The following is a 134,210-nucleotide window of genomic DNA, read 5'->3' on the forward strand; positions in this document are numbered from 1 at the left end:
CGCATGCACCCCCATGTTTATAGCAGCACTAGCAACAATAGCCAAAGTATGGAAAGAGCCCAAATGTCCATCGATGGATGAATGGATAAAGAAAATGTGGTATATATATACAATGGAGTATTACTCGGCAATCAAAAAGAATGAAATCTTGTCATTTGCAACACATGGATGGAACTGGAGGGTATTATGCTAAGTGAAATTAGTAAGAAAGACAAAAATCATATGACTTCACTCATATGAGGACTTTAAGAGACAAAACAGATGAACATAAGGGAAGGGAAACAAAAATAATATAAAAACAGGGAGGGGGACAAAACAGAAGAGACTCTTAAATATGGAGAACAAACAGAGGGTTACTGGAGGGGTTGTGGGAGGGGGGATGGGCTAAATGGGTAAGAGGCATTAAGGAATCTACTCCTGAAATCATTGTTGCACTATATGCTAACTAATTTGGATGCAAATTTTAAAAAATAAAAAATAAAATTAAAAAAAAAAGTAGAGCAAATTTGATTTTCAATTTTATCCTCCAGTCTTTCTACTGAATTTTTATTTTTGCTACCCTGGTTTTGATTTCCAAGAGCTCTTTTTGATTATCTTATTAGTAGTTACTTTCTAAATAGCTTCCTGTTGTTATTTTATGGATGCAATATAGTATCTCTCTGAGAATATTAAGGATGGAATTTTGATTTAAAATTTTTTTCTCCCTTGCAATTTGTTTCTTCTAAATTGCTTTCCTTTCTTCTTATTTTGGTTTCTTTCCTGCATGTTACAGGATTTCCTTAAAGGTCTAATGGTGTTTGGCTGCCTGCTTATAGTTTACAGTGAAGATATTAAAAAGCTGATTGGAAAGACTGTGGGAAAGTTAGGATGTGTAGGCCAAAGGCTTAACTGTAGGATTCTTTCATCTATTTCGTTAAGAGAACCTTCATGAGAGTATCTTTGGGATTTCTTTTTTGGACTGGTCAGACTCCCCACAGGAGTTTTATTTAACTTTGTTTAGAAATCAATTTCTCAGGTTGCTAAGCCAGTTACCATTCCTCCAATTATTTTCTACCTTCTGAAATGTTGCTGCCGTTGTCTCCTTTCCCTTTCTCTTACCCAAGTCTTTTTTTTTTAAAGCTTATTTATTTATTTTTGAGAAAGAGAGAGAAAGCAGCAGGGAGAGAGAGAAAGAATGAGAGAGGGAATACCAAGCAGGCTCAGCACTGTCAGCACAAAGCCAGATTTGGGGCTGGAACTCACCAACCATGAGATTATGACCTGAGTCGGATGCTTAAGGACTGAGCCCCCCAGGCGCCCCTCAATCCCCATTCTTTAACCAGAGGCCTTCACAATTTTTTAGGCTAATTTTATTGGAGGACAACTGTAGGATCATGTAGAAAGGTTTTGACACAGATTACAAGATTGCCCTGAAGTTTTATGTATACATGAAAAGAGGAATGTTTTTATATAATAATTGTGTTTTTTAAATTTATTTATTGTTTAATTTACATCCAAGTTAGTTAGCATATAGTGCAACAATGATTTCAGGAATAGATTCCTTAATGCCCCTTGCCCATTTAGCCCATCCCCCCACATACAATCCCTCCAGCAACCTTCTGTTTGTTCTCTATATTTAAGAGTCTCTTCTGTTTTGTCCCCCTCCTTGTTTTTATATTCTTTTTCCTTCCCTTCCCTTATGTTCATCTGTTTTGTACCTTAAATTCCTCACATGAGTGAAGTCATATGATATTTGTTTTTCTCTGACTAATTTTGCTTAGCATGATATCCTCTAGTTCCATCTACATAGTTGCAAATGGTAAGATTTCATTCTTTTTGATTGCCAAGTAATACTCCATTATATATCTAATATATATAAATATATACGTACCAGATCTTCTTTAGCCATTCATCCATTGATGGACATTTGGGCTCTTTCCATACTTTGGCTATTGTCGATAGCGCTGCTATAAATATTGGGGTGCATGTGCCCATTTGAAATAGCACACCTGTATCCCTTGGATAAACACCTAGTAGTGCAATTGCTGGGTGTAGGGTAGTTCTATTTTTAATTTTTTGAGGAACCTCCATACTGTTTTCCAGAGTGGCTGCATGAGTTGGCATTCCCACCAGCAGTGCAAAAGAGATACTCTTTCTCCGCATCCTTGTCAATATCTGTTGTTGCCTGAGTTGTTAACGTTAGCCATTCTGCAGGTGTGAGGTACTATCTCAATATGGCTTTTCCCTAATGATGAGTGATGTTGAGCATTTTTTCATGTGTCTGTTCACCATCTGGATGTCTTCTTTGGAGAAGTGTCTATTCATGTCTTTTGCCCCTTTCCTCACTTAGTTTTTGGGGTGTTGCGTTTGATAAATTCTTTATAGATTTTGGATAGTAACCTTTTATCTGATATGTCATGTGCAAACATCTTCTCCCATTTCATCGGTTGCTTTTTAGTTTTGCTGATTGTTTCTTTCGCTGTGCAGAAGCTTTTTGTTTTGATGAGGTCCCAATAGTTCATTTTTGCTTTTGTTTCCCTTGCCTCTGGAGACATGTTGAGTAAGAAGTTGCTGTGGCTGAGGCCAAATAGGTTTTTGCCTGCTTTCTCCTCTAAGATTTTGATAGCTTCCTGTCTTACATTTAGGTCTTTCATCCATTTTGAGTTGATTTTTGTGTATGGTGTAAGAAAGTGGTCCAAGTTCATTCTTCTGCACGTCGCTGTCCACTTTTCCCAGCACCATTTGCTGAAGAGATTGTCTATATTCCATTGGCTACTCTTTCTTGCATTATCAAAGATTAGTTGGCCATACGTTTGTTGGGTCCATTTCTGGGTTCTCTATTATGTTCCATTGATCTTAACGTCTGTTTTTGTGCCAAATAATAATTATTTTGCAACAAGTATTAAGTAACTTTGAGGCGTATTGCATGCACCACCCACCGGTCTCAATCCTCCACCTGGCGGGAGCAGTCTACAATGCAAGAAACCACTTAAAAAAGAAAAGAAAAAGAGATGCGCATGACACCTGGAAGAAGACAGAAAGATTGCTTCAAAGGGCCCGGGCGTTAGACCTCATCTCTCTGGAACTGGAGGTGGGGGTGGGGGGGGGGGGTGGGGGTGGGAGGAGGTCTGAGCTCCTCGATGATTGGTTGGCATTTCTGACCAATCAGGAGCAGTGAGTGGTTTTGCTTATCATCGTGATCCACCTCCCGGAGGGTTTTGGAGCCACGTTTACAAATGGGAATTGGGTAGGTAAGAGGGACAGAACATTCAACCAATGAGACCTTTCGGCGTTCGTGGGCGGGGTGAGGCCGCTGCCAGGTTTAGGGCGGAAGGAGCTGCCCCGAGTAAGAAGGTGAACGAAAGATGGCGGCGGAAACGCTGCTGTCCAGCCTGTTGGGGCTGCTACTTCTGGGGCTCCTGTTACCCGCAACTCTGGCCGGCGGTGTCGGAAGCCTGAATCTAGAGGAACTGAGTGAGATGCGTTATGGGATCGAGATCCTGCCGTTGCCTGTCATGGGAGGGCAGGTGTGGAGGCGTGGAAGGGCGAGGATCTGGGGCAAGGGGAAGGGGGGAAAGATAGAGGAAGAAGGGCCGCTGTGGAGTCTGCATAGGGCGCCCAAGAAGAATCGGGAGGAGTAGGTAGGGGTTTTACGATGACTCCTAAGGACCGTAGACGGAGACCCATTCCCCTGGGGCTAGGGACTGGAAGGGGTGGGGCTTCCCGCTGTCAGCTTCGGTTCCAGATAGAAGCACCCAGACTCCTCCCGGGAGAGAAGTGCGAGTGCTCGTTCCCCTCACCCGCCAAACACAGCTGGGAGACTTGTGGCTCATTCTGACTTGACTGGGCTCTTCCCCAGGATCCGAAGAGGGATCTTGTTGTTCTCTCTGATCCCAGCCTCTCTTTGCCTCCCTGCCCCCCGAACCTCCGTCTTTCCCAGAGCCAAGCTTCGGACGTGGTGATTGTCTCCTCTAAGTACAAACAGCGCTATGAATGTCGCCTGCCAGCTGGAGCTATTCACTTCCAGCGTGAAAGGGAGGAGGAGGCACCTGCTTACCGAGGGCCTGGGATCCCTGAGCTGTTGAGCCCAATGAAAGATGCTCCTTGCTTGCTGAAGGTGAAAGGGGCTGGGAAGAATGGAATGAGGGCTTGAGAACTAGCTATCTATCTGGGAACCGGAGTGCCCATGAATGGGGAGGGACGAGAGGACCTATGGGGGTTAAAAAGGCCATTGGACAAGTAGACATATTGTACAGAAGCAAAGAATCCTGCAACCACTGATGACACTTTGCTGAGTGTAGAGGAGGGTTAGGACAGAAGACCTCAGAGTGATGGTTAAACCAAGATTGAGGTGCCTAAAGAGGGTCACTGTAGGGTAGGAGGGACATTCTCCTAGAGAAGCCTTCCTGGTAAAGTCACCCCCTGCCCCCGTCACTTTCTGCCGGTGTCCTATTTTATTTTCATCATGGCATTTTTCATGATCTGAAATCATCTTATTAACTGAATCATCAGCTTATTTATTTATTTTTTTTAGTCTGAGTCCCAGCACTGGAATATGAGTCCATGAGGTCAGAGAATTTATCTTGTTCACAGTTGTATCCTCGGTGGCTAGAACAGCACAAGAAATGTTGTAGAAGTTCAATTAATATTTGAATATTCAAATTTTCCTAGTCCGAGTGCTTCAAGGATACCATGATTTCTTATCTTTATAAAAGGCGAAGAAGGATTTTTAAAAAAAAATCTTTAAAAAGGGAGGCGTGGAAAGAGCACAGGTGAAAAACATACTTTAGAGGCATTTCTCCCAGTCACAGAAGGAAAGCAGCCCTTCCTCGTCACTGAGAATCTGGAGAATTGAGTATGGAAGCAGAGGGGATGAGAAGTAGATGAGAGGTTATGTGTCTTGGAGCTAGGAGAGATTCAGGTTCCAAGCAGACACATCTGCACGCTATCCCCTTGATTGTTCTTTTTTTTTTTTAATTGTCAGACCAAGGACTGGTGGACATATGAATTCTGTTACGGACGCCACATCCAGCAGTACCACATGGAAGGTGACTCATGCCTACATTTTCCCTAAGCCCTCAGCAACACTTCATAGAAGGTGACCTGCCTCCCCAGTCCCCTTCCCTCTTAGTCCTCTTAGAAGGGAGTAACGGTGCTTCACTGTGGTTTCTCTTGTAGATTCAGAGATCAAAGGTGAAGTCCTCTATCTCGGCTACTACCAATCGGCCTTCGACTGGGATGATGAGACAGCCAAGGTGGCAGGAGTTTGGGGTTGGGAGAGAAAGGGGTCCTGGCTGTAGACTCAGAGCCCTAACGAGAAGGGGAGGGTCAGGATTAGCTGACATGTTGCTTGGGGCTCGGTGGCCATTAGGACAAAGTGCCATTTTTTCTCTTTGCTGTCTTTCTTCTGCCCCCGCCCTCCCTCTTGATGTCCTCCCCAGGCCTCCAAGCAGCATCGTCTGAAACGCTACCACAGCCAGACCTATGGCAACGGGTCCAAGTGCGACCTTAATGGGAGGCCACGGGAGGCTGAGGTTCGGGTGAGTCTTAAGAGAGGGAAGTTGACACTCCTTTAGTGACAATTCAGACTCTAAGGGAAGAGGGAAGGGTTGCATGTTATACTCAGGAAGGTCTCTTTCAGACCCAAGACTCTTAAGTTTAAGACTCATATTTCCAGCTGGTACCTGGATGCCACTGCCTGGATAGTCCCGGGCACTTGAAGTCAACATTTCCCAAACCCTTCCCTCTGAACCACTAGCCACACTTATTCTTTTTCCCATGTTTCTTCTTCTGAGCGTTATTACTGACTCTTCCTTCTCCTTTACTTCGTCTTCCGTTCTTCATTTAATGACTCATCAGTAAGGCTGTGCAGGTGTAAGCATTGGGCCCTGCTCTGGGGCTACAGTGCTGGGCAGACACATAGCCCCTGCCCTCAGGGGATGTACAGTCTAGACAGGAAGACATGTTAAAGAAGAATCACAGAAATGGGTCTGTGACTACAAACTGAGGAGTGGTGTGAAGGAAAGGAATTTAGTTCTCTCAGAGTAAATGACAAAGCCTATTCGTCCTATTTCTAGATTTCTCTGACCACTGGCTTCTTTCCTATGCTTGGTGCCTTCATCTCTCACCTGCATCATTGCCAACAGCCTCTTACCAGGTGCTCCCGATCTAGTGCTCCCTAACTGAGTTCAGGCAAGCAGGCAGATATATGGTGGGAAAGGTTCTTCGGGTGCTAACGTGTATTCACAAACGTAAACACCTATAGAGATAAGAATCACACACCTGATGACACAAGAAGGGTCTTTCTGTAATACAGACTTGCACATGCAGTTGTATGCTGGTAAATGTTGAGCATTCTGATGGCCAGGAGAGAGTGGGGGGCATGGAGTGGGGAGCCTTGATCTATAATGTTTACCAGTATCTGTGGTATAAGTAGTCTTACCGTGGCCAAATTCATGCTGTCACTGTGATGTCAACCATCTGGCAACATTCCTGAAAATTTTCCGGTTGGCTCTTGTGAACTGGTGTGAGCTGACTCCAACACACCCCTACGGCAAGTGTCACTTCTCTGTCCCGTCCTGGAAAACCTTCCGTGATTCTGCCTTGCACAAAGGCTAAGATCCAAATACTTCAGAACAGACTGAGGTGCCTGGGAGGTGATGGGAAGCCCTCGGGTTTGGGACATATTTTGAAGGTGGGCCCAAGAAGATTTATTGATGGATTGGGCATGGGGTGGAGTCAAGTATGACTCTGGGGTTTTTGGCTTGAGCAAATGCAACAATGCAACTGTCATTTACTAGAATGGGAAGGGTTGGGTTTGGAGGGGAACCCAGGTTGATGGAGGTCACAGTGACTCTAGACATCCAGTGGCGATGTCCAGTTGGTAGTTGGTTCTGTGATTCTGGAGTTCAGGGATGAGGTCTGGGCCGGAGATATAAATACTCGTTGTGTATCTGCCCCACTGGCCTTCTTTCTGTTCTTTGAATCAGTGGGTCTCATTGTTGCCTCTGCTGAAAGCTGTCTTCCTCCAGATCTTTGAGCGGTAGGCTCCACCCTGTCATTCAAGTTATATATCCCTGTGACACCTCCACAGGTTAGCCCTGATGTTGGCACACAGAACACATGCAGCCTTCTGCCACCATCCTGGTAAACACCTACAGAGTTTTATATTCTTCAAAGCATGTATCATTTCCTGAACTTATCTTATTTGTTGGAATTTAACGTCCCTGTCTGTCTACCCCAACTAGAATAAGCTCCAGGAAGGCAGGGACAATGTCTGTCTTCTTTTCTTTCTTCTTCTTTATATTTTCTTTCTTCTTCTTATTTTTGTTTGTTTGTCTTATTTCCTGCTGTATTCTTGGTGCCTGGAACAGTGCCTGGCACCAAGTAGGTGCCCAGAAGTTATTTGTTGAATGACTGGAATGAATAATAAGCCGGTTCAAATGTCATCGATTTTATGTGACCTTTCTTGGCTAAGCCAGAAGGTGAGTTAGGTTTCTTCAGCGTTTCACATCCACATATCCATGTCCACATATATCCATGGCTTAGTCTATTTGGGCCTGCTAGAACAAGATACCACAGGCTGAATGGCCTATAAACAGAAATTTTTTTTCTTAACAATTCTGGAGTGTGGAAGTTAGAGATCAGAGTGCTAGTGTGGCCCAGGTCATAGACTTCTTGTTTATTCTCACATGGCGGAAGGGGCTAGAGAGCTCTGGGGAGCCTCTTTTATAAGAACTTTAATCCCATTCATGAAGGTTCTACCCTTATGGCCTAAGCACCTCCTAAAGGTCCCACTTCCTAATATCATCACACTGGGCATAGGATTTCAACATAAGACCTTTTGAGGGGCACAAACATTCAGACCGTAGCAACCCACAAGCATCTACACACATACATAATTGATTATAAGCACTTACTTTATTATATTCTAATTATTTTTGTTATTTGCAGCTTCAGTAGGCCAAGAACTGAGGGCAAAGACTGTACTTTCCTCTTATTTATTGAACATATGCCCTGCACCAAGCCCTGTCATAGAAACTGGGGATGAAGTGGTGACTGAGAGACCTAGTCCTGCTCTCAGGAGACAGACATTAAATAAACAGCCACAGCAAGCAGGATAAAGTCTGACAGGTGAACTACATATCATGGGGGTGATAAGGGGGACGCACAATAAAGGAACTAGCCAAGTCTAGCAGAAGGGGAGGCTTCCTGGAGAATGTGACCTTTGAACTGACAGTTGAAGGATGAGGAGCTAGTCCAGCAGCTGTAGAGGAGGGGTAGAGGGAAGAGGGCATTCCAAGTGGAAGGTCTGCTAAGTGCCATAGGCCTGGAGACAAGGGGCAGTTGATAGCTTTTTGCGTGACTGGAGAGAATTGTGGGAAGGGAGTGTGGGAGGTGAGGCTGGGCAGCAATTAGGGGTCAGCATGCAGGTCATGAAGCTCTGTAGCTATGTTGAGTTTGGACAATCCGAGAAATAAGGGGGAAGCTAATGAGATATCTTAAGGAGGATGATGACATATTCAGTTTTGGTTTTGAAAGCTCACTCTGGCTGGAATGTAGCAAATGATTGGGAGGCCAGTTAGGAAGTGGTTGCAGTGATCCAGGTGAGAAAAGAAGGTGGCCCAGGGATGAAGAAATGTGAATTTGGAGGGAGATTTAGGGAACAGAATCAATAGAGTAAGACTCATAGGTTTCTGGGTTGAGCATGGATAGATGGTGGTTCCTAAGTTAGGTAGAGTAGAAAGAAGAATAGGTTTGGTGAAGGAAAATGATGATTCTGGTTTTGAGTATGATGATTTTGGTGGCTGCAGGCATCCAAGTAGAGATTTCTGAGGAGGCTGTTAGATCTGTGGGTTTGGAACTCAGGAGAGAGATTTGAATTGAACCCAGAAGGCTGGCAGTCATCAACATATTGGCTACAGTTGGAGTCTTGGTCTGGGTAAAATCCCCCCAAAGAAACAGTATATAGTGGAAAAGGTGGAACAGAACATTGAGGAAGCCATCATTGAAAGCATGGGCGGAAGGGGGCTTTGCCGAGAAGGGGCCAGAAAGGAGACTACAGTGACACATCTCAAAGAGGGGCTGGCCCAGGGCGTCAGTAGCATTTGAACCTTCAGGGAAGAGGAGGATTAAAAACTGCTTGTGGGCGGTCATGGGAATTATTATTTTAATAAAAGCAAAGCATTCACAAGGAAATAAGAACTCCGGCAGTAGTCATGGGAACCAGATGAAAATTTCTAAGTCCTCTACTCCCAGTCTCCCCTCACCAGTCCTTTGGTTGGACTTAATGACAGAGGTCACTGGTGAACTTTGCTACAGCAGTTTCTGTGGGGTGCTGAAGAGGAGATGAAGAAGTGGAAACCTTGGAAGAAGTCTTGATATGCAGGGGAGGGAAAAGGTGAGCACTAGTTGGAGGGGTTATAGGGTTGGAGAGGGTGTTCTTTCGCGTTTTAAATTGGGAGCATGTGTAAATGCTTTTGGGTGGACCTGATAGAAAGGAGAGATTGAGTTATAGCAGAAAGAAGGGGAAGAGAATGGGGCAGAGCTGGGATACAGAACACAGGAGAACAGTTACCCTGAGGAGAGGAGATCTAGGGTTGTAACTGGGAATGAAAGGGTGGTGTATTTGGTGGGGAGTCTGGAGGTGTTAGTGACAGAAAGTTGAGGGCATTCCTGTCTGGCTATTTCTCATTTTTTATTTTTATATATTTTTGAAGTTTATTTATTTTGAAAGAAAGAGAGAGCACACGTGTGTCGGGGAGGGGCAGAGAGAGGGAAAGAGAAAATCCCAAGCAGGTTCCTCACTGTCAGCTCAGAGTCTGACACGGGGCTCGAACTCACAAACCGTGAGATCATGACCTGAACCGAAATCAAGAGCCCAACGCTCAACTGACTGAGCCACTAAGGCGCTCCTCATTTTTTAGTCCCTACATCCTGATAGACCACCCAAGTTTGTTGCCTTCATGATTGAGTAAACCACGTTCCCCCTGCCTCCCCCCCCCCAACCTTCCTGCCTCCAGGGCAAGCATAGTGAAGTCCTACCTTCCCAATGCCTCCTGGGTAGGAGCCGTGTGCATGGTGTTTGGTAAAAGTGCAGTTTTTCCATGGGGTTTGGGAATGGTTAGCCATCTGGAATTAAGCAAATTTGGATCCCTATCTCAATTCTTATACTAAGTGAGATTTCACAGAGATCTCAGATTTTTTACTTTTTAATTTCTAATTGTGAAACATCTTGGACTTACAAAAATAATGTCATAGAGACCCATAAATCCACTGCCAAGTGAAACAGATGTTAACATTTTGCCATATTTGCATCAGAAAGGAATAAAATGCTAATGAAAGATGTAGTTAAAGCCTACCTTCTCATTTCTTCTCTCTCCCTCCTCTCCAGAAACAACCACAACCATCTTCATGCTTGCTTTGTACTTTTATTAGTCATACACGTATCGTAGACACCATATATGTTTTGTGTTTTAAAATTATACATTAGTGGTATCAACTTGCTTCTTCGCTAATCACTGTTTGCCATTCTGTGGCATGACATGGAGATCTAGGTCAATGATTTTAATGGCTGTGTGTTTCATTGTTTACTTACTATTCCTCTGTTGAGGAAAAGTTGGATTTCAACTCTAATGCTTTTATACACAGTGCTACAATGTAGGTCTCATTGTGAATGTGCAAGAGTTTCTTTGAGGGAAATACCCAGAAGCATATTTTATTGGTGAATTTGGTGCATTGCTCACTTTTTCTATTCTTTTCTAATGTTTGTTTATTTATTTTGAGAAAGACAGAGAGAGAGAGAGAGAGAGAGAGAGAGAGATTAAGTGGGGGAGGGGCAGAGGGGGAGAGAGAGAATGAATCCCAAGCAGGCTCTCCACTGTCAGTCACATGGAGCCTGATGCAGGGCTTGATCCCATGAACGATGAGATCATGACCTGAGCCAAAATCAAAAGTCGGACACTTAATCAACTGAGCCACCCAGGTGCCTCTCAATGTCTTTTTCTTTTTTAAGTTTATTTATTTTGAGAGAGAGAGGGAGGGGGGAGAGGCAGAGAGAGAGAGAGAGGGGACAAAGGAACTGAAGCAGGCTCTGTGCTAACAGCAGAGAGCCCAATGTGGTGCTCAATCTCACAACTGTTGAGTTCGTAACCTGAGCTGAGATCAAGAGTCACACACTTGGGGCACCTGGGTGGCTTAGTTGGTTAAGTGTCTGACTTTGGCTCAGGTCATGAGCTTACAGTTCGTGGGTTCAAGCCCCGCATTGGGCTCTGTGCTGAGAACCAAGGGCCTGGAGCCTGCTTCAGATTCTGTGTCTCCCTCTCTCTTTGCCCCTCTCCCTCTCCCTCTCTCTCTCTCAAATATAAATAAACATTAAAAATTTTTTTAAAAAGTCAGAGCTTAACCGACTGAGCCACCCAGTTGCCCCACCCTCTCCAGTACTTATTATTACTATTTTTTTTAATAACCATCCTAATGGATATGCAGTGGTATCTCATTGTGGTTTTGATTTTCATTTTCCTAATGACTAATGACGTTGAACATCTTTTCATGTGCGTATTGTTTATATGTATATGTTCTTTGGAGAAATGTCTATTTAAATCCTTTGCCCATTTTTTAATTGGGTTGTTTTTGTTGTTGAGTTGTGGTAGTTTTCTATATATCCTGGATATTAATCACTTATCAGATACATGATTTGCAAATATATATGTATATGGTGTGTGTGTATGTATATATATGATTTTCTCCCATTCTGTGGGTTGTTTTTTACTCTCTCTCTTTTTTTAAAGTAGACTCCATGCCTAACATGGCGCTTGAACTCATGACCCTGAGATCAAGAATCACATGCTCTACCTACTGAACCAGTCAGGTGCCCCCTGCTTTTTCACTCTCTTAGTAGTGTTTTTTGGTGCATAGAAGTTTTTAATTCTGATGAAGTCTAAGTTACCTATTTTTTCTTTTATTGCCTGTGCTTTTGGCCTCATATGTAAGAAATCATTGCCCATTCCAAAGTCATGATGATTTTACTTCTGTTTTCTTCTAAGAGTTTTATAGTTTTGTATACAAAGTAAGGTAAGGATCCACCTTCATTTGTTTCCATGTAAATATCCAGTTTTTCTAGCACCATTTGTTGACAATACTATCCTTGTCTCTTTGAATGGTCTTAATACCCTTGTTGAAAATCAAATGAGCAAATATGCTAGGGTGATTTCTCAGCTCTATTCTATGCCACTGGCCTGTATGTCTGTCCTTATGCCAGTACCACACTGTTTCAATTATTGTGGTTTTGTAGTAAGTTTTGAAATTAGGCAGTGTTGAGTCCTCCAACTTTGTTCTTTTTTTTTTTTTTTTTTTTTTTTTTGAGATTGTTCTGGCTATATGAGATCCCTTATGATTCCATATGAATTTTAAGATGGGTTTTTCTCTGACTATAAAAACAGCCATTGAGATTTTGATAGGGAATGCATTGAATATGAGATACTTTGTATAGTATTGCCATCTTACTATTAAGTTTTCTAGTCCATGAACATAGGCTATCTTTCTGTTTATTTGTGTCTTCTATAATTTCTGTAATATTTTGTAATTTTGTAGTTTTCCATGTGTAAGTCTTTCACCTCCTTTGAGAAATTTATCCTAAATAGTTTATTTTTTGATGCTATTGTAAGTGAAAAAAATTTTTAAATTGCCTTTTTAGAGGCACCTGGGTGGTTCAGTTGGTTAAGTGTCAGACTCTTGATTTTGGCTCAGGTCATGATCTCACAGTTGTGAGATTGAGTTCCACATCAGGCTCTATGCTCATGGAGCCTGCTTAGGATTCTGTATCTCCCTCTCTCTCTCCCCCTCCCCCATGCATATGTGCTCTCTCTCTGTCTTAAAACAAATAAATAAACACTTAAGAAATTGCCTTTTTGGCTTGTTTGTTGCAAATATACAGAAATACAACTGATATTTGCATGTTGATTTTATGTCCTGAAACCTTGCTGAATTTATTTATTATCTGTAATAGGGGTTGTGTGTGTGTGTATGGGGGGGGTTCTTTTGGATTTTCTGTGTGTAATATCATGTCACTTGTGAACGGAGATGATTTTACTTCTTTCTTTCCAATTTGGATGCCCTTTATTTCTTTTTTTTGCCTAATTTGCTCTGGTTATAACTTCCGGTACTATGTTAAATAGAAGTGACATAAAGTGGGCATCCTTATCTTGGTTCCTATTACTCATGGAAAATTTTTCAGTCTTTCACCATTAAGTAATGCTATTAGCTCTGGGGTTTTCATATGTGGCCTTTATCATGTTGACATTCTCTTCTATTCCTAGTTTTTCAAGTGATTTTATCAGGAAAGGGTGTTGACTTTCAAATTCTTTGTTCACTGTTGAGATGATCATGTGGCTTTTTTCTTCATTCTGTTAATGTGGTGTATTGTAGTGTGCAGAGATTTTTGTCCATTGAACCATCTTAGCATTCCTGGAATAAATCCCACAGGAATCATGACGCATAATGCTTTCAGTATGCTGCTGAATTTGGTTTGTTAGTATTTTGTTGAGAAAATTTGCATTTGTATTCACAAGGGATCTTGGTCTGCGGTTTTGTAATATCTTTGTCTAGGTTTGGTATCAGAGTAATGCTGGCCTCACAGAATGAGTTAGGAAGGCATTCTTCATATATTCCAGATTTAATTCCTTAATCTCCTATACTCTAGCTATAGCTTGTCTTCTTCTTTTGTTCATAGTATCTCAAATGTACTTTTAATTTAAAAAATTCAAAAATTCCAATATGATTAAAAATTTCAGTGTTTTTCTTTATAGTTTGTATATTTTATGTCTTTTATTAAATCCTTTTCATTTATATTTTTCAAATTATAGAAGTTTTTTTCTCATATGTTAGACTTTAATTCTAAGGTTTAGCTTAGAACCTAAATATAGCTATTTTTCATTTGGATAACTGGCTGTCCCAGCATCATTTATTGAGCAGGCCATATTTTCTCCCTGATTTATAGTGCCACATCAGGCATTTATCAAGTTGCCATACATATGTGCATTTTCTTCTTGGCTTCTTTTTTGTTTCAATAGTCTGTCTATTCCTGTGCCAACTCCACATTGTTTTACATACTATAGCTTTTTAGTAAGTCTTGGTATCTGATAATATGCATTTTTCTTTGTTCTTCAAAACTGTCTGAGCTATTATTGGACAAGTTCTGTGAAAAAAGTCTTTTGGGGATTTTAATGGGGAATTACATTGAATTTTATATTAATTTGGAGAGAATTGATATTTTATGATATTGACTTTTCATTCACAATGAACATAATATTTACTTCTATTTACTTACTGCCTTGTACCAAACTAAGATTTTAATTTTCTCTGTGAAAGCTCTTATAGATATCATTTGAGGTTAGTCCTAGATACCTTGTAGCTTTTTGTTTGTGACTTGTGCATGTGGGCAAATGTTTCAAGCCTACAGGTACCTTATAGTTTTTGATGCTATTGTAAATGGCATCCTTTAAAAGTTACATTATAATAGCTTGCAGGTTCTCATGGATTTTCTATGTGAATAATAATGTCATCTGCAAATAGACACACTCTGATTTCTTCCTTTCTAATCCTTATATATGCCATTTTTCTTATACCTGCAGTGCAATTCAAGGGTGAGGTAGGCATCTTTGGCTTGATTTTAAAGAGAATACTACTGAGGCTACACTATTAACATCATGTTTTCCTGCAGGGTTTTTGTAGACACTTTTTACCAGATGAATGAAGGTCTATTTTATTCCTAGTTTGTGTAATATTTTCATCATAGGTAGGTGTGAATTTTAACCCATGTTTTTTATATATCTATTGAGATGGTCATATGGTTTTTCATCTTTATTTGAATTCAACTAATTCATTTTCTAAGTTTTTTTACCCTTGCATTTCTGGAATAATCCATGGTCATAAAGTTTTCTTTTTGCCTTTTTTTTTTTTTTTTGAAGATTTTATTTTATTATTATTTTTTAAGTAGGCTTTGTGCCCAGTGCAAAGCACAGTGTGGGACTTGAATTCATGATCCTGGGATCAAGACCTGAGCTGAGATCAAGAATCAGATGCTCTACCTACTGAGCCAGCCAGCCACCCCTTGAAATATTCTTAATACAGTGATATATTTAGCTTCCTAATATTTTAATTGATTTTACAGCTATTTTCATAAGTGAGTTGGTCTATAATTTTCTTGTATTTTTTTTTTTAAGTTTTTAAATGCTAATTTATTTTTGAGAGAGAGAGACAGACAGAGAGCGAGCAGGGGAGGGCAGAGAGAGAAGACACAGAATCCAAAGCAAGTTCCAGGCTCTGAGCTGTCAGCACAGATCCCGACATGGGGCTCGAACTCACGAACCACAAGATCATGACCTGAGCTGAAGTCAGTCACTTAACTGACTGAGCCACCCAGGTGCCCCGAGATTTTTTTTTTTTAAGTTAACTCTACCTTCAAGGTGGGGCTCGAACTCACCACTCCAAAAGACACATGCTCTACTGACTAAGCCAGCCAGGCTCCCTGACTCAGAGATTTTTTTTTTTTTTTAATTTTTTTTTTTTCAACGTTTATTTATTTTTGGGACAGAGAGAGACAGAGCATGAACGGGGGAGGGGCAGAGAGAGAGGGAGACACAGAATCGGAAACAGGCTCCAGGCTCAGAGCCATCAGCCCAGAGCCGGACGCGGGGCTCGAACTCATGGACCGCGAGATCGTGACCTGGCTGAAGTCGGACGCTTAACCAACTGCGCCACCCAGGCGCCCCAGAGATTTTTTTTTTTTTAAATGCACATACAAACATTTATCTTTGAGCCCTTGCCAAATACATATATAAATAATTTCCTTTTCCTTCCTCCCTTCCTCCCTCCTTTCCTTCCTTTGGTTTTTTTTCTGTTTGTTTACCTATCTTTTTACTGAGGTATATTTGACATATAACATTATATTATATAGTTTCAGGTGCACAATATGTTTCAATATTTGTATATACTGTGAAATGATCACCACAATGAGTCTAGTTAACCTCTGTCAACATATAGTTAAAATTGTTTTCCCTTGTGATGAGAACTTGTAGAATCTACACTCTTGGCAACTTCCAAATGTGTAATATGTTATTAACTATAATCACCATGCTGTAGAGCCTCATTACTTACTTATTTTATAACTGCAAGTTTGTATTTTTTGGCCCCCTTCCCCCATTTTGCCTATCCCCCTCTTGTTCTTTTTTTTTTATAGTTGCTATCATTCTTTTAAATTAAAAAAAATTTTTTTTAATGTTTATCTATTTTTGAGACAGAGACAAAGTGTGAGCAGGGGAGGGGCAGAGAGAGAGAGGGAGACACAGAATCCAAAGCAGGCTCCAGGCTCTGAACTGTCAGCACAGAGCCCGATGCAGGGCTTGAACTCATGAACCATGAGATCATGACCTGAGCCAAAGTCAGATGCTTAACTGACTGAGCCACCCAGGCACCCTGCGATTATTCTTTTATACACTGTACTATCATTTGGCTAAATAGTACCTTGTTGATGGACATTTAGGTTGTTTTAACTCTTATTAACACAAAAGTACTGCAGTGAATAATGTAGGTTATTCACAGAGAATATGTAGGTTAAATTCCTAGAAGTAGATTGGTGGAATTCTTATATGTACTGCCAAGTTACCCTGCTTAGGTAAATTACTCTCCCTCCAGCAATGTATGAGAATGCCTGTTCCCCTGCAGCCATGCCAACCCAATGTATTTTTAAACTTTCAGATTTGGGCCAATCATCAGACAGGCCTCAGATAAACAGTGATTTCTTAGTATGGTTTTAACTTGCATTTATCTTGGGAAAAGGTATGTAATCTTAATCATATTTAAGAGGCATTTCTCTCTTTCAGCCTTTACTCTTTTCTTTCAACCATCCAAATTCTTTGCTTATTTCCCTAATCGATTGTTGATCTTTTTCTTCTAAACTGATAAGAACTCTTTGTATAAGAGAGAGATTATCCCTTTGTCCATAATAGGAACCGTGGGATGCTTCACAGACTCTCCTTTCCTACTCACACATGGGTAAAGCTGTCCATTTAACTCCATGTGGGTTGCATCCCTCAAGTTTTGATATGCAGCATTTCCATTGTCATTGTTATTTGTGCTCTGCTTGAAAACTTATTTTAGATTTACGCTTATTATATTTCTAAACAAATGTCTTTTATTTTTGTTTTTGTTTTTTTAAGTGTATTTATTTAGAGAGCGAGTGGGGGAGGGGCAGCGAGAGGGAGAGAAAATCCCAAGCAGGCTCCGCGCTGTCAGCTCAACGCAGAGCCCGAGATGTGTGGTTCAATCCCAAACCGTGAGATCATGACCTGAACCATAATCAAGAGTCAGTTGCTCCGGGGCGCCTGGGTGGCGCAGTCGGTTAAGCGTCCGACTTCAGCCAGGTCACGGTCTCGCGGTCCGTGAGTTCGAGCCCCGCGTCAGGCCCTGGGCTGATGGCTCAGGGCCTGGAGCCTGTTTCCGATTCTGTGTCTCCCTCTCTCTCTGCCCCTCCCCCGTTCATGCTCTGTCTCTCTCTGTCCCAAAAATAAATAAACGTTGAAAAAAAAGAGTCAGTTGCTCTGGGCGCCTGGGTGGCTCAGTCGATTGAGCGTGGGATTTCAGCTCAGGTCACGATCCTACCGGTTCGTGAGTTCGAGCCCCCGCATCTGGATCTGTGCTGACAGCTCAGAGCCTGGAGCCTGCTTCCGATTCTGTATCTCCCTCTCTGTCCCTCTCCCCCTCACACTCTGTCTCTTTCTCTCAAAAAATAAATAAACGTTGAGAGAAAAAAAAAAAAAAAAGTCAGTTGCTCAACATACCGAGCCACGCAGGTGCCCCTATTTTTGTTTTTATATATGGCTATTGATTTCTAATTTTAGGCCATCGTGTCAGTGATTTGTTGTATCAAGATTTTCTCTGTGGCGAACTTTAAAAAATGGTGTGGGTGCGCTTGATAGCATGTGTTTTCTCTATTTAGTTCAAGGCTCTAACTGTATTGGTCAAGTTACCTACTAATGTTTTTTGGCCAGGTGGCCAGTTATTATTGAAAGGGGTGCATTAAAATTTTCTCTGTAATGGTGGATTTGGCAATTTTATTAATTTTCCCTTCATCTATTTTGAGGCTGTGTCAGAGAAATGTAAATTTAGAGTTGTGATATCTTCATGGTAAATTATTCCTCTTATATTCTCTTGTACCTTAATGTTGTGGCCCTCTTTTTTCTAATCACATAAAAAAATATTGTGAAATATGCCACAATACATAAAATGGTATAAAACATGCGTGTATTGTGTAAGGAATAATATAATAAAGGAAATACCTATCTAATCGCCTTGGGTTATGGAAGGATGCAGATAGTACCTTAAAAACACCTCCGTGCCCCCACACGGTGCATCCCTCTGTCTCCCTTCACCACAGAGCTAACAGCCGTCCTAACCTGATAAGGAGAATTCCTTTGCTTTTCTCTAGGTTTTGCCATCTGTGCAGGCACCTCATTTAATTTAGGCTTTTTTTTCCTGAACTTTATACAAATGGTGTCATATTGTATGAAAGCATGCAGAGTGCATACAAGGAAATCTGGGATCTGTTTCTTTTGCCTAGTACTGCGTGTGTGAGATTCATCTCTGTCCATGGCGGTACCTCTAGGGCACTTCCATGCCTGTCTAGTATTCCTTCGTATATTTCATTATCCCCTGTTCATCCACCTTACTTTTCGTGGACATTTGGGTTGTTTCCAGTTTTCTGCTATTCCCAGAAACTGCTGCTATATGCAAAATTCTTTTAAGTACCTCCTGATACAATGTGCGAGAATTTCTTGATGGAGAAATTTGCCTGGGTGTTCAATTGCTGGGTCGTAGGATATGGTAGTAAGCTCCTGTTCTACCTTATTTGGCACTGCCGAATATTTTCCAAAGTTTTTGTTCCCATTCATATCCTTATTGCAAAAATATTCCCAACATTCCATATCCTGGCCAATATATGTTACCAGACTTTCAAATTTTTATTGACTTATTGGATGTATGACGGTATCTCATTATGAATTTAATTTGCATTTCACTGATTCCTAAGAACTGATCATTTTTTCCAAGTATTTATTTACTAATATGAAACTGATTTAAGCTAATATACTTAATTGATATCCTAATATTAAGCCAAACTTTCATTTGAAATTAAACCATTTATTGATTTTCTAATGTTAAACCAATTTTGCATTCCTGAAATGAATGACTTTGGTCATATGTATTATCCTTGACTATCCTTTTTAGGTCTTGCTGGATTCAGTTTGCTGGTTTTTAAAGGACTTATATATATCTCTCTTGAGAAATATTGACCTGTAGTTTTTCCTTCTAGTACTGTCATTATCATGTTTTGGTAACAAGGTTATGCTCCCCTCAAAAAATGAGTTCAAAATGTTCTCACTTTTTCTATACACTGAAGAATGTTTAAGATTACAATTTTTTACTCCTTGAGTGTTTGCAAGAATTCACCTGTAAAATCATGTTTGTCTATGTTTTTGTTGTGGGAAGAGTTTCAACTTGATTTTCTTTGGTAGTTTTTGGAATATTCAAGGTTTTCTGTTGCTAGTTGGGTCAGTTTTAGTAAGTTGTATTTTTTAGGAATTTTTCTATTTCATCTGATTTTTCAGATTTATTGTCATGAAGTTGTTCACGATACCCTTCTATTATTTTTTAATCTCTGTAGCATCTGTGAGTAGGTTTTTCTGTTCGTTCCTGAGGGGATTTTGGCCTCTTTTGTTATTGGTCAGTCTCACCAGAGTTTGGTCAGTTGTAATCCTCTTTTCAGAGAACCAACTATTTTGGCTCTTTTGAATTTCTGTATTGTATTTGTTTTCTATTTTATTAATTTCACTCTTTATTTTCCTTCCTTATGCTTTTTAAAAAATTTTTAATTTTTAAAATTTTTATTTATTTATGAGTGCGTGAGCATGAGCGGGGGAGGGGCAGTGAGAGAGGGAGACACAGAATCCCAAGCAGGCTCCACGCTGTCAGTGCAGAGCCCAACGTGGGGCTCAAACTGACAAACCGTGAGATCATGACCTGAGCTGAAATCAAGAGTTGGATGCTTAACTGACTGAGCCACCCAGGCACCCCTCTTTTGTTTCTTAATGTTTATTTTCAGGAGAGAGAGAGAGGGAGAGAATTAGTGGGGGAAGGGCAGAGTGGGAGAGGGGCAGAGAGAGAGAGGGGAACAGAGGATTCAAAGCAGGCAGAGAGCCTGGCGAGGGGCTCAAACTTATGAACTGTGAGATCATGACCTGTGCTGAAGTTGGAAGCTTAACTGACTGAGCCATCCAGGCGCCCCCTTCCTTCTGCTTTCTTGAGTTTATTTTACCGTTCTATTTTCAACTTCTTGAAATGAATGCTTAATTCCTTCATTTTCAGCTCTTCCTTTTTTTTTTTTTAAATAAATGTTTCTTATAAATTTCCCTCCAAGTACTGCTTTAGGTATTTCTCACAACAACTTTTTGTGGCCATTATAAATTTCTTCATCTAAATTTCAAATGGATCATGCTTTCTCATGATTCACAACCCAGAAGATATAGAAAGGTGCACAATGAAAATTCTCGCTCCCCAACTGCTCTCCCACCTGCTCAGTTCCCATTGTGGCTTCCCACCCGTACAGGTCACCTTGTTCTGAGTGCTTCATGTGTGTTTCCAGCCTTTCTCCGGGGTTCACAAGCGGTTAAGACTAGAGAAGCTTATTGCTTTTTCTCTCTTTTTTACACACAATATTTAGTATATTAAACACACGTCCTGCACCTTGTTTTTCTATATCTTGACAATAATTCTTAAAGATCTTTCAATGGCCATCCATCTAGAGCTTTATTCTTTGTTTTTACATCTGCGCAATATTCCATTGTATGAATGTTGCATCATTTTGTCATCATAAATGGACTGAGTAAATAGTTTCCCTCCATATTTTTTGTTACTACAAAAGCTTATTATGTTATACGTAGTTCGTGTGTAAATATATCTTAAAAGTATAATTGCTGGGTACAGGTTATATATATTTAAGATTCTCTTTGCAAAACTTTTATTGCGGAAGGCTAAAAACACAGAACATCAGAGATAATTGTACAATGACCCCCTGGGATCATCTAGTTTCAACAAATATGGCCAGTCTCACTTCATCTATTTTCCTGCCCACCTCCCTCTACTAGTACCTCTGTTCCCAAACTACTTGGAAATAAATTGTAGATATCATTTCACCAGTAAATATTTCTGTAGGTGTCCCTAAAAGGTTAAAACTCTTTGAAAAACATAACTCCATACCCTATCACACTAAAGAATTACCAGTAATTCCTTATTATTATGAAATATTCAGTATCTTCAAGTTTCTCTGGTTATCTTCTATATCTCATAATTACATAGATTATTTGATGGTTGTACTATGTGAGTCCTTTAAGTTTGTTGAGACTTGTTGAATGTTCCAGCGTATGTCTGTTTCTCTGAATGTTTCTTTGTGCCTGAAAACGTGTACTTATTATTAGCTACAGTGTTTTCTGTATGTCTGTCTTTCAGTTCATGATTGTTAACCTTGCTGTTCAAATCTTTTGTATCCTTACTGATTTGTCTTCTGATGTAATTATGGACTTGTAGATTGATCTGTTATTCCTTACTCTGCTTTCAGTGTATTCATTATTATTCTATCACTTGTTGCATTATGTACCTTGGGGGTATGTATTAATTTATTCAACAAATGTTTATTGAGGGCTTCTACATGCCAGGCACTGGAGTAGTTGTTACAGATATTTCAGTGAACAAAACAGATAAAAATTCCTGCTTTAGTTGGGAGAGACAGATAATAAGAAAGATTAAGAATTACATACAATTTTTTTTTTTTTTTAACCTTAGAGAGAGAGCATGAGTGGGAAAGAGGGTCAGAGGGAGAGAGAGAATCTTAAGCAGGCTCCACACTCAACACAGAGCCCAGGGTGAGGTTCGATCCTATGACCCCATGACCTGAGCGGAAATCAAAAGTCGGATGCTCAACCAACTGAGCCACCCAGGCACCCCAAGAATGGCATACAATTTAAATTATCTTCTTCATAAATTGAGCTTTTTTAAAATATGAAACATAATTTATTGTCAAATTGGTTTCCATACAACACCCAGTGTTCATCCCAACAGGTGCCCTCCTCAATGCCCATCACCCACTTTCCTCTCCCCCCACTCCCCATCAACCCTCAGTTTGTTCTCAGTATTTAAGAGTCTCTTATGGTTTGCCTCCCTCCCTTTCTGTATCTTTTTCTCCCCTTCCCCTCGCCCATGGTCTTCTGTTAAGTTTCTCAAGATCCACATATGAGTGAAAACATATGGTATCTGTCCTTCTCTGACTGACTTATTTCACTTAGCATAATACCCTCCAGTTCCATCCACATTGCTGCAAATGTCCAGATTTCATTCTTTCTCATTGCCATGTAGTATTCCATTGTGCGTATAAACCACAATTTCTTTATCCATTCATCAATTGATGGACATTTAGGCTCTTTCCACAATGTGGCTATTGTTGAGAGTGCTGCTCTAAACATTGGGATACAAGTGCCCCTATGCATCAGCACTCCTGTATCCCTTGGGCAAATTCCTAGCAGTGCTATTGCTGGGTCATAGGGTAGATCTATTTTTAATAAATTGAACTTTTAACATTATGAATTGACCTTTTTGGTCTTAAATTGTTTTACTTAACATCTTTTATGTGGTAATATAACTGTAACAACTTTCATTGAGTTGTTTACTATATATATTCTTAAGTAGCTCCACACCTTGTGCAATGTGGGGCTTGAACTCATGATGCTGAGATCAAGAGTTGGACGCTTAACTGACCTGAGCCAGCCAGACTCCCCTGTATTTTTTTCATCCTTTTACTTTTATCCTTTCTATATTCTTATGTTTTAAATTTGTTTTATAAACAACATATAATTAGTTGTGTTTTTAGGAATTTTAACCATTTATTTTATGTACGTATATATATATGGATTTATGTCTAACATTTAATTTTCTGCTTTATTTCGTTCCATCTGTTCTGCTTCGTTTTCTCTCCTTTCTTTTGCTTCATTTTGTCTTTTAAAAAATTTTTTTTAAACATTTGTTTATTTTTGATAGAGACAGACAGAGTGTGAGTGGGGGAGGGGCAGAGAGAGAGGGCGACACAGAATCCGAAGCAGGCTCCATGCTCCGAGCTGTCAGCACAGAGCCCAACCCCAGGCTCAAACTCGCAAACCATGAGATCGTAACCTGAGCCGAAGTCAGGCGCTTAACCAACTGAACCACCCTGGCGCCCCCGTTTCATTTGGTCTTAAACATGCCGCCTTTTCTTTCATCTGAAGTTATGTACTTACTTTCTTTTATTTTTTTCAGTAACGATTTATCAAGATCGAACTCACGTCCCATGCAGTGGAGTGTGCAGTTCGGGGGCTTGTGGTATACTCACGGAGGTGTGCCACCAGCACCACCGTTCCTTTTAGAACCTCTTCACCACCCTAAAATAAAGCCCCTATTCTTTGGCAGTTACTCTCCACTCCAGCGTTTCCTCAACCCCACCCTCCACTCTAGACAACGTCTCATCTTTCTGTCTCTACAGATTCGCCTGTTCTAGACATTTCCTGTGACTGGAATCCTCTAACGTGTGACCTTTGTGTCTGGCTTCTTTCACTCACCGTGTTTTCTAGGACCATCCATGTGTAGCATGTATCGGTACTTCCTACGTTTTATTCCCAAGTACTGTTGCACACGCTGTTCATCCATTCATCGCTTGATGGACGTTTGGGTTATTTTCACCTGTTAGCTATTACGGACAATGCTGCTTTTAACCTTTGGGATCAAGGTTTTGTGTGGACGTAGGTTTCGTTTCTCTTGGTATGTACCAAGGAAGGAGTAGAATTGCTGGGTCATATGGTAATTCTATGTTTACCTTTTGAAGGAACTGCCAGACTTTTCTCAAAGCAGTAGAACCATCTTATAGTCCCACTAGTAGTATTTGGGGGTTTCTCCACATCCTCATCGACATTTGTTTTTGTCTTTTAAACTATAGCCTTCCTAGTGAGTCTGAAGTGGCATTTCATTGTGGTTTTGATTTGCATTTCCCTGATGGCTAATGACGTGGCACATCTTTTCAAGTGCTTTATTGGCGATTTATGTATCTTCTTTGGAGAAATGTCTATTCAGATACTTTGCCTATTTCTTAATTGCATTATTTGTCTTTTAATTATTGAGTTACAAGATTTCTTTATATATCCAGGATACAAATCTATTGTCCAGGGGCTCCTGGGTGGCTCAGTCGGTTAAGCATCCAACTTTGGCTCAGGTCATGATCTCATGGTTCCTGAGCTCAAGTCCCTCTTTGGGCTCCGCGCTGACAGTGCGGAGCCTGCGTGGGATTCTCTCTCTCTCCCTCTCTCTCTGTCCCTCGTGGGTTTCTCTGTCTCTCTCTCTCTGCTCCTCACTTACTTGTGCCCTCTCTCTCTCTCAAAACAGACAAACAAAAACCACAAATCCTTTATCAGATACATGATTTGAAAATGTTTTCTCCCATTCTCAGGTTGTCATTTCACATTCTTGATGGTGTCCTTTGCAGCACAAAAGCTTTTAATTTTGATGAATTCCAGTTTATCTGTTTTTTGTTACTTGTGCCTTTGATGTCATATCAAATAAACCATTAGCTCATCTAAGGCCATGAAGACTTATAACTGTATTTTCTCCTAAAACTTTCATAGTTTTACATTTAGGTATTTGATCCATTTTGAGTTATCATTTTTTGTATATAGTATGAGATAGGGCTTCAACTTCATTTCCAGTTGACCCAGCACCATTCGTTGAAAAGATGATTCCCATCAATGAATTACCTTGGTAACCTTTCAAAAAAATCAATGATGATAAAAGTGAAGGTTAATTTCTGGACTCTAAATTTAAAAAAAAATTTTTTTTAATGTTTATTTATTTTTGAGAGAGAGAGAAAGAGGGAGAGAGAGACAGCGCTTCAGTGGGGAAAGGGCAGACAGAGAGGGAGACACAGAATCCGAAGCAGGCTCCAGGCTCTGAGCTGTCAGCACAAAGCCCGATGTGGGGCTCGAACTCACAAACTGGGAGATTATGACCTGAGCTGAAGTTGGGCGCTTAACTGACTCAGCCACCAGGCACCCCTAAATTCTATCTCACTGTGCTATGTATCTGTCTTTGTGTCAGTATCACACTGTCATCATTGTAGTTTTGTAGTACGTTTTAAAATCAGCGTGAGTTCTCCAACTTTGTTCTTTTTCAAGATTATTTTGGCTATTTGGAGTCCCTTGAATTTTCATAGGAATTTTAGGATCAGTTAATTTCTGGAAAGAAGCCAGCTGGAATTTTGATGGGGACTGCATTGAATGTGAAGATCAATTTGGGGAGGATTGCCATCTTAATGTTAACATTCAATATTAAGTTTTTTAATCTATGAGCTTGTATATCTTTCCATTTTATTTCAGTCTTTAACTTTTAACTTCTTTAAGAAATGTGTTATAGCTGGGGTGCTTGGGTGACTCAGTCAGTTAAGGTTCTGACTCTTGATTTTGGCTCAGGTCATGATCTCACGGAGCCACACCGGGCTCCACGCTGACAGTGCAGAGCCTGCTTGGGATTCTCTCTCTCTCTCTCTCTCTCTCTCTCTCCCAACTCTCTGCCCCTCCCCTGCTTCCCTGCTTGTGTTTGCATGCACTCACTCTCCCTCTCTCTCAAAATAGATAAACTTAACAAAATACTCACATTAAAAAAATGTTTTCGTTTTCAGAGTACAAATTTTGCACTGCTTTTGCTACATTTCTTTCTTTTCTTTATTTCTTTTTTAAATAATTTTTTAATGAAATTTTTAAATGTTTTTATTTATTTTTGAGAGAGAGAGAGACACAGAGTGCAAGCCGGGGAGGGGCAGAGAGAGAGAGGGAGACATGGAATCCGAAGCAGGCTGCAGGCTCCAAGCTGTCAGTGCAGAGCCCGACATGGGGCTCGAACTCACGAACCGTGAGATCATGACCTGAGCCAAAGTCAGACACTTAACCGACTGAGCCACCCAGGTGCCCCATTTATTTCTTTCTTTAAAAGCTTATTTATTTTTGAGAGAGAGAGAGAGAGTGGGGTAGGGGCAGAGAGAGAGAATCCCAAGCAGCCTGCACGCTCTCAGCTCAGTCTCACGAACCCCATGATATCATGACCTTAGCCAAAATCAAGAATTGGACGCTTGGGGCACCTGCGTGGCTCATTTGGTTAAGCATCCGACTCTTGATTTCAGTTCAGGTCATGGTCTCACGGTTGGTGGGATCAAGCCGCACGTGGGGCTCTGTGCTGACAGTGTGGAACCTGCCTGGGATTAAGAGTCGGATACTTAACTGATGGAGCCACCCAGGTGCCCTGCTGCTACATTTATTCCTAATTATTGTTTTGATGCTATTGCAAATGGGATTATTTTCTTTTTGTTACTTTATTCATTTTTTAATTGTTCATTGCAGTATATAGAAATACAGTTGATTCCTATATCCTGCAACCTTATGGAGCTTGTAAGTTAGTTCTAGTAGTTTAGTAGATTCTTTAGGATTTTCTGTCTCTAAGACCATCTGTAAATAGAGATAGTCTTACGTTTTTCTTTCCAACATAGATGCCTTTTATTTCATTTTCTTGCCTTATTTCCCTGCTCAAAACTTCCAACCCAGTGTTGAATGAAAGTGGCACAAGCAAACAACCTTGTCTTATTCCTGGTCTTAGGGAGAATCCGTTCAGCTTTTTACCATTAAGTGTAATGTTAGGTGTGGATTTTTAATAGATGCCTTTTATCAGGTTGATGATATTCTCTTCTATTTCAAGTTTGTTGAATGTTTTAATCATGAAGAGGAGTCACATTTTTGTCAAATGCTTTTTCTGTATCCATTGAGATGATCGTGTGGTTTTTGTCCCTTATTCTGTTAGTGGGATATATTAATTACATTAATTGATTTTTGTGTGTGTTAGCCCAACCTTGCACTCCTGAGATAAATCCACTTGGTCTGGTGTATAACCCTTTTTATATGTTGCTAAATTTGGCTAACTAGTATTTTGTTGAGGACTTGGGGTCTATATTCATAAGAGATATTGGCTTATAGTTTCCTTTCCTTATGATATATTTGTCTAGATTTGGTATCAGGGTAATAACACTGGCTTTGTAGTATGCATTGGGGAATATTCCCTCCTTTTCTTTTCTTTTCTTTTTTTTTTTCCTGGAAAATTTTGAACAAGATTGGTATTTATTGTTTTTTAAATATTTGGTAGAACTCACCAGTAGACCCATCTGGCCCAGGCTTTTCTATGTGAGTAGTCTCTAGATTACTAATTCAGTCTCTTTACTTGTTATAAGTCTATTCATAATGTCTATTCCTTCTTGAGCCAGTTTTGGTAGTGGTGACTTTCTAGAAATTTGTCCATTTCATCTAAGTTATCTGATTTGCTGCCATGTAGGTGTTCATAGTATTTCTTTATAATCCTTTTTTATTTCTGTAAGGTTAATAGTAACGTCCCCTCTTTCATTCCTGATTATACTAATTTGAGTCTTCTCTTCTTTTCTTGGTAAGTCTAGAGGAAGTTTTGTCCCTTATTGATCTTTTCAAAATAGCTTTTAGTTTCATTGATTTTTCTTTATTGTTTTTCTATTCTCTATTTCACTTACTTTTGTTCTAATCTGTATTAACTTGCCTCTGCTTGCTTTGGGTTTAGTTTGCTTTATTTTTGCGCCATTCACAGTGGAGAGAAATGTAAACAACCCTAAGGATGCAGTGGTAAATCACAAGGGCCTAAAATAAACTGTAGTAAACATTGTACTACTGTAGCAATTTTGTAGCCACCTCCTGTTGCTATTGTGATGAGCTCAAGTGTTGTATCTGCTTAAAAGTCCATGATGCGAATCTTCTCTAGTCTCTGCGGAATCTTCTCTAGTCTCTGCGGAATCTTCTCTCGTCTCTGCGTGAGCAATTTGTCTCCGGTAAATTGCATATCACAGTAAAAAGTGATCTCTTGTGGCTCTCACTATTAGTGGTTAAATTTTGGGGGAGTCAGAAGTCATATGCAGATTTTTGACTGCATGAGGGTCAGTGTCCCTAACCCCTGCATTGTTCAAGGGTCAAATGTGTGTGTATATATACACATATACACACACACATATACACATATATGCCCACACACATATATATATATACACACTGCATATATAAAATTGCATAGATAGATAGATAGGTAGATATAGATATATATACTGTATTTATATAAAGGAAGAACGTGAAACAAAAATTGTCTGGTTACCTACAGTGAAGCTGCCTGAATTCGGTTCCTATTTTTGACCACTTACTAGTGGTCAACCTGACCAAGTCCCTTATCTGCATCAAACCTAAGTTTCTTGAGCCACAAAGTTGAGATACTAATCCCTCCCTCACTAGGTTGGTGTGATAATTCAACGAACTAATGTATGTAAAATGTCATATCCCAATGTATGCACAGTACCAGACACACAGTAAATGCTTAACAAAAGGCAGCTGCTCTGAGAACTAAAGCTAATTATTAGTGGTAATTATTATTTGTTTACCCTCTCTGTCCTGGCAGTTCCTCTGTGACGAGGGTGCTGGTATTTCTGGGGACTACATTGATCGAGTGGATGAGCCCCTGTCCTGCTCTTATGTGCTGACCATTCGGACTCCTCGGCTCTGCCCCCACCCTCTCCTCCGGCCCCCACCCAGTGCTGCTCCCCAGGCCATCCTGTGTCACCCTGCTCTGCAGCCTGAGGAGTACATGGCCTACATTCAGAGGCAAGCTGGTGAGTAATTAGAAGAGCAGGGAGAGGAAGGAGAGACGTGGGGACGGATAAGCAGAAGATACGGTATTGAGAGCCCAGAGTCATGTGGCCTTGTCCTGCCTACACACTGTTTTTCAGTAGACTCAAAGCAGTATGGAGACAAAGTCATAGAGGAACTGCACGACCTAGAGCCACAAATGTGGAGCGAGGCCAAGCCGGGAGCAGTGCCCCCAAGGAGAGCAGGTAGGACCTTGGAGCCCCTGTTCCATGAAACTTCTCTCCATTTCTTCCCTTTCCCCAGTCTTACCATCCTACACTGACTGTTGGGGGTCAGGGGCGGGGGAAGTACTATGGGCCCTGATTCCTTAGTAATAGCAGAGGGGAGTGTACCCCATTCTACTTGCTCCCTTCCGTTTCTCCCCTCCTTTCAGATTCCTCCCTGTTCTCTGTATCCCAGGTGCACGTCCAACCAAGGATGACGGTAAGGAATCAGATTTCTGGAAGATGCTTCGTGAGCCAGAGGACCAGGCTGCTGGTGGGGAGGAGGCTCAGGCTGAGGTGAGAGCCAGCTTCCCAACCATTTCTCCAATAAGGCTGACCCTGGGTGAGCTGAGGTCATTATGAGATGACGTACCCCTTTCTAGGGAGGCCAGGCTAAACCCAGAACCACTGCCTTCAGCGTGTGGTAGGCATAAACAAGCGTGTGTACTTGACTCTACCCTTGTCTCCACATCAGGAGCAGGAACCAAATCTTGAGGCAGCAGACCCAGCTCCGGGCCCTCCTCATGGTGAGTGAGCCCTCCGTGTGTCCTTGACTGCTTGAATGTATTTGGGGGGGGGGGGGGTGGGCATGGGGTGGAACTAACCACTGGGGGATGGGGGGAGGCTGGGTTGCCAGGCCAGCAGTGAATTCATTTTTACAGGAGGTGATACTATTTCCTGGCAACAATTCTATTCTGGGGAGATAACAGAACACAGTGGTTCCACCACTTGCTGACTTTGTAATCCTGGGTGGTTTCACTTAACCTCAGTTTCCTCGTCTATTACCAGCGGGTAATAACCCCTACCTTATAGGGTTGAGGTGAGGTTAAATGAGAACGAGTCTGTAGCTCATGGCAGAATGCCTGGAACAGAGTGGACAATAAATGGTTTGTATTTGTGGAAAGGGGAGAACAGTATCTGGGGAAGTGGAGCCTGTGGCCCGAGAGTCTCTTCTGTGGTCCTAAAAACTGGAGTGTGATTGCCAGCAGGGCCTCGGCCGTGCATGTGTGACTTTGCTTGTTAGTATCCTTCTCTCCCCACTGTGGGTCCACCGTAAGCCAGTGCTCTCGGGGTGGGGGGGGTGGCTATGTCGTCCCCCATCTCACTACAGACAAGTAGTCCTGGAGGCAGGGACCATGTCCTTCCTTGGTCCCCTCCTCTCCTCGCCTTAGGAAATCAAAATAGAATTTAGGACACAACTGGTCCATTCCTGCCCTTTCATCTCAGATTTTCAGAACAACGTGCAGGTCAAAGTCATCCGGAGTCCTGCGGACTTGATTCGATTGATAGAGGAGCTGAAAGGTGGAACAAAAAAGGTATAGGCCCGGCTCAAGGGAGGGGGAGAGCCTGCCCCCCTGCTGGGAGCACTTAGGGAACCGCCTCTGACCTGGGCCTGAAGGCAGCCCAGCGGGTTGTGGACTCCCTTTGTTTTCTCCCCCTGAGTGCCCCTTACCACACTCCAGCCACCGTGGGTCTGCCGCCCTTGCGTCTCTGCGGAAACCCCAACCGTCCACCTCTTTCTCCTGATTCCCGTCCACCCAGGGGAAGCCAAATGGAGGCCAAGAGCAGCCTGCAGATGATGCCACAGACGTCCCTCAAAAGGAAGCAGAGGTGAAGGCGAAGAGTGACGCAGATCATCAGAACGAGGTAGAAGAAGAGGAGGAGGAGGAGGAGGACGAAGACGAAGATGAGGATGAACAGCAGTTGCTGGGAGAGTTTGAGAAGGAACTGGAAGGGATACTGCTCCCGTCAGACCGAGACAGGCTCCGCTCAGAGGTGAAGGCTGGCATGGAGCGGGAACTGGAGAACATCATCCGGGAGGTGAGCACAGTTCTCACCCTGACGCTTCCGCAGCTGGCCGCTCCCGTGGGGAGGGACAGGCCGAGGGGCTGCAGGGGAGCAAAGGTCAGCATCCACACAGCGCAGGGCCTGGGACGGGGCACCCTCAGCTGGCAGTTGTTTACTTTTAATAAAAGGAGGGGCACAATAGGAAAGGGGGAGCAGAGAGAGGCATGAGACTTAGCTATTACTGTCCAGTAGAGCAGGGACCACTGACCTTCACTCCCCAGACCCTTGACTCTCCGACTCCTGCTTGGGCATTCCAGACAGAGAAGGAGCTGGACCCAGACGGGTTGAAGAAGGAATCCGAGCGTGATCGGGCAATGCTGGCCCTGACATCCACTCTCAACAAACTCATCAAAAGGCTGGAGGAAAAACAGAGTCCAGAGCTGGTGAAGCAGCACAGGAAAAGGAGGGTTGTCCCCAAAAAGCCTCCCCCCTCCCCCCAACCAGCAGGTAAGAGCTGTCAGACAGGGAGGGGCAGTCAAGCCCATTGTCTTTGTCCCTCGGCCCAGGCCCACGCACCCTGGAGGGCATCCTGCTCTTTCCCTTCTGAGAGTACTTACTCTCTTCCCTCTTTCCGGAACGCTGTTCTCACTGCCTCCATCCCTTTGCCTGGCCACCTTCTATTCATCCTCTTGGGAAGCAGCTTTAAGAGCATGTCTGTCTTGTTTTCTGGTTTGCTCCTGTGCACCCACTGCCTGGCACTTTCCTGGCACATGGTGGGTGGTCTGTAGATATTCATGGAATGACTGTGAATGAGCCTGTGTGCTGAAGTCCACACACCTGTGAAGGACGCAGCCTGTCAACAGTTAGGACTTCGCACCGCGAGAGGCCCCAGCTGGTTGGGTGTGGATAGGGCAAGCCCAGCTATTCGTAAGCCAATTGCCTGGACAGACTTGAAGTTATTCCGTCTTCCTGTACCCCCTTATGTCCATTCCACAGGGTCCTGTGAGATCAGACATTCCAAACAGAAGGTTCTGTTTTCAACCTTCCATCCCACTATCTCTATAAACACTGGAATGTCTTTCGAGTACCAGCATGTGGAGTACCAAGCCACAGTTTCTGAACCTGCTTCTTAAAACAAAACTTCTTTGTTGGCCCAGGTGGCTTGATTTTTGCTTCAGGAAACACAGCCATTTTTCCTGTAGGGGATAGGCAGAATTATTGGTTCGGGAGGGAAGAGGGAGGCTGTAGCCGGGCGGAGGGAGCTTTATAGGCTCGAGGGGTTGGGGGGGCTCTAATTTATTCTGAGCCCTGGTTCATGTATGCGTTTGAGGTGGAAAACTGCCGAAACCCATTGGTGGCTTAGGGAGAGGTGACCACCACAGCCCCTAACCTGGAGTCACGGCTCTGCTTTGTGTCTCCCTGTGTGTCTCCCCCTCTAAGAGGAGGATCCTGAGCACAGAGTCCGGGTCCGGGTCACCAAGCTCCAACACGGAGGCCCCAATCAGGATCTGACTGTCCTCGAGATGAAACGGGAAAACCCACAGCTGAAACAAATCGAGGGGCTGGTGAAAGAGCTGCTGGAGAGGGAGGGGCTCACGGCGGAAGGTGGGCCCTGGGGCTGGCTGGCCCAAGAGCTGTTGGCAGGGCCTGCTGCCCGAGGTGGAGGGGCTGGGTCCCGGTGGAAACCTGGCTGGGCGCCTGGGGGGCAGAGGCCCTGCACCGAGGCTCCCACCCTTCCTCGCCTCTCACTGCCCACGTGGCTCCTTTCCAGGGAAAATTGAAATCAAAATCGTGCGACCCGGCGCGGAAGGGACAGAGGAAGACGCACGCTGGCTGACTGACGAGGACACAAGAAACCTCAAGGAGATTTTCTTCAATATCTTGGTGAGTGGCCGCCCGCCCCCAGTCCCGGATCTCCAAGCCTTGGCCCTGCTCTAGCGCGCCGTGGAGCTGAGAGCGCGGCTCCGGCCACGCTGGCTAGCCCCAGCCTCGCCGCCACCTTCTGTCCTTCTGTGATTCGAGGCTGGCGGTTCTGGCGGCCGGGAGGGTTTGTCCTCGGCCGGAGCCGCTCGCGAAGCGCGGGCGCCGGGTCCCTGCCTTCCCCCGAGCCGCCCGTGTCCTTGGATCGTCCGGAGCCCAGGGCGCCCTTGGCTCCCCAGCAGCGACCTCACTCAAGGCACACCCTCCCCGCAGGTGCAGGGAGCAGAGGAGGCGCAGAAAGAGCGGCAACGGCAGAAGGAGCTGGAGAGCAATTACCGCCGCGTGTGGGGCTCTCGCGGCGGGGAGGGCACGGGGGACCTGGACGAGTTTGATTTCTGAGACCACCGCTGCCGTCGGCTGGCCAGGGAATCCCGGGCCTGCCTAGACTGGCCCTGCCTTCTCCCCCACCAGCCACCCGGGCCCTGAAGGCTAAGCGGCAGAGCTGAGCCTCGGACCCTGGCATCCAGCCGATCCTGCCCACCCCCCCACCCCCCCGGGGGGGGCGTGGCAGGAGCACACGGCTGCTGCTCAGACCTGCCCAAGACCAACTGGGCCTGCCGGGTTTGCTCTCCCAGGCTCCTCCCCACAACCCCTCCCTTTCTCCAGCCCGCCCTGGTACCAACCCCTTAACTTGTTGGTTCCTTTCCCCTCCCTACCTGGAAAGTTGGTGAGATCTCTTGCGTGGAGGAGGGCAGGGAGAGCAAGAAGAGTGGGGCAGTTCAGCAGGCCCCCCACCCCCTGCCCGAACTGCTCCTCAGGGTCACCCCCTTCCCTTGGATTGGCTTGGGATTTCCCACTCCTCTCCCTTCCCACACTGTTCCCTACAATCCATACTTCTGAGTTGAGGTGCTTCCCCCTCTGTCTCTGAGGAAATGGGAGAGAGTTGCCCACCACCTCTGACACAATCCCACTGAAAAGGGTGGGGTACAGAACCACCCACCATGTTCTTGAACAATCAGGTTTCCAAATAAAGAACTGGACCATCCGTCAATCTTTTTTTTTCTTCTTCTTCTTCTCAGGGGGAGGTGGGGTGGGAGCTCTAGTAGGCATGAGGCTGACTGTTCTCAGGGTGGAGTGCACTCTCTCTGAAAGCATTCTTCTGTGCTCCGCACCCCCTAGGTGGCCTCAGTGGGCACTGGGGCACGCGGGAAGAGGCCAGGACAGAGAAACAAAGCCCACTGGCCTGCCAAGGACTGCAACACTTTTCCTCACCCATTTCTGTTCCTTCTCTTCTCCCCCTGTATCCCCCAAAGCCAAGCACACACCGCGGAGTTCCCCCACCAGGGGAATCCTCCTGCTGAACTCTCTCCCAGCAGCGGGCCGCAGCTTGTGTTTGCCACCCACACCCCGTGCCCACCTGGCCGTACCGCTTCATTTCTCCCAGTAAAGACTCTACCCTTCACCACGCCCAAAGAGGGCATTGCTGCCCACACATGCCAGCTTCCTACTATGCCAAGGGCAGGTGGGTCTGGGTAGGTCTCTCCATCTCTTCCTTGTTGCCAAGTATAGATGTTGGGCCCCTCACTGCCCCCCCCCCTTCTTTACATCTCTGAGATATATAGTCTTTCCGCCAAAGACTGCACTCACAAGGTAAGATAGAGGGCACTGAACTCCCAGGTCTCCAGAAGTGCAAACTAAGAGATTCGATTGTTGAAGGAAGTTGTCTGAGACCAACCCTCTTCTTTCTGAATGTGGACTGGTGCTTATTTTGCATGTTATGCTTAAATTGTTTTATATGGAAATGTAAGGGCACCTGGGTGGCTCAGTTGGTTAAGCATCCCACTTCAGCTCAGGTCACGATCTCTTGTGAGTTTAAGCCCTGCAGCAGGCTCTGTGTTGACAGCTCAGAGCCTGGAGCCTGCTATGGATTTTGTGTCTCCCTCTCTCTCTCTGCCCCTCCCCTGCTCACATGCTGTCTCTCCCTGTCTCTGAAAAATAAACATTAAAAAAAAAACAACTTTAAAAAAGAAATGTAAGCAAGTGGACTTGTGAAATCCTGCTTCCCCAGATCCATTTGTATCTGTTATGGGGAGGAATGCTTTACTGTGCAAGACCTGAGACCCTGCCTCAAGTGCATCTGTAATCAGAATTCTGGGTTCCAATCCTCACTCCTTTATTTACTGTCAGTGGGGCCGTTGAACGAGCTACTTTAGTTTTTGTTTATTTGTTTGTTTTGGTCACTTAACTTTTCAAGTGCTGCTTCCTCCTGGGTAAGTTCTGGATGATTGCACTGGCCTCCGATGGTGGTTTTGAGTATTGACTGAAATCTAGTGTGTGTGTCATGCTCTTAGCACAGCACCTGGCCCACAGGAAGTGCTCAATGACTTCAACCAGCTCCTGAGTTCTGAAGAGACTAGATGGTTCTTGGAGGCAAGAGCCTTAGAAGGAATCCCAAAAGCTGATCTGAAGCTCCATTGGAAATCTTTCAGAATAGGGGAGCGGGCAGACACTGGGGCAGGAAAGTTCTCTTTGATTTGATAGGGATGGACTCGACATCATCAGAAAGCTGAGTTCTGGAAACATCGCTAGATTCAATCATCTTGTACCTTCAACAGTAAATTCGTTTTTGCTTTCCTTTGGCTTTTGGTGAAACTCCCATGGAGAAAGTCGGCCTGCCCCAGCTGTGCTAAGGCAACCAAAAGGAGGCAAGTGGGATGTGTGGCAGATAGCAACCAGGAGGGGATGGGGAGGGACAGCAGGAATCCAGGTGAGGATACCCAAGGTGAGCCAGGAAGGTGGCATGGATGTAAAAGGGCAGCAGCTCCCCTTCAACCCCCCAACACCCCGGGGAGTCTCCTTGTAGAATCCTATTCTGCACAGCCTGGAGGGCTTGACGTTTTTGTCATTCCATCCACTACACCCTTTATATTTCCCACAAGGCCAAAGATGCAGCCCATGATAAAAAGAATTCAGTGGATTACTTAGTGTTGGGATTTGCTGCGGGGAGTTGCTGACACCTTGACCACCTTCCACCACAGGCTGGAAATGAACTTCCCACCGGCCCATGGTTCCCTGTGGTGATTTCATGCTCTCCAGGGTCCGTCCTTCCTCCTCATTCACACTCTCTCACACTGAGCTTCTGAGGAAGGGAGTGAGTTTTTGCCACTAAGAAGTAAAGTGGAAATGGAGCGCGGGAGGGTCTCTGAGCCAAAAGACAGACGGGCCAGGCGTTCCTGTTTGAGTCTCTTTTGCTACTTTCCCCTCTTCCTTTCGTTTTGCCTTCCCAAACTACGCCCCTGCATCTGCACCTGTCACTACCCCTGTGACCCTGCATTCACATTTCCTGTGTCAGGCTGCTGTGCTGGGTGATCGCTTGGCCTAGAATCCTGGAGAATCAGGGCCTCCACGTGAAAGGGACCTGGACCTGCCGCTGCAGCCACACCTTGTTAGCCTCATGGCACACCTGTAGCTGTACGTCGTCGTCATGGGACTGAGGGGAAGGGGCCTCTACCAGAAGACGCGGGGCCACTGACTGAATGACAACGTGCGGTGGCTGTGCCCAACCTGCTCTGGCTGCCGTCCCAACACTGCTCCACCTGGTCCTTCTATCAGGGCAAATGCTTTCTGCTGCGTATGACAAACAGGATTGGCTACACGCTGAACCAGAAGAACTGCAGCTGTTGGGGCAGCACTGGCCTCAGTCTGCTGGGCCTCAGTGGCCCTGTAGATGACATGGAGGTGGGCAGATGTCCACAGCAGCTGGGCATGGAGTCTGCAGACACCGGGGACTTCGGCTGGGAGACAGACTTTCTACCTCTGTCCCCAGGTCCTTACTATAATGAGCTCTACCTCTGGTAACAGGTACCTAGGGTGGTCCTCCCCGGCCAGTGCTGGAGTCCTTACCAGGTCCTTCTCAACAGATATTGTTCAGGTTACAGATAAACAGATGCCACCAAGGTAACCCGCTCAAGGCCACCCAGCCTTGAAGTGGAGGGCCTGGTTTCAAATTCAGATCTGACTCCAAGGTTCCTGCTCTCAACCAAAGCTACCCCCTCTGCTTGCCTCTCCAAGCAGCCTCTCCCCTGTCCTCAGAGTCCCCTAAGTTCCACACGGCAGCTCCTTCCCAGAAACAGGGTCATCTTGGGAGTCATTGACTTTTCTGCTCCCTGGATCCCCACTGTGGCTCTGCCCTGCCTGTTTCCTTCCACTACATGATGAAGTGTCTGACCTGCCACCTCGTGCCTGGATGTTTGCCCTGTCACCAGCCCCGGCAGAGGCACCCTCCGCTGGGCCACTCCCGCCTCCAGTTCCCCACCTTGACCAAGACCGTTCCCTGACCCGCCTCTTAGAGAACAAACCAGCAGCTCAACCCCTAGACAAAATCACTTCCTCTTTAATTGCTGTTGAAGAAGATTCACACCACCTGCCTCAGAGGAGATGGGGGCCTTTCCCCCTGCCCCCATCCCTCTCCCCTCCCCAAAATTACCTGGTCCTTTGAAAAATATTTTAGCCGAGAGAGAGAGAGAGAGAGAGAGAGAGAGAGAGAAAGAAAGAGAGAAAAAGAAAAGAAAAAAGACCGGAAACCACTGACACAGACGGCCCAAGGGCTGGATTGATTAAAGGAGGCAGGGCTGGGCCAGGTAAATCCACCCCACCACCCCCTTTCTGGGGATGGGGAAGGAGGCCTGGTAACCCTCCCAGCCACCTCACATCCTCTTAGCCCTGGCTGGGAGGGATCATGGGGTTGAGGGACGGGTCTGGAGCTGCTCCAGTGGAAGGGAGGGACTGGACAGGAAGAATAGTGGGGGAGGGGTCCCACTGTAGGGGTGCCCCCTACCCCAGATCACCACGGGCGCTGCACAGTCACAGGTACGCAGTCACGGTCACAGACACTCACAACCCGAGAGCACCCCCACCCCACCCCACCCTCTGCCCACCCTTGGCTTCCCCTACCCGGAAACGCCCTCCCCGAGCCCCTGCCCGCCCCTGCTCCCTTGTTGGGGAAGAAAGCAATAAATTACAAGGTCCCTCCCCAGTCCCCTTAGCCCGCTCTGCTCCTTCTCTTCTCCCTCCCAAGATAGTAGTGAGGAGGGACCCAAGCTCTTGGCTCCCCCGGCCCTTTAGCTTCCATCCATGGGTGGGTGTGGGGGGACGTCCTGATTTCCACTCCTCATGGTCCCTTTCACGGAAAGGGTTGGGGACCCCCCTACCCCCTTGGGCAGCAGGGGTCCTGCCCCTCGCTGCCCTTCCCCCTTCACTGGGCAGTGAGATTAGCATGGAAGAGGTGGGGGCCCGGGTATTGGCCCCAAGTCCCAGGGCTAGCCCTCCCACGTACTAACCCCTCCCCCTGGCGTGGCGTCGCCCCAGGAGCCAGCCTGGGTTTGTGCTCCAGCCTTGGGATTGTCGAGCACAAGCAGGACTGGGTCTTCCCCCCTCCACCCCTAGGGGGCGCGAGCGGGCATAGCCAAGCTCCCTGCAGCAGGTACCGCGACAGGGCGTCTGCTTCTGCAGACACCCAGTGGGTAGACCCAGCGCAATCCAAGTGTGGAAACGGTGGAAAGGGGGCGTGTTGAGCTGGGGTCTCCATGCCTTTTTGGGGAGAGGGAGGTGAGTTTGTGTCTTCTGGGAGGCGTGGGGGCTGTGCCCTCGTGGGGGAAAGAAGTGCTCCCGTGGGGCGGGGTGCGGTTTAGAGAGGTGAGTGGGTGCATCTGTCCAGCGGTCCACCCGGTATGGTCGTGCCCGGCCCGCGTGGGAGTGGGGGTGTCTCTCCCGCTGGGCAACTATACCAGCGCGACGGGGGCGTCGGCACGGCCCATGCTGGCGGCGCTGCTCCTGCGGCGGGGGCTGGGCGTGGCGGTGATGCTGGGGGTGGTGGCTGCGCTGGGGGTGGTGGCTGTGCTGCCGCCCTCACCCGGGCAGCCGTGCTGGAGAAGGATGTCGGCGCACAGCTGGCTTCCAGCCTGGCGGGCGTAGAACAGCGCCGTGTGGCCCTGTGCGTCGCGGGCGGCCACGTCGGCGCCGTACTAGAGGACAGAAACGGCCGCGTCACCAAGCGTCCCCGTAGGGCCTACACTCGCAGACATTCTCCCCACAATTTCCAGGCCCGCTTCCAGGATCCCCCGCGCCTGGCTGTTTCCTAGGTGGAGCTCTCAAAGACCCCTTTCCCCACCCCAGCACCCCCACGTACCCACAACAGCAGTTGCGTGATGACCACGTGGGCGAGCTCGGCTGCCAGGTGAAGGGGGGAGCGGAGCTGCGGGTCCTCTACGCTGGTGTCGAGGGGCCCGTGTCGCGCATGGGCCAGAAGCAAGAGAACGGTGGCCACGTCCTGGGCCTGCACCGCGGCCCACAGCTGGCGGCCCAGAGGCTCCTCTGGAGTGCCCAGCGGCGCCAGGAATAGCAGCTGCTCGTACTTGGCGCGAATCCATGACTCCCGCTCCTCCCTGCAAGACCAAGGATGAACGGGAAGGGCTCTAGGGACCGTCACCCAGGACCTCTGCCCCTTCCTCGGCGAAACCTCTCGGGATCCGCACACCCTAAGCGACCCCCTTCCCTCACACGTACCGCGAAGAGTCCCGCGTGGGTTTGGTGCGGCCCCGCGTGTCGCTCTCCCACACGCGGTTGGCCATGTCATTGCCAATGGCCGTCAGCACCAGGGTCAGCTCCCGAGGCCAATCGTCCAAGTCCAGAGAACGAACTCGGGACAGGTGTGTGCCCAGGTTCCGGTGAATGCCAGAACACTCGATGCAGATGAGTGCGCCCAGGTTCAAACTGGCCCACGTGGGGTCTGGGGAGGGAGGGTAGAGGTTGGCTTCTGGCCGGACAGGCAGCATTCGCCAACTCCAGCGAAGCACGTTCCCTCCCAGACCCCTCCGCTGCCCCCTTGCACTCACTGGGGGCCCCGCAGTCCACGCAGGTAGAGTTGCCCTTGGCGTTCCGGATCGCCTGGATGGCCACCGCTTCACTTTGGCTGTCTGTGCGTAACTGCAGAAAGGGTTGGGGTTTGTATTGACTCTCCCTCTGAGCCCTTCTCCAGACTCTTGAGACACTCATCTCTGCTCTCCCGCAACCCTCACCCCGACCATTACCTTGACCTTGCTGCTCTCACAGCATTGCAGACTGGCTAGGATCTGACTTTCGATGGCCTGGACCCAGGCATCCCGCTCCTCAAAACTGGCTGCCTCAAAGTGCCACGTCTGACCAGTGCTGGACACGATCAGGAATTCGAAGTTTTCCTCTGGGTGGGGGGATGGGATGAGGGTCATGAGGGACAGGGTTCAAACAGGGGTTGCCTTCCCCAAACCCTTCCTCCCTGATGTCCATCCCAAGCCCCTGGGAGTGGGGCAGAGGGGTTGGGGAAGCAGAAGGTGGGGGAGAGCAGGAAGCCCGAGCACATGCAGGGGAAGGCAAGGGCACCCCCACCCATCTGCACCCCAGCTGAGCGCCCCTCCCAGCTCCCCGCTTGTTACCTGCTTTATAAATATTTCTTAAACTACCAAAGGATTTTAGTTTCCACATTTTGCGCTTGGCTGGTTTCCCGAAGCGAAGGAGATAGAGATAGAATGGAGAGCAGAACAGAGAAAGAGACCAAGAAAGGAGAAAAAGAGAGGCAGATGGAGAGATGAAGAGAAATAGTGACAGAGTGCCAGAGACAAAGCAGGACAGACAGATGGGGAGAGAAAGCAGAACTAAAGTCAGTGGCCCCGGAGCAGAGTAGAGCAGAAGCCAAGAGCCATGAGAGTAGGCAGATCTGGAACCTGGGTCTGAGCACCCAGCAGAGAGCAGGGCGTGGGGACCAGTTATCATGACCAATGCGGAGCCAGGTCTCTGGGAAGGGAAGGGATCTGAGTGAACACAGGGAGAGGGGGCAGAAGCGGAGTCATGGGCCTGGGACAAGGAGGTCCTGGGGTTCCAGAGGAGTCTCAGGGGTCTGGGGAGGTCACCGGGGGCAGGAATGTGGATCACTGTGGTCAAGGGCTGTTGGCAGAGTTTGGTGACCATGAGAAGTTATGGGGGACAGGGGCTGGGTGGGCGCAGAGTCCAGGAGCTGAGGAGTCACTGGGGGACACTGAAGTCAGGTGATGAGTCACTGGGGACCATAGGGGGTTCTGGGTGCAGGGACTGGGATGGCAAGTGGAGTTGAGGGCAGGAACAGAAACCAGAGGGTCATTAAGAGAGGTGACAGGAGCTACAGACTAATGGGGGACATTGGGATGGGGAGTGGCAGGGCTGGGAACTACTGGGTAAAAGGCATCGTCTGGCGAACGGGAGGAGGGACAGGAGCTGAGTGGTCTTCATCCATTTCTTACTAAGTTATGTGCAAAGTGGTTATGATAGTCAAGCACTCAGCTCAGGCACTTTTCCTCCTCCTGAAGGAGCTAGGCCGGGGATCTGGAGTTGGGGGTGAGGGTCCAGGGTGGGAGTGGAACTGCCCACCAGGGCCTCACCTTCAGCCTGCCCAGCTGAGCCTTCGGTCTTGGACGGTGTTGTCAACTTTTTCCTCCTCTGCTTCTTCACCATGGGAGAAGGAGGGGGTTCCCGACTCAGGGGGCTCAGGTCTCCAGATGGGGTACAGTCTTAGGGAGGGGGACACAGCTACCTCAGTTGCCCCCTCCACAGATTTCCTGATTTCTCCATAGCCTGTCTCCTCCCCTGAACTAGCTTTGGTCCCCCTCCTCTCCAGGAGGTCCCCCTTGATCATTCCTGGGGAGGTGGGCAGATGAGTGGTTTAGAGTCAGACCTGCACTCAGATCCTGGCTCTGCCACTGACTGGCCTTGAGACCTTGAGCAAGTCACTTAATCTTCTGAGCCTCAGTTTCTTCATCCCTAGAATGGGGATAACAATCTTGACCTGACAAGGTTGTTGTGAGGATGATTTGTTACCATTTACTTGTCACATATATACGTACATATATTATACCTCCAAACATTCCAAATACTGATGGCTGGCTATGTGCTGGACAACGTTCTCAGTTTGTTTAAGCCTCAAAGCAACTTCTGAGATAGAATCTATTATCTCCATTTTACAGATGAGGAAACTGAGGCATGGAGAGGTCAAGCAACTTGCCCCAGTGGCAAGCCAGGATTTAAGTTCAGGCAATTTAGCTCTAGAACCCACTTGTGTTTAACCACTATGATAATCATAGTATGACTGAGCTGGCGCCTGGCACCCAGCAGATGCTCAGTGTATCCACTCATGCACTGATTCCAGCCTCCCAGCTTCTACCCCAAGTTCATTTCCCACCCACATCCCATTCAGATCTGGAAGACAGTGGATGGAGGGTGGGTCCTCACTGACCAGTGCTGAGGGCTCGGGCCAAATTCCGGTCTGGCTTCAGCAGGTGCTTGGATGTCTGGTCTGGTGGTGGCTGCAAGGAACTGGGGCTGGGGCTGGGGCTTGGGGTGGGAGTGGTGGCTTCTGTAGGAAGGGGAACGAGATAAAGCTTCAGCGAGCCCCTCTGTCTTTGGGCCCCACTCCTTATGTAGTCCCTCTTTATCACCTACCCTCCCGCTTACCCAGTCCCAGCCCCCACTTTCCTCCTCCTTCTCCCCCAGCTCTGGCCCCTCTCCTGCTTCTTTGTCATGAGAACCACTCACCAGGACCTTCACCCATCTGCACAGTGCTCATGTCCTTGACCAACCCGTTGATGCTGGCTGAGGGGCCAAAAGCAGAGATGGCTCTTGGGGGCCTTTTACCAGGGACTTTGACTGTCGTTCGTAGCAAGTCCATCTCCTTGCCATGGGTACTGTGGATGTAATCCTGGAGGGGCACAGGGGTTGAGAGTATGGGAAGGCTGAGGTCCTTGGTGCTGCTGGGAAGTGGCCAAGAGTATGGGCTGGAGAGGTCCTAGAGAGGGGACACCGTGTTGGGGGCTGCCTGTGTTGGGACGAGCTTCTAGGGGATGGGCCCAACAGATGTGGCCTGCGACTATCTCCTCCAGAAAGTATTCCCTGGATGGCAGACCCAGTGGAGGTCCTTCCTCCATGCTCTCCCACTAGACTGCAAGTTCCTGGGGAGATGTCTTTACTTTCCCATCTCCAGCATGGGTGCACGGTGGATGCCTCACACACGGCTGCTGAACTGAAGAGAACAGGACCAGGGCTTGCCCAGAAATGACATTTACGTGTGTGAGAGCGCAGACCGGTAGAGGCGGAAGGGTGTCCAAGGCCAGCCAGTGTGGTCCAGCCAATCTTTGCCACTCACATTAATGCTGGGGTGGTAGAGTAGGAAGCCGTTACTGGACAGGGTCACGTATTTCTTCTTCCATTCTTTGTTCAAGGAGTTGCCACTTCGCTTCAGTAGGAAGCTCTGGAGTACGGAAAGAGACATGTGGGAGGAAAGCCAGTCAAGACCAGCTACCTGCCCCAGCCTGCCCCCAGCCCCTGGACCACCCACCTGTTTGATGGGGATGGCTCGCCCACTCCCTGTTGTCTCTCCCCGACTGTCCAAACTGCGCTTCTCAGAGTCACTGCCCCGACGATTCTGGAATGGTTATTGGCATCAGTTAGAGAACGGATAGAGGGATCCACTGATGGAAGGATAGGGAAGACGATGAAAATGGGCCCGACAGAGGAGTCTAGGGACCAGGGAAGATGGGCAGGGAACAGGGAACAGGAGGATGGGGGAGTCATCATGTCCAATACCGCAAAAAGGCTGGTCCTGCGCTTGGCTGCCCGGTGCAGGGACCCTGGAGTGCTCAATCCGGCCACTGCAGCTGCCTCAGCTCGGAGCTCCCGGTGACCAACATTGGGTGAGGATGGGAGGGAGGAAGAGTAGTCGCTAGTGTGGCCCCCATTGCTAGCCTGGGGATCAATGAAGGAGTCAGCAGAACAGTTGAGATGCTCCCGCCCCACCAAGCTAGAGTTACATCTAGTTATGAGGGATTTGAGACACTCCTTGATCTCATCACTGTTGACTTGTATTATTATTAATAATAAAACTCCTCACTGTCATAGTGCCTTAGGTTTTTCAAGTATCATGCCATACGATCTTCCTGAAACCTTGGGAGGTATGGGTGCTCGAGGACATTACAGCGTTTCAAACCTGGTTGATTTCCAGCCCAGTGCCCTTTTTAAAGAATGGTGTCACTGCCATATCCATTTGTCCCCCTCCCCCACCTCCTCAGGTCCTCTGTACCTGTTCTTGGATCACCAGCCCCTCCTCTGCATCTTACCAGCTGTGGACCCTGAAACCCCAACTCACCTGTCCAGCTACAGGAGTGGAAGCTGCTGAGTGGCTTGGGGAGCTGGGCAGGGACTTACAGGCAGCCAGAAGCTGTTGCTGTTTTCGTAAGGTCACCACCTTCTGGGCCACTGAAGGAAGGGGGAGAGGAAGGATGCACGAACGGGGCAGATACCCAAGACCCCCCGCCTCTGTTGCCCAGTTTTGAGAACTCCCCAGGAGATAACACCGGCGCCAACTTTACCATGGCCTTCATGCCACCTGTAGCCTGAGCAGCTCATTCAGCCCAGAAAGACCATGTGGGTATTAAGCACACCTTCTCTGACTTCTCTGACCCCTCCTCCCTCCCATGCAGGCTAATTTCCCGTCACTCACTGGGAGAGGCCTCGATGCCCAAAGAATACCCCAGGCCCTCAGCTCCTGGCTTCCCACGTGTCCGGGGAGTCACCGTGCTCACCCTCCTGGAAGACCCGGTCCACATTGAGCCCGTAGGTGGCGCACGTCTCGTAGTAGCTGCAGCGTTTCATGTCCGCGCACAGAGCCCTGGCCCGGGCATCGCCCACCACTCGAGGGGAGGAAGCACTAATCCTGTCTGAGGGGACAGGAAAGGGGCAGGATCAGACGAGAAGGCCTTCCCGCCACTTTTCCTACTTTCTTCTCCCTTTGGCTCCAGTCCCAGGCTGGGCCCACTAAGGACAGGTTATGAGAGAATATTCCCTCCTCTTCGAATGCGGGTCCCGGCTCACAAGCCTAGCTGCGGTATGAGTAGGCTGGGTGAGCTCTGTGCACGTGTCTTCAAAGAATACTCGAGAGGTGAGCAGAGTTTCCTGACAAGGTCTGAAGTGGCTGAGACTCACAAGTGACCATCACCCTGCCCTGCAAACCCAGTGAGCCCTGACCTGAGTGGGAGGTTATCTGGTATGTGAACTAGGAAAAGGCTGAATGTCCACGGGCAACAGGTGGACTGTTCCCTCGGCAACAAGGAACCAGGAGGCAAGCGGCAGGTGGAAACGGGCCCCTGCAGCATAGGCCTCCAGACAGAAAGTCCTGCCAGCTCAGTACCGGTGGGTACGGGGCCATGGTGGCATCTGAGCGCCTCTGAATCACTTCTGTGAGAATTTTACAATTCTATAAAAATTCTCTGCCCCCTTTATTTTCGCCATCATTTCATTCGTGCTTTCTCTTTGTTAGATACGTTCCTCTGAAAGGTGTCCGCCTGACCCAGCTGAACCAAGGGAAAGATGGAAGGCTCCTGTCCACACCGGAGCCTGAGATTTTCTGTTTCCCAGGGTGGTGACAGGAAATGACAGTGTGAGAACACAAGGTGAGTGACATCTCAGAGGAATGGAGATTGCTGTGATAGCTGTCCCTTCCTTCCTGAAGAGTCCTCTTTTCTCTGCTCAGACCCGGGGATGTTTTTGTTTTTGTTTTTGTTTGTTTGCTTTGGTTTTTTTGGTTTAATGGCTCCCTTATTTGGAGACCAGCCTCCTTCCAGGGGGTTACTGCAGTCCCAGGGGCCATTTCCACACCTCACCATGCTCTCACCTATGTTGGGCAACACCTCAGCAGCCGTCTCAAGGACTCCCCTGAAAGCCGTGCTTCCCCAGACCCTCCTTACCTTGTGTCCCCACCAGTGCCAGTGCCAGGCCTCCTCGTCCTTCCCCCCGAAGGGAGCTCAGCTGCCCATGGAGACGGCTCACGGCCTGGAAGCTGTTTTCATCCTCCAGGCTGAAGACCAAAATGACAGCATCTGCCCAGCCTGAGAACTTGCGGGACGTGAGGGAGCAAAGGGAGGGTCAGACAAGTCCACTCCTCTGGACATGATGCCCAGGGAGGTCTGGGGAACTAGAGCTTTCTCTCTCGGCCCCTGCCGACCCCAGCCAGCCTGCCTACCCCAACACCTTAGCTCTCACCTTGGCATCAGGTGCCCCGGCTTCCTCTCGGATCAACACCAGATGAGTCTGTCCATCCACCAACATCTCTTTCTTGTGTTGTTCACCTGTCCAGGAGGGTTGGAAGTGGTAGTAGGTCAGGGGTCACAGGTCACGAAGCTTCCCCATGCTTCTTGTACTTTAGCTATTATGGCTGCATCCTTTCCTCCAGAGGTCTCCAAAGCTGCCTAGTCATTGATCCTGGATTCCTGACCCAAAGCCTTAGCTTCCTATGGCTCCTGAGAACTCACTTTCTGTCTTCTCCAGCACCTGGTATGAGCCAGTCAAGAATCGGTGGATGAGAGATGACTTCCCGCTCCTGGCATCGCCCAGCACGCCCTGAGAACAAGATTGTGGAGTAGAGATGGTGAGAATTAAAAGGAGGCCAAATGCTTGGGCCTGAACGCTCCAGAGAACTCAAAGCCTGGCAGGGTTAAATCATCCAAGCAGGAGCCAGCAGGGACCAGATGATGGTGGGTCAGGTGAGAACGTTCGGGAAGATCAGATGAGCATGGTAAGAAAGGATCCCCAGCTCAAAGTGGACCACAGGCTGAAGATTTTCAGCAACCCAGTACTGTGTATGTGTGTGGGGGAGGGGGGGCGGGGGGGTGGTCACGTCACAGCCCTAGACACTGGTTGGAAAGTTTTACCCAATTCTGTGCAACAGAACATGAAAAGCTAAAGGGGAGATGCCAGAAATGAGGAGAAGCCTGGAGGAGGACCGTGGACAAACAAGAAAAAAGAGACTAGAGAAGAAAAAGTCGTAAGGATAGATCAAGCCCCAGGAAAGTGCTACGAAGGCAGGATCTCAGGAGAACTGGAAAACTATTCCCCATTCCCACAGAGACAGGGAAGGGAAGAGGTGAAGGGGAGAGACTTGAGTGAGGTGGGTGGGATGTCGGCCCTCAGACAGACTAAGGGACTCGGTTACCTACCAGGCGCAGTTCAGGAATGGAGCGGCTCAAAGTCCATTCCTGGCTATTGACCACAGCTTCTGTAATAGGAAAGGAGCCATAAGAAAGGATGTTGCAGGCCCAGGAGCATCCCCACCCCTCAGCCACCCCTCCTCCTTTTTCAGCTTCCCTTAACCCCCAGGACTCTGGCTGGGCCAGAGAACTATGTAGAAAGGCTAGGTTTGAGAGTGGTCCCCAGTCCTCCCATCCTAGCCGCTGCTCTCCCCACAGCTGTTGCTGCCGCTCAGTGGTTGCTTAGCAACGGAGCCAGCTAGACAAAAATACTTCAGTTGGCATCTCCCTTAAAGCACATCCCCAAACGTAAGTCCCTGCCCCAGATGGGGGACCAGGGTTCTGACAGTGGTGGGTTTTTCCCTGTGGAAGCACGGAAGAGGGTCTCCTCCCTGCCGGCCTGACTTGGATTCCCGAGCAGATCCTGGGAGGAGGGGCTGGGACATGGAAGGGAGTGGGTCTTCCTCAATCTTCACTTCACAAGAGAGAAACTGAGGGATATCGCTCCCCCTTTTCAAGGTCAACAGCATGGTGGCCCAGACCGCTCCCTACAGCCCGAGCAGTGGAGCTTGGATTTGTCTATGCTTCCCTCTCCCACACCTTCCCCACAAGCACCCTCTGAAAGAAGTGTGGGGAAGGGCTCAGTTTCCTGGCCGGGAGAAGCCACAGGCCTGGGGGCGGGGGTACGATGCTCCTTCCGCCCGCCGGTCCAGCCCCCGCGCCTGACACTGGCCGGACGTTCCCGGGGCGCCGCAGCTGCGGCGGGAACTCTGGGATCCGGAGCCATCTGCTCCCACCCGCTCCAGAGCCAAACCTCGGGGGCCGCCCCCGCTCCCGAACCCGCCTCCCCTCCGGGGAGTGTGAGCCGCACCAAGAGTCCCTAGCCTGTTTCTTCCAGAAAAAAAAAAAAAAAAATAATAATAATAATAAGGACACCCTTCCCCTGAAAAAAAAAACCAGTACCTTCTCGGTACCCCCTCCCACATCTCTGGGGGGTAAAAATTGCCTTTGCAGCAGTTCCGTCCCCCTGAGTCACTCCAGGGCAGCCCCCTGGGGGTTTCAACGCCGCTCTGGGGACAGGGTGGGCTGTGGGAAGTGAGGCCTCCCATCCGCCCCCTCTCACTTCATGTTCAAGTATTCATCACGTTCCAGCCCCCACGCACTCCCGTACTGCCCAATCTACCTTCACTGCACGGAAAGAAACTAGAGTCCCTCCCTGCTGCCTCACTAGCGTGGTCTCAGCCCAGGGAAGACCTATCCCTGGAGCAGCTGCCTGCAAGGTCACTCTCCTGCCACCTGCCCCAAGCGCTCAAGAGAAACTGAGGCTGCTTTATTCCCTTCCCCTTCAATATCCCTCCCGGCAAGGCAAAGCTCTGTTCCCACGCTCCCAGAGTCCAGCTGAGACTGGAAGTGGGGTCTGAGCCTTCTCTGCCAGCGATTTCCTACAGTCACTCCGACCAAGGGCATTATTTTCCCAAAAAACTCTGAGGCTTTCTGAGTCCCTCTGAAATCAAGGCATCTCTCAGGTCGCACAAGGTAGCTACCCACCTCCTTTCAGGACCCCTTAGTCTTTGGAAGTGGAGTGAATTTTGTTCATCCCCCCCCCCCCCCAAGAGAGAAGCTTCCTTAGGTCAATCCTGCACACCTCTCCTCCACCCCAAGCTGAGCATTCCACATGCCCTCCCCTCCCTGTTCTCAGGCCCTGGTCCTACTCACTAGGGGAGGCGCGGAGCTCTGCGCCCAGCAGCTCCCTGGACCCGCTGCCAGAAGACAGGCCCGGGGGTCCGGGAGGGGGCCCGGAGCCAGGAGGCCCCCCTGTGCTCTTGGTGAAGATGCCGCTGATAAACTTGAGCATCTTGCGATCTCGAGTGGATGCTCGGCCCCCCTCCCGGCCCCGTTTCAGCCCCGGAGCTGGAGGCTCTAGAGTGATTGGAGGTGCAGGCCCAGTGGGCTGCGCGGAGGCGGCGGTGACAGCAGCGGCTGGAGCCGGGGTTGCTGGGAGGGTTAGCGGAGGAGGAGAACCAGCAGGCGGTCCCGGGTGCAAGTCACTGTTGTCCAAGGTCTTACTCTTGCCTTTCCGAGGGGACAGCTTCCCTCGGGCTCCGGACCCAGCCCCGACCCCACCAGAGGTCGTGGCTGCCGCTCCCCCTCCCCCGGCGGCGGCGGTGGCCGCGGCGGCGGTGGTAGCGGCGGCGGCAGAAGCTCCAGTCCCCGCGCTGCTCTTTGACCCCTTGACCCTGGGCTTGCCTTCGCTTTCGGGCCATGACAGGCGGCTACCCGCGCCCTTGCCCCCGCCGGCTTTGGCGCCACTCGTGGTCACGGTCTTGCAAGGCTTGGGAGCCGGCGGAGGAGGCGCCACCTTGAGCCTCCGACTGCCGGTGCCCGGGTGCGGGGAGGACGAGCCTGGGACGCCGCCGCCAGCCCGGCCTTCAGGTTCCGGCCCCCCCCAGCTCGGGCTGCTGAGCAAGGGGCGCCGGGAGGTGGGGGCGCCCCCGGGCTTGGGGTCAGGGCTCAGCCCCCCGGAGAGCGGGGGCCCCGGAGGGGCGGCCCAAAGGGAGAGGCGGCGGCCGGGAGCGGGGGAGACGGGGCGGGCCGGACTGGCCGGAGCCGGGGACAGGGCGGGGGGCTCGGCGCCCCCGGCGCCCGCGCTGCTCGTGCTGATCCACAGCGCATCCTGCCGGTGGAAGAGACGTTCGTGCCGCTTCTTGCCCGGCTCCTCCGCGCCTCGGGGGCTGCCAGGATCCCCGGTCTCGGCACCTCTGGTCCCGGGGGCGCCGGCTGCGGCCGCAGACGGAGAAGGCGGCGGCGGAGGCACCGACTCGAGCTTGACCAGGGTCAGCGAGATGAGGTAGGTCGTTGTCCGGCGCTGAAGAGCGCCCGCGCCCCGGCTCATGGGGCCCCGAGACCCCCGAGCTGGGGAGGGGAGGGGACTCCCCCGGACTGCCTCAGGGGGGCCCGGCCATGGGGCCGCCCTGCTCGCTGCCCCCAGCCCCCGGACCCCGCTGAGCCCCCAGCCCGGCTCCGCTGTCGCCGCCGCCTCCGCCGCCTCCGCTTGCGCCCCCCTCCCATCACACGGGGCGCCCCCTCCCCATGCTCCCCGCCCTGCGCCCCCACCCCGTTGGAGCCCCGGGACCTTGGTGCTGCTCCAGGGAGGCGCGCCGGACCTTGCACCCCGGCCTGGGTGGGGGCGCCGAGATGGGCGGAGGAGGGCGGGGAGGACAGTAGTGGGGGCAAATAGGGGAGAGGGAGGAAAAGGGGGCAGAAAAGGGGGACCCGAGGCTGGGGAAGAAGAAGAGCCGCTGCGGGGGAGGCAGGGGCGGGGAATGGGGACTCAGGGGACAGGGGCCGGGGATGGAGGTCGGGGAGGGGGGTCTGTAGGAAGGTGGGAAGCTAATGGGCTGGTCGTGCGGGGGATTCGCAGGGGCGCGGGGAGGATGCTGGGGATGGAGATACAGGCGCCGGCGGGGGAGGAAGGAGGGAAGCCTTAGGGGGTGGGAACCCACGGGTCTGGGGTCTGGGAAGGAAGGGGCGTGAGATCCCGGCGAAGGGTCCGGGGGGCTCGCCGGGGCTCGGCTCGGTCCGGATGCGCGCTGTGTCCGGGCGCTCCCCTCACATTGAGGAGGAGGCGGCCCCCCGCCCCCCCCACCCTATCTCCCCCCCAACCTTCTCTCCACCAGCTCCGCTGTCTGAGAAGGCGGTACAAAATCCAGGACTGGATTTCCCTCCCAAATCCTGGGCTGGATTTCCTAGAACTTGGACTCACCTACTCCAACAATCTAGCCCCCTCCCCTAGCACACCACGGTTAGGGAGCGCGACTGTTGGGTGTGTCATTTAGGGACCAGGGTAAAAAATCAGTTCGTGGGTGGACGGTCCGAGGAGGAAACGGAGCGAATTTAGGGGGTCACTGCCAATTTGGGGGAACTTGAAGTAGGGAAATGGGGAGGCCTGAAATCCCTTTCCCAGTACCCCTTGTCTCCCCCAGGTAATTGCACGCTGTTCCTTTCCCCATCACCCAGCCGCCTCGCCCACCCCCACCCTCCGCACGGCGATGCACTGGTCGGGCCACGACTTGAGCCCAACTGTCCCAAAGTGAACTTGTAAAGTGTTCCCTGGGGATGGGGACAAACATGGAATTTAGCAGGGTGGAAAGGAGGGGGGGGGGTGCCTTAGGAGGGGAGAGATCTAAGGGCTCCAGGACCCCAGGCCAAAAAGTGAGTCAAAGGCTCCAGCTTGAGGTGGAAGGAGAAGGAATATGTCTACAGATTGACACCCCCCATACCAAAATGCATCCAGTCTCCATAGCAACCGTAGCTCCAAGAGTGCCTCAGAATCAGCGGGGATAAGCAGAGAGGAGAATCGGTGTGTATGGCGGGTGGGGGGGATCTGCCAGGGGACTGGGGTTAAGGAAGGCACCATCCTCAAACCTGATTACCCACATGTGAGGTTTTTAGCACCCCTGAATACAAGGACCCCTTCAGTTGAGGTGAGAGGCGGCATCTTTTGGGTTCCCATTCAGTCTCCTGAGGTTTTCAAGGTGGAGCTCTTTTAGAAGGTTAAAGAGGAGATAGAATGGAAAACGTCTGTCGGCTTTGTGTCTACCACCCTTCCAGGGACCCTGGAGTTCGACTCACTGTCCTCCACCCTGGGGAGAAGGCTGAAGGCATTAGGCCCATGGGGAACAGAGGCTGAGTGAGACTTGGCAGGGATGGGCCTGAGTGGTGGGAGGCCTTCCCACAGGCTTGGAGACACCCCCCCAACCCACTCCCCTTCACCCCCCTCACCCCCCCCCCTGACTCGGGGAGTCTCAGTGTTCCCCTAATTTGGCGTCCCACCCTCCTGACGCAGCTGAGACTATAATAAGTGCTGGCGTGGGCGGCTCTAGGAGGCAGGAGCCGACAGCGTGCTTGGCCTGGTAGGGGGTGAGGGGGGGGGGCGGTACCAGGATGCTGGATGCCCTTTGTTCTCCCTGAGACTTGTACCCAATCCCTCTTGGGTCCAGTCCTGAGGTCAGCACCCCCTCTCTCCACCCCACCCTGGGATGACACCATTCCCAGGACAGGAGACTCTTCAGTAGCCTTTTCTGAATTTTCTGAAAGAGAGGGTGAGGGAGTTTTGTTGATTCTGCCTTAATTTTTCCTTCCTTCCTTTGGTGGCCTCAGTTTTCCTTTATGTTCAGTGGGAACAGAATCCTGACTCTTAGAGGAGTTGAACAACTCGCTAATGAAGAGCGGAGTCTTCTGGGAGATTTCAGCCTCCACCCCTCCTCACTCCCTCCTTCTCCAGAGCTAAGTGGAGCTTCTCTACCTGGACTAAACCTTTTTCCTCCCCCTCTTTCTTTTCTACTGGGATGGGGCTTGGAGTTCCTCCCCTGGGAGGCCCCATGGGGCCACTCCCTCCATGTGGTCTTTCCACCACTGAGGCTGTAGGTAAGGCACCTGCCAGTGGTTGTTCTCAGCAAAGGGTGGAGGGGGGGGGGGGACAGGAGATGAGAGGGGCACTAGCTTCAGAAAGGCAACGGGAAGGGGATCAGACTGTCCCCTGAGGAACCCGAATCAAACGTTCCTTCTCCAAGTTACGGTCTGGTGGCCTCTGCAGTCAGAGAAGTCCGGCAGGAGGTATCCCTGATGGAAAGAATGGCCTCTCGACCCCCCACCTCCACCCCAAGTAGGCAGCTAAGAATGGAGCAGCTGGGAGAGACCAGGATATGATGAAGGATGTGCTCTTCCCAGACACCTTTTACGGACAACATAGCTGGCTTTTGTCGTTCTTTGCCACCTCAGAGGTAAATGGGATGACAACAGGCTGGAGACCACTTTCAGTTCCACCAGTTCCCTAGTGGTGGGGCCTTGTGGATACGGAGTAGCTGTTCCTGCTGGGGCCCCACCACAGGATTGAAGGTTGGGGTGGGCAGGAGGATGTGGCGGATGGTGTTGCCATGGCAGCACTTCCTCCCTGTGTTGTCATCACTTGTTCTAATGGCACTAAGGAGGTAGAGCGGAAGGTGTGTGTGCTGGGGGTGGTGGGGAGGACAGGAACAGGGGCATAGGGAAGAGAGGGGACCGAAAAGAGTCCTGGGGACTTCTTTGCACTTTAGCTGTGCAAAGCATGTAGTAGGAGTGGCAGTGTGTGCCTGGGGGCCTGAGATTCTCTGCGTGGTGTATTTTCAATGTGTGTGTGTTTCTCTCTACAGCTGGAGAACAAGAGGTCACCGATCCTTTGTGGGTCCTGGGAATGGACACATTATCCAGTCCCAGAACCTCCTGCCCCATACTGCTTCCTGCCCTGGACTCCCCAGGCAGGGTCCAAGTCTACCATGGGTCTGTCACAGCCTCTCTTCCCCATGCTCACCCACTTCTCCATTGCCAAGAAGGTCAGCTCAGCAGTGACTTGTATTTTGATCCCCTGGGAGAAGGATCAGAATTGGGGAAAGAGGGAGAATGACACCTCCCATATCTTTTTCCATCGTGTCCAAATGTATTCTTCCCCCGAGTCCCAGCTCCATCTAGAGGACTAGGAAGTGGCTGACTGGGAAGTGACGTGTGACACAGCAAGCCCTTCTATCCCCCTGCTGGTCCCCGAGACACCCAAGTTTGGAGCTAACCCTTCTCTTACCTCGCACACTGTCCAGTGAGGCCTGGATGCTGTTTCGAAGTTCAGGGTCGCCCACCCTCTCTGCCAGCTTCCTGAGGCGGCTTAGAGACTGCTTGGCCACCTCGTGTCGTCTGACTTCTGCTCTCACTGCAGCAACAGCCAACTGCCTCTGGGCATGCATGTTGCCCAGACCTGTCTTGCCAGGCTAACAGCAACTTCTGGTCCTGAAGCCCATGGCCCTGCAGTCCCCAAACCCCAGAAGGCCCCTTCTGCTGTGCCTCAGAGCTCACCGCTCCTGCCCGCCCTTCCGTCTGTCGGCCTCACTTCCTGACTGGTGAGTTTCAAACCCACAGCCCGGGACAGCACTACCTCCTGCACCTCCCACCCCCTCTAGCGTTGGCTCATCAACTTTGCCAGCCAGCCCCTGCTATGATTCCCCCAGCCAGGTGGATGGAGAGACCTTAACAAGGATCCTAGGGCCTCCTGTGGGAGGTAGCTAATTAAGATGGGTGTTGGTGCTAGGAGAATGTGGCAAGCCAGGCCCTGGGTGCAATCCCAAACTCTTGGTGACCAACAGATTTGTGTTCAGTCTCAAACTCTGACAGGAACGCATACACACTCGGTCTCACTCTTACAGCCCTGCATTCCAGCTTAGGATTGTACCCACCGCCCATGCCACACATCCAAAGAGCTTGCATATCTACAGTTTGCTCCATAACCCTTCCTTAGTCAGCCACCCCACGGTAAGCAGCTTTTAAAAGGCCAAGTAGTTATGGGGAGAACAGGTTATGGAGAAGAACAGTAATTCTAACCAGACAAAACCACCAGGCTCTCTGCTCAATTACTTTCATAATAATTATCTATAACACTTAATAGTTTACGACGCACTTTCAAATATGTTGTCTTCATGACGGGCCCCAGGGGTGCAGGAAAGGAAATCGAAGCTCTGAGAGGCCAGTGTGAGGTGAAACACATCTGTGAGTCTAGGTCTCCTTCTTTTTTCAAGTTTTTATTTTTAAGTAATCTCTACACCCAACATGGGGCTCGAACTCACGGCCCTGAGATCAAGCACCGCACGTTCCACTGACTGAGCCAGCCAGGCGCCCCATGGGTCTAGGTCTTCTGATTATAACTCCAATACTCTTTTCACTATACCCCCCAACCAAGATGCTTGCTAGTCAGTTTCCCTTATCCCTAATACCACTGTCTTGCCCTTGATGTAGGACCTGAAAGAGAAGAGGGTGGATGAGGAATTGAAGAACAGAATGAAGACGCAGGGGAGATATTGGGAGAAAACAGTGGCTAGTTTGATCTAATCGCTTTGCTTCAGGACTCAAACCTTTCTGGCCCTGCCAAATGTCTCTTCGCCTGCATACCTTCTTGACATTAATTTGTGAAGGATAGCAGATTATAACTATGGATTCTTTATTGTATAGTTAGAGACAAGGGAATCAGAGTTGGGGTTACTGGAACTTATAAAACGGCCTGATTATAATAGCGAACATTGAGTGTTTACTATATGCCAGGTAATGTCATAAGCATTCTGCATATATTAACTCATTCAATTCTCCTAACAACCCAAGAGACAGGTGTATTGTTATTTATCCCCATTTACAGATGAGGAAACGTGCAGAGAGAGCTTAAGTAATGGGCCAAAGGTTACACAGCCAGTAAGTGGCAAAGTTGGAACCCGTGCAATCTGACTGTAGCAGTTAAGATTTACTGCTCATGCAGTCCTAGAATCTAAGTACATACAAACTGAAATCATCCCGTGGGGTTGAAGGGAGGTTTTTCGTTTGTGTTCCCATTACCACTGTTTCTCTTGGAAAAGAAGAATTATGCCTTTTCTCATCTCCGTGAAAAGCATTTATTCAATAATAAGCATATTGATCAACCTCTATGCCCACCTTCAGAGTGAAAATGTGGAGACTCCTCCTTCCTCTCATATTTATTCATATTCCAGACCCCTCCCTTTGGCTTTTTTTTTTTTTTTTTTTTTTTGCAAGCCATGGATCAGGCATGTGTTCTGAAGACACCGAGTACACTCATGTCTGCCCTTGTGGCTTTGTCACTACAGAAATGTTCTGGCCCGAGGCGGCTGTTTTGCACACTGCATTTATAGCATATTCACACCCAGCTACCAGGGGATATGGAAGAGGATATGTGTACTAGTGGACACACCTGCAAACGCGTGACGATTTGCTGGATGTTGCTGTGCCGAACCCAGGGCTTCTGTGGCCGGGCTAAATAGCTCGATGTTTTGCTCCTCTGGGTGTTCTCGAGTGTGATGCAATAACAACCAACAATGGCGTCATCATGAGATCACTGCAGGACAAGGGGAAAGGGGCGGGGAAGGGCGCTCCCTCGAGGGGAGGAGCCCTTGGGCCCTGCCCTCCAAGCCGCACCTACTCGCTCTTCCACTGGGTTTCTCTTGGGCCTCCTTCCTCGCATTAGCCCTCTTCCAGCTGCGGCCAGAGAAAGCTCCGCTTTCAATCCGGGGTTTTGAAGTTTAGGCTCGGGTCCCTATGAGAATCTATGGAAGCCCTACCCCCAGTTTTAAGTTTCAGCCAATAAAGAACCTAAAGGAGGGGCCGGCAGGCGGATTAGTGACACAATGCAGACTGATTGGCATTCAGGCCATCGACGTCCTGGATTAGCCCCGAGTTTCTCCAATCCAGAGGCAGGGGTGGGACGGTGCAGGCGCAGAGAATTGGGTTTGGCTGGACTCGATTTAAAGAGACAGAAGCTGTCGGGGTCCAAGAAGACGGTCCCCAAGACCCTCCCCCCAAGTCCTTGGGACCACTTGGGTCCCCAAAGCTGGGGAGATGGTTTGCGGTGGCTTTGCCTGCTCCAAGAATGCGCTGTGCGCGCTGAACGTGGTCTACATGGTGAGGTTTTGGAGGGGGGGTGGGGTGGGGGGAGAAGCTTCAGGGCGGAAAGAGGAGTGGGAAGAATCTCTAGGGGACTTCCGGTGGGAAGAGGGGTGTACTGGGGGTTCCGGGAAAATTCCCGGGAACTTCCGGCGAAGAGGGAATTCCAGGGGACTTCCGTGGGAAGAGGGGAGACTTCCGGTGATCTGAGGGTTTGTCTGGGGGTGGGGGGAATGAACTGAAGGCTGTGGGTATAAAGGCCAATCCCTCCCTCCTGTGAATTTGTTTCTCTCAAAATAGAAGTAATGGATGAAACTACAGGTTCCTTTTTATATGCATAGACTCTCTGCCTGCTGCCCCCACCCCTGTCCCAGTCATTCTGATCTCCAGTGGGAGCATACACTTCCTCTCCTTCGTTCACGCAAGCCCAGTTCTTCTTTGTCCAAGACTCCCTTTAAGGCTTTTGGCTGTGCTGCACGCTAGAATTCTTTTGAGATGTAACGTGCTCTGTTTCCTGTAGCTGGTAGGCTTGTTGCTCATTGGAGTGGCTGCTTGGGGTAAGGGCCTGGGTCTGGTGTCCAGCATCCACATCATCGGAGGAGTCATTGCTGTGGGAGTCTTCCTTCTTCTCATCGCGGTGGCTGGACTGGTGGGTGCTGTCAACCACCACCAAGTACTGCTATTCTTTGTATCCTGACCTTAAGTGATGGGAGCACCCGGGCTTTGGGGAGGGCTGAATCCGCTAGGAGGAATGTTGGAAAGGGTAGACTTGAATGATCTTGGGGACGTGTCTCCTTGCCCTGCCTTATACTATACTTTATGAAACCAGAGCTGATTTTATTGTTTTCAACTAACGTGGTTATAGAAGTTCTGCGAACAGGTGAGATCAGATGGTTATTGTAGGTGCAACATAAAGGAATCTAGGCCTTTTTTTGTTTTTGTTTTTCCTGTAACTCTTCCTCTCAGTACATGATCATCCTCGGTTTGGTCTTCATCTTCCAGTTTGGGATCTCTTGCTCATGTCTTGCTATTAACCGAAGCAAACAGGTAAGTGGATGCCCTTTCAAGTACTTGCTTTTTTCCTCCCTCTATCCTCTCCCTCTCCTCTCCCCTACTCCCCAACCCTAAGTCTGGACCTCAGTAGGCCCACTTCCAGACTCTTGAGCCATTTGCTTCCTCTGGGAAATCTGGCTAATTTTCCAGTATTTTCCAAAACCGGAGGTGATTTTTATCATTTTCTATATAATAAACCCTTATTTCTGAGGGATGTTGACTCCCTTTGCTGGAATAGGGAAATTGAGGTATTTGAGGTCAGGATGTAGGAGCATCCAATAATTTCCCTCTGCCTATATTCTCCAGACGGATGTCATCAATGCGTCTTGGTGGGTCATGAGCAACAAGACCCGGGATGAACTGGAAAGAAGTTTTGATTGTTGTGGCTTGTTCAACCTCACAACCCTGTATCAACAGGACTATGCTTTCTGCACTGCAGTGAGTTGTGCTGGGGGGAGGGGCGGTGTTGGTAGGAAAGCTGGTTAAGGACAATGCCCAAATTGGCAGATTTAAGAGTTTGAATGGGATTCTCTCTCTCTAGCAGCTCTCTTGCTGTGTGCTGGGGGGGAAGGGATGGATACAAAGGGTAGAGAATTATTCAAGTGAGATTTCAGTCTGTAGAATAATCAGAAACTAGTAAAAATTTCTGGGGCCCTTCACCATTAGTGTTGGGATAGGGCAGGCTAGCAACTGTGCGTCCTATACACACACACACACACACACACACACACACACACACACACACACACACACACGTTTTACCCTCAGATCTGCAAGAGCCGGAGCTCCACGTGCCAGATGTGTGGAGAAAAGTTTCTTAAGCATTCAGACGAAGCCCTGAAAATCCTGGGGGGTGTTGGACTCTTCTTTAGCTTTACAGAGGTAACATTCTCCATTTCTCTCTTATGTGTCTGTAAGTCTTTCTCTATGCCTGTAGGTCTTCGCTCCAGAGATTCAGAATTGGTGATAATCTCTTTCCCTTTGCTTTTTACAGATCCTTGGTGTTTGGCTAGCAATGCGATTTCGGAATCAGAAGGATCCTCGAGCTAACCCCAGTGCCTTTCTATGAGACTCTGGATCCTTCTGACTTCTCTCCTGCTCTCTGTTCTCCCTAAGCTTTTCCACCCTTAGGGAAAACCTAGGGCCTATAGCCCTTTTTGAGAAAAAGGAAAGGCCCTTTGTCACATCCCCCAAAGATGACTGAACAGCCAGGCTGTGTGCCTTGACATGTTTAGGGGGAGCAAGATTATAAGGAATAAAGAGCAACTTCCTCTCTCTCTAAGTGGATATGGGAAGCTCCTAGGAGTGCATGAAATGGGATGGGGATTGGAGTCCTTCCTGGCTCTGTTTCCCCTCTTTTCCCTTCCACATGCTGGACCACCTCAACACATCTTGGCATGGCTGGCTCCAAGGGTAAATCAGGGACAGCCAGGAAAAACCATCAAGAACTCTTTCTTACAATAAGTAGGACCCAGTGTGGGGAATTCAGTGAATATAAAAATAAAAGCCATTTAAACTCCACATTCAAAGAAGCAACTTAAGTGCCTTTTTTTCTCTCTTGCCGGTTGGGCTCCACTGCCTACATAGGCTCTGTGACTGACCTGGGGAGAATCTTTCAAGATTCTATAGTGAAGTTCCATCTTCCAAATGGTTTTTCCAAATCCCCAAATGGCAAAGCCCATCAGAAGATGAAATATTTAAAAAAAAAAAGACCGTATTTCTTTGTTTTGTTTTGTTTTTCCTGTATAAAAAAAGATCCTAATATCAAGATAGGAAGGGGGAGAACAAGGAAGATACCCCTTGGTGTATGGAAATCGGCGGGGGGGGGGGGGGGGGGGGGAGGGGCAGGGGAAGGATAAGCTTCAAAAGGAGGGATGGGATGGGAGGGGAATGTCATTAAGGCAGCAAAATACTCTCTGGAGAGCTGGGAGGAGTTTCCACAGCCTCAGAGATGAAGCTGAGGTCGCCTTCTCAGTTGGGGGGCTCTCCACTCAAGTGTTCAAAGGAAGGGAGACGACGGCTTTTCTTCTGTTGGTCCTATTGCAGCCACTCCACCGCTCACTCTGGGTTACTTTCTGCCTTTTGTAGATAAGAGTGCTGCAGGGCTCGGAAGGCAGAGATTCGCTTGTGTGGGTTAAAAGTCAGCATCTCCTGAGAAGTGGAGGCAAAAATCAAAAGACCGTGAAGACAAAAATAAAATGAAATAAAACAAAAAGACTTTTGCTCACCCCCAATAATACCTAGGATGGCGTATGTTCTACATCCCTCTTTTGGATGGCCTATTCATGGCAACATTAAAAATAGCCCATCCTCCAACCAAGTCTTAGTCGCCATGACAGTTTAAGTCCCTTTTATACTGCTCTGTTTTCCTCCCCAACCTCCCGTTGTGCCCGTGCCCATGCGCAAGCCCAGTACCAGCAGCAGCTGTGCTCCAGACTCCTCCAACTCAGGTACCACTGACTGCACTGGACGGGGTCCTCTGGGGGAAAAGGCTCCTCGGGGCAGAGACACATCTCGGGGCCAGTCATCCTCTGGGGGCAGCCCGATCAGGCTATGGGGAGCAGGAGAACTCTGGTCAAGAGGGTCCTTCTCCAGCCCCCATTTCCAGGGGCAGAGCCAGTTGCCATCCAGGGCTTAGCAGAAAGATTCAGAATGGAAAATTCTTTTCCCCCATGCTGGTCACTTACTCAAAGATTTTGCCTAACTGGTCAGCTTCAGAGTTTCCACAGAAGAGAGGCCTAAGGTGAGAAAGGACACAGGAAGCAGTCATTTTCAAAGATCTGGTAGTGGAATAATTATTGCTAGTGGCTCAAAACAGAGGGTATAGAGAATATGGGGCTATGAAGTTCCTAATTCCAGGCCATTTGAGAGTTCCTGGTTAGGGACAAAATGGTCAAGAGTACTTAAGTGAAACAATGGGCAGGGAGTGGATGCAGTTTATGACTAAGAGATTTGGGAAACTCAAGATAGTTCAGGATACTTGGGTCTCATACTTGCGACGAAACATCTCTGCGAAGATACAGCCAACGCTCCACATGTCCACAGGTGTTGCGTACGTAGACTGCAGAAGAACTTCCGGAGCACGGTACCAGAGTGTAACAACCTAATGGGAATAAGAAAAGCGGATGAGGATTGTATGGGTTACCATGAACCACAACTGGTTAATTAAAGTCACAAAACACATGACTTCTCAATTGCTATGGTCAGCCACTCCCCTACCCCCACCTTTCTACTGACCACAGGTGTAAGTGCCATCTGATAGCTGTAGATTCTGGCCAGGCCAAAGTCAGCCAGCTTGACTGTCCCACCACTTGTCACCAGAATGTTCTCTGGCTTCAGATCTCGATGAACAATACAATTGGCATGGAGGAAATCTAGGCCTCTTAGAAACTGGCGCATCAGATCCTAGTTTGGAAGGGAGAAACACACAGGAACTGGAAACTAGACACCATACCTGAAATCACAACAGGTTCTACCACAAAGGTCTCAATGTACCTCTCAGTGTCTACCCACCCTACCCACCTTGATAGTCTCCACTGGCAAGCCTGGTGGGGGTGCCTTGTCCAGATATGTCCTTAGGTCTTGGTCTACATGCTCAAACACCAGGGTCACTTTGGTCTCTCGGTCAGTTCGGGCAGTGGCACAGACATCCATCAGCCTGGCCAGAACAAATGGTCACTCACTGATCAATCCCTTTGTACCCGATGGCCTCCCCTATTTCCTCAGGGTCCCCACTTCCCTTCTGACCATCACTCCCCACCTTTAGGTTACCTTTTCCCCTTTACTACCCACTCCCAACCCTCCACCTCTTCTTACCGGACAACATTGGGATGTTCAAAAGCCTCCAGCCGCCTCAGTAAGGCCACCTCACGAACTGTGCTGATGGGAAGGCCCCCGCTAGCACCTCCTCCGTTAGGGACTCTCACACTCTTCAGGGCCACAAAGTGGCCACTGTGGGGATCACGGGCCTTGTACACGGTTCCATAAGCACCAACACCAATCTCGGCCACTGGCTCATATCGAGGAGTAGCCATTCTCAGATCAGAGAAGACCCTACAATCACAGAGACTCCTGCCACTGAAAATCCCTTCCAAAGTTCAGATGGTGTAAGCCTGCAGCAATAAAGTGACTCCCACAAAAGACATTACAAAGACACCACATCAGCATCCCGTCCCTTCCCCAATCTTCCACGAGGCTGGCCCCTCAGGTAACACAATGACCCTAACTCCAACCCCTCCAGCCACGTGAAGCCCTAAAATATAAAATTCCTCTTCCTTTGGGGCAGACCATCGCGCCCCGCACAAGGTTGATCTCACACGACACACCCCCTGCGTCGAAGATCCGACATCCAGTCCCTAAAATGACACCTCCATATGACCACAAAGGAACAAATTACACCCTGCCCCACTTCCCGCCCTCGAGCCATCCTTCCATAACTTGCTCGTGTAGGAAGCCGTGCAGGACGAAAATGGTCCCCATTCCTGGGAAGGGTCTATACTTACCTCACTCCGTGCCGGGAGCTGCGGGGGCGGCCCGTTATCGGGGCCCCGGAGCCAGATCCTGAGGCGCCATACACTCGAGCTCTGTCCGGTGCAGCTGGACGCTACGGGCCCGACCATAGACACAGCCCGCAAGCTAGAGCGGCCCCCTTACCCCCACCCTCACCATGTGACCAGCTGCCAAAGAGGCGCGCGGAAACTGGAGGGGCGGGGCGAACGCCGGACGTTCGGGGCACGTACGAGACACTCATGCGCAGAGGAGCAGCCAGGAGAGGCTTTGACCGGGAAGGGGGCGGGGAGGAGAAAGGGGCGGAGGAGCAATGGCAGCCACGTGATCTGTTGCTATCACACGTGACCGCTTGACTTAGCACTGAGGAGCAGAGGTGTGGTTACGCGGCAGGGCACGTGACTGACTGCCAGACCCTGGCGGGGGGGAGGGTGAGAGGAAGACAAGAGAGGGTGGAGTCCAATGCGGTGCCATGGCAACCTGGGCCACCCAGATCCCAACTCAGGGCTGCAGGCCGAGCCTGAGCACTTCTCCAGTCTCACTGCACGTCTCACTATATGGTGATTTGGCGGGGAGGGGGCGAGACGTGGCGCGGTCGCCTTTCTGCTTTGAAGCCAACGTAAAACATACTCCCATTTGCGGCTTTGTTTCATTCATTCACTCATTCAACAAATTTTTACTGAGTGCTTGCTTCCTGTGTGTGTATGCAGGGTTTTTGTTTGTGTGTGGGTTTTTTTGGTGTCTCAGTCACTAGCCCTTTAAAGTAATGATGAGGCTGTCTGTAAAGATGTAGCCAACAGTGTGGTCGTATAAAACAGAGTAGACAATACCCATCCGAGGGCAAAACTAGGGTTAAATAATTGATGGAAGACAGATTAATGCAGTGATCCAACAGGAAGAGTGGCAAGGTAATGCCCTCCACTCCTCCCAACTTCTACCCTTTCTTGGAAGTGTTAAAATTGGGAGTGCTTTCTGGCAGATAAGTTATCAATGAGCAAGAGACAGGAATGTTTAACCTTTAAGGTTCTTTCTAGCACTAAGATGCTAGGATATATATGTGTTTGTATATGTGTATACATATGTATACATTTTATATAGATAGATACAGCAGTGGGCATGTGTGAAGGAGTCACCACTACCACCACCTTAGACCACTGCATTGCATGAGAATGATTTGTGCTTGTCTACAAACCTTGTGACTCCTTGTTTGCTTCTCTCTTTTCCCCAATGCAAGTTTTCTTAGCCCTTGCTCCCACCCAGAACACAGACTTTTCCAAATGGCCTCTATTCGCAGACACCTAGGTAGACAACAGACAGGTTTCTCTGACTTTCCTTGTCTTACTGGCTCTAACTTCTTTATTTATCTCCTAACCCTTCAGGGGAATGGGAATAAGGAGGGAAGGGATCAGTGTCTCATTTGTGAGAAATTGTCTAAAATCTGAAACCATTTTATAACTCTGTTTGCCACTCTTTCCATCTTAACTTCTATTCTCCTCAACCATCCTGCAGAGGATGTAAGAGTTCAGGCTTGAGATGAATATAAACTATGCAAAATGGAATACAGGTCAGTACAGATTCCCCCTCTTTGCATTCTGGTAGTTGTAGCTCTGGGCCTTTGCTGGCAAGGGCAGCTGGGACACAGGAAAGAAAGTCCTCAAGGTCTGAATTGGGTAAGGGGCTTCGGAGGGGAATGTTTTATTGGCTACCTTGCCGGGACTGGTTGGTTCATAAGCCTTCTGGCAGACAAAGTGTCTCTGTGTGTCGAATTTCTTTCCTACGCCGGCAGGGTCCACTTCAGCTTCACCTTCCACAGCTTACTGTCTTTAGAATAGAAGTCATCCTCTAGGTTGCCTTGGGTTCCAGCCCCCTTTCTGATTCATGCATTCATCCATGCAAAGCATTTGAATGCTTCATAAAAGCATTACTCTCCTTAATCACTTTTATTGAGGAGACGTAGTTTGGCAGTCTGTCTCTGGTTCCATACCCTCCCTTCTCCTGTTAATTACTCTTTTGCTAATTAATTTTTTTTCCAGTGCGTTTGACCCAATGGGCTCCCCTGGAATCCCTTTTCCCTCAGCGTTGGAGAGGGGAGATGTAAGTGTAAAGCAGAAATGATGTGATGAGAGGGTAGAACTGGTTCTCAGGGTCAAGGCCTCCATAAAAGCAAAAGCAAAGAGCTGTGTGTGTGTGTGTGTGTGTGTGTGTGTGTGTGCGCGCGCGCGCGCGCGCGCGCCTGCGCTTGTAGTATTCACTTCAGTGTAGTGTTGTGGGGCAGGAGAGTACCAGGAAAGACACTTTAATCCCTTTAGTACTCTTGTCTCTCTTCCTCACTCACCTCCTCACACGTTACAATTACACACTTCTGTTTCTCATATCATCCAAATGCATCTCTTACTAATATGTTTTCCACTGCCCCACACCATGCACACTCTTCCGTCTTTTGTGTAAAAGTGTTTATTGCTTGAGTCCATCTCTTGTTCACCTTCCTCACACCTCAGACCCTTGCATAGCTCTTTCTTTGCACACTCCTATCTTGCACAAGCTTCTCCCTCCCGGGTGCACCTGCGTCTTTGACCACTCACCTTGCTTCCTCACCCGCTCACCAGCACCCGACCCCCATTAACACACCTATTCTCCTACCCGTGTGCACACTCCCCTCCCTTGGCCACTCCCCTCCCTCCACCCTCCCCCGGGCTCGCACACTCGCCCCCGCCTCTGGGGACACCTGCTCGTGCGGGGCAGGGCGGGGATGCGCAGCCGCGGCCACTTCTCTCCCGCTCCCCGCCCCGCCCCTCCCTCCATCCCTCACCGGCTCCCCGGCTCCCGCCCCGCCCGCCCCGCCCGCCCGCCGCTCCGGGGGGGTCTCCGCCGCCGCCGCCGCCGGAAGGAGCCGCCATTTGCCACCGCCGAGCGCACGGGCCGAGCCGAGCCGGAGCCGGGAACCCGAGCGGGGCTGGAGCCAGCTGGACGGCGATGGGGGGCGGCCCCGCCGCAGGAGGCCCGGGGCGCGTAACCCCGGGAGCCCGGCCAGCTCCAGACCCGGACCCGCGGGGCGCGGCACCTTGAGCCCCCCTCCCCGCCCCCTGCCCCGGCCATGGCTGCCCGCCCCGCCGCCCCCGGGCCGCCAGCCCTCTCGGCCCCGAAAGCCCCGGAACCCCGGCTGTGGCAGCAGTGAACTGCGCTCTCAGGCCCCGAAGACCCCGGCCCGGCTCGGCTCTCCTGCGCGCGCCCCCTTCCCGGCCTTGTCCTCTCCCTTCCCCCCGCCGCCCGAGAGCCCCCCTTGCACGCCGCCCCCCCCGGCGCCCGGACGATGCTCAAGTCTCGGCTCCGCATGTTCCTGAACGAGCTGAAGCTGCTGGTGCTGACGGGCGGGGGGCGGCCCCGGGCCGAGCCGCAGCCCCGGGGGGGCGGGGGAGGCGGCTGCGGCTGGGCGCCCTTCGCCGGCTGCTCGACCCGGGACGGCGACGGCGACGAAGAGGAGTACTACGGGTCGGAGCCGCGGGCCCGGGGCCTGGCCGGCGACAAGGAGCCGCGGGCCGGACCCCCGCCGCCGCCCGCGCCGCCGCCGCCGCCCCCAGGCGCGCTGGACGCCCTGTCGCTCAGCAGCAGCCTGGACAGCGGGCTCCGAACCCCCCAGTGCCGAATCTGCTTCCAGGGCCCGGAGCAGGTCAGGCCTGGGCACCCGGCCGGGCGGGAGGGGTGGGGGCGCGTACCTGGGGCGCCCGGTCGGACCACGAACAGGGGGCGGGGCCTGAGGAGGCTGGGCGGGACCCAGGACCCAGAGTGGGTACTGGGTGAAGTTGGGGGGCTGACTGGAGAGTCCCCGAGCGCACGTTTGGGGTGAAGGGGGGTCAGAGGCTCCCGGGAAAGGGTGGGGCTTTCTCATGGGAGGGCTCAAAATCCCTCACACCCACTAACAGGGACAGCCTTTCTGTCCCACTTCTCTCACCCCAGGGTCTCTGTAGGCCCAGGGGCCTATTCTCGGAGGTTGGCAGAGTGCTTCTATTCCCCCCTTGAAGGGAGGGGCCCAGCCGGTGCCCTTGCCTCATTCAATATTTCTCTCCGTGGGGCACTTTTCTTCTTCCCATTCCATAACTTTCCATCTCATTCCAAAGAGTACTCTTTGTTCAAATGCTATGGACAAAGTTGTCCTGGGATGGTGCGGGGGCAGGGGGGGGGGGGTGTACCTTTGTTATGAGAAATGATTCCTTGATTAAGGGGGAACATATTCCCACTCCCAGGAACTCTCCCCCTTTTGATACTTGGAAACTGAAGACGATACCCCATCCCAGTCTGTACCACATCTGTGAAACACTTTACAGCGATGGGATGGAGGAGGAAGGCATGGATCAGAAGCTCTGACCCTCCCGCCTCTCTGGGACCTAAGGGGTAGCTTTCCATCTGGGAAGGCTTAATAAAGAGCACCCTCCCCAAATTTTAGGAAAGGAGAAAACTCAGTCCTCTCCTAGCCCCATTTCGGTTCGTTCTTCATCTATTTGGGCTGGGAAGTTTACCCTGAGCTCTAACTTTTTTTTTTTTTTTTTTTCCGGAGGCCTCAGCCTTCTTGCCCTGTTTTGGGTGAGAGGCCTGAATTTTTTTAAGGTTGGAGAATGACTGACCTGGAGAGGTTTCCCTCTCTTGGATTGGAGAGGAGTGGGGTCGGGTGGAGACAGCTGACCGGACCCTCCTCACTCTTCCTCCAGGGGGAGCTCCTGAGCCCCTGCCGCTGCGACGGCTCAGTGCGCTGCACACACCAGCCCTGCCTCATTCGCTGGATCAGTGAGAGGGGCTCCTGGAGCTGTGAGCTCTGCTACTTCAAGTACCAGGTCCTGGCAATCAGCACCAAGAACCCACTGCAGGTGAGATGCTAGGAAGGAACTTCCAGAGGGGGGCAAGGGCTTTCAGCAGCAGAATTAGGGACTCTCCAGGGAACCTATTTTAACCGCTTACTTTTTCCTCAAAGCACCCCTACCCACCATTACCATAATCTCCCATCTGTCTGTAAGTCCTTCCTTCATTTATTCACATTTATTGGGAACCATGTGTATTCCAGGCACTGTCCTAGGCACTGGGACAACAAAAAGGCAAAAGACGGTAATGCCGAAGGTGATGATGATAGTAGACGTGTAGTGTGTTCTATGTGTCACACTGTTGGTGTGTAGCAACTCATTTAATCTTCATAATAATCCTATTAGTTATCTGCCATTATTATCCCCATTTTATTTTATCTTTTTATTATTTAAAAAAGTTCGTTTTAGCGTTTGTTCATTTTTGAGAGAAAGAGAGACAGAGCACCAGCAGGGAGGGGGAGAGAGAGAGAGAGAGAGAGAGACACACAGAATCCGAAGCAGGCTCCAGGCTCTGAGCTGTCAGTACAGAGCCTGACGTGGGGCTCGAACTCACCAACCGTGAGATCATGACCTGAGCTGAAGTTGGATGCTTAACCGACTGAGCCACCCAGGCGCCCCTTTCCCCATTTTAGAGATGAGAACACTGATGCACAGAGATATTTAAAAACTTGCCCAAAGTTACTCAGCCAGTAAGTGATGGAGTTAGGATTTGGAATTCAAACCTAAATGGTCTGGGTTCAGAGCACTTGCCTGATCCTGTCTTTCTAACATAAGGCAGACAAGTGGTCTCAGACGGTGTGAAAAGTATCCCATACGAGGTTTGATCAGGACACACAGGAGACAGATTGTTAATCCTGCCTGAAGGGTTTCAGGAAGGCTCTGGAGCATCTTCCTCTTCAGGGCCACTCACCACCTGGCCCTCTTTTTCTTTCTGTGACTTTTTGGAGCCCTTTTTCCCACACAGTGGCAGGCCATCTCCCTGACGGTCATCGAGAAGGTCCAGATTGCAGCCATAGTTCTGGGCTCTCTCTTCCTCGTTGCCAGCATCTCCTGGCTCATCTGGTCCTCACTCAGCCCTTCAGCCAAGTGGCAACGGCAAGATCTGCTCTTTCAGATCTGCTACGGCATGTATGGCTTCATGGATGTCGTCTGCATAGGTGAGGGCACCCCTCTCCCCCTTACCTACTCAGTGGTTTCCTCCAACTCACACACTTAACTTTCCCTGCCCATTCCCTTAGCTCCATAGCCACAATTTTCTACCACTGGGAGACTTTAGGGCTATCTTGGTGCCCCTCCCTTCCCTGCCTCTTCAGGTCTTTTGCATACCCTATCTCCTCACTCTGGCCTATATTTGCTTAAGTACCCCTGGCCTAGGTCTGGGCAGCCGGTGACCCTGGATCTCTTCTCCCTTTCGCTCAGGCCTCATCGTGCACGAAGGCTCCTCTGTCTACCGCATCTTCAAGCGCTGGCAGGCAGTGAACCAGCAGTGGAAGGTCCTGAATTATGACAAGACCAAGGACATAGGAGGAGACACAGGGGGAGGGACGGCAGGGAAGCCGGGCCCCAGGACCTCAAGGACGGGCCCCCCCTCTGGGGCCACCAGCCGCCCCCCGGCTGCCCAGCGCATGCGGACGCTCTTGCCTCAGCGCTGTGGTTACACAATCCTGCACCTCCTTGGACAGCTGCGGCCGCCAGATGCCCGTTCCAGTTCCCATTCTGGCCGAGAGGTTGTCATGAGGGTCACCACGGTCTGAAATTGAACTCCAGGAGCGGGGATCTTGCATCAGTGCATCGGCCAGAGATAAGCTGTCATGGCTGCTGGAGGTACCACCTGGACAAGGTGCTTGGGGTGCACTGCCCCCACCACTGAGGATCTCTGTGGGCAACCTCAAGCTGGAGACATTGTCTGGCCTCTACTGCCCATTGGGTAGAGACACCTGGATGACATTCCAGCCCCCACTGATAGTTCCTCACGCTTATCCTGGGGAAACCAGTGGGCAGGTGGGAAGAGCATCTTTTCTTCCCTAGAGAACCGTCCTTACCTCAGCTCCTAGGGCCTCCAGCCCCCCCAGCTCCACCATAGTGACTTGGTGAAGGGGGACCAATGCCAGAAGAAAGGGGTTGTAGACGCCCCATTCCCCACCCCATGGCCACAGGGCAGCTGGCAATAAGACTAGTATACATTGACCTCCCGTTCCCTGCATGAGGGCGGGAGGGACCTCCCCCTGCTCCACCCCCCATTGCATGGGGGGAGAGCATAAAGAATCATTTATATGCACGTGGAGACTCCTTTCTCATCTGGGGCTTTTCTGGAGGGTTGGGAGGTGTGGGGAGGTTTCTCTGCAGAGGTTGTGAATCCCCAGTGCAGCAGTGGGTTCTGAGTTGGAGCTGTAACTCCCACTTGTTGGTGAATAATTCACATTGGCTGCTAGGTGGCAGTGCTCAGAGGGACCTAAGGGGTGGGCCTGCCACCTGCAAGTTGTATGATCCAGAAAAAAAATCTCTCCGCCGTGGTTTTCCTGTCTACCTCATAGGGTTGGAATGAGGATAAATGAGGGACAGGTTGAATGTCATCACAAAGAAAATTAGTGATGGCATAAAAAGATTTCTAGACTAGCTGATGGTCCATTTATTTCAAATAGTAGCTGGTTAACAAATTCCAAAATGTGTTTTTTCATCTGGGGTTGCACAGAGCCTTGGAAATATGTGTTGAGTGTCATAATAGATATGGAAATATGAGGGGAAATAGATACGCAAGTGTGAAGGATGGTGGTTATTTGCAAGAATGAGAGCTCCCCAACCCCCTAAACATTGGGGACTGGGGAAGGATGGAGCTGTCCTTCTTCTTCTGGGGATCTTGTGGGTTCTATTGGTCCTTCCCAGGTAATGTGCTCACCCAGAGAAGTGGCATGAAATGAATTTGGACTCATTTGGAGTGAGACAGACAGAATGTCCCAATGTTATGAATCTCCAACCCCAGCTTAAGCTATTCCTATGGAAGTTCAGGGTCACAGGTCTGATCCCGTGCCCCAGCTAGTGGTATTAACTGGAAGGTATTGCGCTTGGAGGCAGCAGCGTAGAGAGCTGTTGTTTATAGAGAAAAGGTTTGGGAAGGACTGGTTAAAATGTGGGTCAGCCTGAGGCCTCCTCCCTTTCTCCTGAGGCCTTGGGGCTGTGTATTATATGAATGATGGTGTCTGTTAAGTGAACTATTCATCAGCAATTAAAATAATTACTTCATACATTGTTAAGTCAGATCCAGACGCCTTTCCTATTATTGGTCCTTTCCTCAGGAAGATTCTGTTTTGCCTCCTCCCTGGGGATGTTTTTTGGGGAAATGCTTCTCTACTAAAGGTCTACTAAAGGTCACATCCTTGCCTTGGAAATGGTCTTCTCCATCCTTCTGTAAAAGGGGGGGGGGGGTGGAGGGGTGGGTGTTGGCTGCTGTCCATGGTGCTGGCACCCAGACTCTCCTGGGAATGGAGGAACTGAAGCTAAAGGCAGGTTTGAGTCATCTGGAAGTACTGGAGTATATCTCTTCTAACAAAAGAGAGGGAGAGAGATCAAAGAGAGGGGACAGAGGCCGATATTTCCAGTGGGAAATTGTTTGCCTAGAGAGATAACCCTCCACATTCTTCACCTGGGAAGACAGAAGGGTCAGACTTTGCTGATTTGCTATTCACAAAAGAGCTGGTGGGGACCAGAAGGAAGACAGCAAATCAGAGTGACTACTAGTACCTATCCTGGCAAATATGACAGGTAGGTATGACATAGGTGGGGTTTCTTGTGCCAAACCTGGGCTGTTCATGATGATGGCCCTCCTTGGAAGCTTAGACACACCAAAGAACATATACACACAAATACACTCTCTCCAGTTTCACTCTGGGTCCTAAAATTAGGTCAGTTGAGACAGTATGTTTCCCTCCCTTTCAGTACCATTGGAGGTCTTGCTTGGTATGGGGGTTGGGACCAGCAACCAGTATGGTCTTCTCTCCTTCCTTTTTTCCAACTTAAAGAGATTCTAGTCTAGGAAAGGGGTCATGGGACTGCTGCCCTCAAGTGAGCAGTCCTACTTGCCCAATGAGGAATGTGGGTGTACAGAGTTCTCATCACTGATTCCAGGGGACAGGGTGTGAGAGGAAGCTGGGCTTTATTCTCCCTCAAAGCTCAGATCTGCTAAAAATCAGGTCACTTAGGTTCAAGTTAAGCTTAGTGATAGAGGAGTGGGGGTGGAGATGGAGAATACAATAGAGAGTTGAGAGGAGGGGCAGTAAAGGCACACAAACCTTAGTCTCTGCACAGTGCCTTGGGTATATTGTGCCCCTCTGTAGATCTTACAAAAATGGATACCCCCAGAAGGCCCAGTAGCAGACAATGTCTGTGGTCAGGTAGCCATGTCTAGGGCAGGGGGCCGATGTGGTAGGGGAGGAGGAGGAAGTGTGAAGTGAAATCTCCATCTCTATCCAGCTAATCGGAATGGAGAGGAGCAGGAAGAAGGGGGGCAAGTCTTGACATGGGGAGGGGAATCTAGGCTACAGAGGGGCTACTGGGAGTGTGCTGAGAGATTTATTTGTGTGGAAGATGAGTTAATCTGTATACATCACAAGGGGAGAACTGTGCCCAGCCTCTGGGGGGGCCAGAGAATGCTGATTCAGGGAAACAGAGGCTCCTTCTGCCCACCCCCCTTCTGCCTCAGTGCCCCAGGGCTTCTGGCCACCCCCACACTCAGGTTTCATCCTGTCTGAATTCACTTCTGTGCATGTATCCCTGTCTTTCTCTGAAGGAAATTAGCTTGGAGCAACTTTTCCAGAGAGGGCAGACATCCTCCAGTCCTGGCAGTCCAGGTTCCAAAAGTACTTCCACCAGAGTCAGTTGCCTCTGGCCATCTCTGCAAATCCTGTGCTCCCCAACCCAGTTTTATAGCCTAGCCCTTGCAGGTACTTTTCACCACCACCCCCTTAAATCTCTTCTAGGGAGCCAGACTTAGCTATTCCCTGTACAGACAGAAACGTGTTGGGTTTGTGATGCAAACCACTCTCCCAGGTGTCTAGACCTCCCATTGTTATGAAGGTCACTCCCAGGACCAGAGAAATAAAAGTAGGGGATTTGGTTGAGGGCCTTGCCTCTAGGACTTGTAGGAAGTAGAAGTGGAAGAGAAGTAAATCAAAAGTCAAGGATGAAACATTCGATTCTTTTATTTCAAAACTATGAATATTAAAAAATTCCACATGTGATAGGAAGGTGTAGGCAGGTACAGGCCCAAAGATGTCTCTGTCTGGGAACTAAATGGTGGGACAAGCCAACTCCTAATAGTGATTAGAGAATCAAGGAGAGTTTTAAAACATCATAAACCAGGTGAGGGCACACTCTCCTTGGTAGGGACAAGGTAGGGGCAAGATGAGGAAGGAAGAGAGTAGACAGAGCCTGATAAGCTGCTTATCCCTTCTGCCACATGGTCCAGATTCAATATGAGAACCTGTATGGAGTCACCCAATCAGGGATAGGCCTTGGCAGGGGATATAAAGACTGAATAAGGTCTTATTCTTCCTCTCAAAGAGCTCACATGCAAGGAGCCAGGTGCAGACCAGATGCACAATCACTTAGCTCACGTGATGATAAGTGCTTAGCCAGCAGCTCCTAAACACTGTAGAAGCCCCAAAAGGGCAGTGGTTGAGTCCTTCCCCAGGCCATCCAACATTATTAGTTAAAATTTGAGTTGGCCCTTGAAGGATACCTATGATATGACCAGAAGAAAGGCTGAGCAGACACAAGGATCATGGTTTTCTCAGGGCCTGATGGGTGAGGCCAATGCCTACTTCACACCTTGGTCAGGGCTGCCTCAAACAGTTTGCTATGGTCCCTTTAACCAGTCTGGTCAGACAGACAGGTTTCAGGGGGAATACATATCTCTTGGTCTTGTGCCTGATAGATCCCTGCAATGAGAGAAAGTGTGATGATGACAGCCTCCATCCACAGGACTATCTGTCCACAAACTGTAGGTTAATGCTCCTCTCCGGTACCAGGACAGTCCGGGTCATGGGTCTGACTGGGGCAGCACCGGGCTCAGGCTGCACCTCAAAGTGGGTCAAGATCTGGAAAGGGGAGGAAGAAGGCTATCACTATGGGAGGGGTCTACAATGGTGGGTTTGATTGGTAAAGGGCATTATTAGTGTTAGGTTGGTCGATGTTGAAATGGCACCTGTGGTCAGTAGAGAATTTCTTGGTTAATGAGGGTAAGGGATTATGGCAGGGAAAAAGATAGTCTAAATACCTTTGCTCACCTTCTAGACCTATAACAGGATTGCGATATTTCAGAGGATTAGGTTTACCAAGTCATATATTTTGCTATGCTTGTCAGAAGAGTTCATGGCTTTAGAGGGTTAGAGTCTCTCATGTCTAGATCACTCACCTGAGCCAAAGCCATTTGCAGTTCAAGCTCTGCGAGGCGTCTCCCCATGCAGCTGCGTTTGCCAAAGCCAAAGGGAAGAGATGCGAATGGGTGGGGGGCTGGACCTTCCCCCAGCCAGCGAGCTGGACGAAAAGAATTTGGCTCTGGGAACTGGGCAGGATCCCTTGAAGTGGCATAATGACACAGTGTGACCAGCGTCTGGTGGGAAAGGAACATAAACTTGTCAGTTTGGGCCCATGAATGCAGGGAGGGACATGGAAAAGAGGATACATGGATTGGAGCAAAGGCAGGCTCTGGTTGGTTATGGTGAAGTTTTCTGGGGCTACTTTTGGAATGATTTCTCCACTGTCCCATTTTATCCTAGAGAGAGGCATTCAGGCCAAAGGGAGGGTGAAGGGCTTATGTGGAACGTTTGAGAAGAGGACGGGGCCCAAGAGAGTGAGGGGATGGCTTAGCAAAAGGGATCCATAGGCTCTACTCACATTTTTGGGGATAATATAGTCACCCACACAAATGTCTTTGTCTGGGACACGGGAATTTCCAGGTACCACAGGGTATAGTCTGGATTGCAGAGCCAGAGGGAAACAGCAAGGTGAGGCCAGGACTCGTAGCCTCCCTCTCATCCCTCAGCCCACAACGTCCAAACCCATTCTTGGCCAGGAGTAGAGCACCATTTTCCTCTGCTCTCTCTCCCTACTCCCACTCACTATCTGCTTCCCCAGGCCTTCCCAGCATTTTCTCTAGCTCCTCCTCTCCTGTTCCCTCACCTTAGCACTTCCTTGACCACCGCCTTCAGCAGGGGCAGCTGGGATAGAGCAGTAGCTGAAGGATGGGCATTGGAGCCAGGGCCCAGGGCAGCTGTGATCTCAGAGTGGAGTGCTGTCTGGACTTCCGGGTGCCGAGAGAGTTCATATAGAGCCCAGGAGAGTGTATTGGATACCTGAGAGGACAGGTGAGAGCATCAGAGGCGTTAAGAGTGGAGACCCAGTGAAGAGGGCAGAATATGAGGTAGTCTGGAGCTCAGGAGGTGTTAAGCCAAGCTGGCCTAAAGGGCCGTAGTGGATCCCCTGCAGCAGCAGGGTGGCCCCTGAAACTGGAGAGGATAAGCTCTGGAAGTTGGGCTCCCAACAGGGAGGAGAATCTCACTGTGTCCACTCCGGCCAGTAGCAGCTCTGTCACATTGCCCAGGATGGACGGGGCAGGCAACTCTTCCCGGAACAGGAAGTAGGTCAGGTGTGCCCCAGATCCCATGTCCTCCTCAGGCTTTCCCTTGCTCCTCAAGGCTACCTCGGCCTCTCGCCGCTCCACGTGCTGCTGGGCTGTGTGGGGAGAAGGTACAGGGATGCCTCACCATCCCCGAACAGCTTTATGTTCCCCTATCCTCACTTCATCTCCATGCCTTACCAAATGCAAACATGTGGTCCCAGTCTCGGCAGAGGCGGCCCCAGGGTCCGGGCACGAGGCGGTGAAGCCAGCTAGGCATCGCCATGGTCAGCAGCGTGGACACAAATACCGATCCCACCGCGCGGATGAAGGTCTCTGTGTCTGGAGGCACTTCGGCCTCCAGGCAGCCCAGGCGTGAACCCAGGAGCACGGCGGCTATCCCTGGGCGCGAGGGGGCGCTGTCAGGGCACTGAGAAACCCAGGCGGGTGCCTCCTACACTTGCCCCTGCCTTGGGACTCACCTTCTAGTCCAAACTTGTAAAACTCTCCTGCCACATCCCGAACCAGAGCGGGCGGCCCAGCGCCGCGTCCCCGCTGGCGCCGAAGACGCCGCACAAGGTCATGGACCACGTCGTCTAGGGTTCCGGCGTAGCGGGCGGCAGCTTGAGGCCGGAGGAGCAGCGGGGCCAGGAGGCTGCGGAGCCTCTGCCATTCTTCGCCTTCCCTACGGGTGTGCAGAGAGGGGGCGCATCAGAGCGGATGGGGGTGTGTGGGGGTGGCTGGACGGAGCTGGCTGCAGCGAAGATGGAGCGTGTTCGGCCGGGGTGGCCAGAAAGAGACTGCCGCCGCTCCCCTGGGGTACCAAAACCTGCCCCTGCCTGTGCCCGCTTTCCATTCCCCTACTTCGTTACTCATTTCCTGCCCTGGAGGGGCCTGGGTTCCTGGGTAACTTGAGTCACAGAATCTGACATTCCACCTAGGTCCTGGTACCTTCGCCCCTTCGGCGGATTCCCAGGATTTTGGCTTCAAAAGACAAAGAGATGGGCGGTGTGGCAAGGGCGGGGCTTTACCTGAGCTTGAGCGAAAATGGCAGGGGTGGGAAGCCCCATTTACCAGAAGGTTGAGGGAAAAGGCCGACCTCCCTCCACACCCCGAGACAGACTGTCTCCAGACCAGCCACAGGAGAGGGGCGCAGCAGGACGTTTGGGCTTTGAGGCCAGAGAGGACTCACGCGGTGAGCAGTCCGCAAGCCCGCTGGCGGCGGCGACGGTGCTCTGCCCAGGGTGAGAAGCTGCAGCGCTCGGGCCGGGGACCCTCCTGTCGCAAGAGCTGCTCGATGAGTGTAGGGGCCGCCACGTACACAGTGCGCACCTTCCCGAAGCTGGCCAACCACACGGGACCGAAGCGCGCGACGCCCTGCACCTGGGAGAAGGGGAGGCGGACACTGGAGACGTGGGCCGCCGGCATCCAGCTCGGTCCGTACCAACTCCAAGGGTGTTCGCTGGGCTGTGCAAGGGGGAGCTTCAGTCTCTTCACGAGCTCCCAGCTGGTATGTAGCCCTGACGCTTCAAACCTCTCCTCCTTCTCTTTTCCTCGCTTCACATCCCTAGGAAGTTTGAGTGTGATTGGCAAGACGGAGGAACTTTGCACAAAGCGGACGGACATTCAGGTTCTCTCTTAGGTCGCCCGGGGTAAACCGAGGCGGAGAGATCCCAAAGGTTCCTCACGTGGACTATCTCGGGACGAGCCCCCAGCGACTGAATAGGAGCGCCTGTAGCTTTAAGCTGGAAACGCGGCTAAGGTACTGTGCGTTTCTGCCTCCCGAGCACTTGTTCTGGGCTTAACTCGGCCCCAACTTCTACAGAGCAAGAAGGCGCTTTTTGAGCGCACTCTTCTGCTGGGTATAGGGATGGACTCCGAGTAGGTCGAGCCACTGCCGGCAGCCCCAATTTCTCTATAGTTCATGGGCATCCGTTCTCACTGGACCTCTTCCTACTTTCTGCACTAGTCTGTCCTTTCTAGCGTTGTCAAAGCCAATTTCTCCAGCATTAATTTCCAGGAACGACGTCCCCCCTCTACCTGCAGCTCGTGTAGCCGCGACAGACCTCCCTTGCAGAAAAGTTCAGCAAGGAAGACGGGCGTGGATGGGCCTGGGATGTCCGCCAAGCTCCTGGGCGCGGAGTCGGAGCCTCTGGAACCCAGTGAGGCGCTCAGCTTGGGAGCACGGTGGACGCGATGAAACATTCTGGAGGCGAGCTTGAGAGTCTGGGTCATGGTCTGGTTCAGGGAGCCCGTGAAAGAGAGCACTTTTCCCAAGCACCTAGCTTTCTTGTTTGAACCCCTATTTAAGCTTTGGGAGGGATAGTGGTGACGCCCCCTCTTCAAGCTCCTCAGCCAATCTCCTCCCGAGTGGTCAAGCTGGGGAATGGGGATTAATACCCAGCAACAGTAGGCGGGGCTGGAGTTGCCTGGCAGCTCTCTTGGGTCTCATGTTGCAATGACCCTCTTGGGAGGTGAGGCCTGCCTTAGTTTCCCCTTCTGGGCTGGTGCCCCAACCCAGCAGCCTGAAGATCTCTTCCTGGGAAAGGCTATTTGGTGAGGTTTAGGATACCGAGGTACAGGGTCAGCCCCTAGTATTCCCACTTCCCCAGGGAGCCAGGCCCCCTTGGGCCCAACCTCAGGAATTCCCCATCCTCCAGCTCCTTCCGGACTACTGTAGCTGTCTCCATAGTCTTGGCTTCCGGGGCTGCACCTTCTCTGGATATAAGCAGAACTTTCCCACACTACCACATCTCTCCCTCCCCCCTCCCATACCTGACTCTGGGCAGAGGGTGGGTGAGTTAATGGGTTCAAGTGGCTCCAGGAGCCTTCATCTTTGTTCCTCAGGAGGAAGGGGGTGGTGTTTTAGGTCAACAAACTCTGTCCTTCCAGCCATGGGAGTCTGGGGCTTGACGAGCAGAAACAAAGGAACTTTTGCAAGTTAGAAAACTTCAGAGATTTCTCTGGGCTCCTGGATGGAGCAAGGGCTAAGTGTTTGCTCTGAACCTCCAGCTGACTCAGTCCTCTTTGGGGGGGGATTTCTAGTCAGCAGCTGATTTTCACTTTTCGCCTCAGAAGCCAGCATAGTTTAGTTCTCTGCTCCTCACTCCCCCACCCTGCCCCTACTGGGATCTGTGCCAGTCAGTTAGCTCTGAACTTCTGGAACCGAAGGTCAACATGAAAAAGGAGAGGGTCTCTGTGCCCCCCACCCTGACTCTCCTGAGACAGCAACAATAAAGGCAGCAGATTCCTCGGGTCAAGTCTCAGGCAGGGAGAGGATGGGGGAATGGGAGAAGGCACGTGACACACGCTCTGGTCTTTCCTGAGAAATAGCAACACACGCATACATGTTATCCCCAGGACTGCAAAGTAACACAAGTGGACAGGCGACCTGAGTCTAGCAAGCAGTTTAGATGGACAGTGGAGAATTCCATTCATCACTCCAGCTGAGAAGGAGAGATCCCAGAAGGAGAAGGAAGTGCTAAGGGAGAGCAAGACCCCACATCCTTCCAAACATCCCTTCTGGTTCAAGGTCTTTTGACCTTCCTAGTCAGTTTCTTTTGCTTTCTGCTGGTGGTAGAGGGGCAACAAGGTGAGGTCAGGGGTAGTTGTGAATCCCAGGTTTCTGCCCTGGGCAGTTTCCCAACTTCTTTGAAAGACTGTCGCCTCTTGGTCCTGGCAGTCTCAGCTCGGAAGGTCTAGGGGTCAAGCTAAGGCAAGGTAAGCAGTCAGTGGCCAAGAGAGGGGGGATTAGGAGTCACTGCCTGGAGGGTGGGATCCTGTATTCTTCGGAAGATGGCTGGGAAATTCTTGCCTCCATTGCGTAAGACCTTCTTTCCCTCTTCGGTTGAGGTGCCCAGGTGTCCCACAATGGGGTCTTCAGTCTGGGAAAAGGAAGAATCCAATAAATCCTTGCCCACCTTTCAGATTGCCCCTGGCCCTGAGACTCCTATCTCATCCCCTTGGCACTGAGCTGGGTTCAAAGACTACAGAACCACTCTGGAAAAGGCCTGCATCTTTGCCATTTCCTTTAGGCCCCCTACTTACCAGTTCCTCCAGAGGCACACGCTCAAACAGGGGGTGCCTTTCAAAATGGGTGCACATCCAGTCGTGTAGCTCCAGCACATCCGTTATGGTATACACCAGCCCCTGCACAGGCAAAATCACTCTAGACAGGGGGCTGCATGCAATTGAGCGGGGAGCTGATGGGAGAGGTGGTGTGAGTCCTACATGCACCCCCACTGAATCCTTAGTGGAAGGTCTCTGAATAGGCCACTCACCCCACCCTCCCTCCTACTCCCGACTCACCCCGACTCTAAGCACGTAGGCATATTCTGCCAGCAGTGTGGGACTGATGATTCGCCACTTGTGCTTCGTCCGCTTGAAATGTGGGTCAGGGAAGAGGAAGAACATCTTTGTCAGCTGTGAGACAGACATGCATTGACAGGGTTGAAAACCTGGCCTCCGTGCCTCACCTGCCTACCAACCTAACCCATGGGGGCCCCTCCCCACCTGGCCCTTGCGGAAGAAGTTAGGAAGATGTTTCATGGCATTGCTACGGAGACAGGCGATGTTCTGGAAGCCACCTCCAGGAGCTGCTCGTAGGGCCCGAATCCGGTCCTGTACATAGTCTGAGACTTTCACCCGGATCTCCAGACCCAGAATCAGTGTGTCTGGGAACAATGGTGATAGTTCCACTGGGCACAGAAATAAGAATGGAATCGTCAACCTCATACTGGTTTTCATACACTGGTTTTCATACACCTCATACATGTGCAGGGTTTTCACACACTGTCTCATTTAATCCTCATAACACTCTGTGGTAAATTGTGAAGATGACAAAACTGAGGGTCAGAAATGCCCAAGGTCTTAGAGCTAAGAAGAGGCAGAATTGGAACTTGAACCAAGGTTTTCTGCCACCAAGTACCATGCTTTTCCTCTCTCTGTCACGCTGTTACCTCTATGGGAAGAACTAAAAATAGGGGTGCCTGGGTGGCTCAGTCGGTTAAGCATCCAACTTTGGCTCAGGTAATGATCTCACGGTTCATGGGTTCGAGCCTGGCGTCAGGCTCTGAGACACAGAGCCTGGAGCCTGTTTTGGATTCTGTGTCTTTCTCTCCCTCCTCTGCTCACACTCTCTGTCTCTCTCTCAAAATAAATAAATAAACATTAAAAATAAAAATAGAGAAGTGGCCTGGCATGCACGACTGGGACGATACAGACAATACAAGAGTAACCTGAAAACATGGGAGTAGGGCAGAAAGAATGAGTTCTGGTGAAGAAGGGGGGAGGGGAGGAAGAGTGGTGGAATCCCTGAGAAAGACAGTTCAGGATCACTGGCCACAGTGACTAATCTCTGACGCTTGTGCTGACCAGCTCACTGACCCGGCACCTTGCAGGTGAAGTGGCTCAAGTAGGGAGTGAGGCCGGGGTGGGGCCAGACAGGACAACAACCCAAGTTCTAAGAAGCATTTGAGACAACACCCTCCCTTCTCCAGGGCAAAGGCCACAGACCCCGAGTACAGGGAAGGTAGAGGCTCTCCATACTGATGTCACAGCACTGGTGTCTGGTCCGAAGGGGAAAGGCCAACTATGGCCCCCACCAAACCTGCTGAGGTAGCAGAACCCAGGCATTGCCTCTCCTTGCCCTAGAGAAAAGGCCAGAATGTTACCTAACAGGCCACCATAGCCACAGCCTATGTCTGCAAACTCTACTTGGGCCGGAGCTCTCTCTTCATTCTTATCCTTTGGGTCATCATGCCTCTTATTTTGAGTCAGTGGAGTGAAGAACTCTGGGTATAGCTCAGACCAGTCCATATCCTCTGGCTTCACAGGGCTATTGGAGAGAAGACAGGAGAGACATGAGAAGGTGGGTCATGCCATTGCAGAAGTGGTACTACATGTGTGTGGGCGAATATGTAAGGGTGGGAGGTAAATGGGAAGAGCATTTCTCAAAAATTCTGTTAACAGTGGGCCCTGTGGTCTCTAGGAGACACAATGGAAACCACCCTTAACCCCCAGTGTGAATCATAGGCCCATCATGAGGCTCATGATTGCTGACCTGTCCATCTCCACTTCTAGGAGTTGATGTGACTCCGGTCAGGCAGCTCTCCTTTCTGGGGCACAAGTTCCCCTTCCCCCGGAGACTGACTGACTAAGGCACCGGGACCTTACTCTTTTTTGTGTGCTTTGTGGTAAGAGGACAGAGTAAGGGGTGGGCGGGATTCATGTATATGTTTGTCTTTTTATTAAATCCGATCAACGAAACCGAAAGATGGAAACGCTATTCTGCCTGCATCAGTCCAGTCTCAGCAAGTTACTTTCTCTCCCTAGACTTGGCACCGCCACTGAGACTACGGCCAGAAGCCACGCCCCCTCCCAACCCTCCAACTCCGCCCCCGCCAAATCTCCGCGTCCCACCCCTAAAGCTGGCGTCACCCTGCCGATTATCCCTTGTCTGAGACCCCGCTGACCGTTCCAGCACAATAGTCTTTAACGGCTGCTGCGGGCTGCTGCGAGCATTCCTCCCTCCTTTGCCTCCCGTCCCCCTCACTCACTACCGCAGCGTGTGGTCTGCCATGGGGTTGGAGTGAGCACGTTGCCGATAGTAGCGCTTCTGGGGCTGCGGGGCCTCGGCTCCTGCCGCGTCCCCAGTCTCGGCTCCCGCCATGATCCCCGCTCCGGGTTACTCCACTGAACCCACGTGGAGACCAAGGCCCGAGTCGCACGATAATGACGCAGTCAGGCAGGTTGTGAGCAGACCCCGCCTTTTAAAGACCCAGAGTGAATTCGGTGGCCCTCGGCGCGGAGGGCCGGAGGGGGTCAGAGCCCGAGGGCGCCTTTGAGGCACCGATCTCCCGCTGGGCTGGCAAGGCTTGACTTGGCACCCTGCCTCTTTGCTTAGCCCGCTTCTGCGTGGTCTGGGTTACCATCCTAGTTGCAGGCACCTATGCACCCCGCAAGTGAGAGGGGTCCCAGGACCCCGCTTCCTACAGAATTGATCCTCGCTCCACCGCCCCCACCCCGTACCCGGGTCTCGGACCAGTCCGCCAGGGCCTGCCCCCCGTGGTTCGACGTGGGCCCCGTCGGGTGTCTGCTGGGGACCGGAGCGGGAGGGGCAGCTCCTCATCCCACCTCCAGGAAGTCAAAGTGCAGGAGGGAGGGCGGACTCGGGGAGGCGGGGCTCGGTGCCACGGAGAAGCCGAGTGGACCCGCAGCCCCCCACCCCTACCCCGCCTCAAATCCGGGATCCCAGAGCTGGACGCGGTGTCCGCGCGCTCTCTCGGCCAGATGGCGGACCCCCGCGCAGATCCTGAATCAGAGTCCGAATCCGTGTTCCCGCGGGAGGTGGGGCTCTTTGCCGACTCTTACTCGGAGAAGAGCAGGTTCTCTTTCTGTGGGCACGTGCTGAGCATCACACAGAACTTCGGCTCCCGCCTTGGAGTGGCCGCGCGAGTGTGGGACGCGGTGAGGAGTGGGCGGCTCTGGACGAGGGTCCCGGGGAGGTCCAGATACCCGACTCCCCCTCTCCCATATGGAGCCGTCCCCGCGACAGTTTTTTTTCTCTCTCCCTTTTTTTCCCCCGTAGGCTCTGAGCCTGTGCAACTATTTCGAAAGTCAAAATGTGGATTTCCGAGGCAAGAAAGTGATCGAACTGGGCGCGGGGACGGGCATCGTGGGGATCTTGGCTGCGCTGCAGGGTGCGTGAACTTCGTGGCAGGAGGGAGTGGCGGGGACTGGGTGGTGGAGGAATAGTCACTCCCTGGATTCTTGGGAGAAGGGAGTGGTTTGCAACCAGATCAGTCTCTTTTTAACACACTGTGTGTGTGTGTGTGTGTGTGTGTGCACGCGCGCGCGCGCATCTTTCTGTGTGCCAGAGAAAGCACCCAGGGTAGTTGATTTGGGGGCCGGAAATAAAAATCGGGCAGGCTTTAGAGGAAGGAGTTGTTTCCACCTTTTTGCTCTTTGTGCTTTCGTGGACAATGCTGTCACTTAAAACCGCCTTTGCGGTTTTTGTCAAAATGCATATGTGGGGGGGACTCTGTCGGGGGAGCAATCTGCATGTATTAAACCTCAGGAGTGCTTTATAATTTTATCATGAATATATTTTAGATTTGTAAGGCTTTGACTGCTTGAGAGAAATAAGCTTGAGTTTCTGAGCGTTAGGGTGTGTTTTGTGGGAAGTGGGGTAGGAATTAGGCACCACAGACTTGGGAAAGGAAAAGGGAAGGGAAGTTTTGCCTCATTTTTGTCAAGAACCCGAAACTACAAAGGAAACATTTCCTTAATTTATAATCTAACGGACAGGCAAAACCTCACACCCAACACGCTCATTTAAAACACTTTATGATGTCAATGCAAATGTCTTTGTTCATGGGAATACAAGTAGGTCACGTTCAGGGAGGTCTTCCCAGAGGCAGGCATTCATTCTTCTCTTCACTCAATCAGTATGTACTTGGAGTCTTCTATGTTCCAAGTATCATGCCAGGTATTGGGATACAACAGTGAGTAAGACAGATTTCCTGTTTCTGAAGAGCTTATGGTCTAGTGGGGAAGGTAGAGGAAGATGTTCCAGTACTGGAATTATGGTGATGTATGCACAGAGCCACTGGACATGCTCTGGCTATGTCTCCCTTGACTCCCTGGGAATTCATCAAGGGAAAGCTCTGTCCAATGAGAAGGTGAACAGTGTGAACACAGCAGGCTCAGAAAGAACCAAGGGAGTGTTAAGAGCAATTTTCCACAACGGATGAGCAGACGAGAGGTGTGCAGTTATGCTAAAATGGGAGAAAAGTGTGGAATATGGGTGGGAACACCTGTTTCTATATGCTCGAAGACTGGCTTCACCTCCTTTGCCCCTGATTCAGCTGCCAAGTAAGAAATCCGGGTGTCATCTTGTCCCTTGCCCTCTCCCGCTCACATCCTTGCAATCAGTCAATCCTGGGGGTCATATGTCCTTAATACTTCCCCTACTGTCTGCTCCTCTTCCTCCCATCTCTAGTCCAGGCCACTTCCCTGGGTTTTCACAAGTGTCTTCCAGCTTTCCCCTGGGAAGTTTAGCATGCCCAAATTAGATCTTGTGATCTTCCTGAACCCAGGCTTCCCCATCCCAGTTAATCAAACCATCATCTCCCCAGTGGGAAACCTAGACATCACCTTTGACATACATGCCCCTTTTTCTCACCCCCATATCCATTACTCAACTCCTACTGATTTTATGTCCTAAAAGCCTCTTGAACCTCATGTTTTTCCATCGACACTGATGGTTCCTCAGTCCATGCCTCCACCGTCACTTGCCTGGATTACTACATTTAGTCAAAGTTGTCTTTCTGCTTTGAATCCTTGCCCCCACCTAGACCTCTGCCCACTCTACCCAGCAGTCAGAGTGATCTCTTCAAGAATGCAGTTGTACTTACCTTTCACCTCCATCTTTCAATGACTTCTTGTTCTTTCAAGATCAAACCAACACCTGTAGCATGGCCTCCAAGGTCCTGCCTCCCTCTCTGGACTCTTTTTGTGCCCTCCCTCCCTTCTTGTACTCCTCGTGCTACATCTTGGCCTTCTGTCTGTGCCTCAAGTCCATCTTGATGTTCCCATCCTTGGAGCCTTCACACAGACTACTCTCTGTCTGCAGTGCTTGGATCACCTGGTTAATTCATACTCATCCTTCAATGCTCAGCTCAAACATCCCTTCCAAGGGAAGGCCTCTTTGATATCCCCACCTCCAGGCTAAGGTGGGCCCTCCTAGCGTATACACAACTGTGCTGACTGGTTTCATTTTAAATTTATTGTTACTAACCTCAGGTGAGTCCTTACCTGCCACCCAGCTAGTCTATTACACTTCCCTTGTCCACTTATTCGTCCACTCCTCTAAACATCTGTTGCTTACCTTTTCGCCTTCGAACCTGCCAATGCCTCCTCCCCCGTCTTCACCCTCAGCTGATGACTTTCTTGACCATCTCTTCTGATTGCTTCTATTTTCTCATAGAAAATGTCCACATGTTCTTATCACAACGTCTCCTCACCTGTCTATATCTTTTTTAAGGGTTGCCTTCTCCCCTGTTACCATGGATGAACACATTGTGCCCCTAGTTAAGGTCAAGCCCTCCACTTCTCACAAGACCCTGAACCTTCTCATCTGCTCAAAGACATTGTTCCGGCAAACCTCCTCCCCACTCCCAGTCCCGCTGCATTATCAGTTTTTCCTTGTCTCTGGAACATTCTATGTGTGTGTGTGTCTATGCATGCATACGCATCTATCTATCTATCTATCTATCTATCTATCTATCTATCTATATGGTATATTTTCTCCTATCTCAGAAGGAAACTGTTGGTTGTCCATATTCCTTCAGTTACCACCTCATTTCTCTGTTCTGCTTACAACAAAACTCCTCAAAAGAGTTACTTGTCATTGTCTGTAGTACCTGTCTTACTATTCTTCCCTCCATCTGTTCCACACTTCCACCCCCAGTTGCAGGAGTCAAGGTTGTGAGTTTCATTTCCAACTTTATTTCCAACCAGAGTCGGCCATGAAACCACCTTACTTGACTTTGCAGCATATGACTGCCCTTCCTTCTTGAGATGCTTCCTTTTGTTTCTAGAGTACCACACCTCTGCCTTCTGCTTACCTCACTGGCACTCTTTTCCAATCTCCTTTGGTTTCTTTTTATCTTGACAAATGGAAGTTTGAGTGTCCCAGGGCTCAGGAGCAGTCCTTTGACCCCTTCTGTTTTCAGTCTACACTCACTCCTGAGCAATCCCATCACCTCATGGGTTTAAATAACCTTTCTATGCTGATGACTCTATAATTCCCTCCTTTCCATCTCCAGACTTGTTTATAGAACCTCCTGCCTACTGATATCTTCATGTGGTTGTCTGAGGGGGCATCTCATGCTTAGTGTGTTCAGAAAGGAACCCATGATCTTCATGTCTGGTCCTGCTCCTCCTACAGCCTTCCTTCTCTGAGTACATAGCAATTAGGTCTTCTAGCCAGTCAGGTCAAACATCTTGGACCCGTCCTCAACTTCTGTCTCTCTCTCTCTTTGTAGTATTTCGTATCCAATATGTCAGCAAATCCTGTTGACTGTACCTTCAAAATCATTCAGGATCTGACCACTTCTTAGATGTTGCTACTGCCCTGGTTTAAACCACCATCACCTCTCACCTGGGTCACTGTAGCTGCCTCCTAACTCGTCTCTGGTTCTGGCCTTACCCCTCTGTGGTCCTTTCTCATCATAGCAGCTAGAGTGATCCTTTTAAAAGATATTTATTTTTAATGCTTATTTCTTTTTTGAGAGAGAGATAGCACAAGCAGGGGAGGGGCAGAGAGAGAGAGAGAGAGAGGGAGACACAATCTGAAACAGGTTCAATCTGTGCTGACAGTTCAGAGCCTGATGCGGGGCTTGAACTCATGGACCACGAGATCATGACCTGAGCTGATGTTGGATGCTTAACCAACTGAGCCACCCGGGCACCCCCAGAGTGATCCTTTTAAAGTTGAAGTCAGTTTATGCCATTCTTCCACTTAAAATTCTCCAATAGCTTCCTGTCTCAGTAAATGCCAAATTTCTCACAGCCTCCTTACAAGGCCCTGGTGAGGATCTGGCCCATGCTTTCCTCCTCACCTACTCTGCTCCAGCCACTGGCCTTCCTGTGGACACACTTCTGGTGCAAGGTCTTTGCCCTTGCCAGTCCCTCATTTGGTACATTTTAGCCTGAGAGGTCCACATGGTTTGCTCCATCATTTCCTTCAGGTCTTTGCCCAAACATAATGTGTGTAGTGAGGCTTTTCCTAACCACTCAATTTAAAATCACACTCCCTGCCCCTCCCATAAGCAGTTCTCCCCCTTCTCTGCTTAACGCTTCACCAGAGCGCCTATTACCATTTGATGTACAGTGTCATTCCTTTTACTTGTTTCGTTCATTGTCCACTTTTTGCCACTAGACCATAATTCCCATGAGCGGAGGGGTTCTTGGCTGATTGGTTCACTGCTGTATTCTCAGCACCTGGCATATAGGCACCTAACAAATATTAACGAAGAAAGGAATCCTTAGTACTTCCTGTTCTGTAACAGTCATCATGATCATGATTAGTTTTGCAGTACCTAGTGTAACATAAAACTCAAAAACTCTGAAATAAAACCCAAGGAAGGCTGAGGTTTTATCTTGCTCACCACTATACTGCCAGAACTTAGTAGGTGCTTGATACCTGTATTTCTTGCATGAATGAAGCTTTCTGAAGTGCTAATCTGATTATCTTCACTCTCTGCCTCTACCTATAAAACCCACCACCCTCGGGATCAAGCCTGAGTCTCTTCAGCATGTCGTCATTATTCTCTTGTCTTGACACTTTTCTCCTCCCTTCCACATGCCCTAAGATTCAGCCTTCCTTGAATATGCATGCCTGTCACCACCAGGCCTTTGTACTTTCTGTTCTCTGCTTGGAAGGCTCCACCTGACTAACTAACTCCTACTTGTTCTTTAAGGCTTGCTGAGGTCATGTCTTCTGGGAAGTTTTCCCGACCCATGAAGTTTGGTTTCGGTCAGTAGAGGCTGGGTGCGCAGCCCATGTCCAGCTTGGTCCTGCCCAGTCTTCTGCTGACAGCTGATTGTTGTGTGTTGGGCAGAGAGGTTGAAGATTAGCTCAGAGGGAACGCTGATGTTATAGAATGTAATGAGAACGGCAGTGGGTGAGATGGAGGTGAGGGTAACTAAAAGCCAAAATGTTCACTTTGGGCTGTCAAGACACTGTCCTCTAGGCCCTGAGGTCTCTGGATCTTCTGGGCAGGAGCCAAGACCCCTCGACTGGTCCCTCTGACTTGCATTTCTCCTCCTTCCTCTCTCTCAGGGGGGGATGTTACCATCACTGACCTGCCCCTGGCCCTAGAGCAGATCCGGGGCAACGTCCAGGCCAATGTGCCGGCTGGAGGCCGGGCCCAGGTCCGCGCCTTGTCCTGGGGGATTGACCAGCATGTCTTCCCCGGAGACTATGACCTGGTGCTGGGGGCCGATATCGTGTACCTGGAGCCCACCTTCCCGCTGCTGCTGGGCACACTTCAGCACCTATGCGGGCCCCATGGCACCATCTATCTGGCCTCCAAGATGAGAGAGGAGCACGGGACAGAGAGCTTCTTTCAGCATCTCCTCCCCCAGCATTTCCAACTGGAGCTGGCCCAGCGGGATGAGGATGAAAATGTCAACATCTATAGGGCCAGGCACAGGGAACCAAGACCTGCTTGACATCACCCTTCTGTTCCTCTGAACCCCTTGTCCTAAGAAAGAAACTGCCATATCTCCAAAGCCATAAACACAAGGAAGAAAAGTATGGGTTTCCCTCGCCTCTCTCTTTCCTCTTTTTTTGTACCCCCCTCCCCCCCCCCCCAGATGCTCTTAGGCAAGCGCAGGAAGGTGCCTGCTTGCTAGGAGTCTCAGAGCCCTAACAGCACTGGGTTAGAGCACAAAGGAAGTCCCCAGCTCTTGTTCTCAGAGGAGGAAGATAGGAGGGTGTCCAGGATTTCTAGGGGCAGGGGAGGCAAATGGGAGGTGAGAGCAGTGGCTGCAGAGAGACTGTCACTGAACCTTTCTGGTCCTGCTCCAGGAGGATGGATTCCAGATTCTAATGGAATTTCTTTTAAAGGGAAAGAAGATCATTTCTGCATCCAAAGAACTCTGGCTTTTGCTGGGGTGGGGGTGGGGGCTAGGAAGGAAGAAGCCTCAGACCAGCCACTTCTTGCTTCTAGAGTCTGGTAGGACCATGGCCCTAACTGGGTCAAGTCCTCCCTGCCCTGAAGCCAGGGATAGGCAGCAAAGTTGTCCTTTGGACTCTAGCTTCTTTCATCTATTTTCGAGCTAGAGCTCTGACCACTAAGTACTAGGTTCTTCTCATCTTTGATTTTTCTTTAGGTTTCCAAGTGCTGTCGGTCCTTCCTTCCCAGCATGTTTTGTCTTCACCTGTATTCTCTCCCTGCTGCGGTGTCTCTGCTTGGGGCTCTCTTTACATACTCCTTGGGCCACATAACACCTCCTCCGGCCTCCTGGCCTTCATTCTCTCCCCTTCAAGCCATTTATCAAACTCTTGTGATCTTCCAAAATCAGCTGTGACTGGCTTCTGCTGCCTACAGCAAGAATAAGTGCCTTGGCTTGGTGCTCAGTCTATCCTGTGTGACCCCAAACCACCCTTCCATTGCATTTTCAACTGGTTTCCTACATGTACTGCAACCCCTGGGCAAATTACAGATGTCTACCCTGTTCCCTAAATCCACACCCAAACTCCCTGCTTTCTTCATTCTTTTTGATGATTCCCTGCTTGGAAGGGCTATTTCTACCTGTCAAAATCTTTATTACTCTTAGCCTCTTTCCTGAAAAAAGATTTTACTGAGCCTCTTGTTTGGATGTGATTTCTTTCTCTCTAGAGACCCTGTCACTGTTCCTCTTATGGGTATGTCTTGGGTGGTCATTGGTACCGGTTCCCTATTTTCTCGCCATTAGATTACCTTGGAGGGTAGGGCTGGGGTTTACTCCTCTCTAATTCCGTGAAGCGTAGCACACCTCGCGGCATATGGTAGATGTTCAACAACTATTTTGCTCATTCAACAAGCATTCCCAGGGTTTGTTGAAGGCCCTCCACCCCTACCTCCTCCCTAGGCCACCTTGGTCAAATTTCTGAACCCACCCGCCTACCTTGCAGTTTAAATATAGTTATTTAAACTATATAGTTAAATTGTCTTAAATATATAATGACTGTGAAAGATGAATGGAAATAAAGAAGCATAAAGTGTTGCCACATGTCTTGGATTGTTATTTTGCGACGACTTTGTCTCACGGTTTGCGTTATTTTCACCGAGGGCGGGGGGGGGGGCGCGGTAATTTCCTTGTGAAATGCAATCGCGGAAAACGAAGCCGAGTTGACGAGCGTGCCCACCCCCGGTCAGCAGGTGGCGCTGTCCTCGCTTATCACGTTGAGGTGGAGAAGTTTGGCCCCGCCGCCACGCCGTAGGCCTGTGGCCTCACCGCTGCTCCGGCCGCCGGAAGTGTGCTCGGGGGCCAGAGAGATGTCGCTGCTGCGGTCGTTGCGCCTCTGCCTGGTCGTGCGGGCCGGGACCTGCCCGGTGAGGGGTCTTGGCCTCGGCACCGTCCCGCTCTCCTTGCACATCTCCCGTGCGCTTGGAACGCACCCTTCCCTTTCTCTGTCCCCCCGTTCGACTCCGTCCCATCCTTCTTCCGACCTCAGTGTTTCTTCGCGGTCCAGTCCCCGGTTGGCTGCCTTTCCCCACCCCCCACCCCGAGCCCCAGTCTCTCCTAAGGTGGCGTCCCTGCTGACGTGCTTTCGGCCTCCCGGAGCTGCTGGCTGCTTCCTGCTTCTCATACCTTTCTTCTCACCCCTGCAGGCGGGGCCCCTTCAGCTTCAGTCGTCTCAGCCCAGGCACACATTTCACACTGGGCCCAGGTTGGCTTCCTCGGCCTCCAGCAAGGAACTTCTCCTGAAGCTGCGACGAAAAACAGGCTACTCCTTTGTGAACTGCAAGAAAGCTCTGGAGGCTTGTAGCGGGGATCTCAAACAGGTGTGGGGGAGGGGGACGAGGGGAGCGGGGCGGGGTAGTAGGGCCTGACCTCAGTGTCTCAGAGGGGTGCTGCCAGGGACCAGTAAATCAGACCTGCTGCCCAGTGACCCGTAACGGCACAGCTCTAGATAGGATTCTGGCTTAAAATGACAACCTCACCCTTTTACTGCGTTTTGGCCCTAGAAGCAATGAGCTCAGGATCCCACGGTTAACAATCCGTATTCCAAGCACGACTGCTGTGCTGTTTCCTGCTGCTTGGAGCCGACAGGGCTTGTGTGGGCTTTGGGAGTCAGACCCACCAGGACTTAAACCGTTATCTTGGACACCTTACTTAGTCTTTCAGAGTTGCATTGTTCTTGTCTGTATAATAAAAATGCTATTGTCTGCTCCATAGGGTTGTTGTGAAGATTAAATTTATCCAGAGCACCAGGTGCTGGTGCTGGTATTTGGCAGTCGGTAGGCTGCCAGTAAATGATAGACTACTTTAGTTTCCCATTATAGGGTTGAAGAGAAGCAGAAAGAATCAGGGAACCTGAACATACCGTAGAGCCCCTTTCAGTTCTAAATTCTGTGACTCCGTCATCTGCCCTGTTTTCAATTTATAGGCAGAGAGCTGGCTCCACAAGCAGGCCCAGAAGGAAGGCTGGAGCAGAGCTGCCAAACTCCATGGCAGAAAAACTAAAGAAGGTCTGATTGGGCTACTTCAGGAAGGAAACACAACTGTATTAGTAGAGGTGAGTTGTCCGAATTCCAGAGACCAGGAGCACTTACCTCTTGGGTGTGAAGCTTTGTGGTAGATACTTTGCATTCTTTTTTTATTATTTTATATTGTTTTTCTAATTTACATCCAAGTTAGTTAGCATATAGTGCAACAGTGATTTCAGGAGTAGATTCCTTAATGCCCCTTGCCCACATAGCCCATCCGCCCTTCCATGACCCCTCTAGTAACCCTCTGTTCTCTGTATTTAAGAGTCTCTTATGTTTTGTCCCTCTTCCTGTTTTTATATTATTTTTGCTTCCCTTCCCTTGTGTTCATCTGTTCTGTGTCTTAAAGTCCTCGTATGAGTGAAGTCATATGATATTTGTCTTCCTCTGAGTGGCTAATTTCGCTTAGCATAATACCCTCTAGTTCCATCCACGTAGTTGCAGATGGCAAGATTTTGTTCTTTTTGATTGCCGAGTAATACTTCCATATATATATATATATATATATATATATATATATATATATACCACATCTTCTTTATCCATTCATCCATCGATGGACATTTGGGCTCTTTCCATCGATGGACATTTGGCTATTGTCGATAGTGCTGTTATAAACTTGGGGGTGCATGTGTCCCTTCGAAACAGCATACCTGTATCCCTTGGATAAATACCTAGTAGTGCAATTGCTGGGTCGTAGGGTAGTTCTAGTTTTAGTTTTTTAAGGAACCTCCATACTGTTTTCCAGAGTGGCTGCACCAGGTTTCATTCCCACCAGCAATGCAAAAGAGATCCTCTTTCTCTGCATCCTCACCAACATGTGTTGTTGCCTGAATTTTTAATGTTAGCTATTCTGACAGGTGTGAGATGGTATCTCAGTGTGGTTTTGATTTGTATTTTCCTGATGATGAGTGATGATGTTGAGCATTTTTTCGTGTGTCGGTTGGCCATCTGGATGTCTTCTTTGGAGAAGTGCCTATTCATGTCTTTTGCCCATTTCTTCACTGGATTATTTGTTTTTTAGGTGTTGAGTTTGATAAGTTCTTTATAGATTTTGGATACTAACCCTTTATCTGATATGTTGTTTGCAAATATCTTCTTCCATTCTGCCGGTTGCCTTTTAGTTTTGCTGATTGTTTCCTTTGCTGTGCAGAAGCTTTTTATTTCGATGATGTCCCAGAAGTTCATTTTTGCTTTTGTTTCCCTTGCCTCTGGAGATGTGTTGAGTAAAAAGATGCTGCGGCCAAGATCAAAGAGATTTTTGCCTGCTTTCTCCTTGAGGGTTTTGATGGCTTCCTGTTTTACATTTAGGTCTTTCATCCATTTTGAGTTTATTTTTGTGTATGGTGTAAGAAAGTGGTCTAGGTTCATTTTTCTGCAGGTCGCTGTCCAGTTTTCCCAGCACCATTTGCTGAAGAGACTTTCTTTATTTCATTGGATATTCTTTCCTGCTTTGTCAAAGATTAGCTTGCCATATGTTTATGGGTCCATTTCTGGGTTCTCTATTCTGTTCCATTGATCTAAGTGTCTGATTTTGTGCCGGTACCATACTGTATTGATGATTACAGCTTTGTAATACAGCTTGAAGTCCAGATACTTTGCATTCTTAAAGAAGAGATCTAAAAGGTTGCTGGAATTAAACTGTTGTGGGGCACCTGGGTGGCTCAGTCGGTTAAGCATCTGACTCGATTTCAGCTCAGGTCATGATCTCAATGATCTTGTGGGTTCGAGCCCCAAGTCGGGCTCCACACTGACGGAGCAGAGCCTGCTTGAGATTTTCTCTCTCTCCCTCTTTCACTGCCCCTCCCCCACATGCATGTGTGTGCTCTCTCTCTCTCTTTCGCTCTCTCTCTCAAATAAGTAACCTTAAAAGGAAAATAAACTGGTGAGACCACAGTTACTGTGAATTCACATAAGTGTAGAAATGCACAGGTGTGTTGACAATTAAAAGCCCAGCAGTCAAGAATATTATAGATATCCCTCAGTTTTCAAAAGCTTGTGTTACACACCCTGCTTTTACAAAAGACCTATATTTGTACCTGTTTTTGTTTTTTGTTAACCAAAGGAAATCTAAAGAGTACTTTCACTTTTATGAAAAAGGGCAAAAAGTGAGAATAGCATTCAGTGTTGGATTTGCACTGAGCCATTAAAGAGGCAGGGGATACTGTAGCAGTGAGAGTTGCCCCACCAAACTTCTTCCCCCATGAACTATACTCAGCTTCCAGCCACCACAGCTTTGATTTTTGTGAGCATCTGTGCTTTATGTGCATTTATTTTGTGCATCCATTTCCATATAAATGAATGGTAATTGATTTTTCCGCCTTGTGCCATTTTAGCTTACGAAAGGTTTTATAGGAACACTACTTTTGGATAGTGGGGCAAACCTGTGCTTCTGAATGTGAGTCTCCTGTAGCCTTACACCTTTTCATGGATTGTTTCCTGGAACAGATTTTAAAGCCAGGAATTTATATTAATTAGTTGATGGATAGCAAGTAGCTGGGTTTGTTTTTTTTTTTTTTAACGTTCATTTATTTTTGAGAGAGAGAGCATGTGGAGGAGGGGAAGAGAGAGAGGGAGACAGAGGATCAGAAGCAGGCTCTGTACTGACAACAGAAAGCCCAATATGGGGCTCATACTCACGAGCTATGAGATCATGACCTGAACCAGAGTTGGACATTTAACTGACTGAGCCAACCAGGCGGCCCAAGTAGCTGTTTTAGAGGAGGTTTAGGGGCCTCAATTGGCAAAGAATTAGATGGGGATTAGTATAGAGTGAGAAAAGGAGATAAGCACGCTGACAGCCAAAGTGGTTTGGTGTTGGAGGAGGCTGGAGAATGAGGTGATGAAGGCCTACAGCCACAGGCAAGTAGTGAACTCGTAATGAATCCTTTGGGGACACCATGGAACCATCTTTTAAATGTGTGGGTCATTGCTAATTCACTGGCAGAGCAGGAACCGCTTCATTCAGTTTCTGACTTCAAGCTAGGAGAGGAACTGCAGCTTTAAAATTCTGGGGTCATTAAATGTCCATCGACTGATGAATGGATAAAGAAGATGTGTGTGTGTGTGTGTGTGTGTGTGTGCGCGCGCGCGCATACATACACAAAATGGAATATTACTCGACAATGAAAAAGAATGAAATCTTGTCATTTGCAAGATGGAAATGGAACTGGATGGAACTGGAGGGTATTATGCTGGGTGAAATAAGTCAGAGGAAAAAAATTAAATTCTGGGGTCATTTATTTCTGTCTTGTTGAGCCTGCAACTTGGTTTACTCTGCAATCTTAAGGCACTTTGGGAAACCATCAGTGAACAGCTTACACAGCCATATAACTTTGTTCCCACAGGTAAACTGTGAGACAGATTTTGTTTCCAGAAATATAAAATTTCAGCAGTTGGTCCAGCAAGTAGCCCTGGGCACCCTGTTGCATTGTCAGAACCTAAAGGATCAGCTCTCCACATACAGTAAAGTGAGTTGTGGGGACTGTCAACATGCTGGGTTTGCACACACACCCCTTTCTTTGGGTCTTTGCTGTTCTCTTTTTTCAGACGTTCTCATGGGTCCCTTCCTTGCTTCCTGTCCCTGCTTAAATGTTCTCTCTTTGGAGAGGAGTATTGTTCCTCCTGTTGCTCTATTCCCTTATTTTGCTTCATTTAAAAATTTTTGTTACATATTTACATATTATGTTTTTATTTATTTATATATTGCCTTTCCCAACAGAATGTGAGAACTTGTCTTTTCACTACTGTGTGTCTGGTGAAAGAGGAGTGGGCCCAGCATTTGGTTCGGGCTCATTAAATCTGTGTTGAATGAATGAATGCCAGTGGGGCAGAGTCTGTCAAGTCAGGGGAAGCTTTGTATTCCGAAATCTGGAATGGCCTAGAGAGGATTTCTAAATACAGGTATTGGAGAAGGCACAATTTAGGAGAATAGGCATATTCTTGTCCAAAGAGGATCAGGATGGAATTATATCAGTCTACCTTTGGTTCATCCTTACTATTAAGGCAAAAACAAACCAACTGCTCAAAATAGTTTTTTTATGTTTAGTACCACCTTTTTCCTCCTATTTATCCTTCTCTTGAGAGCTCATAGTAACTGTTAATTGTTACTGGCATTAAATAGTCATTATATGGAAAACCATGTGGTGATTATTGAGTATTGAGTAGATGAGCCACTTGAGCTACAAGTTCTAATTTTTTTTAAAGTGTATTTATTTCTGAGAGGGAGAGAGAGTGTGCACAGGGAAGGGGCAGGGAGAGAGGGAAAGAGAGAACCTGAAGCTCACAAACCATGAGATCATGACCTGAGCTGAAACCAAGAGTTGGATGCTTAACTGACTGAGCAACCCAGGTGCCCCCCCCCCCCTTTTTAATGTTATTTTTGAGAGCGAGAGCGTGAACAGAGGAAGGTGCAGAGAGAGAGGGGAACAGAGGATCCGAAGTGGGCTCTGAGCTGACAGCAGAGAACCTGATGCAGGGCTCAAACTCAAGAACCATCATGAGATCATGACCAGAGCCAAAGTGGGATGCTCAACTGATTGAGCTACCCAGACAACCCATTTTTAACTTTAGTTTTGAAAAACATTCGGACTTACAGAAAAGTTGCCAGTGTTTTACAATAAGCTACTTGTATTTTTATGTAGATTCACCATTTATTAACATTTTGACTCATTTGCTTTATCACTTTTTTTTTTTAAAGCTTATTTATTTGAGTGAGAGAGAGTGCACGCACAAGGGAGGAGCAGAGAGAGAGGAGAGAGAGAATCTCAAGCAGGCTCCACGCTGTCAGGGCAGAATCACAAATCATGAGATCATGACCTGAGCCAAAATCAAGAGTCAGACACTCAACCAACTGAGCCACCCAGGCACCCTGCTTTATTACTCTTTATATACATCTTATTAGTATTATGACTATTTTATTTGATTTTATTTTTAAGATTTTATTTTTAAATAATCTCTACAGTGAATGTGGGGCTCGAACTCACAACCCCAAGATCAAGAGTCGTATGCTCAACTGACTGAGCCAGCCAGGAGTCCCATCAATATTTCAAAACTTTTTGCAAGTATGTTGCAGACATCAAGACCCTTTTCCCCTTGAACACATTGTCTCCTGAAAATGACATTTGTCTATGTAACCACAGTTTAGTAATCACATTTAGGAATTTAAACATTGATACAATATTTTTATTTACATAATATATGATAACATTCATATTTTGCCAGCTAGCAATTTTTTTTCTGTTCCAGAACAGTGCAGTACAGTTGGAATTAAGTGTATTGCAATTAGTTGTATGTCTGTTTAGTCTCCTTTCTTTGTTCCTCAGCCTTTCTTTGTCTTTCATTACATTGACCTTTTTTTCTTTTTTTTTTTTAAATTTTTTTTTTCAACGTTTATTTATTTTTGGGACAGAGAGAGACAGAGCATGAACGGGGGAGGGGCAGAGAGAGAGGGAGACACAGAATCGGAAACAGGCTCCAGGCTCTGAGCCATCAGCCCAGAGCCCGACGTGGGGCTCGAACTCACGGACCGCGAGATCGTGACCTGGCTGAAGTCGGACGCTTAACCGACTACGCCACCCAGGCGCCCCGACCTTTTTTTCTTAAAAGATTCTGTTTTTAAATAATCTCCACATCCATGGCGGGTCTTGAACTTACAACCCCAAGATCAAGAGTTAGCATGCTCTTCTGACTGAGCCAGCCTGGTGCCCCCATTGACATTTTTGAAGGGTTTAGGACAGTACTGCAGAATAATCTTCAGTTTGGGTTTGTCTGATGTTTCTTCATAGAGTATAGATTTTTAGCATGAATATTAAATGCTTATTTTTGAGAGAGAGAGAGACACAGAACGTGAGTGGGAAAGGGGCAGAGAGAGAGGGAGACACAGAATCCGAAGCAGGCTCCAGGCTCTGAGCTGTCAGCACAGAGCCCGATGCAGGGCTTGAACTCACAAACTCTGAGATCACAACCTGAGCCCAAGTCGGACACTTAACCGACTGAGCCACCCAGGTGCCCCTTGGCTGAATATTTAATAAGTTATCCTGAATTTTTCTCAGAATATCATATCAGGAAGCATGTAATGACTGTTGGTCCCATTATTGATGTTAATTTTGATCTCTTCTTGGTTAGGATGTAAAGTTATTCTGTTCCTCTTTGTAATTAACAAGTAATCTGTGTGGGAGATTCTTTGAGACTATGTAAATGTCCAGTTCCCCAAAAACTTACCTGAAAGTATTAGCATCCACTGACTCTTGTCAGGGTCAGTTATTTAATTTATTAAAAAAAAATTTTTTTAATGTTTTTATTTTATCTTTTTTTGAGAGAGAGTGTGAATGGGGGAGGGGTAGAGAGAGAGGGAGACGCAGAATCTGAAGCAGGCTCCAGGCTCCAAGCTGTCAGCACAGAGCCCGACGTGGGGCTCAAACCCACGAACCGTGAGATCATGACCTGAGCAGAAGTCAGACATTTAACTGACTGAGCCGCCCATGCGCCCCATGTCAGGGTCATTTATTACTATGATAGTTGCATAATGGTTATATTTTTAACTCTTTTTTTTTTTTTTTTTTCAACGTTTTATTTTTATTTTTGGGACAGAGAGAGACAGAGCATGAACGGGGGAGGGGCAGAGAGAGAGGGAGACACAGAATCGGAAACAGGCTCCAGGCTCTGAGCCATCAGCCCAGAGCCCGACGCGGGGCTCGAACTCACGGACCGCGAGATCGTGACCTGGCTGAAGTCGGACGCTTAACCGACTGCGCCACCCAGGCGCCCCTATATTTTTAACTCTTACAGCTTCTTTTACATGTATTAGTTTTATCAGTTGGCATTCTACCGTAAGAAAGACTTCTCCCTATGTTTAGTGATTTACTTAGTACTAGCATCAATGCATGGATTATTTTATACAATATGTCGTAATTCATTATATGATCCGTTATTTAGTTTGATGCTCAAATTATCCCTGGATTTGGCCAGTGCAAGCTGGCTGTACTGACCGTTTGAATATGTGCTCATTATTTTCTGAATATGTCCTTACTTTGTGGCATAACAAGATACTTTGGGCCTATGTCATACTTTCCTTGCCCCACCCGTGGAATTGGCCGCTTCTCCAAGGAGTCCTGATCCTTTTTAATGGGGGAATAGTTTTTAGAAACCAAGATCTGGTCATTACATATGCTTATTTCGACTGAGATGTCATTGCTGCTATGCTCTTTCAGCAGACAGATCCAGGAAGAGAGAGAGAGAGAGAGAGAGTGTGTGTGTGTGTCTGTGTGTGTCCGTGTGTATCCTAATCCTGCATCACAGGGTTCTTCCTTTCCTTCCCCCATTCTATATTTGTATCTTTCTTCTCTCACAGTTAGTACACTTGGCTCTTAGCAACTTCAGTTATGTTTACTTGTTTAATACACACTAAATTGCTTTAGAGTTTCTATACCTGACCACTGCAAATAACAAACCTATTAAGGAGTTCAAGATTTCTTTCATCTTCTTTTTTTTGTCTTTACACTTATGTGGTCAAAGGACTATTCTGAAAGTTACTTGGATTAGTTTTTTTCCCCTTTCTGTGAAGTTACGTTATTCGTTTGAAATATAGTCAGTCTTATGTTTCTGTTTAGTCAGTTTCGGTTTTACCTCAGAATTCTCTTTAATCTAATTTTGTTTTCAAATATGTAAAACATTCACAAGATTCTAAAGTTAAAACTGTAATGCACACACACAGATCTCTCGCTATTTTCTCTCCTTTGTACCATATTCTTGTCCACTCCTGTAGATAACCAGTTTCATCGGTTTTTGGTTTTCCTTTACCTTTTTTTGCAAAACTCAGCATATTTATATAAATACTACTTTCTTACACAAATGGTGGTATACTGTACATGTGCTCTTTTAAATTGCTTTTTTCACTTAATACTGTATCCTGGAAATAATCCATAGCAGCCTTTGCAGATCTTTCCTTTTTCCTTTCTCCCAGCAGCATGGTTTTCCACTATGTGGCCGTGCCGTGGTTTATTCAACCAGTCTTTGAGCTTTAACATTTTATGATTGTTTGAAAATACTGTTCTTGGTATCTAGGAAATTACAATTTAAAAAGTTAGGCCAGAGGATGGGATTGGGATGGAATTGGGGGTGGTGCGGTGATAGAATAAAATATTTATAAAAATGGAACTGTTACATCTTTGGCTTATTGAAAACATTCATTTGTATGTAGTTGTCTTAAATCATTTTTTGAGAAATACGCTATTTTTGCCTAGACTCTTGATCATTCAAATAGGACAGAACTGATTCATTCATTTTCTTTATGCGCTAAGGGCTTCTTGAATTCCTCCGAGCTCTCTGAACTTCCCGCTGGGCCTGAGACCAAAGGCTCTCTCAAGGATCAGCTAGCCTTAGCAATTGGTAAGTATTTGTAAGGATTGTGGGAGCTGGAAGTTGAGAAATGGATCTCATGGTATCTTTGGTATTCTCCACACCCAGATCAAGAATCACAAACTCATGTGCCTACATGGGTCAGATACTATGAATGTGGGAAGTGGGTCGTGTTGTGTGGTAGATATTAGTGAGCTGTAGGCTCCCTGAAAAGCTCACGCTCTGCTGAACGAGACCATTACCAAGCTCCAGCCATTTGTTACCTCGGGGTCCCAGTGTGGTCAGAATTTTTAAATTCCTTTAAAAGAATTTAGCTTTGTATGCAAAAATTTTAGTTTTTTGGCTATTTGCTGCTAATCACAATCATTTTCGGCACTGCAGGCCTCACTTTACTGACCAAACTAATAAGCATGTCTTCAGGCAGGGATGGCCTTTGGCACCTTCCAGTTGACTACTACTCTCTACACTGTGGGAGAAACAGTACATCAGAAGTCATCTCACCTTCTTTATGGAGGGATCCAGGAATATTTTTGGGGTGTCGTGTGTAGGAATTTCATCTCTTTTTTAGAACAATCTGATCCTGAATTTGTGAAGGTACGTTCTCTCAGAACCCACTGGCTGCAAGCACCACATCTGGGTCATTGTGCCAGAACGGGTGGGGATTTTGCTTTCTTTCTACATGTCCTTGATGGAAGCAGGGAAGTAGGGATGGGGTTGAGCTTGCTGGGAATTTACTACTCATCCGACGTTTCCAGTCAAGGCATCAATTCTGTTTTTATCAGGTTATCTTGAAGTATGTATAATTCAGTGAGTCACAGATGAGAAACCAGGCAGACAGCTGTGAATGAGACTTATTAAGAAATTCTGGAAGAACTGGGTGTTTCAGCCATGTCAATTTCTGAGAATTAACTGTTGTTTGGATGCTTTGAGTAGGTTTTTTTTTTTTTTTTTTTTTTTTTTTTTTTTTAATGTTTATTTTTGAGAGAGAGCATGAGCAGGGCTGGGACAGAGAGAGGGAGACACAGAATCTGAAGCAGGCTCCAGGCTCTGAGCTGTCAGCACAGATGTGGGGCTCGAACTCACAACCATGAGATCATGACCTGAGCCGAAGTTGGACACATAACCAACCGAGCCACCCAGGCGCTCTGAGATGCTTTGAGTAGTTTTAAGTAGTTTTAAGATTGATTTCTGGATACTCCCCCCTTGAAGACTCTTAGATAGAACTATGGCTAATGCAGGGATATATACCCAGATCCCTTTTGGGGTCTTCTGCTCCTTCCTACCTTTTAGCTTATTTGAATTTCTGTTAGAGACAGGGAAAACTGGAATCATGTTTGTTTGTTTTTTTTGTTTGTTAATAAGTTTTTTAAAAGTTCTTTTTTTATTTTGAGAGAGATGGGGGTGGGGGAGGGGCAGAAAGAGAGAGGGAGAAAGAGAATCCCAAGCAGGCTCCGTGCTGCCAGCGCAGAGCCTGACGTGGGGCTCAAACTCACGAACTGTGAAACCATGACCTGAGCTGAAACCAGGAGTTGGATGCTTAATCAACTGAACAATCCGGATGCCCCATTTTTGGTTCTTAAAAACAACTCTGAATATGTTGCCTTTTTGTTTCTGATGGGAGGAAGTTGAAACTATCTGATGACTTGGGGTTTTGGATTTTCTGGGGCTTTTAGAGTTGTGGACTTTTTCCTGATACAGTGGACGGTGACGAAGAGTTGTCTGTGTCAGTTAACGGTGATTTTCGGAAGGGATGGTAATTTGGAGAGGAAGAAAACTCTTACTTGCTTTGGACTGAGATGTGGGTTTTACTTCCAGCTCTGCTGTGTGACCTTGGGCGGGTAGCTTGAGGTCTCTAAGCCTAAGTTTAAGGTAGTAACAATAGCCCGCATTTGAGTGTCACTGCGTACTAGATACTGTAGTTATGTGCTTTTACATATGTTACTTTGTGTATTTCTCCTAAGAACCTTGCTTTCCGGTTATCTTAAGCAGTGTCCTCTCCATCTTACAGAGGAGGAAACCAAGGCTTGATAAATTAGTAAATGGGGTTATGTCCTTAAGTGGGTTACCTAAGGTCAGATAGCCGGTAAGAGGCAGAACTGTGTGACACCCTAGCCTGTGTTTTTAAATCCCAGGGTGGCACATAGTTGGTGCTCCATAAAGGTGTTCTCTATTTCTCCCACCCCCACCCGCCTACACACCTTTTCCTCTTTCAGCTGCAGATGGTATCTTTCCATCTTAAAGCATTTCCACAGTATGCGTGCAGAGGACTGTCTTCCAGACTTGACCATCTCTATGCATATTTTGGTATGACCACAGTCATTATCTCCTGGAAGTGTGTTATCTGCTTTTGCTTTCTTATAGGGAAACTGGGAGAAAACATGACCCTTAAACGAGCTGCATGGGTGAAGGTGCCAGCTGGGTTCTATGTTGGCTCTTATGTCCACGGAGCAATGCACAGCCCCTCGCCCCACAACCTGGTGCTGGGGAAGTACGGGGCCCTGGTCATCTGCGAGACATCTGAGCGGAGAGCAAACCTCGAAGACCTTGGCCGCCGCCTCGGGCAGCATGTGGTGGGCATGGCCCCTCTCTCTGTCGGCTCTTTGGATGATGAGCCTGGGGGAGAGGCGGAAACCAAGATGTTGTCTCAGCCATACTTGCTGGATCCCTCCATCACATTGGGACAGTACGTGCAGCCTCAAGGGGTGTCTGTAGTAGACTTTGTGCGGTTTGAATGTGGAGAAGGTGAAGAGGCAGCAGAAGCTGAATAGGTTCCAGAGACTTGGCCCAGGAGGAAATGCTTTTTCTTAGCTCCGGACATCGTTATGAAGAGTTGTTTCCTGAGCGTCTTCAAACCCAGAATTTGTTTTTCATTTGCATTTATAATGAAGCGATATACTCAAAGGGTAAAGTTATTAAATAAAATTACATAATAATGAGAGTAGAATCTTTTCCTTGTTTGCATAATGCTGACTTTAGCTTTTCTGTCCTTACTTGTGGGAAGTTGTAGAAAACAACAGGTGGGCTTTATTGAGGTGACCGACAGTGTCTGCGGGGACAGGCAGGTGTAGTCATGCTGCTGCTCCCCCCAGCGTTATCCCTAAAATGTCTGACTCCGTTTATCCTACTGCTTCTGTGACCTGGGACTCTTGTTCTGCTTTAGACTGTGCTTCTATCCTGGAACTTCCCCAGTTACATTACTTCTGCCACATGGATTCCTGGGGAATTGTTGACTCAAACTTGTAGTTGTCTGGAAAATGTGGTTCATTTTGTTGATGTCTGTAGCGTGCTTTGAAGGCTCTCTGCAGTGGTATACATGCTGGGCTGGCCTCATTACTAAAATCAGTACCACATGGCTCTATTTGTCTTTTGGATAATGGGAGTGTAGATGGGTGGGGACGGAGGTTTCCTGGATGGCTGGAAGGCAGATTTTGGCATTCTTGTGCCAGAAACAGGACGTACAGTGATCCAGTTATCCCGAGAACTCACTCAGCAGTGCCTCTTTATACCCGAGAGCTGAGACATTTCTCCCAACATAACAAAATAATCACCGTAAGAGGCAAACCCCAAATACTGAAAAGAACTATTTTCTCATACAGATATCTTTACTTGAAAAGTTAAAAATCTCTGGCACATACAGATCTGGGCATTTGGATTTTGACTTGGGGTATATATGCAAATAACTTGGGTGATTGGTGGGTTAAACTGATTTCGGAAATACGGATCTTAAAATTTATTTATTTTAAAGTTTACTTATTAGAGCACGCACAAGCGAGGGAGGGAGGGGCAGACAGGGAGAGAGAGAATTCTAAGCAGGCTCCACGCTGTCAGCACAGAGCCCGACTTTGGGCTCCAGCTCACGAACTATGAGATCATGACCTGAGCTGAAATCAAGAATCTGACGCTTAACTGTCTGAGCCACCCAAGTGCCCCCTGATCTTAACATTTAAAACCAATGTGCGTCCTTGCCCCATTATTAAATGCTTTAAACTTTGTTTTTTTTTTTTCTCTTACTTTGACCTCAGTGCATTCATGATGCAGGTTTAGTGCTTTCTGCTGGGACGCCGGAAGGCCACAAAAATCGAAAACTGAGTATTTAACATTTTAGGTATATAACAAGGAATGCAGGGATGAGAAAAATGGAGAACATGCTGTGATTTGCATCTGACTTAAGGAGCTGGCTATTAGGCAAAAATTGGCAGGTAAATTCTTTTCCTGATATTGGCACGCTCTGCTCTCTTCTGTGGTCTTGCAGTAGGCATATAGCTTCTTGCCTTAGAAAAGCCCCTTTTCTTTCTTCATTTGGAGCTGCTTCCAGCCAGGCAGAGCAGCAAATTGCCCTCTTGTGATGCCAAACACAGAAATAAAGTCCTGTTCAGAGAGGTAATTCTAAGAGAGAAAACAGAGTCTCCAGTTAGAAGGAAAACATGGCACCTATCAATGCCAGCAGAAGTGGGGAGGGTAGAGCCAGAGAGTGTCTTTGAAGCGGGAAAGAGAGTGAAGTTTTCAGAAAGTCCGTAATAGACTTAAATTACTCATTGAAGAGTTCTTAGGTTGTGGGGTCTCATTTTGGCCCGAGGAGAAGCTGACTGGATTTGCTGCTCTCATGGTCCCACCTGGCACCAGTTTTTTTCCAGAAGAACAAGAATGGGTTATATATGATGAATTCTAGACATTAGGTTTTGGCTGAATGGAGAACTGAATTGAGTGATGGTTTTCCGTGCTTCATACCCTTATCTACCATTTTTATCCAGACATTTTCATTTTTTTTTTTTTAATGTTTATTTTTGAGAGCGTGTGCACGTGTGTGTGAGCAGGGGAGGAGCAGAGAGAGGGGGTGGGGGGAGAATCCCAAGCAGGCTCCTCACTGTCAGCACAGAGCCCGACGTAGGTCTCAATCCCACGAACCACAGATCATGACCTGAGCCGAAATCGAGTTGGACGCTCAAACGACTGAGCCACGCAGGCATCCCTAACCAGACATTTCCAAATGCATGATCAAGTGGATCTTGTTGAGCGCATAAAATTCTCCTAACGTTTATTTATTGATGCTTACTGAATATTTTCTGTCTGAATGAAGGTACGGCCTCTGTTTTCAAGAAAGTTGTAGTTCAGATACTTAAGAGTTGGTTGGGTAAGACATTGGGGGAAACCCAGAGGCCCTTCCCAAATCAACTCCTTCAAGGGGAAAATGAGTTAATTAATTCAACGTGTTCATTCACTCAGCCAAAACTTAAAAGAGGGCCTGCTTGTGGCAGGAACTGTTACAGGTGCTGAAAAGCGGAGAATGTGGTGGCGAATGAGACAGACAAGGAGCTTACTCTTAAGCAGTATTTGACGGGGCGGTCAGGGAAGGCCTTTCTGGGGGTGGGCATTGAAGCTGAGGCCTAAACAGTGTGGAGGAGCTGGCTCTGTGAGGATCTGAGAGAAGAAAGTAGTTTTGGGTGGGAGCAGTAGCAAGTGTAAAGGCTTGAAGGCTGGGATGAGCAGGTTTGAGACAGAAAGGGAGCCACAGGCCGGAGGGGGTGGGAAGTGAAGAAGGCAGTGGTCGATGAGGTGAAATCAGAGAGGTGGGCAGGGGCCAGGCTGTGTAGAGCCTTGGAGGCCACAGAAGGGATTTTGGATTCTGTTCTAATTGCAGTGGGAAGCCACGTGAGGTGTTTCGAGCAGAACAGTGTTACCTGTGTTAAAAGCCTATTGGCTGTTATGTGGGGAACTGATCGTAGGGACGAGGGTGGAAATCAGTTGGGGGACTATTGCAGTCGTCCATGATGGCTGAACAGCAGAGAGATGGAGGGGAGGGGGCAGAGGCTAGCTGATGGGTTGCTGTGAGAGGTGATAAAAAAAAAAAAAGGAGCCTGGGGTATTGTCTTGAGCTACTGGGTAGCTCAGATGTCTGTTGAGGGGCCTACAATGTGCCAGAGCTGTCCTCCTAGGCCGTAGATTGAGACAGGTGCTTTCCTCACGGAGAGCTCCACTCACATTAGACGCAGCTCCTTTAGCTACTTACCTCCTTTTTGGCAGGGTTCACATCCTCGGGCAGCTCCTGATTTTGATTTTTCAACAGAACTTCTATAGGGTAATATTTTGGCTCAGAATTCAGGGAGAGGGTTGCGTTCCTCATGTCCTGGGCAAGGTAAGAACGTAGACGGGATAAAAGACTGTTCAGGTTCTGTGCAATTGAAGTTCTGTATGTATAACATTTAATATTTCGGCTTATACCACTGCACCCTTTGTGATCACCTTTTGGAACAATGGTCCCTAAAGCTGACTGCATGTCAGAATCATCTGGGAAGCTGAAATATTCAGATTTTGGGGTCCTTCTGAGGAAAACTGATTTAGTCTAGGGTAAATCCTGTATAGCCATTTTGGCATAAACGCTGTGCCTACATCTCATTTAAATACTGTGATCACATACCTTCTTTTGGCACTTGTATTTAAGCTCTACATTTCCAGCCTTTAAATGACTCTCAATTGAAGTCATACTATTTTTTTTTTTTTTTAAGTTTATTTATTTTTGAGAGAGAGACACACATACACAGGATGCGCGGGAGAGGGGCAGAGAGAGAGGGAGACAGAATCCGAAGCAGGCTTCAGTCTCTGAGCTGCCAGCACACAGCCCGATGCGGGGCTCGAACTCCTGAGTCGTGAGATCATGACCTGAAGCAATGTCAGGACGCTTAGCTGACTGAGCCACCCAGGAGCCCTGAAGTCATACTATTCCTACATATATTTTAAAGATACTACATCACCATCAGTTTTGGAATCTTGAGTTTGTAGAGCACAAAGGATAGAATTGCAGATGGTTTGGACACCTGGTACCATGTACTCATCCTGATGTTAAGGAAATGTTGGATTCCTGGCCAGAGGCTCCACTTCCTGTAGCCATTAAAACGGGGGTAATGGCCTGAGTTTCTGTGGACCTGACTGTCAGAAATCGGTAAGCATATCACGTAGGTTAAAAGCTTATTGTTTATGAAAAATACCACCAGTCAATGTAATCTGTCCTGAATAACAGACTTGAAAAATAAAATTAGTTTTTGTTTTTGTCGTTTTCGTTTGTTTGTTGTTTAGCTTAAACAGCAAACATTTATTTCTCACCGTTGTGGAGGCTAGGAAGTCCAAGACCACGATGCCTGCAAATCCTAGGTCAGGCGAGAGGCTGATTCCTGGCTTGCAGGTGGCATCTTCCCATTGTATCCTCACATGGCAGAGAGCAGAGAGCAAGCCCTCATAGCTCTTCCTTTAAGGGCACTAATCGTATTTATGAAGGCCCCGCCCTCATGACCTAATTACCTCCTAAAGGCCCCACCTCCCAGTACCATCACGTTAGGGGTTAGGAGTTCAACCTATGTATTTTGGAGGACAAAAAATTTGGTTCATAATACCAGGTAGTTCATAGGTCATAATTCCTTGTATTTATATTTAAAAATATGTTCGGCTTTTTTTTTTTTTTTTTGGTTGGCGGGGAGGCGCCTGGGTGGCTCAGTCAGTTAAGCGTCCCGACTTTGGATCAGGTCATGATCTCACAACTTGTGAGTTTGAACCCCTTGTCAGGCTCTGTGGTGACAGGTCAGAGCCTGGAGCCTGCTTCCGACTCTGTGTCTCCCTCGCTTTCTGCCCCTCCCCACCTTGTGCTCTCTTTCTGTCTCTCTCTCAAAATAAGTAAGCATTAAAGGGGCACCTGGGTGGCTCAGTCGGTTGAGCGTCCGGCTTCGGCTCAGGTCATGATCTCACAGTTTGTGAGTTCAAGCCTGCTTTGGATTCTGTGTCTCCCTCTCTCTCTCTCTCTCTCTGCCCCTCCCCCGCTCACATTCTGTGTGTGTCGCTCTCTCTCAAAAATAAACAAGCGTTAAAAAAAATAAATGAATAAAAATATGTTTGTTTCTTTTTAAAGCAGCAAGTCTCTTCTAAATTCTGGAAGGCAGTAAAATGAGGGACTCGGCTTTCAGACCTGCTTTTCTGTTGATTAAAACAATCCTAAATCTGGGGGCACCTGGGTGGTTCAGTCAGTTAAGCGTCTGACTCTTGATTTCCCCTCAGGTTGTGATCTCTTGGGTTCGTGGGTTCGAGTTCTACTTTGGGTTCTGCGCTTACAGTGCAAAAACTTTGGGATTCTGTCTCCCTCTTTCTGCCCCTCTCCCGCTTGCATCCTTGCGCTCTCTCTCTCAAAATAAATAAACTTAAAAAACACCCAACAATCTTAAATCAAAATGGACCACTAGAGCGATACTAAGAAGGACAAGATAGGGTTTTGCCCACATGACGTCTGTAGCGTTTGCGGTTTCCCTCGGGCTCTGCTTGCTTCTCCAAGAGTAAACCCAACTCACCGCGGTGATTCTTGTGATAGCAGCAGTGTCTCCCAGCTCTTCTTTTAACTGTTCATACGATTTCCCTGCCTGAAACATACAAAACAGGACGCGGTGCTGTTTCTGCGGGGAGTGATGCCTCAGGCCTAGGCTGTACCCTCAAGGAGAGCAAACAGGCGAGAGAATCAGGGAATCAGAAGACGTTGTGGGGGGGGCGGGGAAGCACAGATGAAAATCCCCCCTTCTGGTCAAGGCCAGGCTGGAAGGTACTTAAACATGATCGCTCTTTGCTGGTGTTTCCTAATCCTCTGTATGAGACTGAAGACAGAGAGGTCGGCTAGGAGTCAGAAATCCTGGCTTCTTCCTATTGGTTAATAGTGACTTTAGACAAAACTCCTCTCCTCTAAGCCTCCTCATTCATAACATGGGAAACAGGTGTCAAATGCTCCAGCTGTCAGGGTGGCTGTGAACCTCAAAAAGGTGATGTGTGTGGATAAACGTTATAAACTATTACCTCCACGCACTGCTTATTCCTGAGACAAGCTGTGAATTTCCCTAACTGGACTTACTGCCATGGTGGGTGGAAAAGAGAAGGAAAGTAAAAAGCAGGGAGTGGGGAGGGGGCGGGGGGAATGTGGTCCTGGATTTACTCAGCCCTTAAGTCGGGACCCCACTTTCCCCCTGAGCTACCAGCGCTCAGCTCCCAGGCGGTAGGGATATCTCGCCCATGCTCTCTGTTCTTACACTCCACATATGCGAGTCCCAGGCCAAGAACCATCCTGTGAAGGTGGGAGGCTCAAACCCCTGTTTAATGATCAGGATCGGTGTGTCAGCATCTCGGCCACTGGGGTGAGTGTGCAGGTACTCCGCGGCCGTCGTGAGGGCTCTCTCCCTCTCTGTGGCATTGGCCTCAGCCCCGATCCACAAGAATACCTGTTGGAGAGGTGGAACATTCATGTGCTTATATCAAGGACAAGGTACCAGACCATATACCCTGCCCTATCTTGCCCCCTCAGCAAGTCACAGCCTCAGAGAACTTTCCCAGCTTGATTTGTTCAGCAGAGAGAAAAGTTTTCCCAGAATTCTAATCGCGCACGTGTCTCCTAGATCTCGTTAAGCTTCAGCTTCCTGAACCCAACTTCTTGCAGGCCCCCCCCCCTCATCGTGGTCTCCGAGCACCTCAGCTACAACACCCCCAAAGGCAGCTCTTCTCTTCTAGACTTGGGTCTGTGTCTCCATTCTTGGTGAATGGCATCCATCGGGTCACCTCGGGCAGTGCCCCGGGAGTCATCCCAGATGCCCCTGTATCCGGCATTTGGCAAATCTGTCACCATCCCACTGCCCCCGTGCAGCTTATGGTGGCTCTTACTTGACTGTTACGATACTCTCTTGGCTGGCTTCCCAGTGTGCAGTGTTCTGTTGTCCCGTCCCCCCCGCCGCCATCCCTCCTCTCCTACTTTCCAGGATGATCTATTGAAAGCACAGTGACCATGTCACTCACCTGCCTAAATTTCAGTAGCTTTCCAGGATGAAATTCAAACTGGGCCTGGTGGGTACGGCAGGTAATCTACTTCTTAGCTTCATCTCTAACTCCTTAACTCTATGGCTTGATGGGATATCGATGGTAGTTCCCTGTGTATTAGACTCTTCCGTGCCTTGCTTTTACTTGTGCTGTTTCCTTTGCCCAGGATGCTCCCTCTACCTCTCTACCGAGCCTACTTGTCCTTGGAGATTCAGCCTGGGAGCCATCTCTTCTAGGGCGTCTTCTCTGAGCCCCTAAACGGTGTTGCGTGCCCCTAATTTGTGCTCCCGTGGCACCTCACACTCCCATCATGGCAAAAGGATGTTTCTATGTCCAGTTCCTCCATCGGTCTGTAAACTCTGAGAGCAGGGGCCCTTCACCTTGGTGACACTACACCCACCCCAGGGACTGGCACGAAGGAGGGGCTGAGTATGTTTGCTGAGCTGAATGTCAGGGAGGGGTTGCCCCGAAGATATCCCCTTTACACCCCTATATTCCCTAAAAGGCCATATCTCCGAGTGTGGAGCCTGTTGGCGGAAGAGAAAGGAGTGCCTGACGATAAGATGGCCTGATTTTCCCAGGGCAAAGTGGGAAAATCCCCAAGGCGGCAGTTCTAAACAACCTTCTGATTTCTCCATCCCTGGCAAAGAGTGGGCTCTTCCTTTGGTTACCCTTGACGAATGTTTGGTTGACTCGAGGGTGGGCCAGAGCTACCCTGGGTTTATCCTTGACAGGGGAGGCACTACACAAAAAATAGCCTCAACTGTGGGGATCTCTGCCACTCGTTCTCTGGCTGCGTCTTACCTGGTCCCAGGTATCCAGGAGCATCACATCACCTGGGTTCAGGTCATCCTGGGTGAAGTCTGTGATCTCAGTGACAACGAACCGCCCTGTCTTATTGGAACATTCAAAGAGACGGGGCTGCGCGTCTAGGATTTCCTGCTGTAGTCTGCAATACAGTCCATTCAGAGGAACTGAGCGACGTGGAAATCAGGCTTTTAAAACGGAAAGGCATCCTAGAGTTTGTGCAGTTCCCAAGCCTGGGCGGCAGGGGGAGCCCAGACGAGGGGGCGCTGTGTTCCCCTACCTTTTGTCATTGGCGTAGGCAGTCTTGCCTCCCAGCAGGTCCCAGAACTCAGCCGGCTCCTGGCCCTCGGCCACAGTGTCCTCGGTGCCCTCGCAGAGAATGCCGGCCAGCTCCTTGGCCATTGCCCGCTCATCCCCACTAGACCCCTGAGTGGGGTGAGGAGAGCACAGGGGTTAGTCGAACATAGATGCGTTGATGTAGGGGGCGAAGCCACACTGAGAGTGTCCTGGGATCAGCTACCAAAGCCACAGCGCCTCAGGAGGGGGAGAGGGGTTTGTTCTAGTGCTGGGAGAGGAGGGGCGGGGGAGAGGAAAGCAGCGTGGTGGCAGAGAGCAGGACTGGACTCTGAAACCCACACAGAAGTCGGCAAGAGCCCCCTTGGTTTTGGCTTCACGTGGGATTTTAGCACCGACTTCGGATTCTTTTTTAAGAGAAAAAAACTTAAATTTGAAAAGTTACTTATTCAAGAAAATTCACTCTTTTTGGTGTACACTTCTATGAGCCTTGACAAACACACAGAATCACGTTACCACCATCAAAACGGAAGGTTTAGAACATTTGCCTCAGCCCCGCCAAAAATTCCCTCGGACTACCCCTCTGTGGTCGGATGCTCCCCACGTCCCTAACCTCCGGCAACCGTCGGTCTGTTCTCCATCACTACACTGTTGCCTTTTCCAGAATGTTGTACACGGAATCACGCACTGTGTAGTCTTTGAGGCTGGCTTCCTTAGCACAGCGCATTTGAGATTCAGCTTTGTCGTGAGTATCAACAGCTTTTTTCTTTGCGTTGCCGAGAGGTATTCTACTATGAATAGTAGTATGAATATACCGCTGTTTTCATTTTCTAGTTGAGTTGCTTCCAATTTTGGGTGCTAGTGAATAAAGGTGCTATGCATAGTTGTGTGAAGGTAGTTTTATTATCTCACATGGGTAAAACCGGGCGTGGGGCTGTCGGATCGTATGTGTGTGTTTTATAAGATTAACCGTCACATTGTTTCCCAAAGGCTGTATTTGCACTGCCACCAGCAATGCCCACGAGTTCCCATTGCTCTGTGCCCTCATCTGCACTTGATATTGTCTACTTTTTTTTTTTTCTTTGTTTTTTAGCCACTCTCCTAGCTGTACAGTAGCATGTCTGTGGTTTTCACTTGCCCTTCCCCGGTGAGTGTGGCATTGAGCATCTTTCCCAGCTCCGTTCTCTTTTGTAAGTGTTAGTGCTTTTTGACGTAGATGCGATCTGAATGGACAGAATCGCAGTTCTAGCGCTTTTGCTCAATGTTCATGCCTGTCCTGTTACATTCCACCAGACCGGTGTGGAAAGATTGGCTTATCCAGCCTCCGTCTGTGTAGAAGCTTATGGAGTGTCTCCTGGGTGTGAGCAATGTGGTCAGTGAGTTTCTAATTGCAAGAAACACTCGCACTCTTTGAAGATCCTTTAGGGAAAGGCTCATCTTCTTGAGGACTGCTCCGGCCTACTGTTTAGTTCCTCTGGCCTCGCTGACGGGAGGGAGGGCCCAGGGCAGGGCTCCCAGGGGCCGGTGTGTCCACCGGGGCCAGACATCTTACCTTGCCGTACCACAGGTAGTGTTCTGCTTGGGCCCGCAGCAGAAAGACATCATTGGAGTTTAGGGAGGAGGCCAAGGCTGGAACCTCCACCGCTTTGGTGTTGGATTTGTCATTTCCTTGAATCTGGAAGAGCCTCACTGGAGGGTCGGGCTCAGCGTTTCCCTTTCTGGAAGTCCCACCCTAGAGAGGAGAAGAGCAGAATCTGGTTCTCTGGAGTCCCACGTGAGCGGAGCTCTGGGGTCGCCGTTGTAGTGTGGATGAATTCAACACTGCTTTTGCCCACGGGGAGCTGCCATGCACACTGGAAGAGGTCAGGTGAACTGGCATCACGGAGCCAATAATATTAGCTCCCACTCTGAGACTTTTATTGTCTGTTAGGCTCTGTGGTTAGCACCTCACCTACATTATTTCACGGAACCTCAGAATAACCATGTGAAGTAGGTATGATTATCCTGTAGTACAGATGGGAAAACTGAGGCTTAGCAGTCTGGTTAATAAATGACAAGGCTAGGACTTGACCACAGGCTTGTGTGATATCAAGCAAATGACATTACACATTCCTGGTGTTGCTTCGGCCAGAGCTTCATGGAGGAAGTGGGACTTGAGTTTGAAAGGGCACATCCAGTGGGGGAGGGAGGGTTGGACATGGCGGGGCTGGACGCGTGGCACACGTGAGGTCTCATGAGGAGACCCACCTCACTAGAGTGAAGTGTGTAGGTTAGGGAGCTGAGGGTAATACACCTGCAGAGGTAATATGGGTCAGATCATGAAGGACCTTGAACATTAATTGGGCAGTGGTTTGGACTTAAAGTCCTAGGCAGTTGGGATTCACCTGAATGGCTTGGAGAGATTAACCCTCTTCCCCTTCTTCTTTGTAAAAAATGTTTATTTATTTTTGAGAGAGAAAGAGAGAGAAAGAGAGGAGAGGGAGGGAGAGAGAACACGAGGGGGGGAGGGGCAGAGAGAGAGGGAGAGAGGGAATCCCAGGTAGGCTCCATGCATTCATTGCCAGTGCTGAGCCCGGCATGGGGCTCAAACTCATGAACTGTGCTGAGCCGCCCAGGCGCCCCGAGATTAACCTGCTTCTTGTCTGTGTCTGCCCCAAGCCCTGGTCTCCCTCCCTCCTCTCCGACTCGGTAGCCTCCTGCTGACCTTCGAGTTCTGGGCATTCCTGCTCATGGTGTAATCTTATCTGAGGGGGGTCTCACCTCAAAGATAACGAGCTTCCCTTTGAAGATGGCCATGAAGTGGCGTGGCTCCTTCCCCATGGTAACTCGAACCTGCACAGGGGCCCCAGCAAACTCCTGATCCACCTCCACGGCCTGGTATGCCGAGGCTGCCAGCTCATCCTTTGAGGCGTGGCGGCCCTGCGGTGGTTAGAGGGGGAGAAATGGGTCCCCGCCACCCCTTGCCCCCACTCGGGGGCCAGAGGAAGCATCAGCAGCCAGAGCTAAGAGCCTGCTTCAGGCCTACCTGCCAGATGTACAAGACGTAATGTGGCTTCCCATTCACCTCGTACGTGTAGAGGACCAGATAGCAGTCTCCCCCATAAAAGAAACCATACCACTGATGCTCCACAGGGACCAGCTCGAGGTTTTCAATTCTCCAGACCTGGGCGCAGAAGGAGACACAATTTCCTAGGGGTGGGGCTCCTGTTCGAAGGGACAGCTGCCGGAAGGGATTGGGCCGTGCTCAGCAGAGAACGCGGCAGGAAAGACACTAATGTCCACTGAAAAGTACACCTTCCCTCCCTGGTTCTTCTTTCCTCGCCCTGAGGGCTTATCACACTTGCAGGATCCAAATCCCGAGGAGAACCGGATCATTCCCGCTCAGGTGCGCCCCATCACGGCTCGGGGATGATTTGAATCTATCTGCCAGGTGAGTTATTGAGAGCACACTGGGCTGTCAGCCTTTCACGTCCCTGAGGCACTGTGGGAAAGCTTTGCAGACTCAGACACCTCTTAGAGACTGCTCCTGAGGTGCCAGAGGGGTGCCAAAGCAGACACGGAATCACCTGCTCCCTCCTCTCCAGCAGGACAGCCAGGAGGGCCGGTGCCGCCTGCCGCCCCCCTCCCCCCCCCCCCCCCCCCCCCCCCACCCCGAGGTGTGAATCACTGACTCACCTCAACTTTTCCACTGCCATCATCGACCATTCTTTCCTGGGCAGCCACCTCCGGCTTGGCGTGCAGCAGGGTCACATCAAATTTCTCCTGGAAAACTTTAGCTGCAGAGAAGGGGGTTGGGAGAAGCCGAGTGAGTGAATGGCACCCGTGGCTGCCTTTCTAGAGAGTCCCAGCCGTGAGAAGGCGATCTGAGGAGCAGCCTCACCGATTTTGCCAATGCCAAATGTTTTCCCCAGGCCAGTGGTCTGGTCCTTCACTGACCACTTCTGGAACAACTGCTTAAACATGGCCGACTCGGCACCGTCGTTGACGGTCTCCACGTTGGTGCTGCTGGGGTAGCCCTTCATCTGGATGAAGCTCTGCAGACACCCCCAACCCCGGAAGGCAGGTCAATCAGGGAATACACTGGATTCTTTGCTCGGCTGCTGACTCACCCCTTCGAAGCCAGTTGATAGGATTGCTCCCTGCTGGGAGTCAGAATCAAATCCTAACTCACTTATGTGTAGTGGCCAAGTTATCTGCCTCAAAGGAAGGACAGAGGGAACAGTCCCAGTATCTCTTGATTGGCCTGTCATGATTATGACTAATTTTTAATTTTTTTTTTGCAAGACCGTCTCTACTATGTTCTTGCAGCACTCACGTACTCCACTGATTTCGTGTCAAATTCGTTTGCTCGTTTACTGCTTTGTAAGTGCATCCTGCTGGGCTCATCTGCATGGGCCTGCACAGCATCATAAGCTTCTTGAGGACAGGGCTGTCAAGCATGATGGGACATCCCCTTCGATAACAGCAGCCGTTTTCTGAGCAGGGGTAGGGGCCAGGTACTGTTCTAAGTGCTTTGCAAATGTTATTTAATCCTCAGAACACTCAGAATCCTCCGAATATACCGGAGATGTATAGCAAACCTGGATTTGAATCCCAGTTTGTCTATCAGACTGAAGTTCACATACGTGACTGTGATGTTCTGTGCCCCGGTTCCGAATATGGCTACATGTCTGAAGTGTTACTACCAGAATTTGGGGGACAATACCATACGCCTGTGGCTCCTACCAGGGCTTTAGACATGGCTGTCTGTTTCTCAATCTTTGTGGCCCCTCTTCCTTTCCACACGTAGATCTTGGTTCCACTCTGGTCTAAGATGTAGCAGTCCTGAAGCAGTCGGGGATAAAAGTGGTTACTGCCACTGAGGAACATAAGGAAGATCTCTAAAGCCAGGGCTGGCCCCAGACGCCAAGCCCACCCAAGCTCTACTTACATCATGGTTCAGTAAGTCCTGGACCAGTGGTCTTGTTGCTACCTCTGTGACCGCCAGCTGCCCAGCTGAGTCTGAGACACTGGAAAAGGGGAGAAATTAGCCTGTGCCTTCTCTTCCACAAAGCGTCTTGTAGTCAATTTGGTATTTTTGCTGGCTTTTAGTGTGGAGTTTCTGGATAAATTTTGACTTCTTATGACAGGGGTGGCTTAAATGCAGACAAGAATGTAATGGACTCTGTTCTCTAGAAGACTGCTGTGCATCTCTCTCCCAAACATTATCTCCTCCACCTCCCGGGGCATGTATAGACTCAAGTAAAGGAAGACCTTCCTCAAGAGACGAGGAAGGGCTGCTGACAAGAATAGACAGTAGCTGCCTCCTTGGGTGGGGAACACTGAGCTCCGTCTAGAAGCTGCATATGAAAAGGGTTAAAAGAAAGCCAGACGCCTGTACCCAAAATGAGGAGCCAAGCACAGGTAGCTTGGTTTTCCAGGAGACATCTTCCCCCTACCCCAGCTTCCAGCCAGCATGTAGGTTTAGTTACTCACTGATACAACATGATGTTTGATTTCTGCTGCTGATCTATGATCTCATCGGGGACTGCAGGCTTGATAATGGAGCGTTGGCCGAGGGTGTCCTGAAGGACCTTCATCAGCTCCGGACTCGCTGCCTCCTTGTCTCCCTCGATCACACCTATTTCAGCACGGCCCCCTCGCTCTCTGTCCCGAATATCCTTTGCCAGAAGCATAGCCTATCAAAGAAGCCCAAGGAAGCAGTTAGCCCCACCGGGGCCCCCTTCTGCACCTGCTGGCTTTGGGAGGAGCAACCCGGGTCCCAGACATAGGGGTTATTCTGATGCTTAGGACCCTGGAGTGAGTCACAGACTCACGCACTTGGCCTGTCTCTGAAACAGATTCTACTCAAAGGCAGAGGTCTGTCTTGCATCTCAAGGGAAGAGCCAGTGGAGGAAGGAGGAAGGAAAAGGCGAATGAGAGACTGCAAGCCCCATGAACCACACCTTCAGGCGCTCTCCGCTGTTGCTCTCTGGGCCATTCCATTGGATGATGACCTTTCCAAGGTCCAGCAAGAAGACATCACCTTGGTTAAAACTGTCCCAGCTCATTTCCACCTGCAGATGGGAAGCAGACATTGTTCAGGAGGAATTCTTAGGCGCCAGGTGGAGCAGACAGACGGTGGGGAGGACTTACCTCGGTGGCCCTGATGTTTCTTTTCCCCTTCACGTGTAGCAGCCGCTTCACGTCATAGGTGTTGGTCTCCACATGCTTCATCCCGGAGGCCACACCCCCCTTCTTGTAGCTGTGGGAATATCCAAATAACAGCCAGTTATTTACCGAGCACCTGCCACGTGCTGGGTACTGGGGGGACCGTTGTAAACTACACAGCTGCGGCCTCTGCCTGTAGGGACGACGACAGGACATAAGCAGGTAAACATGAGTGGTGGTCATGGCTGCCACAGAAGTAGACTGAGTGACAGACTTTTTGACAGAGTGGTCAGGGCAGTCTTCTCTAAAGGAATGGCAATCAAGCTAATGTATTAAGAGGGATAGGAACCCGCCAGACAGAGGGCTAGAGTTCCAGAGGGTTCATCGTCAGTGCGGAAGACCCTGTGGCATGAACTTGCTTTGTTCTAGCAACTGTCTGAAGATCAGCGTGTGACAAAGAAAGGGGCACAAGTCGGGGAGCAGCAGAGGCATCAATGACACTCGGGCCTTAAGACAAACCCTCTCTCCAGGAATCAGCCCTCCTATCCCTGGTGTTTGTCCCAACCCAGCCTCCATCCCAGGGTCCTGCACCTGAAGGGCATGCAGAAAGCCACCCCGGAGCAGAAGGTTTGTCTTTGGGCTCCCTGGTGACACCTTGTGGTGCTCTGTGCCCAGCAGGTCCCCAGTCAGTGGGGACTGCCAGCCTGCAAGAGGCGAGCCTTGGACCAGCCTCAGATTTCTCCAGCTCGTTTGAATTCCTCTTGTTGTTTTTGATCTCAAGTGCAAAGTTGGGAGTTAATTAAACTCCTCCGTTCATGGGACATTAGCAGCACTGTCCTTTACAAGACCCCTCGCTCGTTTTCAGTATTTATGTATTCCCTTTTATCTGCCTATGCTCGCCCATTCCTCTCCCTCCCACGGGCATCCCTTCCAACAGTGGAACAACTATCTTTTTCTTTTCATCCTGATAAGTGTGTCCTGTTGTTTGGTGGGCGTATATTTTTTAAAAACAGAAACTGGCATTGTCACGTAGTTCAAGTCTGTGTCTTTGTTCAGGAGCACCATGGATATAAGACCTGCCCACACGTTAGGCGTGTGTCTGACCCATTGTCTCCAGCTGCCACACAGTGCTTCTTGGCATCCTGGAGTATTTCTCCTGTCCAGTCTCCCAGGGGTGGGCACTCTACCTGGCCTACAGCTTCCTGCCACCACTAATGACACTGCTGTGGACATTCTGGCTCACGAGCTCTTACAGACCCGGGTATGAGAAGTCCTCTGAGTCATGCCTCCAGAAGTGGGATTTGCCTCCGCGGAGCAGACTGCTCTCCAGAACGCTATGGCGGTCCCCCCGCCAGGGCGGCACGAGGGCTCCTATTTCCCCACGGCCTTGCCACCGCTTGCCACCACCCGGCCCTCTGATCCGGCCTACTCCGACAGGTGGAAGTGATAGCTTTGTTTTGATTTGCATTTCTCGGACCCTTCACGTATTTATTGGCTTTTGTGGTTTCCTGTTGGGTAAGCTGCCACTTATGTCCTTGCTCTGGCGTAACTACTCACACGATGCCCTGCTTGAAGTAGCCGTGGAAGGTGTCAGACTCATGGTACTGGACCTCTCGGTGCTGCACGGGGCTGCCCCCCAGGTAGTCGTCCAGCTGTGTAGTGTAGATGGCTGCGCAGCTCTGCTCATCCTGGGAGGAGTCCTTCCCGATCCAGAAGTGGATGTCCTGGGAGAGGAGGCTGCCCACTCTTCGTGTCTGGGATGTCCAGAGAGATCGGGTCGAGGGCCGGCTCACCCACCCCGCCCCTGCTCTGCTGCTGGCCCCTCCGGTGTGGGAAGGACACAGCATAGGGTGGCTCGTGTCCCGCCCTAGGGGGGCTCGGGGCCTCTCTCCCTTGCGGCAGTGGCCTCTGTGCAGACCTGCTGTGTGGCCCAAGCTCCAGCAGCCCACATTCCTCCCACCTTGGCGGCAAGTTGACAGCTTACTGTTCTCAAACTACATGGAGACCAGTGAGGATCCTTTCCAAGGCAGGGGGCAGACTTACCTTGCTGCCCCCCTGCCCTTACACAGCTGACACAGCGCTGGTCTGTCTGTCTGCGTGGCTCTGTTGGCATCGTTCTTGTGGGATATTGTTTCCTCAACTAGAACGAGCACTTTGAGGCACGGCCTTGTATTTACCTGGCCTTCCTCCACACCACTTTAATGTGGGGTCTGAGCCCCGGGAGGGAGAAGTGATGCTTGCGGGCTACCCGCTGAGGTTCAGACTGAGGGCTCCATCCCCTAAGAACGGCCTTTGAGACTCAAGCTGGAGGCCTGTTCTGTAAAACACTGAGGAAAGACCAAGACGGATACCAGGGACCTGATTAGCGTCAGCAGCAGATCTCAGCAGAACCCGGGAACTGGCTCTCAGGGGAGAAGTTCTTGGGAAGAAGGAGACGGTGCTCACCGAGAGGATGACATAGCAGTCCCCCTCATAGAAGTTGCCATGGGCACTCAGGGGCACCAGCGCCAGCTCCAGTTTCTGGAAGGACAAGGGGTGTGCGTAGTTTGCAATCTACCCCACGCCTCCAGCCTCCCTCTCCTCTCTATCTTTTGGCACATGTGGCAGGGGAGAGGTAGGGGAGATGTCATCACTGATCCTACAGGGCATAGCGGCCGGTCACAGGATCAGCGGGGCCACCCCCCTAGCTTTTGCTCAGCTCTGCCTGCATGGTCCCAGCTCTGAATCTGGGTCCCCATCTTCACCCCGTCCTCCTCCCCACCACCTGCATGGTCTCGTCTCACTACACTGTGAGGAGCCTTTGCAGGCTTTGCAGGCAAAAGAGTGGATATAAGCTGACAAGTGAAATCCCACCTCGGAGCAGCCGGCTCCAAGTGCCTTTAGCACTGTTCTCCAGCCCCGACCGCCCAGTGCTGGCCAAGGTCTGCAAATGGGACATGGGGATACTATGGGGCTGTGGGAGGCGAGTGCCAGCAGGTGCAAAGGGGCTTCATGCCTGGTGTTCTGTATTGCAGCCTGGGGTGGGGGCCTGAGCTGTCACCTGCACGTATGGCTTGCCCCAGGAGAGCCATGCACCTGGCCTCACACGTGCATTTCCATCACTCTCACCAAGTGAGGTAAACCTGAGGCATACTTGTGTGTGTTCTATGTAAAATGTGCGTGTCAAATGTAAAAATGCTAAATAGACCATACTTTTGGTAACGTTTAGTACCTAAAGTATTAGCCCCTCTCTGGGCTCGGAGCAGGGACGTGGGGGCACAGGGAAGGGGTCTTTACATCTGGCAGGTGGAGCTGCCCCGGGGCCAGGGCTGTTCCCAGCTACAGACTGTTGGAGCTAGAGCTGGGCGGGAGAGGGCCCCCACTCCCAGAGGCAACCACGCCCCCTACCTCCGCTACCACTTGGCAGGAGCCAAAGTGCCCTGTGGAAGACAGGTTCTGGTTTTCCCACAGAAGCAGCCAGGAGTCGCAGGTCTCCCGGGTGGGCCCAGGCCCCACCCATCGCCCCAGGGCATTTACGGGAAGTGCAGACTCACGGAGCAGATGGCGGGATAAAGGGCAAGCTTATTTTTGCTTGGGGCCCTGCTCTCCAGGGCTAAAAGCGTTTCTTCCACCTGCCTTTGAGCACCCAGGAGGGGTCCAGGATAGGAAAAGGTGGCTCCGAAGCCTCCCCTTGCTGTTCCCAAAGACGGGAGGCTCGCGAGTGCCAGAGGGCCGCCAGAGCGTGCCCCGCGGCACGGGGAGGAAGGTGTGCCTCCGGCCCAGCTCACCTCGATCCGCCAGGTGATGATCCCAGGCTCGTTGCCCACGGCCCTGAAGGCGCCGCTCAGAGACATGGTGCTGGTCTTCGCAAGGCTGCCACGGCACAGAGTGAGCAGGGGAGACGAGGCCCCTCACGGGGGGGGGGGGGGGGGGGCACGCACCCACCCAGCTTTTCTCCTAGGTCATTTCCTAGCTTCTCATCAGCCATCCTGCCACGTCCTTGTGGTGCGCCCTGCGGCTCCACGGCGATGGGGCGGGGGTGGGGGGTGGTGGTGGTGGATGACTCATCCGAGTTCTCGAGGGAAGCCTGGCTGGTCTGGGGGTCCCCACCCGGAAGGTCTGCTCCCCCCTTGCCACTTCCCTTGTCAAGAGCTCTGGTCAGAGTCACGGTCATTTACTGAAGGGGTCATAAATATGTCAAGCCCTGTGTTGGCTCACGTTATGTCACTTAATTCTTATAAACGGAGTATATTTTATCTTACATTGCAGGCAAGTTGAGGTTCAGAGAGGTTAAATAATTTGCCTAGGGTCACACACTAGAGCAAAATCCGTATCTGACCCTAAAGCCTGTGCTTTTTAGTCACTTCGATGTCGTGTAACCCTTCCTAAATGCACCTTCCTTCAGTGGCTCACGGGGAGAAAAGCTTACGTCAGAATATTTCCAAGCTGGGCTGCCTTCTCTCACTCATTCCTTCCAGCTGTTTCCAGAGGTCCTGCTTGCCAGGTCCTCTGCGGGGTCAACTCTCTTTCTCATTGGGCTTTTACTTTCCAGACTTTTCTAAGTAAACTATCCTAAAACTTGAACAGCTTGTCTTGCTTTTGTCTGATGACTAATATGTTCCCTGGGCCTCGGAGAAGAGGAAAATTAAAATGGCAGAGCCTGGGCAGGGAGAGGGGGGACAGAGTTCAGGGAGCCAGCAGGGAAAGGCTGGGTGGCCAGGTCTTCCTGGGGGCTGATGCCCTCCTTCCCCCTCTCACACAGATCCACAGGAGCCAGTGGTTCAGTGGCTGCCCACAAGGCAGGGTGGGGAGAGGGAGGAAGTGGTGAAGAGAAGTCCGGTGCCCCACCATCTGTATTCAGGGCGTGTCCAGGGTTATCAAGTACTTACACACATGCATGGTCACGTAGGGGCTTTGTGTAAATAAAATGCCTGCCTGTTGTCTGGTTCTTGCTCTCAAGGAGCTTGCATTCCGATACGGATAACTGATGAATGCTCTCAAGAGGCAAAGGAAAAAAGATGTGCTTGATGGATTTACAGAAGCAAAAAAACCAAACCAAAACAACAAAAAAAAACCCCAACCAAATAAAAACAGAAACAAAAAACAAAACATGAAACAACCCACCCAGAAAGGGCCGTATGGAGTTTTGCTACTTGGAGGCATACTGTGCTTGTTAAGAGCATGTCTGCCCATTCTATCCTTGAGCCTTGGTGGATGAAGCCAGGTTTGGAGAGCTCGTGCCATTATGTAGTGTGTGGACTTTGGCAAAAAGCGCAAAAGAAACAAAAACAAAAAACAACAAAAAACCCAGACTCCCTTTGTGTACTGCTGGAGCAAGACTAAAGCAGGGCACAGACCCAGAGCAGCCGGCGTCTGAGGATTTCATTCGATAACTTGCGCTGCCCCACCCTACCTGGTGCTGCTCAGAACTGCCAGGAAATATTTGTTCAAGTTCTCTTCAGACCCTAGATTTCATTCATTAAAGGCAAACACCATGACCCAAATAGGGGAAGGGGACAAGGGCCAGTGAATTCATTCGTTGAAAATAGTCAAGCTTCCACCTGGTAGAATCGGCACTCATCAGGGCTGTGAGTCTGAGAGGCCAAAAGCAGTCCCATTTCCCAGCAGGGACTTAGCAACAGGGAAGGAGCTCACTGGGCCAAGGTCCCCCCACTTAAGGAGAGGACATGCTCAAGGGAGGGACTTCCTGCCTCCCTGGGACACCCAGAATAGTTGATGGCAGCTGTGGCATCAAAGTCCCCCAAAGCTCAATCTCTCCCTCCCTCTTCTCCAAGTCCTTATTAATTCAGGACTTTTGAGGCCCCTGCAGAAACCCTTGGGGGTGGGGTGCAGTTTTGGAGGCCCAGGCTAAAAGCCAGCGGCCCTTAACTCTCACAGATCCCCCTGTGAACGGAGCCCAAGCAGAGGAAGCAGTTCTAACCTCCGCCTTGGCCCACGCCGCCTTTCCAAGAGACGTGTGAAAGGGGTAGTCTCCACACTTCCCAGCTTTCGAAAACAGTGCTCTATCGGTTCAGTGGTTTCTAACAAGGGCCTTAACTTCGCAGCAGGAAGTTTGCACAACTCGTTACAAACTCCTGGTTTAATCCTTTAAAAGCCTCATCCAAGAAGACAAAGGCACAGAAATGTCGATCTCCTCTTCCCTTCGTTTCTTCCTTGCTCAGTAGGATTGCTCTGCTGATGGACACCCACACACCAAATAGACCTTACCTTGCCTTCTCCCCCACCGGTCTTCCTGGTTTTCTGGCGAGAAAGTAGCAGCAGTTCCGGAGAACCAACCCAAAGCAGAAGGTGCCAGGTTCCGCTGCCTTAGCCTAGTAATGGCTGCACAGACCACTGCCTTATATTTGCTTGTGTTTGCATCTTAACCTCATTTTCCCAGTCCTGGCCAATCACCGCCAACCTAGCCCCGGGCTTGACTTACTCAAACCAGAGGGGAAGCTTTATCTGTTCCTATTCAAAACAGCAGAAAGAAGTGCAGACTTTTAAAGGCTTCTTTTCTCTTTTAACTCCAGCTCCACGCCCTGATCTAATTGATTTTTTTTTTTTTTTAAGTGCATCGCCCATCAATAATGCAGGGAAGAGGGTGGGAGGATATGAAATTCGCCATATTGTAGATATGGATGCATTATGCTGATGACAGGAGGCAGGGGCCAGAGCTGCCCCCTGAGTGCCTGTGATGTCCAGGCTAGCAAATGCCTCCCCGAGAAGCTTCTGGGCATTTCTCAGAGGGAGGGAAGTCTAGGAGAGGGGCGATCAGGTCATCCTGTTTTGCTCCTTAGGGTCTCCTTTGGGGTCCAAACATTATTGGAGTGCCTATTATGTGCCAAGAACCATGCTGGACTCCCAAGTTCTAGGGATCCCGCTTTGGGAGCATCAGTAAGTAAAGTGGGAGAGTGATGACTCCCAGTCCCTCGGGGCTTCCGGTTCGCCCTCAGAAGTCAATAGGACACCAAGTGTATGATTATTAAGCACCTGGATGGCAATGGAGTTGGTTCCAAACAGGGGCCAAGAAAGAACTAATGCAGCCCGACTTCTGTAACCTTGAGCAGAAGCCCAGTGCTGAGTCTGCAGCTGGTCTCCCAGCCGGAGGCAGCCGCTTGGCCAGCCTGGGTGCGCCAGCTTCGTCGTGACAGAAGGGGCTGCAAGGCAAGACGAGTGTGCCTGCTAAGTGCCCAAATGAATAACAGCAAGGTCAAGAAGCAGCTCCCATTCCTGGATGGGTTTTTTAAAACCCGCTTTTATTAATTAATTGTAAGTAATACAAATATTCCAAAAATATAAACAGACACTTAATGGCGTCCTACATTTCAAGTTTTTGAATACAACAAATTTATCAAACCATGAATCTGTAAGCAAGGTAGTCAGAGTCCCATAGCCCAGTCACAGTGGGAAGCAGACGCCCTGCCCTCCAAATGGCATCTTGAGGGGGAAAGTGGCATGACCTGGAATGTGTCAAACTTAGGATACTATACGCAAAGCTCAAGGGGCCCAAAGAGGGTCTGCTCTGGGGCCGACCCCTACGGCGGGCACGGGACAGTGGGTCAGACCTCCGCCTTCCCTCCCCTGCTCGAATGCAAATATTTATTGGCATTTTAAAAAAGAAAAAGATAAAACGAACTCCATTTTACAAAAAATGACTGAGGAACAAGAGTGGTAACCGATTGAAGACCTGAAGGGGGAAATAGGCTTACCTTCCACAGACACTTGGCCTGGCTGGGAATGGGAGGGAGGACAGCCTTCCCTGGGGGCTGCCCTACTGAAGGAGGCCTCAGGAACAGGGTAGGGGGAGCAGATTTAAATGGGATCCATTTCCCAGGGAATGACTGCCTTTCTACACTTCCCGTGCTTTTAGCACAAAGATGCTTCTGGGCCACTGTTTATAGAGGTGAGTTTATACATTTACAAAATGGTCAAAATCTTTGGGAGGCAGGAGGAACTAAACGGAAGGTCCCAGGTTAACTGAAGGCAAATGTACTCAACCTCTCTATAGTAAGGGACCCCTGGGCCTACAGAGCGTCCCCTCTACAATGTGCAGAGTGACAACTCTTACCTTGACCGTTTCCAGACTGGTCCTGTGTCCAAAGCTCCCCCTATGAGAGGGACACGAACATCAGGCTTTTGATTTAGAAGCCCAATCAGAGAGACACAGTGTGTCCCTGAAGAGGCACCTTAAAGAACTGACCCTGGCAGTTGGGCAGGTTCCTGGCATGGCTTGGACGGGGGCTGACCAGGCACAGCGGCCGACTGCCTCCTGAAGACAGTCTCGGACAGGAAGGGCTGCTGGGAAGCCCCAGAACACATCCTGGGCTGAACTGGCTCCCTCCCAATCCTGCCCTCCTCCAAAACGGAGTCTGGCCTGATTCCTCTACGGAGCGAGTTTTGCAATCATCACTTGCCCCTAACACACTGTGGAACTGGAAGCCAGACAGCAAAGGACTTCAGGTTGGCTCTGGTCCACACGGACGGACCCTGTTTAGGCTTATTTGGCTAAGCTGCTTCTCTGCAGACGGCAGGAGAAAGGGGACAGTGGGAATCTGGTATTTCTGTTGAGGAACTGCAGGTGGGCGGGGCTTCACATAGAAGCAGCAGGGACACCCCTCACCAAGCTAACCAGGGGCTCTGGTCATGAGTCACACTCGGGGCATTTGGATAGGCCTGGTAGGAAAGGGGGAGGCACAGGCTCTTCCTTCACCTGGAGAAACATGGAGACCCAAAGGAGGGCAGAGAGGGACCTAAGAACTGGATCAGCTTAGAGCCTCTTATTGCTTAGTCAGAAAAGCTTGGCTGGGCCCAGATGGCAGATGTGGCCCAGGGTCTAACACTTAGGGTGGGGCTTGGGAGAGACACCCCAAGGCATTAGGGTAGAGGCCGAGCCAGGGCCTTAGAATCAGAAGCTCCCATCTTCCTTCAGGAGGTACCCCTCCCTGGCTAGCACCGGAGCCCTCTTCCCCTGCTTGCAGGACCCCGGGGGCCCCGGAGAAGGATACTGGCGGAAAGGGCCACATGAGCTTTGGGGACCTCTGTTCCACTTCTGTGACACCAAAGGGAAAGACCAGGCCCTTTGGCCTCGGGACGAGGAGGGGAGGTGGTAACACACAATGCTGGAGAAAGACGCTCGTCACCCCAGTGCCACTCAGGACACCAAGCTGCTGCCCTACCGCCCGCTTTGCTCAAAACTCATCAATTCCTCAGGCCGGACCCAGTGTGGATCCAGTGTGGACACTGCAAAGGGTAACAGGGCTAGGAGTCCTGAGTGGGGGGGGGGGGGAGGGGCGGGGTGGTGTCCTCACACCTGAAGCAGCTCACAAAGGCTCTGTGACACCTGCCTCCAGGGAAAACAGAACTGGGGAGGGGAGAGGAACTCCCTCCTGCCCTAGAAGGAGAAGGGAGGGGAGGCCGTGATTAAGGCAGTGATGCTGAGGTGGGGCTCAGCTCCTGAGGGGAACCCCTCGTGCTCCCAATTCCAGCAGTACTTCCTTCCCCTTCTGTTTTCCATCCTCAGGAAACTTCCATTTTGTGGCTATTTTTTGTCTTTTAAAGCATTCACTACTGAGAAAGTCTGAAAGCCGGGGGGGGGGGGGCGGGGGAGGAGGGGGGGGAGCAAAGTGCAGGTGTGTCAAGGGCTCACTCACACCTGATGCGAGAGGCAAGCGGCACGTGCATTATGCTGGCAAATGAAATGACGACAACGCCCGTTCCCCTCAGCCCAGGGAAAGCAGGAGTGCCTCTGAGGCCCCGGAGGAAAAAAAGCAACAGCCAGGAGGGAGGAAGACAGGAGTGGACGGAGAGAGGCACAGGCCAGGCCCAGGGGAAGACACAACGGGAAAGAGCCCTGCCCAAGAAGTAGGAGGGGCCGGGCGGGGAGCGCCCTTCCCGGACTTTGGAACACAAGCCCTCGCACCAGCACCAGCAGAGAATCCCTGAAGTACAGACTTAGGGACGCAGTCCCATACTCAGCTGATCTACAAGCCAAGGGGACACACACATTCATGCTTGGGGGGGGGGGGGGTCTTCCTCCTCCCTGCACCCCCAGAGCCTCCCACATTCATCACAGGCCCAGGGCTGCAGCTCTGTCAGAAACAAAACAGGCCCAACACTCCATGTTTAGAAAGAGAATTTTAAAACAGAGTCGAAAGAACGGAAATCAGTTATCTGTCCTCTTCCAGGGCAGGGAGAAGACCTCCTTCCCCACAGGTTCAAGACTATGGCTGGGTGGTGAGGAAGGCAGGCCCGGAGCCCGAGCCTTGGGGAGACACAGAAAGGGCCCGTGCCAGGCACTTGGCTGGAGGCGAGCGCAGCCCTCGGACCACAGGACGTGATGGCCACTGGGGCTACTGGTTCTGGAAACAAGCTTTCATCTTTCCAGAAACGTTGTCTTTCTGTATGCAGAAAGCTGGCTGGAGAAAGGTTTCAGAAAGGTGTGTGCCTGGGACACCCGACGGCAGCCTTGGACTCCCTTTCTCCTTGGCACGAGCCTTACAACACTGAGGAAAGGCGCTGGGTTTGGCAGCAAAAGCCTTCAATCGTCTTCATCCCTATCGAGCTCAGCGACTCCCAGGGTGACCGGACAGGAGACAGACTAACTCCGGGAGTCTTCATCTTTCAGTTTCTCCCTCAACATGAAACACTTATATCCCAGGGCCGCAGTTCAAGGGGAGACACACATATACACACAGACACACACAGACACAGACATACACACACTCACATCTGGGAGCCCAACTCAGGGAGCAGGCAGCTCTAGGTGCCGTCGGTCTGGGACGTGCCCGCCTGGCATCTATCCTGTTCTAAAGCTCTTTCCAACCACTTCTATTCCCAGGCCCCGTTTGGTGAGATGCTCCAGCTTCCGCTCTGTCAGGCTGGTCATAAAGGCACAGTGTAGGAAAGTCCCCTACTGGGATGGCCATTGCTCGGAAGCAGGGAAGGCTAAGGGGCCCGCAGCTGCCCGAGGCTGGTGTAGACATCCTCTGCTCCGCTCAACTCCTCAAAGATTGGGATTAGGTTCAGCAACTCAGTGTCTGCCATGTCATCAAACCAAGACTGCACGGGCACCTAGGGCAGGGAAGAGGCAGCGTAAATCTCCTGCCAGTTCCTCCCTCCCTTGCCCCAAAGCCCCAGGAAGCTGGCTGGGTACACCTGGGTGCCATGCTCCTCTGGAGAAGCCCGGGCTTCTGATGCCCACTCCCTCTCCCCTCTGCCCGGGACTGGGGCTCCCCAGTCCCTGCGGTGTGGCTGTGTCCGGACCACTCACTGCGTTTTCTGGGTGGAAGATGTAAGAAGCAGGAGAGTTGTCCAGAATGAGGGTTTTCCTCAGATCCCTCCCCAGGCGGCTGAGGTCCTTGACATAGCAGCCTTGGTGGAACACACAGGACTCCCGGAACAGGCGGGCCCGGAACACCCCGCACCTGTCCAGCAGGTCCGTCACTGGGTCGGCATACTAGAAGAGAAGGTGCTTTTACTCAGATGCAGTCCTGGCTCCCCCCGCCCCCACCACCGTGGCTTCCCGTGGCCCAGCAAGGGGCTGTGGGACGCCCCCGCCCTGCGGCTGCCACAGCCGCTCTTGGCGCCTGACTTCCCTCCCGCCCTCAGGTACCTTGGCCAGGCTGGCAGTGAAGAGAACACATTCAAAGAGCTCCCCCATTCGTCTCAGGAACTCATCCACGTAAGGCCTCTTGAGCACATACACCTGAGGAAAAGCGGAGAGGCTTGTTGGAGGCAGCCCCGTGAGGGTGAAGCACTGCTCATCCGTCAGCGTCACCACGTCCACAAAGACCGGCAGGCAGGTTCACACCATTCCTGGTCCGGCCCCTCCGCCCCAACCTCTGGGGCCACCTGGCTGGAAACCTTCTGCCCACCCCCCCACCCCCACAAGGGCACTGTTATCACCTCCTCACCCGGCTTCTGCGGGCTTAGCGGCCCAACCTTGACCCAGCTCAGGAAGAAATGCACGCGCCTCTGTCCCAGAAGCCATCTCTGTTTCGGGCGGCGAACCATCAGCTGCCTCCAGAAACAAGTAATCAAGAATAGGCCTCACAGACGGAAACAGCCTATCCTGGATTACTTGAATCCAGCCACAGCCTCTGTGGGAGCTTCCTGTCCTTGGCTCTGGCGGGACACTCTGTCCAGGTCACCATCACGCGAGCCTTGGTGGAAACCAAGGCTGAAACCACACGCCCTCCCACAGCTTCTCTGAAATGCACCAGGGAGAAGGGACTTCTCTCCGTCAGTGACCAGGTCAGATGCTCTGCATCTTGCTCAAGCCCCACACCTGTCTGTGCTTGCTCCAGCCAGCCGCCCCGAACGCTCATGCCCACCTTTCACCATCTTGCACGTTTCGGCCTGAAAGGCTCATGGGCCACATGTACCTCATCGCTCTGCATCTACCGCTTCCCTGCCTCCGGGATCTCCCTCTCCCCTAGCCTCGATGCTACCAGAACCATTCCTTCAATGCTCTTGTTATCCACGGCACTCCCTGCCCAACGAGCACGTGCCTGCCATGACTCTACCTCCTTGGAGGTGGCCTGAACCGGCCACTGACTCACCACACCGCTGGTGGCTTTGCCACAGGAACCCTCGGCTCCGAGCAGCCACAACTAGGTTTCCCTGGATTTGCCGTTTCTTCAACCTTCAACAAGTCCCTCCCTCTTCCTGGCTGTTTATCAAGCCTGGCATCCCCTTGCCCCTCTTCTGCAGGTAGCCATGCGCCAATTTTAATCTCAGCTGTTTTTCACGATTCATGCTGCTCCTTGTTAATCAGGAGTTCACAGTGCGTATCTGCCCGTTTGCAAATATGTCTCTGTGGGTTTTGTACATCTCCACATGTGCAAATGGACTGTAAAGAGTAGCTGGGCAGAGGCTGACCAGTCCAAGGGCAGAGGTGGTGTTAGGGATGAAAGCCTCTAAGGGACAGAGGACAGTGGTGACTTGGCAGGGAAGCCTCAATCCCCTCCTTCTCTACACATAAGTCTTCTATCTGACCAGGCCATGTGAGCAGGTATCAGGGCAACCCGGGTGTTGTTCCTGGTGCTTCCTGACGCTCAAGCAGACCTTCTGGGCAAGCATTTGGAGTAAATGCTTTTTCGCTATCAACACCTCATGATCCTGGACTGAGCAGGCTATGCAGGGCCAGAGCCTAAGCTTACTTGGATTTAAGTGCTCTTTGAATAACATTTACCGGGAGAGAATCCAGTGTAGGGACCCAAGGGGAGGGGGAGTAGAAAAGCTTCACAGAGGGAAGTGTAGAAGCCAGGGCTGGGGAGGAAGAAATTCCTTAGCCAGGAGGAGTGGGTGGGCCCGGGGAGAATAGGAAATAGCTAGTACTGGCTTCCTTGCCTGTTAACAGGCAGAGACACCACCTCTTCAGGATTAGAGGAAGTATCCTCGTTTAATAGCACTGGCCACATTGGCCAGGAGGTGGTATTCAGTAGATCACAGCTATTACTATTATTAAATGATACTTTAATTTTAAACAGCTTGGCTTCAAAGCAAAAAAAGATGACAGCTGGATGGGGATGGATGAGAAGCAGATTTTTTTTTTTTAAGATCAGAAAGCCTGGAGTGTGAGAGGTTCCGATACAGAAAGGGGGCTGAAGATGCAGGAGAGGGACCAGTGACAGAGCACACCAGAGGGGTGGAGGCCCCGAGGCCTCTAGGCTGGCTGTGGCCTGGCAGGCAACTCACCTGGTGAGTGGTCCCCTCAATCTCGACAGGCACTATGAAATCGGCGTTGTTGATTGGCTGGAAAGCAGAAAAGTTAATGAGGTCAGCATGGTAGGAAGGAGACAAAAAGCCTCGGCCACACCCCCACACGCGTGAGCACACGGTCCCTGCCACAGCACCACTGCACTGTCCCCTGGGAGGGGCGGGGAGAAACAGGTCTCAGAGACTCCAGGAAGCTCCTCCCACCACCCTACTAAGAAGCACGCACAGTATCCCCTCCAGGTTTTCCTTACTGCCACCACCCCCAATTTTACCAGAGCTGACAGAATTTCAGGACCTTCTTCAGTTAACGAACATCCTGACAAAATGGAGGGGGGCAAGGTCCGAAGCTGATTCAAACCCTCTTATATAGGCCTGCCCTGTACAGAGCCCTGGTGGTTCTCTGGGCTGTGTGACAGACAAAGCCCGTTGGCAGTGACTGGATGGAGCAGGGATTCCTATTCAACATTCTTCCGTGTGGCCCCCAAATATGTGTGATGCCAGTGTGGCCAAAATGGCAGAGCCCCCATCCCCCACCCAGCTCCCCTGACTCATCAACTTTATGCTGCCTCCGAGCACCTTCAGTTAGGCAAGACAGCCCGAGATGGGCATAGGGAGGACTCCAGATACGGAGTTACCTTAAAGGAGCTATGCACAAGGGTTTCATCCAAGTCGATGACCACGCAGATCCTTCCTTGATCCTCCTCTGTCACCTCTGGGAGCAGGCAGGTCCCCGGGATCTGAAACCAGAGCCAGGCTGCCGAGGTCTGCCACCAGGAAAGCCCAAGTGTTCTTTTCAGCAGAACTCTGGGAAGAACCAGGCTCATCGAGAACACAGAAGACCCCCGAGTTCGACCCAGAAGAGGTGCCGTTTGAAGGCCAAGAAGCACACAAAGATGGAGTTGGCTCGTCGGCTCCAGCCTCCCACTGGACTATGGAATGATCTGGACACTGAGATGCAGGCCAGGGCGGCTGTGGGACAGATGTCAGCTGTCCCCCCCAAAAGCTAATGTCTTTGCAGAGTGGGCCCTCAGCAATATCTGGGACAAATGGCTTCCCGGGGTGGGGCCAGCCAGGCACTGAGGAATAACGGCGTCACCCAATGTGATCACAGGGTCTGGGGCTTTTGGGCATGTACCTGTCAGATTCTCATACCTGATAAAACTGGTACTGGAGACAGTGGAGCAGATCCGACTGTGGGAGGAAAGGAAGCAGTCAGTACCGACCGGCCAATGCCGTCCTACCTGAAGCCCACTGCTTCTGCCTCAGGCCTGGTGGGTAAAATTCTCCCCAAGTTCCCAGCCCCTGGAACGTAGGGCATAACAAAAGTGACTTTTCTTTCCTTCCCTTTCCATTTATTCTGAGAGAACAAGCGTGTGCACGAGTAGGGGGAGGGGCAGAGAGAGAATCTTAAGCAGACTCTGCGCCCAGCACAGAGTCCTACCGGGGGCTCAGTCTCCCAACGGTGAGATCATGACCTGAGCCGAAATTAAGAGTCAGACGCTTGACCCACTGAGCCACCCAGGCGCACCTCTTTTTTTTTTTTTTTTTTTTTTTTTAAAGTAAGCTCTATACCCAACGTGGGGCTCGAATTCATGACCCTGAGGTCAAGAGTCACATGCTCTGCCACTAAGTCAGGTGCCCCAAAAGTGACTTTTCTTAAGAGCTGCACAGGAAAGGGGAAAGGCCAGAGCTGCCTTTCAACATCAGGTCTGATGAAGGATGGAGAAGGCAGTGTCTCAGTTGGACAAACCGAGGGACGGGGAACTCAGTGGCTGATGCAGGCACACGGGAATCAGACACAACCAAAATCGGAACTCCTCACTGTGGTGGTTCAGCGTCTTTGTGAGTCCTGGAACCCAGGCTTCTCTTTGAGAACATGTGTTTTCTATACTCTCTTCTGGGGGTGACACACGGTGCGGGGAGGGCGCCGAGCCCCTAGGATACATCAAGTATGCCAACGTGAGCCCACACTGTGGGTCCTGAAACGTGAGGGGGGGTGGAGTACAGAAAGGTCAGAAAGGCTTCCCTGGCCTTTTGCTAATAATAGAGATGTTGTTAGGACTGTAAAACGTGATACCTTGAGGAAACATTAAAATCCTAGCATTTAGAAAAAATTCACATTGGCATTTTAGTGTATTTCCTTCAAGTCTGTTTTAGCAGCCCTTCCCCCCATAATATGTAATTTCACATTCTGCTTTTAGACTTAATGTTGCGACTCAATACTTTTCCGTGTTACTGTGAACTTTGTAAGAATCAATTGCTAAGTAATACTGTCACGTTGCACTTTATTTAAGTGTACTTCCACCTACTGAGTAATGCACTGATGCATGTCCTCAGCCTGGTTTTGAGAGAGGAACCGGACAGCTAGACCTTGCTTATTTCGGAAAGAAGTAACCAATGGCATTGGGGGCAGATGGGTTTTTGGTCAGGGCTGTGCCCACCCGTGAAATGCCAGACATACCTTCTGCTCACTGGGAGGCTCAAAGACACCCATAAATTTCCCAATGTCCCCCCAAGACAGGTGAGAGTGCTGGAGTGTGGCAGAATTTCAATTCCTTGGTTCCTGGGGAAGTCAAGTAACTTGGAAGACAGCTTTGCATAGTAAACAACAACAACAAACACAGGTGTCACAGCCAGAGAGATGGGGGCTTGCACTCTGATACTACTTACTATTTATTAACCACTAACTGTTCAGGGGCAACACAGACCCTCTGGATCTCTGTTTCCAGGTGTGTAAGTGGAAAGAGCCTGTGACCCTCCCTGCCGAGCTGCCGGTTGCACCACATGAGACAGTATATGCAAAGCGCCTTGTATGGTTCCTGGAACATGGGAGGATCTGGACCAGAGGGGCTCTCAGAAACCACAGGGATATCTGCATGGCCCACATCGCAAATGGGAGCCAGGAGAAAGAAAATGGGCCACTCTAGGAAAGCCAGAGGAGGGGCCTCTGAGCCAGAGGTCTTTTGAGACTTCAGGGAGGACTACCTTTGCCCACATGCCACGGCTGCAGGGGCCCCCACTAGCAGTCCCCTTCTTGCTGGCGTCCTGCCACCCTGATCTAGCTACCTTAGCAATGGTGTTGGCTTCCTCCTTGTATGCGGAGAGCTCAGTGGAGGAGCTGGACTGGCCAACATGCTGGGCGCGAAAACAGCAGAAAAAGGCCTTGAAGATGTTCCGTCCACGAGGTTTCTTAGGAGATGACTTGGAGACCAGGCCTAGGGCAGAGGGAACGATGAGGCATTAGCTACTGGGTGACTCTGTCCACAGGTGGCCCCGTGCCCGTATCCCCTTCCAGTCCGGAAGCCCCACCAGGGCACAAGCCATGTGCTGGGCAGATCACCAAATACAGTCAACACTGAAACACACACACTTATTCTGACGGTTCTCTAAAGCAGAGGCAGCAGGAATCCCCACTCTCTGGTTTAGGAAATGAGCTGCAGAGGATTCGGTCTTCACTCCCTGGTCGGGAGGGGCACCAGGTATCGAGTCCAGGTGTCTTGCACTCTGGAAGCGGCACACTGAAGGAACCCTCAGAAGTAAAATTCACCAGCGCAAAAAATCCTCCTCGACCAACCCCAGTTCACAGAACTAGCCTTGTGTAGAACTCCCTTCTACACAAGGGAGAAACCTAGGCCCCTACAAGTCAGTGGAGCTGTGGTTCTGTTCAGGGTCAGCTTCCCTAGAAGCTGGGTCAGTGGCGGCAGGACTGAGGCCAGACTGGAAACAACAGGCTAGAAAACAGAACAGCTGCAGCCCAAGGAAGAAGCTGTGCTCCTCCTTCACTGCCCCAGCCACTGTCCCTGCTGCTCTCCCCTCAAAGGCACGAGGCCTGATCCGTAAGCACAGGCACGCTGACCCCTGGGAAACACACCTGGTGTCGCGTTCTAAGCTAAAGGCCTTGCTTCTAGACCAGAGCTGCCCCGTCAGTCTTGCCTTGTAACTCAGGCTTTGGATATACAAAGCCATGTTAACAGGACACTCAGCAAGGCAGCCCCAGAAAAGCCAAGCTGATACAAAAAGCTATGGATATTACAGGATCAACCAGAAATGGACTTCAGGGTATCTTTCCAGTGCCTCTTGCTTTTACAGGAACTGTTCTGGCAACTGTTCAGCAAGTGTAGGAAGACACGGTGGGTCCTGTGGCCAGGAGGTGGCGCCACATAACTGCTGCCAGACCGGTCCCCAGCCACAGGTCTCCACCTAGGCGGGAGGGGCTGAGGATTAAACCCAGCCCACTTCACCATAAAGCATGGGGCAAACTACAGTGCAGGAAACAAAATGAATCTGGAAACGCTTGTCTTTGTGGGGGGTTAAAAAGGCAAACAGAATGTGGCACCAAGGACAACCCTCCTCTGGCTGTTCCCTTTATGAAGGGAAGGGGGAGGCAAGCAGGTGGGGCCCACCCCAAAGCAAGGTAGGGGTTAGTCGTCAGAGCACAGAGGCCCTTGCAAAGAGGCGGTGGGACAGCCATTTAATACCCAG

The 134,210-nt window shown here is 49.7% G+C and overlaps 11 protein-coding genes and 2 long non-coding RNA genes across 27 annotated transcripts in view; 7 read left to right on the forward strand and 6 right to left on the reverse strand.

Moving 5' to 3' along the window:
- The first annotated feature begins 3,301 nt into the window (after window positions 1-3,301).
- OS9 (OS9 endoplasmic reticulum lectin) lies at window positions 3,302-33,809 on the forward strand. 4 transcript variants are annotated; one of them, XM_045467054.1, is made up of 15 exons: window positions 3,302-3,506; window positions 3,920-4,096; window positions 4,964-5,027; window positions 5,158-5,234; window positions 5,421-5,519; window positions 28,606-28,816; window positions 28,937-29,038; window positions 29,253-29,353; window positions 29,532-29,583; window positions 30,284-30,372; window positions 30,599-30,877; window positions 31,162-31,351; window positions 32,285-32,449; window positions 32,616-32,728; window positions 33,038-33,809. In XM_045467054.1, exons 1-15 carry the CDS (start codon window positions 3,345-3,347, stop codon window positions 33,161-33,163), a joined length of 2,007 nt encoding a protein of 668 aa, XP_045323010.1. In that variant the 5' UTR covers window positions 3,302-3,344; the 3' UTR covers window positions 33,164-33,809. The 4 variants fall into 4 exon arrangements, with proteins under 4 accessions (XP_045323010.1, XP_045323009.1, XP_045323012.1 ...); XM_045467053.1 differs by having other exon boundaries at window positions 3,309-3,506; window positions 28,934-29,038; XM_045467056.1 differs by lacking the exon at window positions 32,285-32,449 and having other exon boundaries at window positions 3,309-3,506.
- A 3,328-nt stretch (window positions 33,810-37,137) lies between these two features.
- Window positions 37,138-53,615, reverse strand: AGAP2 (ArfGAP with GTPase domain, ankyrin repeat and PH domain 2). 5 transcript variants are annotated; one of them, XM_045466572.1, is made up of 19 exons: window positions 53,456-53,615; window positions 46,813-46,871; window positions 46,129-46,216; window positions 45,860-45,945; window positions 45,565-45,712; window positions 44,404-44,538; window positions 43,968-44,077; window positions 43,409-43,567; window positions 43,161-43,247; window positions 42,969-43,073; window positions 42,362-42,524; window positions 42,063-42,182; window positions 41,212-41,340; window positions 40,234-40,293; window positions 39,853-40,001; window positions 39,658-39,748; window positions 39,329-39,551; window positions 38,952-39,207; window positions 37,138-38,787 (listed from the first exon to the last, which is right to left on the reverse strand). In XM_045466572.1, the coding sequence occupies exons 1-19, from the start codon at window positions 53,613-53,615 to the stop codon at window positions 38,545-38,547; spliced, it is 2,571 nt and encodes an 856-aa protein (XP_045322528.1). In that variant the 3' UTR covers window positions 37,138-38,544. The 5 variants fall into 5 exon arrangements, with proteins under 5 accessions (XP_045322528.1, XP_045322526.1, XP_045322525.1 ...); XM_045466570.1 differs by lacking the exon at window positions 53,456-53,615 and adding an exon at window positions 48,559-50,525 and having other exon boundaries at window positions 37,138-38,743; window positions 38,962-39,207; XM_045466569.1 differs by lacking the exon at window positions 53,456-53,615 and adding an exon at window positions 48,559-50,523.
- On the forward strand, window positions 42,976-49,056 carry LOC123591926. Its single transcript, XR_006709501.1, has 3 exons — window positions 42,976-43,094; window positions 44,782-44,788; window positions 49,045-49,056. It is a non-coding gene; the product is annotated as an uncharacterized LOC123591926 (long non-coding RNA).
- Window positions 52,301-54,936, forward strand: LOC123591925. Its single transcript, XR_006709500.1, has 3 exons — window positions 52,301-52,625; window positions 53,034-53,768; window positions 54,658-54,936. It is a non-coding gene; the product is annotated as an uncharacterized LOC123591925 (long non-coding RNA).
- An 881-nt stretch (window positions 54,937-55,817) lies between these two features.
- TSPAN31 (tetraspanin 31) lies at window positions 55,818-58,878 on the forward strand. Of its 2 annotated transcripts, XM_045466578.1 has the most exons (6): window positions 55,818-56,322; window positions 56,825-56,992; window positions 57,271-57,351; window positions 57,664-57,795; window positions 58,126-58,239; window positions 58,352-58,878. In XM_045466578.1, the coding sequence occupies exons 1-6, from the start codon at window positions 56,260-56,262 to the stop codon at window positions 58,424-58,426; spliced, it is 633 nt and encodes a 210-aa protein (XP_045322534.1). In that variant the 5' UTR covers window positions 55,818-56,259; the 3' UTR covers window positions 58,427-58,878. The 2 variants fall into 2 exon arrangements, with proteins under 2 accessions (XP_045322534.1, XP_045322535.1); XM_045466579.1 differs by lacking the exon at window positions 58,126-58,239 and having other exon boundaries at window positions 55,836-56,322.
- Window positions 58,879-59,074: 196 nt separating this feature from the next.
- CDK4 (cyclin dependent kinase 4) lies at window positions 59,075-62,096 on the reverse strand. Of its 2 annotated transcripts, none has more exons than XM_045466577.1 (8): window positions 61,860-62,096; window positions 61,174-61,410; window positions 60,880-61,015; window positions 60,595-60,762; window positions 60,351-60,460; window positions 60,045-60,095; window positions 59,773-59,908; window positions 59,075-59,508 (listed from the first exon to the last, which is right to left on the reverse strand). In XM_045466577.1, the coding sequence occupies exons 2-8, from the start codon at window positions 61,389-61,391 to the stop codon at window positions 59,416-59,418; spliced, it is 912 nt and encodes a 303-aa protein (XP_045322533.1). In that variant the 5' UTR covers window positions 61,392-61,410; window positions 61,860-62,096; the 3' UTR covers window positions 59,075-59,415. The 2 variants fall into 2 exon arrangements, with proteins under 2 accessions (XP_045322533.1, XP_045322532.1); XM_045466576.1 differs by having other exon boundaries at window positions 60,583-60,762; window positions 61,860-62,053.
- Window positions 62,097-64,367: 2,271 nt separating this feature from the next.
- MARCHF9 (membrane associated ring-CH-type finger 9) lies at window positions 64,368-69,968 on the forward strand. The gene is made up of 4 exons (XM_045466575.1): window positions 64,368-65,530; window positions 66,567-66,722; window positions 67,678-67,870; window positions 68,133-69,968. Exons 1-4 carry the CDS (start codon window positions 65,174-65,176, stop codon window positions 68,465-68,467), a joined length of 1,041 nt encoding a protein of 346 aa, XP_045322531.1. The 5' UTR covers window positions 64,368-65,173; the 3' UTR covers window positions 68,468-69,968.
- A 1,922-nt stretch (window positions 69,969-71,890) lies between these two features.
- On the reverse strand, window positions 71,891-77,612 carry LOC123591098 (25-hydroxyvitamin D-1 alpha hydroxylase, mitochondrial). 2 transcript variants are annotated; one of them, XM_045464869.1, is made up of 9 exons: window positions 76,366-77,612; window positions 75,518-75,708; window positions 74,808-75,010; window positions 74,527-74,727; window positions 74,269-74,441; window positions 73,890-74,062; window positions 73,605-73,683; window positions 73,123-73,320; window positions 71,891-72,805 (listed from the first exon to the last, which is right to left on the reverse strand). In XM_045464869.1, exons 1-9 carry the CDS (start codon window positions 76,558-76,560, stop codon window positions 72,692-72,694), a joined length of 1,527 nt encoding a protein of 508 aa, XP_045320825.1. In that variant the 5' UTR covers window positions 76,561-77,612; the 3' UTR covers window positions 71,891-72,691. The 2 variants fall into 2 exon arrangements, with proteins under 2 accessions (XP_045320825.1, XP_045320824.1); XM_045464868.1 differs by having other exon boundaries at window positions 75,518-77,612.
- A 104-nt stretch (window positions 77,613-77,716) lies between these two features.
- Window positions 77,717-80,995, reverse strand: METTL1 (methyltransferase 1, tRNA methylguanosine). Of its 2 annotated transcripts, none has more exons than XM_045464874.1 (6): window positions 80,886-80,995; window positions 79,998-80,161; window positions 78,838-79,022; window positions 78,634-78,747; window positions 78,373-78,474; window positions 77,717-78,209 (listed from the first exon to the last, which is right to left on the reverse strand). In XM_045464874.1, exons 1-6 carry the CDS (start codon window positions 80,993-80,995, stop codon window positions 78,054-78,056), a joined length of 831 nt encoding a protein of 276 aa, XP_045320830.1. In that variant the 3' UTR covers window positions 77,717-78,053. The 2 variants fall into 2 exon arrangements, with proteins under 2 accessions (XP_045320830.1, XP_045320829.1); XM_045464873.1 differs by having other exon boundaries at window positions 80,883-80,995.
- A 334-nt stretch (window positions 80,996-81,329) lies between these two features.
- Window positions 81,330-87,637, forward strand: EEF1AKMT3 (EEF1A lysine methyltransferase 3). 2 transcript variants are annotated; one of them, XM_045464876.1, is made up of 3 exons: window positions 81,330-81,792; window positions 81,914-82,025; window positions 87,173-87,637. In XM_045464876.1, the coding sequence occupies exons 1-3, from the start codon at window positions 81,616-81,618 to the stop codon at window positions 87,562-87,564; spliced, it is 681 nt and encodes a 226-aa protein (XP_045320832.1). In that variant the 5' UTR covers window positions 81,330-81,615; the 3' UTR covers window positions 87,565-87,637. The 2 variants fall into 2 exon arrangements, with proteins under 2 accessions (XP_045320832.1, XP_045320833.1); XM_045464877.1 differs by having other exon boundaries at window positions 81,359-81,672.
- A 1,661-nt stretch (window positions 87,638-89,298) lies between these two features.
- TSFM (Ts translation elongation factor, mitochondrial) lies at window positions 89,299-101,886 on the forward strand. Of its 2 annotated transcripts, XM_045464871.1 has the most exons (6): window positions 89,299-89,432; window positions 89,712-89,885; window positions 90,491-90,619; window positions 93,938-94,060; window positions 98,891-98,978; window positions 101,310-101,886. In XM_045464871.1, the coding sequence occupies exons 1-6, from the start codon at window positions 89,376-89,378 to the stop codon at window positions 101,714-101,716; spliced, it is 978 nt and encodes a 325-aa protein (XP_045320827.1). In that variant the 5' UTR covers window positions 89,299-89,375; the 3' UTR covers window positions 101,717-101,886. The 2 variants fall into 2 exon arrangements, with proteins under 2 accessions (XP_045320827.1, XP_045320828.1); XM_045464872.1 differs by lacking the exon at window positions 93,938-94,060.
- Window positions 101,887-102,531: 645 nt separating this feature from the next.
- On the reverse strand, window positions 102,532-122,568 carry AVIL (advillin). 2 transcript variants are annotated; one of them, XM_045464867.1, is made up of 20 exons: window positions 122,235-122,568; window positions 119,795-119,879; window positions 118,473-118,547; window positions 117,585-117,781; window positions 116,013-116,121; window positions 115,823-115,933; window positions 115,353-115,555; window positions 114,808-114,886; window positions 114,603-114,701; window positions 113,758-113,911; window positions 113,553-113,653; window positions 112,903-113,040; window positions 112,638-112,796; window positions 111,430-111,609; window positions 109,864-110,009; window positions 109,581-109,725; window positions 107,999-108,187; window positions 107,276-107,344; window positions 104,956-105,072; window positions 102,532-103,334 (listed from the first exon to the last, which is right to left on the reverse strand). In XM_045464867.1, the coding sequence occupies exons 2-20, from the start codon at window positions 119,858-119,860 to the stop codon at window positions 103,221-103,223; spliced, it is 2,451 nt and encodes an 816-aa protein (XP_045320823.1). In that variant the 5' UTR covers window positions 119,861-119,879; window positions 122,235-122,568; the 3' UTR covers window positions 102,532-103,220. The 2 variants fall into 2 exon arrangements, with proteins under 2 accessions (XP_045320823.1, XP_045320822.1); XM_045464866.1 differs by lacking the exon at window positions 122,235-122,568 and having other exon boundaries at window positions 119,795-120,017.
- A 663-nt stretch (window positions 122,569-123,231) lies between these two features.
- The window catches only part of CTDSP2 (CTD small phosphatase 2), a 24,166-nt gene continuing 13,187 nt past the window's right edge, over window positions 123,232-134,210 (reverse strand). The window contains exons 2-8 of the mRNA XM_045464875.1: window positions 132,795-132,943; window positions 130,881-130,919; window positions 130,364-130,465; window positions 129,708-129,764; window positions 127,621-127,713; window positions 127,279-127,464; window positions 123,232-127,079 (exon numbers count right to left, since the gene is read on the reverse strand). Coding sequence (XP_045320831.1) covers window positions 126,954-127,079; window positions 127,279-127,464; window positions 127,621-127,713; window positions 129,708-129,764; window positions 130,364-130,465; window positions 130,881-130,919; window positions 132,795-132,943 — 752 coding nt within the window. The 3' untranslated portion in view covers window positions 123,232-126,953. The remainder of the gene's footprint in view (window positions 127,080-127,278; window positions 127,465-127,620; window positions 127,714-129,707; window positions 129,765-130,363; window positions 130,466-130,880; window positions 130,920-132,794; window positions 132,944-134,210) is intronic.

Source organism: Leopardus geoffroyi, chromosome B4 (assembly GCF_018350155.1).
Source record: "Leopardus geoffroyi isolate Oge1 chromosome B4, O.geoffroyi_Oge1_pat1.0, whole genome shotgun sequence".
NCBI classification, from domain to species: domain Eukaryota; kingdom Metazoa; phylum Chordata; class Mammalia; order Carnivora; family Felidae; genus Leopardus; species Leopardus geoffroyi.

What these genes read in the sequence shown, in the direction of transcription:
- AVIL (XM_045464867.1), bottom strand. Translation starts at nt 119,860, where the DNA reads ATGTCTCTGAGCGGCGCCTTCAGGGCCGTGGGCAACGAGCCTGGGATC. An exon ending in AGGACTTACTGAACCATGAT is followed by an intron (nt 114,702 to 114,807) that starts GTAAGTAGAGCT and finishes CGACTGCTTCAG; the next exon opens with GACTGCTACATCTTAGACCA. An exon ending in TGAACCCTGCCAAAAAGGAG is followed by an intron (nt 103,335 to 104,955) that starts GTAAGTAGCTAA and finishes TTTCTCTCTTAG; the next exon opens with AATTACCTCTCTGAACAGGA.
- OS9 (XM_045467053.1), top strand. Translation starts at nt 3,345, where the DNA reads ATGGCGGCGGAAACGCTGCTGTCCAGCCTGTTGGGGCTGCTACTTCTG. An exon ending in GGAGGGGCTCACGGCGGAAG is followed by an intron (nt 32,450 to 32,615) that starts GTGGGCCCTGGG and finishes GCTCCTTTCCAG; the next exon opens with GGAAAATTGAAATCAAAATC. An exon ending in AGATTTTCTTCAATATCTTG is followed by an intron (nt 32,729 to 33,037) that starts GTGAGTGGCCGC and finishes CCCTCCCCGCAG; the next exon opens with GTGCAGGGAGCAGAGGAGGC.
- MARCHF9 (XM_045466575.1), top strand. Translation starts at nt 65,174, where the DNA reads ATGCTCAAGTCTCGGCTCCGCATGTTCCTGAACGAGCTGAAGCTGCTG. An exon ending in GCTTCCAGGGCCCGGAGCAG is followed by an intron (nt 65,531 to 66,566) that starts GTCAGGCCTGGG and finishes CTCTTCCTCCAG; the next exon opens with GGGGAGCTCCTGAGCCCCTG. An exon ending in CATGGATGTCGTCTGCATAG is followed by an intron (nt 67,871 to 68,132) that starts GTGAGGGCACCC and finishes CCTTTCGCTCAG; the next exon opens with GCCTCATCGTGCACGAAGGC.
- TSFM (XM_045464871.1), top strand. Translation starts at nt 89,376, where the DNA reads ATGTCGCTGCTGCGGTCGTTGCGCCTCTGCCTGGTCGTGCGGGCCGGG. An exon ending in TGCGGGCCGGGACCTGCCCG is followed by an intron (nt 89,433 to 89,711) that starts GTGAGGGGTCTT and finishes TCACCCCTGCAG; the next exon opens with GCGGGGCCCCTTCAGCTTCA. An exon ending in TCAGCTAGCCTTAGCAATTG is followed by an intron (nt 98,979 to 101,309) that starts GTAAGTATTTGT and finishes GCTTTCTTATAG; the next exon opens with GGAAACTGGGAGAAAACATG.
- AGAP2 (XM_045466569.1), bottom strand. Translation starts at nt 49,735, where the DNA reads ATGAGCCGGGGCGCGGGCGCTCTTCAGCGCCGGACAACGACCTACCTC. An exon ending in GGACCGGGTCTTCCAGGAGG is followed by an intron (nt 44,078 to 44,403) that starts GTGAGCACGGTG and finishes CCCTTCCTTCAG; the next exon opens with TGGCCCAGAAGGTGGTGACC. An exon ending in GTGAGAGCAGCAAGGTCAAG is followed by an intron (nt 39,749 to 39,852) that starts GTAATGGTCGGG and finishes CCCTTTCTGCAG; the next exon opens with TTACGCACAGACAGCCAAAG.
- CDK4 (XM_045466576.1), bottom strand. Translation starts at nt 61,391, where the DNA reads ATGGCTACTCCTCGATATGAGCCAGTGGCCGAGATTGGTGTTGGTGCT. An exon ending in CACCTGTGGTCAGTAGAAAG is followed by an intron (nt 60,461 to 60,582) that starts GTGGGGGTAGGG and finishes TATTCCCATTAG; the next exon opens with GTTGTTACACTCTGGTACCG. An exon ending in CAGTTAGGCAAAATCTTTGA is followed by an intron (nt 59,909 to 60,044) that starts GTAAGTGACCAG and finishes TGCTCCCCATAG; the next exon opens with CCTGATCGGGCTGCCCCCAG.
- LOC123591098 (XM_045464868.1), bottom strand. Translation starts at nt 75,951, where the DNA reads ATGTCCGTCCGCTTTGTGCAAAGTTCCTCCGTCTTGCCAATCACACTC. An exon ending in GGACCACATGTTTGCATTTG is followed by an intron (nt 74,442 to 74,526) that starts GTAAGGCATGGA and finishes CTCCCCACACAG; the next exon opens with CCCAGCAGCACGTGGAGCGG. An exon ending in GTGGTCAAGGAAGTGCTAAG is followed by an intron (nt 73,684 to 73,889) that starts GTGAGGGAACAG and finishes TCTGCAATCCAG; the next exon opens with ACTATACCCTGTGGTACCTG.
- EEF1AKMT3 (XM_045464876.1), top strand. Translation starts at nt 81,616, where the DNA reads ATGGCGGACCCCCGCGCAGATCCTGAATCAGAGTCCGAATCCGTGTTC. An exon ending in CCGCGCGAGTGTGGGACGCG is followed by an intron (nt 81,793 to 81,913) that starts GTGAGGAGTGGG and finishes TTTCCCCCGTAG; the next exon opens with GCTCTGAGCCTGTGCAACTA. An exon ending in GATCTTGGCTGCGCTGCAGG is followed by an intron (nt 82,026 to 87,172) that starts GTGCGTGAACTT and finishes CCTCTCTCTCAG; the next exon opens with GGGGGGATGTTACCATCACT.
- TSPAN31 (XM_045466578.1), top strand. Translation starts at nt 56,260, where the DNA reads ATGGTTTGCGGTGGCTTTGCCTGCTCCAAGAATGCGCTGTGCGCGCTG. An exon ending in ACTATGCTTTCTGCACTGCA is followed by an intron (nt 57,796 to 58,125) that starts GTGAGTTGTGCT and finishes TTTTACCCTCAG; the next exon opens with ATCTGCAAGAGCCGGAGCTC. An exon ending in TCTTCTTTAGCTTTACAGAG is followed by an intron (nt 58,240 to 58,351) that starts GTAACATTCTCC and finishes TGCTTTTTACAG; the next exon opens with ATCCTTGGTGTTTGGCTAGC.
- METTL1 (XM_045464873.1), bottom strand. Translation starts at nt 80,995, where the DNA reads ATGGCGGGAGCCGAGACTGGGGACGCGGCAGGAGCCGAGGCCCCGCAG. An exon ending in GCAGACCACACGCTGCGGTA is followed by an intron (nt 80,162 to 80,882) that starts GTGAGTGAGGGG and finishes TCTCTCCAATAG; the next exon opens with CCCTGTGAAGCCAGAGGATA. An exon ending in CCTACGTGCTTAGAGTCGGG is followed by an intron (nt 78,475 to 78,633) that starts GTGAGTCGGGAG and finishes TTGCCTGTGCAG; the next exon opens with GGGCTGGTGTATACCATAAC.